This window comes from Anser cygnoides, chromosome 6 (genome assembly GCF_040182565.1).
Source record: "Anser cygnoides isolate HZ-2024a breed goose chromosome 6, Taihu_goose_T2T_genome, whole genome shotgun sequence".
Classification (NCBI taxonomy): domain Eukaryota; kingdom Metazoa; phylum Chordata; class Aves; order Anseriformes; family Anatidae; genus Anser; species Anser cygnoides.
Window position 1 is genome coordinate 19,227,418 of NC_089878.1, and position 144,179 is coordinate 19,371,596.

At 38.5% G+C, this 144,179-nt stretch overlaps 3 long non-coding RNA genes across 4 annotated transcripts; all 3 read left to right on the forward strand.

Annotated features, from left to right (window-relative positions):
• The first annotated feature begins 33,404 nt into the window (after positions 1-33,404).
• Positions 33,405-93,391, forward strand: LOC106030019 (uncharacterized). 2 transcript variants are annotated; one of them, XR_001203487.3, is made up of 4 exons: positions 33,405-33,468; positions 34,540-34,624; positions 91,143-91,216; positions 91,830-93,391. It is a non-coding gene; the product is annotated as an uncharacterized lncRNA (long non-coding RNA). The 2 variants fall into 2 exon arrangements; XR_001203488.3 differs by having other exon boundaries at positions 33,406-33,468; positions 34,543-34,624.
• A 1,578-nt stretch (positions 93,392-94,969) lies between these two features.
• Positions 94,970-101,922, forward strand: LOC136791167 (uncharacterized). The gene is made up of 3 exons (XR_010832639.1): positions 94,970-95,266; positions 97,725-97,869; positions 101,799-101,922. It is a non-coding gene; the product is annotated as an uncharacterized lncRNA (long non-coding RNA).
• Positions 101,923-102,520: 598 nt separating this feature from the next.
• LOC125182516 (uncharacterized) lies at positions 102,521-108,093 on the forward strand. Its single transcript, XR_007162473.2, has 3 exons — positions 102,521-102,906; positions 104,260-104,347; positions 107,966-108,093. It is a non-coding gene; the product is annotated as an uncharacterized lncRNA (long non-coding RNA).
• The last annotated feature ends 36,086 nt before the right edge of the window (positions 108,094-144,179 follow it).

Here is a 144,179-nt window from a genome sequence, read left to right on the forward strand (position 1 = left end):
GCCTTGTATACTTGGATTTTTTGCATTCTAGGGTCACAATCAAAGCAGGGACCTCTTGAAAACTGGGCTATACAACCCACAGCATTTATTGCTGTTGCTCTGTCTCTTTAATGAATTGGGAATGTGAGGGTAGAAGTAAAGGCAATCGATGAAGTTTGGGCTTTTATGTATAAAGGCGTTACAATAGGGTAGCAATAGCCTTGCTAGGTGTTGGTCTGAAGCCACACCTGCAATATTGCATGAAATCCCAGAAAACGCGTTGTTACAAAAATATTGACAAACTGTTGGGGAGGTGAGAGGAGCAACAAAGCAATCAGGGCAGAAGGGACCGAATGATGAGGAAAGATTAAAAAAAAAAAAAAAAAAGCTAACTGCCATATCTGTGACTTTGCTAGAAGATGATTGATGGGAAACACAGATAAGTTTGAAGGGAGCCTGAACTCCAAAAAGAGAGAGAGTGAGAACAGTTAGGATGGTACAGGAAGGTATAACTAAGAGTGATGGGGTGAAATTAAGCAAGAGAAAATTTAAGCTGAATCTTAGGAAAAAATCATTACTGAAATATATTAGGCTGCTGAGTGATTGCCCATGGGGAGTAGTGCAAACTGCTGCCGGTAGATTGTTTAGCCTGGGCAAAAAGCTTTCAGGCATGCAGCTGAGGAAACTCCAGAAGCAGGAGAGTGAAGTATTTACCTTTTTCAGTGTTCTTTATTGTTTAATGTGTAACATCTACAGGCATAATTTGCTTAAACCTAGAGCTTCAAAAAGGTTTTCAAAGAGTGTTTTTTTTTTTTTTTTCCCACTCAGCCCTGTTGAAATTGGTGGGAGTTGAAAAATGAAAGGTATCTATGGATTTTGGGTGATTTCGGATATAAGTGGCATCTTGATGGGGAGTTGAGGACTTGGATTCTCAGTAATGGTGGCGTAAGCAAGTTACCAGGGTCTGGATGGCCAGAAGTCTTGCTGGTGATGAGGAGTATTTCCTTGTCATGTGGGGCTTCTGCAACTCCCACCTTGCCTTTGTGAAGGAGACAAATAGAAAATAAACCTTGAAGGAAACAAGCCTAACCATTTATGTCTCTTTCTTCAGTTAACAATTTTGTTTCATAATGCTGCTTACTGTTTTTAGAGTTCTGGTTCTGTTTTTATAACTGTTTGGAAGAGTTTGGAGGGTGTTCCCTCCCACCCTCCATTTCTGCCCTCTGCCTTTTATTCTATGTATTCGCTACTCCCTATCTGAAGAAATTCTGCCTAAATTCCTTGAGGGTCTGACCCTTCCCTTAGCTTTAGTTTATACTCCTTTGTTCTTGTGTTTGACATTAGCTCAAACAGCCTTGTAAAATCTCATTTCTGTTCCCTTCAGGATTGTGTATTCCTCCATGAAATATTTTCCCCACCCTCCTCTAGCCTGCCTCTGCCTAGAAAAGTGCTTCTATTTTAGTAATGGTTTTGTACAAGTAGTTGTTGGTGTTATGAATTGTTTCCTTACTTTCTCTGTTACTGTCTCTGTTCCATGCTATTGTTCTACACTCTTTTAATTAATTTTACTCATTTTTCGATATTCAGTACTCCATTTTATTTCCCTTACGTTCTCCTATTTTTTCCCTTCAGTAGCTCAGTATAGAGTAACAAACTGTAGGCTATTTGCATCACGTTTTGACTTCTGAAACATATATTTTGGTCCACATCTGATGCAGTTCACAATGGAAGATGTAGTCTGTCTTCCCTAAAATCTTTGTTGTGCATTTATTTCATCAAAATGATCTTATAAAAAATCCTGAGTTGAGATATCCGTAAATGGAAATAGGAAATTAATTTTTGTAAAGTCTGTTAGACTTTATGTTCCTTTGCTAAGAATTATACTTTGAGCCTGTACTAGGCTACAAATTGCTCTACTATCTATAATATATTATAAATTACATTTAAACCAGATCTTTATCATAAACAGTGCTAAGTAGACACTGTTGAATTTGAAAAACTGTATTGCTGCAGACAGTGTGAAATGAAGAGGAATTTGGCAAGAAGAAAGTTGATTGAAGAGAGGAATGAAAATTTGCAGAGAAAAGTGTTTTGCTAGTCATACAGGAGAGCTGAAGGTTTCTGCAAGGCATGTCTCAAACAGCTCAGGCTGCTTTTTAGAACACAATTTTCCAGATTATTTTCTCTGGAGTGTGCCATTAGCTTCAATCTTCCATTAACTTCCTTGGTAACTTCTTAGAAGAACTCCCTAGAGAGCATCTCATCTCTGGAGGACCAGATACCAGCTTGATGAAATTGAACAAATGAGTGATCTTACTGGTAGGCAATTTTGCTGTTTGTCTTTTTTATTTTGACTTCAACCAGGGAATAGAAAGTCTGTGATTTTATATTTTATGAAATACAGAATAGGCATTAATCTAAACACCTCATGATTAGTTTACATGCTGCACTGGCCAGGAAGGAAAGAAAGAAAATGTAAGCTTTAACATTGGTAGTAGGTATTATTCAAGAAATTAGATCTTTTATTGTGCAACTCTGACTGTGAACTTTACATGCTTCCTGGTGTTTTAATTGTCTACAAAAGTTTCTCAAAATGAAATGCAAAATTCAATACAGGCTTTTTGTGCAGACGTGGATATTTCTAGGATTGAGCTTGACAGATAATTTAGCCAACATCTTGAATACTTTCTTCTGTTTATCCAAAGGCAGTACAGCTGGAGACTGAGGAAAAATGTTTCATCTTTGCAAGCATTATTATCCTAGACTATTGTGCAATGTTTTCTAGCAAGTGTTTTCAACTTACAGATTCCTACGGTATTTAGTAATGAGTTAAAAAAAAAAAAAACAACAAAAAAAAAACCACGTTCTTTGTTACCAGCTAAAATGTATCACAGCTTTTAGTATCTTGAGTAAGTTTATGGGTTCCAGCGTTCCTGTTGGCACAGTTCAAGCATAGTTTTCTGAGAAGATAATGATGCTTTAGAGTGATCTGGCTTCAGGACAGCCTTGCATGAGGCAGCTCTGTGGCAGCTCCCTTGGTGCATTTCAGGGCTCTGTCCTAGTAAAGGCACACGCTCTTATCTAGGAGCAGAAGAGTGCATGTCTGATCTTCATGAGCTATGCAGTGAGCCTTGGGCTGCGAGCTAGCTGGTAGGAACTGCTTTGCATATACATATATCTATTTTTAATTTTGTCTCTGGGACTGCCACGCTACCACCAGCAGAATGGGTCTGGCCCACTCAGGAGTCCTCCAGGCTCAGGTGAGTGCTGCTCACCATAACTGTGCTTGAGCTGGTAAGGGTGAAGCGGTGGCCCTCCTCAGTGTCCTTATGATTTGTAAAGCAGGTAGCACTACAAACAGCTGCCAAAACGCCTACTGCAGGGGAAGCTCTGTCTTTCATCCAAATGACATCTTGGACCATCCTGGGAGGTGCCGGAGGCTTCCTGCGCGCAGTCTGGCCTTGTCGGACACACCAGACAGCACATGCAGCAGTGACACCCTGTGCCCAGCAGTGGCCCCAGTCTTGGGCCAGATCCCCAAGGATCAGAGCCAAGGCCCCTCCAGATCCCGCGTTGGAACAAATGAAGCCAGATGGCCAAACGTTGTTAAAGCTGTTTTGCTTCCAGACTTCTGCTTTTCTGGTATGCTGTCATGATGTGAGGCTATGTCAGGGTACCAGACAGCACAGGGCCTGCCAAAAAAGCAGCAGAGGGCTGTTCTGGGCAGAGGGAACAAAATCTGGTGCAGATCATGTTCAGGCCCTCTACCAGTAATGCTGTCTCTTTTCAACCATGTTGTTTTACATGGGTGCACAAGAGCACATGAACATGCAATGATCAAAGGATTTCCTTCAGCCAAGCCTTTCCAAGTCAGTTATCACCAACCTGCTGACTTGTGAATCGTGGTGGTCGGTGGCAAGGCCCACTCCGCTCCTGCAGCACAGGGCACTCCCCTTCCTTTAGCTCACAAAACTCCAGGTAAGAAACATGGATCCGAGCAGACCACAGGAAGTAGGACCAAATTAAAAATGACAGCATTTACAGTTAGTTGTAATGTGGTGTATTTCACATGAAGGCAGGTGTCATGAGCAAGAAAACTTTTTCCATAATCTATTTTTCATTTTTTTTAAACAGAATTTTTAGGGAGAGTATTTTTTTTTTTTGACTTCTAGAGCTAGCCAATACAGAGACAAAAACTAGTTTGACATTCAGTAGAAACCACTGGGTTCAGGAAGGAAAGGTAAAGAAGCTTCCTGTCTCCAAATAAAATTGTCTGTGTAAGCCATTCATGGAAGATGAGGAGATTTCTCTTTAGAAAGATCATGGAGATCATTGCTGTCAATGTGTATTTTTTCAGAAAACAGCATATTTATTCTTTTTCACTTCACATACACAGATCAGAAATATACTATCTGGGCTCAAATTGTGGAAAGTTTCCAGTAAAAATGGTTGCAGTGATGAATAAGACTGAGTTAGTGGGGTTTTGTTTTTGCTCTTTGAGAATTATCCAGTAGGCTTAGATTTCTGACAAAGCTGATTACCTATTATTACCACTTCCATGCTGGATAACTGCAGCAAATAGCCTCTTTTTGATGGGATGGCAGACATCGCCTTACTGCACAGTGCAAAAACTGCTGTTTGTTTTATTTGATGAAGGCAAAATTCAGCCTTGGGGTAAGGAGTTAAAATGACAACAGGGACTGGCCACCAGCATGCTATCAAAGCAGTGCAGAAAAGACAGACTTAGCACGTTTCCAACATCCTCTAGCCTGTTTTAGCATTTTAAAGAAAACAGATGCATATATGATGGCTTTTATATAGGGCTGTGCTTTTGTACTGTACCTAGAAACTGTGTTTTTATACAGCATGTACTATGTTAGAGCTTCATCCCCATGAAGACCTCTGTGCTCCACAATAATAATTTTGGTCTTTATCACTGTGCAGCTATCACAGTCTAGGAGCTTAGCTGAGCTCTTGCGATAGCTTAACTTTTTTTATTGACGATCAGAAAACAAATCTTGGCATTGTGGCAGGAGCTGATCTTAGTCTTGCAGTTTATTGGGCAGTATTCAAGTTGTTTGTACAGCTCCGTAGATATTCTGGATACTTTACAGACAAATATAAACCTGGCATCTGCCCCAAGGAATTTGCACTCAAAATACAAGGTGACACAGGAACAGGAAAGAGAAAACCAAGGAGGAATGGAGAGGACTGGGAGTAAAACATCAACTCATAGTCCAACATTAGCATCAGCGTTGTGAATACTGAAGTCACTAAAAAGCTTCTCGTTCTGTGGATTGCATTCTTCTTTTCTCATTAAATATTCACTTTTACAGTGATGCTAATGGCTAGTCGCTATGAGACTTTTTAGGTAGCAGTTGCTGGAGGTCTGAAGTTGCATGCCAGTGTACTAATCACAGCACACCGTACCAGGCAAGCAGCCGTGGGGTACGAAGCACAAGGCAGAATGCTAGCGTGAGCATACTGCTACCACATTGCTTCTATGCAGGGACACTCATTTTGGGATGCACTGCCAAATCTCTGTTGTCACACTGTCTAAAAGAGTTTTCTCCTTGTCACTGAACAATTTTATGCATACAGTCCAGTGCAGTAGGGCTGTAATCTTGTTTATTCTTCACAGAAACGATGTGGTTTTCTAAAAGCCTTAGAGATCATCACCCCTTTGTTATCATAGCAAGCAGGTATGCACCCTGTGATCTCTCTGTACTAATTGTTAAGAAAATGTGCTCGGTAGTCCTTCACCGGCAGAATCCCAATTGCCAAGGTAATTAATAGTGTTACAGACTTCAAGGCCATAATGCTCATCAGTTATTAATTAGCAATTCATTTTGCTGAATAAATAATACTTATGATTGATGATGGAACTTGTAATTGGGCACTAGTAGTGTTTCTCAAGGGAACCGCTTCTCTGCAAGTATTAACTATGACAGTAACAGCTAAGAAACCCAAGATTACTTAAGAAAATCTACCCTAAACAACTGTGATGCAGCCAAAGGAATTTACATGTAATGCTGGAGAAGTAGAGCTTAAAGATCAGAGCCTTGCCTGTAGTAACCAAATGCTGTTATTTTTGTCTATTTTGCTTATGTATTTTTTTCCCTTTAAGTATCGTCTCCTTATAAGGAAGTGTCCTATATAATTATATTGCAGATGTTATTGTCCTTATGAGCTTTCATATGCATTTTTCACAATTTCAGAAGATGGTATAAAAAAGGAAATACTTTCCAAACACAACAACTAATTTTAAAGAAATTTACTCAGATTTAATCTATTTGAGATTAATAGATTGTGGAAAATCAATTTTATTTTATACTAGTTGGTACTACTCTTTGGCATGAATAAAGTTGACTTCAGCCCTCCACCCCCTGAGCGGAAGGAGAAGCTGGCAAATAAAGCAAATAAGCTGTTAGCTTTAACTGGGTAGTCAACAAAGACGAGAAGTAGGGGAGGTCAGCTGCTGACCAGATGCTGCCTTCAATTAATATTCCAACCCTAAAAGACATTTATCGTTCAGTTTAGAAGGCAGAGCAGCTGAGTCATAAAAGCAGCCCACAAAAGATATTTTAAAGCATTTATAATGGCTAAATTGCTTGAAATAAATTAGCCCTGAAAATAAACATATTTTGTGCAGTCTGTGTAAACCCAATTTCTTCTCCCTGCAAATTGCTCGGACTAAGTAGGAGTTTGTGTTTGACAACAACATAGGTTTGCTTCATTACTCCGCATGGGTTATTTTTTCCCGTGAAAAGGGTTAACAAACTATAAGGTATCATTGCCAACTAAATGAGTCCTGCACCCTTTTAAGAGGGGAAGATGCTGCAGAAGAACAAGTTAAAAAGAAACGCAGAGACTGTGTTGTAATGCTAACAGGCAATTAACAAACTCATGGGTGTTAATTATCTTCATACTGTATCATGTTCAATTAGCTCAGCCCCTGCAACAAAGGCGACCATGAGCAATTGCTTTGATAGGCGTACAGTACTTCATTTGTAGTTAATCGGTTTAAGCCTTGCAGTTGCTAGGCTACACTGGTCTCCAGAGGTAAAAAGCTGCACAGATGCACTATGTTTAAATGACTACAGAGAACTGTTTAAACTCAAACCATGTATAACTCTTTATTGATTTTTCACAGAAGATCTCAGCTCTGATGATAAGGTTTTGATATATTTTCCTGCTACAGCCAGTTCCTTGGAGTATTGCAGAAAAAAAATCTGTCAATATGCTTCTATTATGATCTCTTGATCTGTGGCTATAAAAACCTTTAGCTGCAGCCCTTATTATAAAATAATGGAAGAAGCAATATTTGATTTCCCTCCCCCCTAGTCTGTAATACATGGAGATTTTTTTTTCCCCACTGCCTCTGGAACCAAATTACAGTATGTTCCTTCTGTATTTCTGTGTTAGAATAATACAGAAGAATTTCTAGCACTAATTAATTTGATTGACTCTCAGCAGGAAAGGATCAGCTGTAGCATCATGAACTTTAACAATAACTACCGACTGATGGGCAGTTCACATCAATAAGACCATCACTAGCCTCTCTCACCTGTCACCAGGCAGGGAATGAGCAATAACCACCCCCTGCAGATGCACTGCTTAGCACTTTCTGCCCGATTAGCAATTTATAATGGTGATCAAGAAACAGTCAGCGGCAAATCAAGACAACTGTCTGGCTGCCTGTTTAATTGGCCTTGTTTGCTTTTTGATAAATGGCTCGTGACTGCTATAGGCCCCCGTATTTTGACTTTTAATAGGCCACTGTGATTAGACTACCAACAGATACTAGGTCAAAACCGAGGGAAGGTGCAAAAAATGTTAATTAATATCAATAATAGGCAATTATTAGTTAGACAGAAGGACCTACTAGCTGCGTGCTCTAATGACTCAGAGCTAACTTGAAGGGAAACAGTGCCAAATTAGCATAACTGTGTATGCAGGCTGCATGGTGGATCCTAGCAAACATCTGTTATGTGAGCAATTCAAACAGAATTCTTGCTTTTCGCATGATACCCACAAAATCATCAATTCTTTTTGGTCCTTTCGAGACACTAATGATACTCTAGCGATTTGCGATCTTGCAGTTGGGCTTTGTGTTGGCCCTTGGTTTCAAGAACTAAATTGCAAAAGTTACTTTTGGTGAGGTTTCCAAGATGTTTAGGTTAGTTACTCTCTGTATAAAGGTCCCTAATACTGTACTTAGAGGAACATATGCCGAGCAACTATGTTACACCAAGTGTTACCCCTATTACAGATAATTTTTTTCCTCTTTATCTCTTTTAAGGAAAAAAACAAAACACCAACAGCACAAAACCAAACAAAAACCAACCACAACCACAGCAACAAAACCAGTGATGGGGATGGGCAGTGAAATATTTGTCGGTTGTTGCTGACCATTTGAATATATATGATGTGATATGGAGGTCAGAACAATTAAAGAGATGAGACAAAGTAGTGAAGGAGCTCCTCTGGCTCACTACATGCTTATCTGCATGTTTGCAGTGATTTTCATGATGCTGGGAATGTCATCTTCATTGCAAATATGAAGTGGACAAAGTGCACACAAAGTGGAAGCATTTCACTTAAAAGTAGCATTTTAAGTACACTTTATATAGAGGGCTAATGGTCTTAGATTTTTAGGGGACAATTTATTCTTGCAACATAAAAGTCTAAGCAAGCTGAACTTTTCTGATGGTGGAGGTTAGAGGAGACTTGTTCAGAGCATATTATTCTGTAAGTAGTTTTATCATTCTATCAGAATCACACTGCAACAGTTTCTCATTCTCTGAAATGGTCAGAATTCCCTTTTAATAGTGGTAATATATGCTACATAATACTGTTCTGCCTGTTCTTCTCCGTTCCTCTTGCCCAAGCATCTGAATGTGGTTGGATAAAGAGTTAGAGCCAAGCTCTGGCAGAGCTCTACCATTGGTATTTCTAAGGCAGCCAAAGTCCCTGCTAATGCTGATGTGTCATTGATGGGAATTGTATCATGACAACATCACGCTGACGCAAACAAAGTCAAGGCCTCATTATCAGTCCAACAGAAACATCTCTGGCTGCTGGCTCAGGGAAGTGCTGCAAGTCCCAGTACAGGCTGGTTATGATTTGGGTGGAGAAACCTCCCTTGTTAAGGGCCTTTCCTTTTCTTTCTTATTTATTTAATTTTGTACATACAACATATGCAGCACCAAGATCAGGTTGACAAACAGTCTGATTTGAGCAGGGTTTGGCTTTTGAAGACTGCAGCACTCATTTTTTTGCTGATATGATCTGATATGTAACTTTTTGGAGCAGGAAATGTTTGTGCACATCTTTCCTCTGGTATTTCAAAAACTTTGACCTATATTTTGAAGTTAAAGGAAAAGGCAGGCTCTCAGTAGCTGAGAGCTCACTTCTGGTGACAAGATGAGAGGTATGTTTCAGATGTCTTAAAAATAGTATTTGGGAAAGAGAACATGCTCCTGGCACATCCTCTTTTGTAGGATTCAGGTGTCTGGCTGCTGAGTACCTGCAGTGCTGACTGACAGAGGAGGGAAATATCTACTTAGCAACGCTTCACTTGTCAAGGGAAACTTTGCTGGAAGCTGAATCCCTCCCTTCAGAGAAAGAAAAATGCAGGGAGCCTGTAGGATTTAGGAGAAAACAGGTCACTACTTGTAGGGTTGGACCAAGCTCTGCACTTGCCCCTGTGTGGTACGTACACTTAAGGAAACCACTCTTGGCTTCTGACAAATACAGTTAGAAGGAGCACAAATGCTCATTTCCTTCCTTTTCCTCTTCTGATTGACCTCTGCTGCTTGGTAGCTTCCTTTGTAGGGTGCCAGAGACCTTTCTGGTTTTGTAGTTTGGCAGATGGTGTTGCGTGGAGCTGTCTCAGCTTCTCAGCAGCCTAATTCTTGGCAGCCATGAGCCAGCTGAAAGGGAATTGTAGTAGGTTCAGGCGCAAACACCTCCACCTGTTATGACTCATTTTCAGTGTTGCATTGTTTATTTGCAGTAGAACAATGCACATGCACCCCAGAGGAGATTATTGTGTAACACAGTGGTGAAAATACCTCTCTGAAAGAATTTAAGAGCTGAACAAACAAGATGGCAGGAGATGTTTCCACTTCCTTGCTGGAAGCAAAGGCAAGGAGAGGCAGTGATTGAGGCAGGCTTTGTTCACTTTGCCATCTCCTGAGCTCCAGCCCAAAGTCTTACCTGCAGAACTGTCCTCCTAAATACTCCAAAATTCTCCTATGGTATTTTTTAAAAAATATTTTTGCATCTAATGCTTAATGGGCACACACATCACCTGTAATCACACTTTTTTCTACTATAACATGTGTGGACTTTTTTGGGGGGGGGATAATATTTATGCCAAATTGAGAAAGAAAATTGTGACTGAAGAATTATCTTCCCACTAAGAATCATCTTAAGACTTTACATTGAGGAGTAGGATTAATATGAACCATAGGAAAACATAACAGCTGGGTGTTCCAGGTAGTCATGGCCACTTCATCTCATTAGGAAGGTATTTTGTTGTCTATCACCTCATTCATGCAACAAGAGAAGTACTTTGTACTTCTAGCTTCTGTAGAACTATGAGATTGTTATCAGCTTAAAGAGTTATACATGGTGCTACTTAAATTTTGAAATTTGGATGATACCAAGAGGAGCCATCATAGAAAATGATCCTTTTCAGGAGCTGATTTTTTTTCCTTGAACAAAGGTCTTTTAGTTACATAAATAAAAGAATCAGATACAGAACCTACATTTACGTGCTTCATATCATTTGTTATTTCTTTCAGGTGTAACTGTCATTATTACAAATACTGCTCTTTAAACACAAAATTAACTAAATATACTAGTTTTTGGCTGTCTTGGGCTGGGTTCTTCTGTCTTGGTCATAATTTCTTCTTATTCTTTTTTAATGAAACAAGCATACAAAACCAAGGCTTCTGTTATCTACAGCTGAATTTTGATTTTTTTTTCCTTTACATGAAATAATTGAAGACATGGCAGGCAGTAAAATTTTCTTAACTTTAAACTTTTATTTATTTAGGCAGGATTTGTCTTGAAAATAATTTGCTTAAAATTCAGGAATCCTGAAGTCTTAAGGGAATCTAAACTGCTCAGTTGTTGTCTGTTATCTGTCTCTCTCAAGCATTCTTGATAGCTAGAGACTTAAACAGTCTTCTGGAGGAAGAAAAACAAAACAAAACCAACAACCCCCTCTTGTAGTTTAGATATCCTGACTGACCTTCTTATTTTCTCATTTATTTTGCATAAATTATTTTACTAACCTCATCAGGGAAAGAGTTGTGGAAATCTAAGTCTTATACAGCATGGAAACATTGCATAGGAACTCATGCTCAATACAACATGTTCTAGTACTTAAGGACTATCATCTGAAAGAGCTCCAGGAGGTTTTCATTTCAGTAGGAGAGAAAAATTTACCCCAGCTGTTAAGTGTTTTTGTTTTGTTTTAATTTTCCCAGTTCCTTTGAATTATTCAGGTGCTTAGAGAATTGTTTCCTTCAACAGAAGTGAGTTACACTAGTACAAAGAAGTTGCTCTTTGTCTTTAGGTTTGCTGTAAGCACCGGAGCCTTTTGCCAGATCACACTTCTGTCCCAGGGTGTCCTCATTGTTCTTTAAGATTAATTCTGATTAAATCTCTTTTGAGGTGATCTGGATGGAGATGCTGTCTTCTTGTGGCTGAGTGTGATGAAGTTGCTTTTGCGTAGTGAGTGGTCTAGAACGTGTATTTTTTTTTTGTCCTTGGACTGTCTTCAGTGACCTCAGTGAGTTTCAGTGAGGGGATTTATATCCCGTTAGCATATGAACTTAACAAGAATGAAGAGAAACCAACACTGCTGGAAAAAATAGTATACTGCGGTCTTTAATGATTTTATAGTCTTGCATCATGGAGCACAAAGGTCTAAACAGGCCCTCTAACCTCAGAGTAGTGTAGAAACTGCTTGTGATGTTGGAAGTAATGACCATTTATATTGCATGATACCCCTATATTCAAAGTTGGTTTGAAAGTTCTTTGCTTTAGTTTTTATAATAATACAATCTCATAATGAAATGCAGCCCTGATTTATTATTATTACCTTATTTAAAAGACATAAGAAGCATTTAAAATCTAACAGGTTTAATTCAGAAAGCTTGCATTCAAATTCTGCTTCATGACTGGCTTTCAAGCATTAAAATCTCTTCTGTAAAGCTGTAGGCTCCAGCAAGCTGCATGTATGTATTCCAGATTTACAAGTAGACATGTATTGCATGCCCATGTAAAATGTGAATAAGCCTAGGAATACAACATCAGAAAAGACCTTTAACTTTTCACAATGATATCCCCTGTATTTTCCATGGTTTCTTGAATGATATATTTACTACTACATATATAAAGTGAGAAACTGTATTGCTACATGTGTATATTTAACATTATTATTAAAATACATGTGGAATTAGTTACTTATGGATTTAAATTTTTATGGCATGTGACTTTATAAGATTTCCATTTTATTAGCCTTTTATTTTAAATCAATAGGCAATACTTTATCACAGGCTGTCATCTCAGAACATTTGAGTTCAGACTTCAGCAAAAGATGTCTCCATCTCCCATGCTTTGGACAGCCTGTATGCTGGCAGCCTGTTGCCACATCTACTTGATAAGGTAATGATGTGAATCTAGGTAATTTTAATTAATTTTATTTTATTTTTTTGCACAAATTGTTCTTGGCAAAAGAGTCAATTGAAAAATGCCAAAGATGTGTAGTATGATCTTTTGAATCTGAGGTTAAAAAAAAAATAAAAAAAATAAAATTCTAGACTCTTAAAATAGAAGCCAGGATAGCTAATTCTGATTTCCTGGATCCCTTGCAGCCAACTGTGTATTTGGTCTTGCTTGGCAGGTTTACTATGGCAAACTCTTCATGGCAGAAACTTCTGCTGCTCTCTTTGTACTGTACTGATAACAATGCATCTCCTCTTCTGTGCTTGCTGTGTTCTTAAAACCGCTGTCTTGGACTTCCGGAGGGCTGACTTTGAGCTGTTCAGGACACTGGTTGTCAGAGTCCCTTGGGAGGAGGTTCTGAAGGGCAAAGGAGTCCAGGAAGGCTGGGCACTCCTCAAGAAGGAAATCTTAATGGCTCAGGAGCGGTCTGTCCCCACGTGCCCAAAGACGAGCCGACGTGGAACTAGACCAGCCTGGCTGAGCAGAGAGTTGTGGCTCGAGCTTAGGAGAAAAAGGAGGGTTTATAATCTTTGGAAAAGAGGGCGGGCTACTCAGGAGGACTATAAGGTTGTTGCGGGGCTGTGCAGGGACAAAATTAGAAAGGCCAAAGCTCATCTGGAGCTCAATCTGGCTACTGCCGTTAAAGATAACAAAAAACTTTTTTACAAATACATCAGCGCAAAAAGGAGGACTAAGGAGAATCTCCATCCTTTACTGGATGCGGGGGGAAACTTAGTTACAAGAGATAAGGAAAAGGCTGAGGTGCTCAATGCTTTCTTTGCCTCAGTCTTTAGCGGCAGGACCGGTTGTTCTCTGGATACCTGGTACCCTGAGCTGGTGGAAGGGGATGGGGAGCAGGATGTGGCCCTCGCTATCCATGAGGAAATGGTTGGCGACCTGCTACAGCACTTGGATGTATGCAAGTTGATGGGGCCGGATGGGATCCACCCGAGGGTACTGAGCGAACTGGCGGAGGAGCTGGCCAAGCCACTTTCCATTATTTATCAGCAGTCCTGGCTATCAGGGGAGGTTCCAGTTGACTGGCGGCTAGCAAACGTGACGCCCATCTACAAGAAGGGCCGGAGGGTAGACCCGGGAAACTATAGGCCTGTTAGTTTGACCTCGGTGCCAGGGAAGCACATGGAGCAGATTATCTTGAGTGTCATCACGCGGCACTTGCAGAGCAAGCAGGCAATCAGGCCCAGTCAGCATGGGTTTATGAAAGGTAGGTCCTGCTTGACGAACCTGATCTCCTTCTATGACCAAGTGACGCGCTTGGTGGATGAGGGGAAGGCTGTGGATGTGGTCTACCTTGACTTCAGTAAGGCTTTTGACACCGTTTCCCACAACGTTCTCCTCGAGAAACTGGCTGCTCGTGGCTTGGACTGGCGTATGCTTTGTTGGGTTAAAAACTGGCTGGATGGCCGGGCCCAAAGAGTTGTGGTGAATGGAGCCAAATCCAGTTGGAGTCCGGTTACTAGTGGCATCCCCCAGGGCTCAGTGCTGGGGCCGGTCCTCTTCAATATCTTTATCGATGATCTGGATGAGGGGATCGAGTGCACCCTCAGTAAGTTTGCAGATGGCACCAAGTTAGGTGCGTGTGTCGATCTGCTCGAGGGCAGGAAGGCTCTGCAGGAGGATCTGGATAGGCTGGACCGATGGGCTGAGGCCAACTGCATGAAGTTCAACAAGGCCAAGTGCCGGGTCCTGCACCTGGGGCGTAACCCCAAGCAGCGCTACAGGCTGGGAGATGAGTGGCTGGAAAGCTGCCTGGCGGAGAAGGACCTGGGAGTATTGGTTGATAGTCGGCTGAATATGAGCCAGCAGTGTGCTCAGGTGGCCAAGAAGGCCAACAGCATCCGGGCTTGTATAAGAAGCAGTGTGGCCAGCAGGTCTAAGGAGGTGATTGTCCCCCTGTACTCGGCTCTGGTGAGGCCGCACCTCGAGTACTGTGTTCAGTTTTGGGCCCCTCGCTACAAGACAGACATGGAGGTGCTCGAGCGAGTCCAGAGAAGGGCAACGAAGCTGGTGAGGGGTCTGGAGAACAAGTCTTACGAGGAGCGGCTGAGGGAGCTGGGCTTGTTTAGCCTGGAGAAGAGGAGGCTCAGGGGAGACCTCATCGCTCTCTATAGGTGCCTTAAAGGAGGCTGTAGAGAGGTGGGGGTTGGTCTATTCTCCCATGTGCCTGGTGACAGGACGAGGGGGAATGGGCGAAAGTTGCGCCAGGGGAGGTTTAGGTTGGATGTTAGGAAGAACTTCTGTACCGAAAGGGTTGTTAGGCATTGGAATGGGCTGCCCAGGGAGGTGGTTGAGTCGCCATCCCTGGAGGTCTTTAAAAGACGTTTAGATGTAGCCCTTAGTGATATGGTTTAGTGGAGGACTTGTTAGTGTTAGGGCAGAGGTTGGACTAGATGATCTTGGAGGTCTCTTCCAACCTAGACGATTCTGTGATTCTGTAAATGTTACTGTCCTGACCATAAGTGTTAGAAATTTGCAAACCAATGTGGCACTGAGTAGATAAAGACTTTGATGTATTAGAAGGTGTGGTAAAGAAATTAAAACCAGAACCAATCTACAATGTCAGAAGATAAGTTTAGGTCATAGTCCTTGCTAGAAGTAGAGATGGGTTGAATTAAAGCTCTCTAAATTCATAACTAATAAAGGTGGATCCCTGCCTTTCTCAAATGTATCATATTGAAGACATCTGGAGACTTAATCTTAAAATTCAAATAAGATATCTCGTAAGGATAGTGGGTTTTGGAAAAAAAAATATTAATCTTAAATTGTGTTGGAAAAAAACCTTCAAATGTAAAGTAGAACTTGCTTTTGGGACATGCAGGTGATGCAGTACAGTCTGAAGCACATTGCTCTGTTTCATACACTTAGGTAATCTGTGCGCTTCCTTACAGATAAAACTACCAAGTAGAAAAGCACTGAAAGTAGAATGATCTTTCTGTATTAAGCAGTAATCTCAGGATTTTGTACTAGGATTTATAGTTAAATGTCGTGAAAAGAGCACAGATATTTAGGTGCTATTAACATGAAATAAACAGTTCCACAAAGATGGGAGAAAAAAAAAAGGCCCACATACAAAGAAGAATATGAATGACCTAGGAAATGTCTGGAGCCATGCAGTCCACCACAGGTTCCCCCCCAAATATGTTACCTTTGTATGATGACTCTGTCATCTTTATGTACCTTTAGCATTATTAATACAAAAAAGCTATGGGAGCAACATTAACATTGCTGATATTTGGGGAGTTATTTCTGGCTAGATTAACAGAAACGATAGCCTTTAGGAAGAGGGAAACTGTTGGAGCTGCACTTGGACTGTGCTGCTGCTACGGACTCGGATGCAGAGGGTACATTTGGGAGGAAAGTAAAAAATTCTGCTCTCATCTGAGCTCAAATCCTGTAAGACTCATTGAAAACCAAATCCTTCAAGTGTATCCATTTAATCTGTGAGGCCAGATACAAGATTAATTTGAATGTACTTCTAATCTATATATCACCAGGCACAGGAGCTTCCCATAGGGGCTGCCTGAGATGCTGCCTGACATGGTGATGCTCACAGTCCGTTGTCTGAAGAGACTCGAGTGGCTGTGCTCCAAATACTCACCTTGCACGGAGACTCAAAACTGCTTTAGATTTATTTTAGACTCGGAGCACACAGCATGTGTGCGTGGACATACGTTTGACTTTTATCTTTGGGTGGTTTGTGAACAAGCAAAGCAGGAGAGCCACCCTAGTGTCTTGGATTAGATACTCTCTTCTCTTAGGTAGAAATCAAAATTATTGCTGTCAGGAGGAAAGGTTTGTTATTCAACTTCCTGAAAAAAAATCACCCTATTGACCAAAACCTCCAGCTTCCTTAAATAAATGTGTTGCTAGTTAGGATGTAGGACTTCAAGGGAAACAGAACAGCCTCTCAAAGTGCAGTTTGATTTGATTGAGTTTAGGAGAATAGATGCAGTTCTAAGCTAAAAGCTGAGTGTTTGAATTGCCTGACACAACTTGTATTCACATAGGAAAACCAAACCAAAACAAAAACCATTAAGGCAATTGAAAGATTTTCTAGTTTTCTGACAGAAAAATATTCTGCTATTGGCCAGCCCCAAACAGGTTTCTTCCCTTACCACGTCTGTATCTTTTAGTGTTTTTATGTTCTTGTTGAAAAATAAAATTCAGCTACTTCTTGAAACAAAACACTCAGTGTTTTCTAATGAAGCTTTCGTCAGGATGAAGTCCAGATGGAAAACAGAGGCAAATACAGCAACTTCACTCAGCAGTTGGTATCTGACTGCAGGTATCCAAGCCCAAATGAAATAAAATGACCAACTTCAATTCCACTACCTTAGAAAACAAAACAAAATGGCACTTTGCTTTGATCTTTCTCTTTACTTTGTTTTACTTATAAATATGCTGAACATAAACCAAGTTGTTTCTCCCAAAGAAGACAGCAAAATGAGACAATTCTTTCATTTCATTCAGTATTTGTACAGTACTTGAACGTGACAGTGCCTGTCACGTTGTCATGCAAACCTAGATACAATTGACTGCTCGCAGGCAAGTCACCTTTTGAGATGGCCTCAGGCAAAAGGCTTCTCCCTAAGGACAAGTGCCTCCCAAACACTAAACAGACCCAATGGTGCCTGTTAGGGTCTCGCAGGTGTATTGGGAACCCCACGCTGCTGAGATCTGGACCAGCTGGTATTAGTCCTCCCCTTATGTACGTGCCTCCTCTTCCCAGTCTCAGATAGACCTCTGGCAGATTTTAACATTACCATGGTTGAGCCCTAAGAACAAACGAGTGGTTTCAAGTTAGGTTTTTTCCTTTCCTTACTCTTGCTTTCACTTCCATGGAAGATGACATATTTCTTTCTCTTCCTGTCCTGTCTTGAACAAGGCCAGCAGCCAGCAAAGCAGGGAAATGTAAAGCTTGTTCTGCAAAGTCTAAAGTTAAAATCCTGTTCTTTGCTGTGTACACAGAATGCAGGGAGAAAACTGAGAGCCTGTAGGTTACACTCATAAAGCTCTAGAGAAGGCTTCATGGTATTTTTATTTTTGGACATTTTTTGTTAAACTAAGTAACAATTATATGACTTGTTAGCATGGATACTTAATGATTGATTTGCTTTCCAAACTTTAGCAGGATGGGAGAAATTTCTGCATGACTTGAATATGAGCATATGACCTCAGTGCATATTCTTTTCCCTGAGTTTTTTTAGGCATCTTGAGCATCCCACATGGTCAGGTTAGAGTGAGACAGTAAGTCAGGGTTTACTTGCTTTTTCCTTTGTACCTTACCACCCTCCTCCACTGTAAGTCATCTCTATACTAAATAAAAATAAGGACGAACTGTATGTTAAGTATCTCATAAAACCTGCTGGTACAACCATAATTTGTGCATCCAACCACAGACTGTGTTATAAATAATTGTCCTTTACTTGACTCTGTTTTCAGTAGTCAGCCTGTAGCTATATATTTTCTCAGGAATTCTTCGCCACATTAAAAATTACCCACATGTTTAACTAATGTTCTGTTTAGCATTTTTGCAAAGAATAATTGACATAGATGCACAATCAATGTTGTCTATACTAACTTAAATTTAGCTGCTTCAGCTCTCATTAATGCAAAAAATTGCATGAAATGCTATAATCTGATGGTGAAAAGTTTAATAAATGAAGCACAGTTCTGCTTTTCTGTCTGTTATGTTATGCAAAATAAACGAGGATTTGTTCTTTGGGGGAGTAAGTTTTTTTGGTGGGGGAAAAAGGGGGGAGGAGCTGTTAAAGAAAGCTTTGGAAAAGCAAAATACATGATCAAATTTTCAATGAACCTCCCAGGATTTGTTTTTATTTAATACCACTTAGTTGCAAAATTTGAATTCTATTCCTTGGTTTTAATGGTTAATCTGTTTTAAAACTATAGAAGCTTAATTGTGACATACGAAAGTCCTTATTTAGGGTAGATTTTTAATTTGATTGCTGTCTGCCCTGCTGTGTAAATAGTCTCTTGGGTATGGATTTTTAAGAGTGTGTGTTCTCCTTTACATTTCACTGTATAACAATTCCTCTTTACCCATCCTCTCCATCCTCTGAGCAAGCCAAGAGCAGACAATAGATACATACTAATGGAGCTGTGTACTTGCCATCTGTAAGAGCAGCTGCTCTCCTGCATCTGTACAATATGTTGGAACTGAGAGCTTCACTAATCTGCATAATAAGGAGAAGGCTTATCCCACTCTAGCTAATAATCGCAAGCAATCGATGCACTTCATTCCCTCACTGTAGAAAACAACAAAGTTTCAATATGTTTACATGTTCTCCAGATATACAGAGGTCAAGCAAAAGAATGGACTGTTTATTCTGCCTCAAGCAAAAAAAAAAAAAAAAAAAAATTCCAATTCACTGTCATTTTTTGAAACTGTTATCAACAAAACCCCATTATTGTATTCTTATTTTGCAATTCAAATAGAAAATTAAGAACCTTAAGAACCAAATTAAAATATCAGTACATTCAGTCAAGCATAGCTTTTAAGCTGTCTGTAGTATTGAGCATTTTGATTTTGTACTATGACCCCTCTACCTAACTCCAACACCTTTGGAAATATTAAATTAGTAACGTGATTTCCCCACCCTGTGTCCTGCTGAATATAATCCAGACAGAGATGCACTACTAATTAATTTCTTTTGGTACTAACTCGTTACAGAAAAGCACTTGTGGTTGAGTATACAAATGTCCTTTTCCTAGCTATTGTGCACATACGGGATGCATTTGATATGCATAGCCATTTTAGAATGGAAATTCTATCCATAACTCCCATATTGTCAGAAATAGCTGTAATGTTATATTACGCTAAGGAACAACAGAATGAGCATGAAAATGGGTCAAGAGCAAGTGATAAGCAGTATTTATTTTCATTTCATTTACAACACCAGGATGAGACATATATCTCATCTCTACTGGCATACTGTGGGCAACAATGCTGAAAGTAGAACAATGAGAACAATTCCATGAAGGAAAAAGAAAAGTAAAATACAAAGGTAAGAGAATATCTGCATTCCTGTTGAAAACACATCTAAATAAATGCTAATCTTGGATTTCTTGGCAACATGTTGCAACCATATATTTTCTCATATTGACAACTTATCCTAGATGAAATGCAAGGTGACTCTGAAGGAAAATAGGAGGAGATAGCACTCTCAGACTTCACTCAGTGTGCAGTCACTCTGCACCTAGCCCGGTTTCCCAGGAGGGAGGCAGGCCAGCAGGCCTCCCCCTTCCCTCCTGGAGGAGCATCCCAGCGGCACTCGTGGCAGCTCCCTGAAAACTTCCCTGTTCTAACATAATGCATAATGATTAAAAACTCTTTCAGAAGCAGGGCCTGCAATAATCTATGAGCTTGCTCTTGCTAGCAAAGCTTATAGGTCACAAGATAATTCTGAAATCCTTCTGGTATACTATTGTAGAGCTAGAAGAAAAACAAAAAAAACTTCCTGAATGATGTGTTTTGGTACAGTGCATGGTAGGCAAGTCAGTCAGCTAGCCATCTGGTAGGACCTTGAGCAGCGTATTCTACAGTAGACACAAAAGTGCAATGTTATTGAAGATCCATTTTAAGTCAATGCGTAAGAAGAACATTTATTTTTTCTTTCTTTAAAATAAAATCCAGGAATAGAATGGTTTGATCATACATCTATCGTCTGACATGGTTGTGGTTAGTGTTTTTAACAGTGCTTGCTTTTCATTCCCTGATTATTATTATCATATATGTTACTGTTCAGAAAAATGCATGACAAGTAGCACAGTCACAAAACACGTCTTTTTCTTATGCATCTTGGGAACTATGAGTGGTAGGAAACAGAAAATTAAAAAAATAATGACAAAATCTCTAAGTAGAGTGCCATCTAGTAAACCACATGTAAAATATGAAAAACTTGCATGTACGTGTGCTATCCAAATCTACTTATACCCAAGAAACATTTCAGCTTCAACTAAGCCGAGTTTTTCCGATGGGGCACAGCTATAGGTGTGTTCAGATGCTGCACTCAGTTTGCCATGGTCCCAGCATATGCTCCCCTGTCAGCAAGAGCCCACCTTGAGCAGGCTTGACTGTGCACCTGCGCTTACCTCTGCCAGCACAGGGATGTCCTCACCACACCATTTGCTGCCTCTCTTGCACAGGATGCATAAAGCCAGGTGTTTTTGAAGCAGAAAATTCTGGGAACAGGCAGCAGTTATTTCACCTCTTGTGATGTCAGTACAGTTTTTCTTGCAGCATGATAGCTGGACACAGTTAATTATCTCTGAATTTCAGTGGTCAGGGTAAACGGCTTTTCTTATAAACCAAATATTAATGCTCCAGCTAGGCTAAAATCTCTTATGTTAAAATCAAACTGTTATTATCTTTTAGTTGTCCCAAAAGTCAAGGTTTAACCACGAATATTTGGTAATACTGTGTAGGTGATTATGTAGTAATATTGCACTTGTGAGTAGTTGTGTATGTGAGTGTGCAGACAGTAGACGCACAGGAAAAAGGGGAGGTGAGGCTGAATCACTTGTGATGAAAGTACCAGTGAATATCAAAGCTCTGGTTCCAGAGCCCAGGTAGGCAGCCCCAACAATCCCTCTTGGTGTCTGTAAGTGTACAATAATTGTTAAAACAGAATTGAGGGGAATATATTAAATCATGTTATTTTTTCCAATAATTTCCTTTTTTTTTTCCTGGGATTTTGTGATGTTCTGGACACGTGAGGCACTTCAGTTTGTCATATTACAGCTTTTACATTTTGCACTGTTTTCTTGCTCTGGGCTAAACAGAGTGGAAGGAATCTTGGGAGAACATTCAGATCCCAAGGATTCGGAGGTAATGTCAGATCCTCCCTCTCACTGTGGTCAGCCAGGCTCTTTGCTCACATCATGCTTAGAAAGGAACAGTGGCTCTAATGGGGGAAAATCAGCACAAAACAGTGACATCCCCAGATGTCCACCCTCCATTCGGTGACTGACAAATGTGCAGCAGATGGTACAAGTGCTCCCAGATGTATTTACAGATCAATGTGAAAGTACACAAATAAATAACCAACAACAAATGCAAGCCACCAACCTTACTGCCAGTGTCTTGGTGGTACTAATGAGGCGCATAGAGGAAGAAAAAATGTGCGATGTGCCTGAATTTACCTGGGCTGGTGCATGGAAGGGAAATGCTGCATTCTCTGTTGAGCTGCCTGTATCTTAGGATAAGGCCGTTTTACCCCTAAGAGGAAATTCAGAGATAAGTACATTTATCAGTGTTACTGTCACCTTCTCTGTAGGTGCAGAGATCCCACCTGTTTTAAGGTAGCATCTGACTTCTTCCATCCTCCGTACATACGGAAATGTTGAGAGATGCACAGTCTTGGCACACCCTGTGGGGTGTCTCATGGGCATCACTTGCTGGTTGCTGCCTCTGCAACAAGTCCTCCATTTTTCAAAAGACACAAGAACAAGAGTGAAGTAAGACTGGCTTTTTATTTCCCTTTATAAAAGCACCAGCTGTACAGGGAGTCTGACCACATTTCCCTGTGAAGAAGGCGAGGGAGCAGCTGGGGCTGTGGGGTTAAGCCACTGAGCCCCTCTCCCTGTGTCCCACTGGGCTGTGCTGGATGACCAGAGTAAAAAGGGAGCACTAATTTTTTTCAAAGCAGAGTTTAGCAGGTTTCATGGTTTAGGGAAGGTTTGTTATCCCCCTGGGCTAATCAAGCAGGGCAAAAAAAAAAAAAATCAGTAGAACATTTTTCACTGGTATTATTTTAACAGCAATCATTATGCCGTGCTCTGTAAACAAATGTGAGCACAGCATGTCTGCCAGTCAAAGGCCTCGTGGTCTAAATGAAAGTGTACTTGAGGCTTCTATATGGGCAGACATAGCACAGGTATTCCCTTGCTTACCTTAAAAGCAAACCAGCCTGACTCACCTGCCGTTCTCCTGCTTGGTTTTGATGCTGGAGTAAGTGCCTCTCTTATAAAAGCAATCATACACTCATACTTGCGAGTAATAATGCTATTACTCGTGAGATGCTTCATAGCTGTGAAACACTTCACAAAAGGCTGTTAGAAACATTATTCTCTGGAAAACGTGTTAAAATTTTTGCCCAGTGAAATCAGTGACAGCAACCTACTCAGACAAAAGAAGTATGTCTAGATGTGGGAATGCTTTGAAGTTGTATAGCTACCAGCTAACCACCAGGAGCATTTTAGAAATAGTCTTCCCCAATCAGCATTTATTAACTCAGCCACTTTTTCCATTTACAAGTATTTCTGTGGCTAGGTAAAACTGGGACATCCTAACATCCCCAGTTTTTCTGGAGCTGAAGCTGTTCCTGTGATTTCTCAGTGCCATGACAGGAAGAGATTACTGAATTATTGATTTGTAGCATCTACATTTTAGTATGCATGTATTCACAAATTTAGCCTCCTATTCCAGCACTGAGCTGAACATTTGTTTGACCTAAGAACTTTCCAGAGCTGCTTTCAGACTTTACCTAGGAGGTTTCCAGGGCTGGAGAAACAATTACTGCCTGTGGGAGTTTGATTCATTACCCTCAATGTTAAAAATTAGCACCATTTGTCCATTTTAATATTGTTTGCCTTTAAATTCCAACTGTTGTCAAGTTCTTAATAACACCAGCACAATGAATTCTATATAGTTACAAAAATATTGATTTTAACATGTGTTGAAGTAATGGATGGCCTAAAAAATACAGCCACGCAGAAGCAACCAGCTCTTGAAACAAATTGAGTCATGAGAGTTTTTGCACTCAACTTCAGTGGGTCCAGGATTATGCCCTTCAGCTCACAGGCATGAAGAGATTAAACTTTTGTTGGGCAGTTATGATTCTTCCTCTGATGAATGTGTTGGTTGGAAGACTTGCTTTTTATGAGTTTGTTTGCACAGTTTATATTTCACATTGCCTGCAATGTGGTATTAGACCTGGACTCTGGACCTGAAGTCCAAACAGGATCCAGGTGAGGGTTGGGCAGCGCTAAACCTGGGAGTCTGACCTGGATACAAGATACAAAGACAAACACAGAATGGCGGTCAGTCGCTGCATGTCCCCATAGATCAGCGGCTGGAAGGGTCAAACACCTCTTCTTTTCTGGTATGGGCTTTTTTTCCTCAAGCCCTCTCTGAAATAAGAGAGTTGCATTAACAACCAGTGTTTACTAAAGGAAGCCTTGCCTTCTGGCAGTTCTTTGTTTTCCAAGTTTAAAGCACAATTGTACCCTTTGCCACTGGATATTTGTTTGCTTTCCTGTGAACTCCATTCTGCTGTGCCCTCTTGCATGCACAGCTTTTCTTCTTTTTGTGTTGGATGTCATTATCTCTTGCACGTGATAATTTTGTTGTTTTGGTTGCTTTTACTATGACATATCTTATTTAACGGGAAAGCTTTTCTTCCACTTAAGATGCTCACCCTGATTTTCTGGATGACATTTGTATTTTAGCTGACAAAACTGAAATGTGTATGTCCAGCAACATACACAGTGGTTTTGTTACTTGTCGCTTATTTGGGAGCTTAGAGAAATGACACTGCTTTTGGAACAAGAAAATCCAAATTTTAATTTGTGACTTTGTCACTAATTCTCTTTGGCCTTACACAGCCAAAGGTGTAATTTCAACTCAAGAAACTGTACCTGAAGTATGTAGCTAAGGCAGCAATACCTGCCCAGCGTCCTGGATGGGATATGCAGCTCCTGTGCCACAGCACATCGTGCCTGGTGGTGGCCCTTGCTGGAGCAGGCACATGTGGGCAAGCAGCAGTCATGTGTTCAACTAAGGCATAGTTACAGCAGGTGTTGTGATCCTGGTGCGATTTCTCCATTTGCCAAATGAGCATACTGACACTTTGTCGTAGGGGTACAATGGAGTTAAGAACTGAAGTGATCCAGTATTAAGGATTTATGAAGCGCCAAGCCATACCAAATTTTCCTGTTAATAGAAGTTTGCATTTGCAAAAAAAATCTAATTCTTACAAAGATTAAGTCAATTTCCCGTAACAGATACATTTTGTAAAAGGCTACAAAGGAGCTACTGTGAAAATGTGGATAGTGTTAAAACCCCTCTACTGGTTCAAGAATTATTATTTTCAAAATGCAAAATAAGTATGAATCATAAGATGTATCTATATACCCAGCTATCTGGACTTAATTTTCACTCTATAATTCCTATTTCATTTTCACTTTGCCTTTCAATAAAGATCAGAAGCTATCATGATGTCTCTTACCAATAGTATCGGTATAATAATCTCGAAGAGAGCATGTCAGATTTAAAGAAGCCTGTCTGTGTCTGGATGTGAAGAGGTCCCTGAATGAACGCCCAGCTCACAACAGGGAATAGTACTGCACGGTGAACAAAAGGCAAGTGATAGGGGAAGGAGCTCACAGTGCTTTGCAGCCTGGGTGAGCTATTTTACTTTGAGCTCCTGGCATCTGAACCTAGACTGCAACAGGTAGTGCAAATTCAGCTCCACTGCCTTTGCACGATAATGGCATAGAGTAAATATGTCATCCATTGCTGACCCTGTACTGAAAAAATAACTCAAGATGCACTCCATATACCCAGACATCTCTTGTACAAAAGCCTATTTACTTGCACTGCGTATAACAAAATAGGATTTGGTGTCCAATACTGTTTTTAAAATGTAAAAAAGCAAACAAATACAAATGCATACAAAATAAGTTTGACATAGTCAAAATTAAATACCTGCTGAAAAGGAATCTCATATTTTTCAATGCAATTTGGAAGTGGTGGTTTTGGAAGGCAGTTGCTTCTGTGCACCTTTAAAGTTATTCGCCTTTTCCTTAGCCGTGTGTTATAATGGTTAGTTCCTGTTTGAAAAACATGCAGCAGGAGAGTGCATTTTCAGTTCTGTGATAATCAGCTTGTGCTTGCACTCACAAACATGGGCAAGTATTTGAATTGGTGCTGTAGGAAGTTAGCACTCAAAAGACAAATGAAAATTCTTGGTTTAAGAAATGTTACCATCACCACCAACAGCAACAAAAATCAGACCTTGCTCTTGACTTGGAATAAGGAAAAATGTGCAAGGCGAGAAATACTTAAAGATTTTGAATAATTGGTAAAGTCAATTTAGATTTTAAAATACATTGGGTCTTCTGCCTATAAATGCAGAACCATTTTTTCCCCTCATTTACATCATTACTAAGCCGGCTGAAATAAATTATGTTTTCCTTTTTAGTCTGTGATATTGCAGTGATGCCATTTCACACATCTAAGTGGGAGCAGATTTTGCCTGACTAAGCCTATTAAAAAAATTCCTTGTTTTTGTTGTACCAATGTATGCTGCGTGTGACAGCACAGCAGGTGGCTGTATCGAGGTGAACTCTAATTAATTCAAATCAAAAAGTGAAACCCAGATAACAAGCTCTACAATTAGCGAATTACATCAAGTGTATGCAAGCATCTATCAGCAAGTGGCTGACTGGCCACCGGTGTCCTCCGGGTAGATCCAGCCAATGTGTTATTCATGACTACAGTGAGTGCTTACACTTCTAAGCCTATGGGAGTTTTGTGGGTAGTTTCCCACTGGTGCCACCACTGTCTGGCCAGAACCTGTGGGCTTTTCTCTCCTAAATTGGCAAAACACCAATGGGAGCACAGTCTGGGGTTTAACCTGGATTGCACCAAGCAGCAGTCCATCCAGTTGCTGTCACCACCCACTTCATTATGGAATAAAATAACCCACAATAATATGAAATAAAATGGGTGGTCTTGCCTCATTACTATTAGGGAGTCTGGAGTTGTACAGCGTATTTATGAATAGTGCAGCCTTATGCCTACTTTTAAAAGCTGTGCTCCAACTATTTCACTGTTCTTTTCAAAGTAGCTATAAAGCATAGGAAAGGCTTAGGGGAAAAAGATTCTGCTCCCACAGTAAATCAAAAGCGAGCAGACAAAGGTCAAAATACCAAAAGACACAAGAACATTAACACTTAGGATATAAAGATTTCTTAAGAAACTAATGCTTGCTCTTTCCCCAGATAACGCAGACACCTTATCTTTGGGAGTTTACAAAATGGAGCCAAGCTATACAAGTAACCACTTAACTAAACCAAGGCCTGGATCTTTTAGCAGTCTGCAGTCATTAAAGCTCTCAGAAAGTCTCCCAGGAGCCAATGTGCTTGCTTAAGTATATGCTGTAAAAGGTCCCTGAGATTTACAAGGAACCACTCCATGCTAAGCTAGGCACCATCTGATAAACAAGCAATTTTAGCTTCAGGGTAAATGATGCTCTTTGAGGCTTTGATTTACAAGGCTGCCGATGATATATTTGTAGTTCTAGGATAGGTTCTGTTGTGGACCTGCTGTGATTACTCATCCATGAACCAAGTTAGGGCTCAGATCTTCAACTAGGAGGTCAGAAAATTGTCAGCGGAGAAAGAAATGTTTGATAAGGTTTATTTAGATGCTAACTGCATTTAAAAAAATAAAAATTAAATTAAGCAAACGGTGAACAATTCTTAAGCTTTCTAGGGAGTAAGGTTTTTTTTTTCTGCTTTTTTTCCTTTTTTCTTTTTTTTTTCTTTTCGTTAAGTTAATTTTAAATGTATTTTTGAGTCAAAAAGATATGACAGTAGCTCCCAAATTGACTCTCTGGACTAATTTTACTTTCATTAGACTATCTCTTGGAAAGAGGAATGCACTTAGTTTAACATCTTAAAAAAGAAAATACTAACTTAGAGTTCATGAAATTTCTGAGTTCTGTTACACTTCTCTCCAACATCTAAAACACAGCTTGGAAATAAACAATACAGGACAAACCATATAAAATTCAGGAGTTTAGATTAAAAACCCAGACAGCCTTAGGGTAAAGGAAGCAGGACCTAGCATTTCAGGAACATGTTGCTTTCATAATTTTTTCACTGATCCAAGACCTGTGGGTCCAAACCTGCACACTGCTGAGTACCTCCTGAAAAGTGGTGAGTAGTCTCAAAGCAGGGATTTTTTTAGAAGTTCCTCTAAATTTGCTGACAGTAATATATAATTCATGGAATAATAACAATAAAAAAGTGATTTTAAGCTTGTCACTACAAATCTTTTTTTTTTTCTCTCCAGAAAAAACAACAACAACAAAAAACCAAGTTACATAGATCAAACCTTGTTAAAGGTAATATAAACACAAAAGCTTTAGTTCAGGAAAAATACAGCATTAATTTATTAGTTTTAAAAAGAACTCATGTTTTTTTGAAGTTTAGAAACTGTAACACTGAGAGTTGAGCTTGTTTAATGTCACTGTAAAAGGCTGAAAAATGTTTTTTGTTATCTCAAAAAATGTAGACAATTTTTAAAAGTATATCTAAATTTTTGCTATTTTTTCCAGATCATTTTCAAATTTAAAGCTCATATTTTTGGGAAACCATTGATATGATTATTTCCAAAAATGCTTTTCTTTTAAAATGAAGTTTGCAAAAACCCTTCTGAATATACAATTTTGTTTCTATACCTATCTATATTTGGATCCTTTAAATACTTTTTCCATTAACCTCTGCTTTGCAAGTGCCACATGCCATGTATTTCACAGCCCTGATTTCTTGCAAAGTTTAATTGAATTTGTCTTGAAATTTACAAAATTAAGACTTCATAACGCAAACAAGGCATTTATCAAATGATCATATGCCTGAAAGAAAACAAAATATTGTTTCCGAAACTGTCAAGGACTCAGCAACTGCAAAAGAGCATGCTGCAGGATGTACCAGGGCTTGCCTATCGGTGTGTGTGTGTGCGTGTAAATATGTAATGCTGTGCAAAGAGTGCATGTGGTAGTCGAGATACGCAGGTAATATAATCCTGAACTGTGACATCACTTTATTTTTCAGAGTTGTGCCGGTTAAGTCTGTAAAGGATCATATTCAGTGTTTGGAAACTTTTAAGAACAGCAGTTGTGGTCACGTAAGTACCAATAGCTGGAGCTAAAGTTCCAAAGGCATATTATAAACCACCATCAGACTTGCATTTATATAATTACGTTTCTGTTGAAATCTCTCAGCACAGTAATATCTCGCCTGTGAAGACAAGAGCCTGGGTGTGCTTCTGAGTGCCCGCTGGGGGATGGCACCCCTGAAGGAAAGCAGCACCCTGCCTGCTCTCCTCTTCACTGTCTTGCCCAGTAATTAAGTCCTGCTTTTTCTGCAGATAATGTGTGTGAAACAAGCCAAATTGTATCAATAGCGTGATAATGCGGATATCCCATGGGAGATTTCTTCTTCACAAAGCTCCCTACTGAAGTTTTAACAGTGTCAAGAAAATGAATTTTAATTGAAACAACCCAGAGGCTGTGCACTGTCTACCTTCCAGAGTGTGCGCTAGTGTCGTGCCTGGTGACATGAATGGGATTTACAGGTTTGCAAATGACTGGTGTGTGTATATATCTATCTCTCTGCTAGACATATAATGTATGTGAAATATGGTATCGAGGGTCAATTAGCAATGTAGAAGGTCACTTAAAAAGAGCTTGACTTTTGAAGTAGTTCATAAAAGCAGACAACTGATGTTCCTTTTTTGGTTTCAAGACTTTACATAAAATTAAATATTTCTTTAATAAGAGAAAAGCTAGTAGAATAAGAAATGGCTTCTAAAACATAGCTTTTACTGTAATAAATTTTTTTGGTCATGGCTTTTACAGCCATACTATCAGTGAGAGAACATGTATGGTTCTGTCTGGTACTTCTAAGACAAAGACCATAAACATTTAGAAGTGTCCTTGCCCCAGCCTGTTACACTGATTATCACCCCAAACCATGTTTGTATATTGGTTGAAATGAAAGCCTCTCTGCCCAGTCTCAGAGTACTGGACTGGCAAACCGAGAGTGGGTTATTTCCTCCCTGCAATGCTCCTGGGACTGTTCTCACCCCTGGAGCTTGCTCTTTGAGATCCTCTGGCCTCATCGCATCTGTCAAGGTCAGATGAATGTGGAATCTGAATCCTCATGAATATCATTATGCCCCAGAATTTTCCCAAATTCTGAATGTTGGGACCTTTTCCAATCTTTTGCAAAGCTACTCATCTTGAAAAATAAAATAAATTGGTAAATCTCCATTCCAATTGCGGAAGATAGAATCTAGGCAACTCACAAAAATGTGAAAATATGCAAAGTAAACAGATTGTTTCTGACAGTAACAACGTTGCGATTGTATAAAGCATCATCAAATTGCAACATGCACGTATTAAGTTTTGAGAACAACTGAATTCACAGTGACACATTCTCAGCTCTTGAATTCATTATCACACCTGCTCAGCTTGGAGATTTGCAGTATTGTACCTTGTTCTCAAAGGTGGCCTCCAAAGGAGCGCCGTATTATCAAGGTAATCTCATTTAGGTTCAATTTACTGAAGTTCTTTGCAAGCTATATGGAGAATTGTAGCAAGGGCAGGGCAAAAAGGTGCCAAGTAGAGAGAAGTATACTCAAGCTCTTCTTTTGGTACTGCCATCTGGAAAGATGCCCGAAGCAAGTCCTTAAGAGCTGCTGAAAGGAGACTGTGGAAGGGTGAAAGGATGTGTACTGCAGTGCCCTTGCACCTTGCCATGGTCAGCTGGGCTGATCCACATGCACATTTCCCTTTGTGACTTATAACAGCTTTATTAAGAAGAAATTCTTAGGGAAAACAAAAGAAAAACAACTTTAAATATCTAATTCATTGTTAGGCAAATGGTAGTAACAACTCACCAGAAAACAAACTTTTTAAAACAAGAAAAATGAATACTTCTAGACATTAAAGCTGGGCTCTCAGCCCCCTAATAAACACCTAGATAAACTTTCATTCAATTATAAAGAAATACATACTTCATGACAATGCTAAAGTCTCGATGCTGGTCAGTCTGCTGGTGATTCTTTAAATCAACAAGTTAATGGATATGGTTACGGACATTTTTAATAGTTTAATATATGAACCAGATGTAGAATTTTTAAGCATTTCAAAGTGCTGTGGCTTCTGTTAGTTCTACTGGGTAGTTTATTAAAGTATTTTTCCACTTATTCTAAGGAAATATATATGTGCAGACTTGCATTTGGGCTGGTCAGTAGATATCACTAATGCTTATATAAATAATTTTTCATGGTTGTCTTTTCCAGAAGTAGTTGTTATTGTTATGTTTGGAATCTGAGAGTTCTCTTGTAATAATATTTATTTAAGGTCAGAATTAAGGTTATGCTGTGATATAATGCATTCTCTATAAAACACGTGCTGAAGCAGCGCACAATTTATTATGTATTTACATTCATTTCCTTGACTTTATATAATTGATACATGAAGATGAGATAGTCAATGATATATTTATTAAAAAGACTTTAAAGCTGTTAAAGGGTTTTTTCTGTTTGTTTGGGTTCACTCTAATGTGTTTATTTATGCAATTCATTTCCTTATTTCTCACAGATGTACTAATACATCTTCCAATAAGAAAATTTTTGCCTCTCATGAGAGGCACCATGCTATTACAATAAACAGCTGCAGCTAATAATGGCTGCAGACTGATAGATCTTTACAGCACGAGGTCTTTCAAGGTCTTGCAGAAGCAGTTTGTCAGAGAGAAGTTACCCGGCCACTGCAGCAGTGCAGGCAGGCAATGCTGGGTCTGACAGTAGTCATCTGCTGCCAGCAGCACCAGCAGTCAGTGACAACATGTGCCCCGCTTCTTCCTCCACTCTTTCGCTTGCTCACATACATGGAAAGTGGCATGCAAATACGAAATCATGTCATAAGAAAAGGAAGAGTATTTAAAGACTTTTCATTCTTATTCCTTTTCTTCTTTTTCATCCTTATCCTAACAAGAAATGTGTCACCGTGTTTCACATTTTCAGTGCAACTCTTGCTCAAAAATGTCTGTCAGTTAAAAACCGGTGATACGTACCAAAATACCAACAAAAAATGTTTTTGGTAGGGTTCCCCTACACTCTCTCTGCACGGAGCAGAATGACTGACAATGAAGGACTTTGGGCTCAGAAGAGTTTCCTAGGAGCAAGCTGTAACAGGAGGAGCTGTAGAGATACTCTATTGCAGTCACAGGACAGCATGCTAAGCAAGCCAAGTGTCCCCTTCACCATCCAGTCTGTGGCAGCTTGCTAATCAGGTAGCAATCGTTATGAATACAGTATTGTAAAACAGAGGGAATTCAGAGAAGAGATAAGATTTTTTATTGCTTTTAAAGACAGAAGCTCACTGTTTACAAGGAGAGCTCTGAGAGCAGCAAACGTTTCCTGCTAGCAGGAGAAAAGTGCATTGCACAGCAGAAGCTGCCCACTGGGTGATTGTTGCTGATAACACAACAGTCTGTCCTGATAGCTTTCCCTGATTTTTATTTATTTATTTATTTATTTATTTATTTTATTTTTTGTGTTGTCAAAGCAAACCAAACTGTTTTCACTTTGTGGCAAAGGCAGTTTTTAATATGTGTTTTCTGTCCACAATGCTAGTATTTTTTTTTTTTTTCCTCCCATAAACCAAGTGTTTTCATTTTCAGGAGTGAAAGGATAGGAACAGCAGGCACACAGAAGTTTTCTGTTTAATTCCCTGCTATAAGAAAACATGCCTTCTTCTACATCAATCTGTGCCAGTTTCAAGATGCAGAATAAACTTTGCCTGCAATGTTAAGGAGATTGAGATGTTGTATTTTATCTCTGAATAGGTAGGGATAGTAATGCTGCATCAGACAACAAAGAGCAGTTTCTCTTCTCCTATTTATCCAGTCCTTCATCTACTTCTCCTATCCATCTTCTCCTGTTCATCCACCATCACTACAGTTAAAACTTTTAGCCAGGTGTTTAACGGGGTTGGAGTTTACACCTCAGGGTCATAGGCAAGGCTGGGAATGCCAAACTACTGCACGAAGGTGTCCTCATTGAGCCTGCAGCTCCAGTCGGCCTTGAAGAGGCAGAAGCCGTGCTCAGCTCCTAAGGCCTTCCCTGCACCCTGAGGGCTCTCACTGGCTTCTGCAAGAAAATATCCTTATGTCCAGATGCCAGCTTGTCACAGCTCATTTCCACATAGTAGTGCTGATCACCTCTTCTAGACATTAGCAATAGGCAAAAAAATCCAGGTATATTTTGGTACGTAACCAGTCTGCTCTCCTTTGCCACGATTCTACATTATAAACTACCAAAGGTGCCTGTTAATAAATACATTTTAGCACAAACATGCCTCATATTTGTGTACTGAGATACATTTCCATATAACTGTGTGAGAGGACAGCTCAGATACCCACAGGTAAATGGGACTTGCCTTTATTACAACATTTCTATATGTTTGCTATAGCGTTGAAAAGCTAAATTAGCCATCTAGCTCCATTTAACAACACTTGAGAAGCAAACATGCATCTTTAACACTTCAAACAAGCTTTCTTATACTGATGACTTGCTTATCTCCACCAAACACCAGCATGCTCAGGAAAAACCTCCACACATGCCTTTCAGGACGGGTTGAGGGTGCAGCTGGCACTGCTCCTAACACACCTGGTGCCAAGCAAGGCCCTTGGTGGCTGGGGGGAGGCTGTGGATGCCCCAGCTGCAGGCAAGGGGCCGGGTAGAACCAAGGGAGGCAGGAGGGCAGCTGAGCTGGTGGCAAAGCCGTTGGAGCAGGTGGGGTTGATTACCTGAGCAGGAGCTATATAACGGCTGGGGAGGCGGTGGTTTAGTTCAGTCCAGCTTTGATTTTGCTCTGGATGTGAGGGGTCTGTGTTGGTTTCCAGGTAGTTACTTATTTTCAAAGCTTCTGCTTTTATCCTCTGTTTGCAGGTTCACTGTGCTGGTGATGATGAGGGGTGCTTTGTTGGAGGCTTTTTGTTTTAGTATGGGGATAGTGTCTGTGCTCTTCTTACCCTGTAGGACTGGAAGGGCTCTCTTTTTTGTAGAGCTGCTGAAAGAAGAGGGAGGATGTGTGTTTCTTCCCCTAGTAGATGTCTCACTTTGCTTTTGTAAATAACTGTAACTAATGTAATAATTTTGACAATAATTTTTTGCAGAACTCTTGATGCTGGCTGGGTATGGTTGGGTAGGTAGCAAGTACGGTGTTTCTGGGGGTTGTTGTAGTCTAGCTGTTTTCTGCCCAAGGAGTGGAAAACTGGAGTTAAGCTAGTGTTTCTTGTTTGCAATACGTAAACTTTTTCAGTGCTCAATCCCTCCCTTTGTAGAGGTGAAATGTGTCCTCAAAGCATATCTCGTATGCTAAAGAACTTAGGATAAGTTTTGAGTGTTAAAGATCAATACAGAAATCTCTAAAGCAATAGGACCATCTCTGTGGAAGCAAATGTAGCTTGCCTACATGGCGGCTGTTAAAAAAGAAACCCCGTCTGATTTCTTGCTGATTTAAGTTCATTGGTTTCTTTAGGTTCAATTCTAATTTACCCTGGATTGACATAAAAATTCTTTTATGAATCTCTGCCTGTGTTGAATTATCTGCCAACTCAATAGCTGGTTGCTGTTGCAACTATCACTGCAGACTAGGAAAGTTGCAGCTGGTGTTGATGAAGCTTAATGAAGCTTAAAAGCAGGAGGCAAAGTCTGCTGATGACCATAGTTACTTTCTTTGTCTTTGCTTCAAGTTTATGCTGAACTACCCATGTAGGTAGCTGACTGCAAGCTATAACCCAGACAAATCCTAGAGTAGGTGAGGGCTAAGCCTTGTCATTTACTGGGTAACGGAATATTTCAAAGGAGGCAGTCCCCCTAATGCAGAGAGGAAAAGGACTGTGTCCTGTTTCCTGCTATTGAATTCCACTCTTACTTTGAGAATTTAATTTAATTTTGTTTTTTAAACCTAGCAGATAGTTATGAAGAAGGAAAATGAGAAGCCCTTCTGTTGGGTGACATGAAATGCATCTCAGGTTACCAGAATAAATGAGTGTGGTGAGTAACATATTCTGAATTCTCCTACATAATATTTGCTTACATTTTCTGCCATAAAGTACACAAAAATACATCAAATATACTATATTTACTAGTCATCAATGCATAATTAAAAATAAAGGTTCTTAAGGCAGCTCTTCTGATAATTATTCAATGGTTATAAAAGTTTATGTTCATTTAAAACAACACACAAAAAGTAAAGTTGAAACTGTAGTCCTGCAAAGGCATTTGACTGTGTCATTTAAAAGATGTGTATTTGCATGACTGTGTCATTTAAAAAATATGTTTTCAAACAGGGGAAAAAAGTGAATAACATGGAGAAGGTAGCAGAGACAAAAATATGTAAGTGATAAATAGCTAGGTAGAAAAATAAAATGAACTGACTGAGAAAGGAAAAAAGAACAGAGAATGACAAAAAGAGAACAAAATCCAGAGGTGTCTTAACTACTTCTATAAACAAACACTGAATTATTTGCGGTATGGAATATTTGCAAATGTATGGATTTTTCCCACTGTAAACTCAGATCACAGGATGTCACATGTTTGGAAAGGTTTTCTGATCACTGTGCTGCCAGGTGAGTGGGAACAGGCTCTACTCTGAGGCTTATCAAGGCTTTTAACTGAAGCTGGAGATTTGTGCAATGGGTATCTTGAGCATAAATTCTCTTCTTACTTGATGACCTTGAAGGTCTCTTCCAACCTGAATGATTCTGTGATTTTACATTTTGGCCTTTGTCCTTGTGTTACATCTTTGTTTTCTTTATTTGTGAGGAATGTAAAATTAATTGGCTATGGAAAAGGTGTGTGGCTTTTTGTTATTGCAAACCATGTGTATATGTGGTTCCTAAGCTGGAATGAAAAACCTTAATGCTGCTTTGGAGTACTTTGGGAGGTGAGGACAGAATTTCACTGTAGCTCTTAGAAGATATTCTATTAGTTCATTCAAAGGTTTGACTGTCCTAGCAGAACTGATCTGTTTAGCAGTAGGAAGGCTATTCTTTGGAAATGTGAGGAAAGTATGTCTTCTGTGATTTTTATAAACAATTAGCTTTAACTAACTGATTGCAACCTCTGCTGATGGAAATCAGACTGATATTTTAATACTAGATAACTCTACTAAGGTTGCTGTTTAGTTTCTTGCATGTTCTAATGAATAATCTCAGAAGGAGCTTAAATAATGCAAAGAAATCAGATTGAGTATCTGACCCTGTACTGGAAGAGGGGGTCAAAAGAAACAGGATCAAATCCTCAGTGTGACTCCTCAACTGTGTTGGATGGCTTTTAAGCTGGAGAGATCTTGGTTCCCTGTTTTGCTTTTCTTGAAAAGGTTTATCAGCAAGAGATACTTCAAACTGTGTGTTCTGTCCACGTTAATACTATCCCTGGCAAAATCAGTAGAAGTTCTGTTATTAGTACCAAAACTTCAGTCAGGACCTGTAGCTCCTCCAGTTTATCGCCTACCATTTTCTGATGGAGGTAGGGCATGTTGCTTTAAACAACAAATTTTGCAGACAAATTCTTTGTAGCCTTAATGGACAAGACAGAAGATAAAGAAGAAATTCAGGGAATTGGATGTGTCTTTCATAGGGCAGAATCAGATTTGGGAGAGAGACAGCAGGGTGGCTGGAGCCCTACAGCAAAGGAGCTAGAAAACCTGGGTTCCTCATCACAGCTGGATGCTGGGTCATGCAGACAGGACATACCAGCATGTGTTATGTCCTCAGCATGTGTCCTGCCAGAAACTGGGAGTCAGTTCTATAGTTAATATTCATCTGACTGATGCTAACTATAGTAACTGATAACACTGAGCTGAGGTTATTGCTCCAAAACGTTTCCAGTTTCAAGTATCTAGGACAGTGAGTATACTATTGTGAATATTAGTCATGTAAAGGGGACTAATTTTCAGATGCTTGATGTGAAAATATATTTATTCATTTAAAGAAGCTAGTAGGGTTTTAGGTTTTACCTATTGTTGAGGCACTAGTGGACATTAATTTCAGCCTTGTTGTAAATACATGGAGATGCTGAAGTTAAGCAGGAGAAACTGGTGAGTTTAGCTTTTTAGGTGATGGCTGATACCTTTTTGCCATAGAACAGAAGTGTCCTGGAGATAAGGAATGTGTGGCTTGGGTAAAGATTTAAGTATACAATTTTCTTTGCAGTGTTATGTGTAGAAGTATTTTTCATTTTCAGATAGACGTGTTTTAAGCAACTGAGGGCCAGCCATGCTATGATTCAACATGTTTTAGGGAGTTGCAATGTAATATATAATCATTCATATTTCAGATTAATGGATTGATTAGATTAGGAAAAATGTGTATACGTTGCACTTTAAACACTTTTAAAATAGCAGTGTGCAGTAATGAGCCAAGCTAGTCTCTTCTGTTACCTGCCTTATTAGAGTAATAATGTGCAGATCTTCTTTTGCAGTACAGTTATAAACACTTTTTGACATGTAAATTCACTGATGTTCTTCAAGCTTGTATTGATTTTTACAAAAGAGAATTGGTTTATTTGACCTACCTTGCTTAGATTTTTTTTTCCAGGAAAATCAATATAATAAAGTAATTCTTTCCTGTTATCCTCTTCTTCACTAAGCTCTTTTGAGAACAGTCTGAAAATGTCTTCCCTTCAATTATTTCAGTCTTGTTTGCATTAAATCCTTTCAAAGGGACCTATGTAAATGTGCTACTTTAATAAGGATGTCTCCCTATCATATAAGCTAAATAAAATTTTACATTTAAGGTGAATAAGAACCAGTTATGGAGAAAATTGTTCAATATGTGTTCTACCCTAATTTCTTTTTCCATACAGAACCAGCTCCAGCTATAAAGTAGGATGGGAATTTGATGATACAGTATGCATAATTCATGTTTTTGGCCTTCTGTCTGCTCTTTTTCTGGAATTCTACATATTTAGATTAGGTAAAATTATTCTTGCCTGCTATCAATACAGTTTGTTTTCGAGGAATATAATGCAACCTATAACATAGACTACTTGGGGAAAAACGCTGTTTTCTGTTCTGCATGACAGATCCTGACTTTATCACTATTTTGGTGTTCTGTAACAGGACTTTGAACAGAAGTCTTCTATATTGTAATAATTTATCTATTTTTAATAGAGGTTTATATACTTATCTTAGAAGTTTTTCCAGCTGATTGTTTCAATTAATGTTGAGTTTAGCAGTTACTCATTACTGTTTAAAAATCTACTGGCTTTATGATTCAGGTGTCATTTCCATGGCCAAAAGCCACTTTCTGCTGCTGGGCAGGAGTCTTACTTGCCCAGTAGCAGAACTGTTTGAGATTTCCTGGCCAAATATTTTAAATTTCATGATCCTTCAAGACAAAAATTTAAACTGACATGCCTTTTCTGGACTTCTGGAAGTTGCGCAAGTCCAATGCAACTTGCCAAACAATGTGACAAAACTTGGTGCTGCAAAATGCTTGCAAGACAGCATGCTATTTTTCAGACTTTCAATGTTCCAGAATTATCGCGGGCAAAGAAAATGCTTCATGGATTAAACTGTGTTTGATATTACTGTCTAGCCTGATCTTGGTCATGAGGTGCTACTGTACTAAAGTAGTGGGACTTGGATTTGATTGAATATAAGCATTCGCTGTTAAATTCCTTTATGGTTTTGTTTACTCAGACCAACTGGGGGGGAGGGAGGGGAGATTGTTTAATTTGGTCTTTTTACAGTCTTATTGAAACTATGGACTCCTGACTTCTAGAGTAAGTGTTAGAATAAGAATTCTTCATTTTAGAATAAACTGGTAATAATGTTATTCAACCTTTTTCAGCAGCATTACAAATTGAACTTTTTTGGGAAAATGACAAACATAGCTTGCATTTTAAAAATTTTGAATAAGATTTTTTTAAACAAAACTATTTCAAATTATCTACGAAAAGAAATTTAATTTAAAAAAACCTCTCTTATTTCAATTATTCAGTAGTCTTCTTCAGATGTAGTTTTGTGGTATTAGAATGACTTTTCTGAATGATTTGACTTTTGTCTAGCTGCCTTTTTTGGAAAGAACTTGGCATGTATGTATATGCAATTATAGCTTTGAAACAGCAGAATTGTGCAGAATCCTTATGTAAGTTGGCCAGTCTAGATTTCACAGCTGGAATTGCATTTGTGTCTAGAGATGAACATGTAAAGTGTTCTTCTGAATACTTTCTCAAGTGTTTCAAAGTTCCCTTTCTGCTCAAATTTATGCTTACAGAAAGAAAACAAAAAAAGGAATATTTCTGCACTCTTAAAATAAAGAAAAACTCCCTTTTCCTTGGATACCCTAGCTGCTACCACTTTCAGGTGTTGCAAGCTAGGGCTGGAAAATGGCTGGAGAGACACTTTCTACTCTTAAAAATGTGGAATTTACCTTCATTCCTCTGAAAATACTTACTGAAAGGCAGGAATTGGTCCCTGATGGTTAATTCACTGTCACAGACAATATCAGCCCATCCTTCCTGAACTGTTTTTATTTACCCATACTATTACTTGGAAAGAATAATACTGTGAGTTCCATTTCCCCAGGGGTCTCCTGCTTCAGTATAGATCCTCCTGCTTTGCCATAGTCCCAAGTCTGTGAATTTGTATCAGAAATTCTGACGTATAATTGTTCCTGTTTGTTCTGTCTGCAGTTACTTAACTGTCCTGGAAAGTGAAATAATAGTTTAGCACCGCATTTATTGTTTTGTTATTATGCAGTGTGACTATTTTGGTTGCAAGTTCCAAATTCCTGGTAACGCTCTATGCTACGTAGCCATTCTATGCTGAGCTCAGGATTTTTTCTGTAGCAACTCTTTTCTTGTCTGGAAAATACTCTAATTCAAACAAATATTTATTTAGGAAATAAAAATGAAAACATTGGAAGGGTCAATTCCTTGCTCTGGCACAGCTTAATTTTTTTTTGTGTGTATCACTCACTCACCAGTGACACTGGGGTTTGCCTTTAGTGGCTGCTAGGTGTTAGCAAACTTCATTGGTTTACCAGATTGTGAAAGTAATTGTGTGAATGACACCAAGGTGCTTAGTACAAACTCTTGTGTGAAATAGCTCATATAAAGTGCAAAATGATTTTTGAAATTACTTGAAAAGCCACTTGTGACTTTTTGGCTCCTGTTTCTGTTCTAAATGCTCTGTAAGATAATTTTGTTCATATCCGTAGGATCTGTATTTAAAGCTGTTTGAAAATGACTGTTAGTGGATTACACCTGTGTTCAGTTTGACTGTGGATGGTCCTGCTCTGTGCCGAGTAGAATTATTATGTGGCTGCTCTCATTAAAGCTCAGTAGAACCTGATCATAATTTCAGGATCACTTTTGCTAGAGTGGCTAGATCTGTTCTGGGCTTTAGTTTTCTCAGGACTAGCACTATTTCTGTGACTGTAGAACTGGGTTGGAAAATTCCCAACACAATGCAAAAGTAATTAAGTTGGCTAGATGGTCAAAGAAGCATATGTCCAAATAACTTATAAATCTTATTCAGAATCCCTTATCTTCCTTTTCATTCTTTCTGCCCCATCCATATTTCTTTTAGGCTGTTCTGTCTCTATTGGCATTGTTCATGGAGTTGCAGCCTAACAGATCTCTTGTAAGGAGCAAGCTCTCCTTTAGAGAGTCTTCCAGGTACTAGTTAAAGGTTTTGTGTCGGGTCCCCCAGATGCTCGCCATGATGAGGGACTAAAGGCAGTTTCATAGTCTGGGAAGGAAGGAGCATCATGTCTGGCTGCTGGAGTCATGATAGATTGAGTCAGCAGAGACTGGGTTGCTTCTGGAGTTAGTCTGGGATCTAAGCTGTATTTGACTGATAAACTTTGGTCTTGAAAGTGCTTTGACTCTATATTGCCTCTGTTGTGTATCTTGCAAGGAATTTTATTTCTCTTCGCTTATTTTACTGTGCACTTCTTGAGTTCAGTAGTGTCTCTCTTTACATGGAAATCACTGTCATAATTTATGCCATGTTCTTGCTGAATTTAGTACTTTGTAAAGGCAATAATCCTAAGTATGAATAAAAATTCAGCACTCCAGGCAGTAATAGAAGCAATTCTTATATTCCTAATATATTGTAGCATTTTTAAAGGTTTAAAAAAAAAATGTTTTCAGTTTGCCTTTAAATGACTTCTGAATGATAGTCTTCAGCTGATTGCTTCCTTGACATCCAAATGACATCCTGTGTTGCACATTCATAACTTAGGATGTGAAATGTGTTGCAAAGGAAAGAATAGAAAATGGGTTTGGAGTTTAATATATTGCTCTTAGGACAAAATTAACAAGAAATAATGCATACATTCCTAGTCTTTATGTTTACTTAGTACATACACAGGGTGGGAATGAATATATTATATCATGATGTATATGTTCTCATATATAAAATTGAAACTATAAATATTTGTCTGTCACTTCATATGTAGAGCACCTATTGTAAGTTGGGGAATGTTGTGTAGGGAAAAAGTATTCAATTTAACTTCAAAGACCAAACCCATCTTAGCTTTAACTGAAGGTAGTGGAACTTGCTGCTGATGAATTTGAAGAACAAGTTCTTCAGTTAAGCTTGTCATTTTTACTTATGTAAAATTTCAGTTGCAAGGTGTATATTATTTTTTTTTCGCTTAGCAATATTGGCTAGTGATATATTTTAAATGCAACTTATTCATGCTAGGACTTCTGCTGACAGGGAATTAAAGGAGGATGTGTTTTCTTATAACTTCTTCTGCAGAATGAACTGCCTCAAACTATTTGGGGGAAAAAAAACACTGGGACAACAAACTTTTGCATAAACTGGTAGGGTTATTCTATGCTTTTGAAGTTATTGTCATTCAGTGAAGATTTATTGGATTATGGACCTCTAGGAGCAGTTCAGCTGGTGTGAACCAGTGGGTGGTGACTTGGATAATTTCATGAGACAAAGCACATCACTGCATCAGTGCTGCTGCAGGGGAGGGCCACTCCCATTCTCTCCTCTCTCTCACAAACTTATGCTGCACAGGTGTTGCTGCCCTGGCAGAAGCTCAACTGGCACTGAGCCACTGCCATTTGAGCCAATGGTGGAACCTGCAGAAATGTTGGGAGGTCAAAGGGAAGGACCTGGGGAATCAAAGTTGGAGCTGGGGAGGGAGCAGGACCACAGGAGCAGAAGGGAAAAGGTAAGACCATTCCTCTTCATGCTTTTGTGGCAAGGAGCTCGCTAGTCTTGGAGACTGCAGCTGTAGATTACCTGGGAGACATGATGGCATCTGAGGAACCAGTTCAAACACCTACTACTTTCTTTTACCTTCTGCACCAGTCCCCATCCCTGCCTACCTGCCTAGAGCTGAAAATTGTCTGTTTATGGAAAGCTGTTAGCTCTTCCATGTGAAGTTTGGCATTCAGATTTGCAGATCTTCATATATTTGTAACAATTTGTGTGTTTTAATGCTTCTGCATGAAATATGAAGGGACTTGTTTTTATTCTTGTTGTATCCATTATTATCTACAAAGTATTACTATTCAGTCCTTCCAGTCTGATCAGTTGCTTTCTCTTTCTGCAGATAAAGGTTTGAAAATGAGTGCTTTATCAGGACCATATTTGTTTGCCTTTTTACATTCAGTAGTTCAGCCACAGGCTCTGGTGTGATCTGTGAGCTTTAGGAGAGGTAAAGAGCAAAAATCTATTCTTAGAAGTGTTTGCTTTTATCAAGATCTAACTTGTCTTTTTGCCTATAGTCTTTTGTCTGTAGTTATTAATTATAGTCAGGGCAACATTTTCAATGATTAATTGACTACTAGTTAAAACAATAAGGCTGCTTAATAAGCAAAAAACCATGCGGACTTCTTTTGCATTGTTATCTATATTTTTGTGTGATCTTTAAGTGAGCTCCTATGCACAATAGCAATTTTGGCTCTATAAAATAAGGGAAAAAGTTTCTAATAGCTGTATACTGTTTAGACTAATAAACTGAAGGCTTTTAAAGAGGCCTCCATGCTCGTCGTGACACTTCTTGATTTAAATCCTGATTAAAACAAAAAAAAATTGGTATCCTTTAAAAAGGAGGAGGAAAAAAAATATGTTGGACTTAGTAGAGCTGGCAGAAGTATATGAATAACAGCTTTGAGACAACAGGCTTCAAAAACCCTAGAGAGGAATGATAGCATTCAGATGAAAGGTGTATTTGATCAAGATGATCCCATTTTTAATTTCACCTTGAGGCTGATGAGTTCAAGCTACTGAGTTAAGGTATGACCCTTGTTGTCTGTCCACCTCCAAGTTGAGGTGTGCTCCTATTGCTTTTTAGATATTGTTGACTTCCACTTCCTGTAAGAAAGTATCTGAATGCTTACAGGAAATTATGCGCACCCTTGACCTCTAAGTTGTCTAATTATACCATCAAGATGCTGTCAACATTTTCAAGGATAAAGCTAAGATCTGCAGGTAGTGCTGGCATAAGCTGACACCTGACTTGTGTCACCACATTGGCATTTCCATGCTATAGCCTCCTGCCCTGCCACCTCCTTTCTGTGTGCTTGCTCCACATCATGGACCAGTAGAATAAATATTTTTGCTAGCTGAAGAGAGAGATGCGTTGCCTGAGGGATTGATCTCCCCCATTCTTGCAAAAGTTAAATACCTTAAATAGTGGCCATATACACATGGATTACTTTTCATTAGAATACTTAATTCTTTATTTTTGATGGCTTTGATTTCTTTCACTTCCTTTCACATGCCCATCCCTCATAACTTATCTCACAATTTTTTTGCTATTTGGACACCATCTCTCTTAACTGGGTTTGTAATAATACTTAAATATGGTATCATGATACTATTAGAGATCAGGCTAAACCAGGCTCCCTTCCTCCTGCCAGGAAGATGGCAGGGATGCTACTTCTTTGTAGCTTCTCAACATCTTATCTACTGCTTTGTAAGAACAAAACAAAAAGCCTGATAACTTGTTTTAGAAGTGCAGTTAAGGACAACACCAATCAAACTTCACATGCCTTCATGGCCACTAGCAAAGGAGGGTCTCCCTTGGAAGCCCCAGAATTAAAATTATCACCAAAATAAAATCAGACTTCTACCACTGACTTGATAGGAGCAAGGGCGTCCACAGGTCTCTAACTATAACCAATAGAATGTGCAGTAAATATAGCAAGGAAGAAAATTCAGAAATGTATTAAGATTACTGTAGCCGCTTGGTTTGAAGGTGAGCAAGTTAAAAAGAAAATAAATGAAAACAGCACCAAATTGTGGTCATTAAAGTTCAGTGATTCTTTATTGAACCAGCTTAATTCTACAAGTTTACTGGGAATCTGTGTGAATACAATAGCAAGTATTCACATTCTCTTCCCCTAGCAGGAGAGAACTCTTATAGATAATTTAAAAATGAATTATATCACTTATGTAATAACTTTTTTTCATGCTGGGATTGTCCTTGGCACCCCCTTATGTTTGGTTCCTGAAAGTAATCAACATGTAGAGAACAGCAAAAAGAATTCTTACAGCTGTGTTTTTATCTTTCTGTCTGTAAACTTTTAGGTAATCTGTAATATATTGTAGATGACGCTGCTTATCAATAAAATTGACTTAAGCATCTTAAATCAAACCCACTATTAGACTTGAATTGGCAATACTAATATATGTTAGTAATAGGATGGAAACCTCATTTTGTGAAACAATAATGATTTCTACTAGTTTACAAATTAAACTTTTAGTGTTATAATTGGCCTACTAATGTACTGTTGTTAATGCCTAAAGCAAGCTAAGTTGATCTATTGTTAGGCAATAAAGCACTTAGAAATAAATTGTGACAATAAATCAGAGCTTTGAGAGATTTTTTTCTAGTTAAAGATAGTAGATAGTTTCCTAGAAAGGGATCTGAGAGTATAACACCTGAAAATGTATATATGACATGATTTAGGTGGTGTTGAGCCTTCTGATGTGCATAGCAAAAGGAGATGACGCATCTAGTATTTTTTCTGAAGATCTATATATTGAGAGAAACTTGTTTAGTGAAAGCAGTGTACAAGCTGTAAGGTCCATAAACAGCCTCAGCAATAACATTTAAGTATGGTGGCTATCACCATTTTTTTGAAAAAAAAAAATGTATTAAAAAAATCTTTAAATACAAAAAATAGAAGGAAGCTCTTTTAGGTGTTCAGCAGAAAATTGTCACCACTCGACATTTAATATCTTTACACTACAAAATGCATGTCTGACATCAGGAAGGTCTTCGATTCAAATAGTGTTCATGTGGTAATAAACCTGCAAGCCATATTAAGGACTCTTCAGGTTCCTTAGATCTATTAAGGCAGTTGGGAACAGTGGAAGCTAAGAGCTGGGTACTGGGATTCTTGGACAGACCCAGTGAGAGAAAAGCTGTGAGCAGAAATTTGTCTATGCTAGAGCAACAATTTGGAAATGAAGATGATGTCATCTTGTGCATCAGATATACTGACTTCCAAGTGGGAAAGTGTGTTGCTTTTGTCTGTTTTCTTGTTTTCAAAGGAACAAAAATTTGCATTCAGTAGCTGTTAGTAAGCAGGCTGTTACTGAGAACTTCTCCTGCTACTCTTCTAAGTGGAATTTCTTACTTCCTGCAAGACTTGTTTTCCGAAGATGAATAATTAGAGCCAAAAAATGCTCTACCACAGAATTTCAAAGTCAAGGCATTCTACAATTGTGGAGCTGATCTGGCTGTGTTTAAATATATGAACTCTACAGCTGTGTTTGTAGCTTTTTGGTTTTTAAAGTTCTCCAACCAGAAAATCAGTGTCTCCTCCAACAAAAACTGCAGTCATCTTTGTAATATTGTTTCTAAATAATATGTCTGTGAGGTGATGAACATCTATGTTAAGACCAATACTTTGAATATTACATTTATGTTCTTCAAGAATATTTTCGATTGTTTTAAGAATGTTTGAAATATGTACAAGTGGCAGTATTCCACTACAGCAATGTATGACGCTTGTCAAACTCACCAAAACAATCCTCAGAAAAAATGGTGTCCTGATATGAGTTACTTTCATTTCTAAACTTGTACAGCCTTGAAAATAGGAATTGCATATTGAAAAAGACAAGTGATTCGTGTAGCTAAATGTATTGTTAGTGGACAATGCGAAATGATTAATATTAAATTTAAAATATTAATCCTCACTTTCTGCTGAATTAATATCCCTATGTAAGGGGAAGAAACTTATATTGCGAAGTCCCAGTATGGTGAACTTTAACTTTTTCCTGCTACAGTTACTCTTAGCTCTGCTATAATAACTTTGGTGTTCTATATTCAAGATGTACCTTACAATGAAGCATGTCAAAAAAAATAAATGTAGTGAATTAATACCTGCTTTTTGGATTTCTGCATCCTATCATAGCTAATCAGATGATATGCCTGGGTAGTGAAGCTCCTTTGGGAGATGAGTTATGATTTTATTGGAACAAATAAGATTTTCCTTTTACAACTTAAATTGTCCCTGAATGCCAGCAAAAACGTCCCAAATTTTTTTCCTAACCCTGAAGGCAAATTACTATGGAGGTGAAAACTTTAAGAAATGCTATTCATTTCTGATAAAGAAGTTATAAAACATGAAACAGATCTAGCAGAACAGAAATGCTTAGGAAATGGAAAAGCTCGTACAGAGACTGTGAAACGCTTGGTGGTAGATGGGGAATTATGAAATGGAGGAGGACACAGGCATTAGCCTGGAGCTTCTGAAGGGCTTAGGTACATGCAGATAAAGAGAAGTGAGAAGCCAAGTATCCTGCAAGACCCTTCCAGAGTGTAAAGTCTATCTGTAATTCCAGAGAATACTATAAAAACACAATTTCTGTTGTTTATTGGTTACTTGCTGTATTTCTCATTTGACTTTTATTTTTACAGAGAACAGGTTTCTGGCTGATCACCCAGAATTTCTGGTCACAATACTGATTTCAGACAGTTGTAGTGGGTTGATAAAATTTTAATAAACCTATATTGGTACAGGAGCATGTGAACTGTCATTACTGGATCTGACCAGTGGTCCGTTACAGCCACTCATCTGTCTCTAACATCAGTCTACTGCTCTTACAGAACTGAAAAAAATAGCAAATCCAAAGTAGAAATGGATAGAAGAGTCCTTGTAATTAAGGCTACAAATGCTCTTTTATTTTTCTCACACTTTTATTACAAATTTTGCTGAAGTACTGCCAGTGTATATTCAAATAGAACAAATTAAAGTTTTTTTCTGACTTGATTGGAGCCAGACCCGTGCAAGTGGCAGTGATCCTATTCCAAGAGGATTTTAATTTCAAAATCAAATTCTGTCCCAAACCCAGAAAATAGTAATGCTTTCCAACAGTATAGCAAGAGCACCTTGAAACTAAAGCCTTTACTTACAGTGCAGTTTGTGATCTTGCAGGGATGGCATAATTCTACTTTGAAGTAAAGGACAGGAAGGCTGTGTGTAACTTGAACTGGCTGCCCAAGTTCCTGGCTGTAACAATTACAGCTAGACAAAAACTTCAACAAAGATAAATCAGGAGGAAATAACCTTCTTGTGAGTCCATTATGAAACTTGGAAAGAATTTGCTGGTGCACCTCTGCGAGTTAAAATGCTAATACATACAAAATTTTCTTTATCAGCTTTGAGGCTGGAAAATGATGGTTGAAAAGTGATATAAATTCTAAAACTGGAAGCTGGCATATGTAAATTCCACTGTCTTTTTTTTTCCTAAATCCTCTTATTAAAATTCTGTGGGGCTCAAAAGCATGAGAGAAATTCTGCACATTTAAAAGTAGAATTTATTACATAAATTAATGGCATTTCAAGTGATCTTGCTGGAGAAAGATGAGTCTGGAAGGAGGAAGAAGAGTGATCAGCAAGTTGTAGCTGTTTGAAATGACAGCTCAGAGGATTTTTAAATGTAGAAATGTAGCTATCGCTATATTGCCTGAGTCACAGCAAGAAGTAATAGAAGTGGAGCTCTGTAGAGAGAATGACTGAAGTTGGTGGAATAGCAATGTGCATTTGAACATAAGAATTTTGGAAATAAAGGAGAGCCACAAAAAAAAGAGGGGTGAGGGAACTGGAGAAGCAGACAATGGTGCAATACAAGTGCTCCAAGCAGCTCAGCATGCATCAGATGCACGTTCTAGTGGGTAGTATTTACTAAAATTTCAGATTTGTTCATGGGCATTTTTATGACAAAGCATGTTTTTCATCTTGTGTAATGGGGATCGGTTGATTTTTTTTTTTTCTTACTGCTATGGGGGTTGTTATTCGTACTTAACTGCAATAAAGCTATATGTTTCTATATGGAGAGGAAGTATGCACTGGCTGGAGAATCATAGAAGCACAGAATGTCCTGAGTTGGAGGAGTTATGTGTTTGTGCCAAGGGAGTTATCAAGACAGTTCTGGGGTTAAACACTAGGTTCCTTATCTCTAAGTACGAAAAGGACTTCTGCGTGAGGCCCAAGGAGTGTCTCTTTCTATTGTGGTCTCCTTCAGCAAGGCAAGTTAATCTAATAGCCCCTGGCATCACAGTTATTCACCAGGGGTTAAACATATTGAGTAATGGCAGTGGGAACATTTCAAATAGGTGACAGTGGCAGCTCTTGTACTGGGAGCTGCTGATTCTCAATCTGATGATAAAACCTTCAGAGAATACACAAAACTTGTAATTGCCCTAAACTCACTCATGAGAAGGGAACTAACACACATGAAGTACTTTCTGTGCAGTAGTTAAGTGAAATGAGTAGAAAGATGTTAGGTTTTAGATGGCAGTCTAAAATGGCCCTATTAGTATAGCTGTTCTTCAAACACAGGGATGTTATAGTTGTTGCATATGTACACTGGAACTGAGATGAAACCAGAGAAGGGAGGGAAAATGGTCCAAGTCATTGGCAAGACCTTTATTCAGAGCTGGAGAAATTACTGTTACTTATAGAAGAAATATCAGAAGAATCTCTAAAACAACTGTGTGATGGAAAAGGCAGTGTGAACTTCTTATATTCTTCTTTTTATGCTTATTTTTTACCATGGTATCTTCTCTCTCTTTCTCAATCTGAGTGAAAATACAAAGAATAAGGAGCTGAGAAAATGTAGCAGTTAAAATTTGGAAGTCCGGTGCTTCCCATTATTCATCTGTAGGAAGTCGAAGTCAGTATCCAGCCAGCAGTCTGTGCAGTACCTGGAAATGGAGAAGCCTCTACAGCCTTCCTGCAGAGCACTTCTCTTTAGTTTACTGCTAGCTGCCGCAGCTCTTTATTGCCACTATTATCTTTCCCTTTTTGCATATGTACAGTATAGAAGTCTGTTAGAGCAGCCTGAAGAAAACCTAAGGGACAAATTCTACCTTCTGATGCACTGCTAATACCCAGTCAACAGGAGTCTTAAGTGTTTTGTTTTAAAGTAAAAGTCATTGCCTTATAAATCAATGTGCTGCAGATGGAATTTTTAAGAAATCCTGCAAAATTTCGTAATAAAAACATCACTGGTCTGTTCTGGGCTCATTTGCTGTGATAAGCACTGTGTTCAACAAACCTAGGGACAGTGCGGAAGTGTTGCAATGACAGGTTCAGCATCTTGATCCAGTCTGTTTTCCTGGGTCTGATAATGAGCATCGTTGTAGAATTGCCAGTGACAGAAGGAAAGTCTTCCAAAAATACGTGTAAATTAGTACCAGTTTATTTGTAGGCTGAAGTGTTCAAAGGACAGTTAATTACAGCTGTGTGTGCTGTAGCTGCATGTGCAGAGTGTTTGATCATGCTGATGCATTGCTGATGGGAGTTGTGTTATGGAGTTACATTGGATTGGAGCTGGGCTTGTGGGAAGGTGTTGGGCAGCCTGCAAAACTGTTAATAAACCCGATGGTCTGTGTACAGCGACTGGCTACCTCACACAGCCAAGATATTTAAAATTTCAATTTCACTAACAAAAAAATAATGAAACACGTAGCTGCTGGGCCTCCACACTTCCTGTGTGGCAGTTCCTACCCCTAGCAGAGAGATGGCACTTGGAGGTGTTGCTGTACCAGGTGTACAGCATGGACTGCAAGGTCCATGCTGGATCTAAACCAGGACTGGAATAATTTCTGCAAGTACCCATTCACCTTCTAAAGCATGTTAGTTTCCATTTTTACTCAGAGGAAATGGGAAGCCTTATTTCGGTAGTAAGCCTTAGTCTGTGCTAGGGCAGCAAACTCTGTCGCAGGCATAAAACATGTTTATGCTGTCTTAAGATAACTTACTGGCATACAGAATCTTTTGCATTAGCATTGCTAAAACTTTCCTATTGTGGATAGATGTACTGGAAGCCAGAAAGCCCAAATCTTCTGAACTTTAATTTTTACAAGTTAAAAGGAGAAAACATAAAAAATTACAAGCTGCTATGGCCTTGACTTACTCGCAAATTTTAATATCTAGAAACTAAAACTTTTTTTTAAGTTACTATCTCTAGGGAGAAACTATTGCTGTTTCTACACATCTCTGGTTTCCCTCTGAGATGCTTATGGTCATTTTGTTTGCAAAGCTCTTTCTCAATTTGTAGTAATCTCTTCAGCCCATGCTCTCACATAATGCAGCTTTTCGTAGCGCTCTCTGTTCTGGCGTGTCTGTTAGCAAGTTCTGAGTGCCGTGACTCTGCTGTTGCTTGTCTGTGCTTCTGCAGGTGCCTCCCTGTCTCCCATCTTTTATAGCTCTCTTTCCTCTGTCTCCCAAAAGACAGGCAGTATGTATGCACAAAAGTACTTTGTACTAAGAACTACCTTCCAGTGCGGATTTATTTACGAATTTGTCAGAAGCAGGTATTTATGGGTACTCTGTTTATTCTTAAATGCAGCTGGTGGCTGCTGCTGCTTTGGTTTAGAGCCACAGGACTAAATGAAACCTTGAGTGAATAACTGCACATCACCCTGAATAGAGCAGCCCTCATGTACTTCATCTACAAAAAATTCAGAAAACTGGAAACACTGCATAATAGCAACCAGCAGGACAGCTGAGCCAGTTCAGGACTCTGGCACCAGAAGGCTTCTGTAGCCATCTCCTATGCATCCAAGTCTGTTTCTTCTGTGCTTCATTCCCAAATGTATTTGCCTCATAAAAAAGTAGAAATAAAATGGCGTACATGTCTATCGAAAATATCACCTAGCAAAATCAACTGAGTGGAAAAGCTGTTAAAAAGATGATTCCACCACAACTAAACAGAACTCTACGGGGACAAAAAATAGTAATAGCACTTGGTGAATTTATCGTTTGTTTGATCTAGAGCCTTGGTGGAATGGTGCTACACAGAAGCTGGTGAGCAGGAGAGGAACACGCAGCATGTGGTTAAGCTATGACATACTGAGCCGTCCTTCTGTAATTTGGTAGCAGCGTTCATATTTGTGTTTGTCTTTCTGATGCAAGACTTAAGAAGGCTTAAAGTGACCCTCCAAAAATCCCTTCAGGATTTTTCAAAGCATCTTCATTTATGTTTTGTAATTATATTCCTATTAACTTCAAAGAAAACACGGCTTAAAACAAACAAACAAAAAAACACACCCCACCAATAACTCCTTTAGAAAATATCCTGTAATCACTGGGTTTTTATTACCATTATCCAAAAGGTAAAATGACAAAAGAAAAAAGAAATCCTGTTTGAGCCAGAGATGCCTGGCAGTAATAGTTTAGAGAAGAAATGGTACAGAGCAAAACAAAGGAGTTCTCCTGCATACTCTTGCTGTAGAATTATTTTTTTCTTTCCCTCCAGGTGCTCAGAAAATTCTACCAACAGGTCTTCAGCATCTTAAATTTCTGATCTGCCATCACTCACTGTCAAATTGTGAATTCTTTAAGGGTCTTTAGTATTTTTTTTTCCTACTTCCTATAATAATGGCTCTGATGTAGGTGGCCAGAGCAGGGCTTCTAGGCCCGGAACAACCAACGGCTGGAGGTCTGTGGAGCCATAAGCGGAATGGAGCCATCTTCTCAGCCTGGACGTAGTTGGGGGAAATATAGAAAAGGACGGAATTGCGTTGCTACCTCAGCATCTCCTCACAGCTGGAGGAGGAAGGCCTGATCATGGCAGTTGCCTGTGTTGCTGGTGGGGGACAAATCTTTCTCCAGCATGGACCATTTAGGCTTTCCCAAGATGTGGGCCACGTTGTCCATCTCTTCCCAGCTTGTCTCTCTCCTTCCATAAAATCTGCTTTGTTTAAAGGCAGTAGTTTAGTCTGTCACTCGTAGGTAGTGAAATACTTATTTTTGAGCCTTACATATTGCATACTCCATTATTTTAGTTCCTGGCAACATATTCAAGATTTTTTAAAAAGTCTTTTAAAAAAAGGTAAACCTGGTCATGAAAAAAAAGCAATGAAAATGATGTTTCATTTATGAAATGTGCAGCGATATGCTACACTATCTTATGAACACATGAGTGACATAAGAAAGCAGTGCTTTAGTCACTAACATAAACCTATCTTTGAGGGTCAGGTGTATCAATGGAAGGGAGAGCTCGTACCCTGCTCCCCATGATTAAGGTTGTGGCTGAGGTTGAGTCTGTGGAAAAATGGGGATGCTCAGAGCACTGCAGACCGAAGTTACTGTCATTAAGGGCCTCTTCTGGAGGTTTTGGAGGAAATTGTGTGTGAAAGACTGCAGAGGCAGAAGGGAAGGATTTAAGGAATCATCCCTGAGGGTTGCTGGAGGTGGGTGAGGGAACAGGATTTGGATGTGTTCCTGAGACAGGAGGGAAAGAAGCAGTAGAAGTGAGAGAAACCTTCAAAGTCTGGATCTGAAGAGGCTGTTCTGCCAGGGTAGAGACCTGAATAAAAATGGAATAGATATCTCTGCAAATGAGAGACCTTTGAGTAAAACTTAGGTCAAACAAAATAAAAAACAACCACCTTAGATGATGGCCCCATACCACAAATTATCCTTTAATGACTGCTATACAATTTTGTCTTCCAGTTCAGGGGAATTTAGGAGACAGGTAAGAACTACATGAATTTAAGAGACGAGGAAAAGAATGATGGCAGTTTTGACATCCTTTCCTGAGTGACCATTGCCATTTTAAAATGCTTCAGACTGGATCTATTGATTTTGCATGATTTTTCATGTACTGTAAGCTGCCTTCTTTGCCATGTCTTCCATGTAAAATGCGCAATTGCCATTTGTTATTTATCAAGACAAATTGTTTCTATATGGAAAAATAACTCTCAGCTGTTGAAATGTTGAGTCTGGACAGACCTATGCCACTTGTTCTAGGTGCTTGAGAAGATATCTTAAAAATAATAAAATAAAACAACTCTAAAGGTAAAGTAAACCTTTAAATAGTTTAAACATGTTCCAAGTACTTAAACAAAACAAATAACAAAACCAAACCAACTAAAACTTTTCCCCATTTTTTGGGAATGAGGGAAGGGGAAGAGGAATATATACTGCCAGGAAAAAAATTGCAGATACATATTTGGCAAAAAAGTCCTTTTTTCCTCCTGTGTCTCATGAAGTATGAATAAAAACAGCACTTACAGCCAAGTCTAGTTCTGCTTTAGCATTTCTACTTTTTTCCAGTGTTCTGTTTTATTAAGAAAAAATTAAAATCTTTTAATATAAAAATATATTTAATTCAAGTGATATAGCATTTTAGGATTCTGCAAACTGGACCAATAACCTATGATCTTTTTCTTTAGCTCTCATTTGCAGAGTGACTGTCTTTCTTCACAATGAGGATTAAATGCCCCCCTATGAATGCTCCTTAGCTCTTAGACAGTTCTGATCCCCCTGAGGAGCACAAGCTGAGAAAGGAAGAGAACCATCTGTATTAACTGTGTAACCTTTCTAAACATAACTTGTTAAAAATTTAGATTGGGCACTTTTAGTTAAATAAAGTGGGGTTGGCATAAGGGTGATTTGACCTTCAGGATCAGTGTAATATAACATTCTATATGTAACTACTAAACTTAAAAATGTAATGCTTGTTAGTGGTACATAACTTCTGGAGCTTTCTTTTTAAGCTGACTGTGGATTTTTACGGCACTTCCAATTATTATTGTGCTGGCTGTTTTCTTAATTTCTGTACTGAATAGAGAAAAAGCCAAAACACCTCTCCCCTTCCAAGAAGTGAAGAGTGTGGGTGTGTATGATTAGTGACAACCAGCCCTGGCTTCAAGATGCAAACACACTTGATCCAGGTTATGAATACGCATTAAATTTAAGAATGTTCAGACTCATGAAATGGCTCCTTCCTATCCAAAGGAAGGACTTGAGTTAATCTGACATTGAGATTTTTTTCTGGTATGGGTGTTATGTTGATTCTCTTCTAATAGCTTCATCACACAGGAAAACATTAGCTGTGAAACCTAGCACAAAAGGCATTTGTCTGCAATTTTTTTTTTGTAAGAGATCAGCCCGCAATCAGTACCAGACTTGTAGTTGTTTGACGTCCTATGTCTGAATCTGAAAAATCATTTAAATCAAGTGAAAAATACATTTTTTCACTTGTTTCTAACAATGATAATTCCTGCTTTTTGGTACTCTGCTTGAAGTCGCCACAGTTCTTCATGGTACACAGCAACTTAGGAAAGATTGTTTGAATGATGTAACAGGAGAAAATGTTTTGGTTTATTTGTTGTTGCTGGTTTTAGTCCCCGTCTTATTGATCAGTGACTCATCAGGGAGAAGATAGTATTTTATTTTCAGATAGATGGTATGGCTGCCTACATGAACAATATGATTTGTGACTAACGCTATAGACAGTTAAGCAAAGGAAAAATGTTAGTTACTCTTACTTTGTTGGCTGCTGGCTGGTGTACTTGACTAGCATGTGCTGTATGAAGTCATGTCCACTCAAACACATTTATCTTTCTGCGGCTACCAAACTGACCACAAATGTTTGTCTCATGTCACAAGGATTTTTTCTGATTTGGTGGAAACTAGATTAATCTGTTACTGTATTACTGTTACCAGCTGCTACTAAGCTAAGTTGACCTAAGTTTCTCTAGACTCAGCAGTCCCATCTTTTTATTAAAAAAAAAAAGGTTGAAACCAGGTTTACTTAACCTATTCTCTTTTCTTTGCATCTCCTTCTCCTTCTCTATCTTCCAAGAGTATACAAGAAAGTTTATTTTTTTGGGTTTGCACGTGCTTGCATGAGGTGAGAGGGATGAGGACTTACTGCACAAAAGCCAAAGCAGTAAGAACAGCTTTTTCTTTTACTGCCAGTGAGTTAAGCCTCTTGGTGCTGAGTGGTGCTTGGAGCTAAGTGAGTTAACCCACTTGGCTCTTGTAGCAATGAGTTCTATAGCTGAAATTTTAGGAAACTTATCTGCTCTATGTTGGAGACTCTTGCTTGACTGTAACTTTGGAGGCTTGATTGGAATCAGCCCTTTGAAGGTGGTCAATGGCGCCGGAGGGAAAAAGCTAAGACAGACCTTGGGATGCAGCTCACCAGTTCTGTTGGTGCATCAAGCTCAGTTCATGCCTATAGTTCTCTAGAAATTACTGTTCAGCTACAGAGCATTCAAAGCCTCTGAAAGCTGCAAACATGATCCTCAAAAACACAATGTTCTGGTAACCCTGATAACCTAGAAAGAGCTGTAGTGTCAGGGGAGATTATGTTCCTATGATGTCTCGGGAAAGACCATCCAGAAATGTTCCTCCACTGGATTTCACTACAGAAAGACATTTGGGCAGCTGATGCAGAGATCAGTTCTCAGAAAATGAGGCAGAATAAGATACAGATGTAGGTGGTAATGATGTGATGAGGAAGAAATCAAAACAAATTGTTTGCACTGTTATTTATGCACAAAAATACTTTAAGAAGACCTTGTGACTAGTCTACAAAACATGAGTGCTAATTTCAATTTGGTGAACTACTATTGCATATCGTATTGGTGCATTAACCGGCAAATATTTGCAGTTTCACTTTGTTTCCACTGATGCCCCTATCATCAAAAGGACTGCAGCTCCTTGTGACCAAGAATATCCTCTTTTCATTGTCTACTGAAGTGAAGATGGGTTGGTAACTGCTGCCGGTGTGTGTCCTGGGCTAATATTTCTGTGTGGTCAGGCAAGAAAAAGAAATATGTACGGAGCCAAGCTGTTAGGTGGATGTATCAGTGTATCCTTCCCCTGGAAATGTAGAAAATGTCTGACATCGAAAGGGGAAAAAAAGAGGACAAAAAGGTTTTTTCTCTTTGGTCTCCTACCTTGAAAGCTGATATGAGAGAAAAATCGAGGAAAAAAAAATGAATGAAATATGCTTTGTTCATGTGAAAAATGAAATAATAATTAAAATACTAGTATTGTGATACCCACATGAGAAGCTACTAATCCTTAGGTATTGTAAACTAAATATTTCTAGTCCTTACTACTGAGTTGTTACTGACATTTTAACAAATATCACATTCTTCCATGACTGTTTTCCAGAGGCATTATTCTGTGTTTAATATTTAGATTTCAAATGGCATTCTAGCTATAAACCCTGTGACAGTTTTACAATTCAATAATACCAGTACACTTTATTTTCAGTGTTTTTATTCCTTTATTTTAATAAGTCAAGAGGGGAAAAAAGTATCTGTACATATAGATTTATCAGTGTACAATATTGCTTCATCTCTGATGCAAAAAATAAAAACTCATAAGAGCTGCTTTATATCTTTATTATAGAATTATATTTTCTCTAAAATGTAGAGTTTAATTTCAGTAGGCTAAATTTTTGTTAATAGATTCTTCTTTCTAATTTTCATTTAAAAAGCTTTTTCTATGCTTTCAGAATATCAAAATCATTATCAAAATGTATATTATCAAAAACTATTCTTATTCCAAAAAACTGTTCATACATAATTGGGAATAATTTTCATCCACTGTTATTACTCATCTCTATGAGAGAATGGACTTGCTGTCTGTGATCCCATCTGCTCTTTGGAAAAAGGTCCTAGAAATTACCAGGTCAGTAAGTTCATCTTCCCAGTTGCCTTCAAGTGCTGTAGTTTAAAGTGCTTGTTTGAAGGTAAGAACTGTATTCCCTCACTGCATGAGCAGTATCATACTGTGAGATTTACAAGCAAGCAGCTTAATTCCTTCCTCATATTGTCTTCAAGGTATTCCACAGCCTTTATTTTCCTTATTTATTAAATAAGGCTGCAAGTTTCAAATCTGAGTGCTTAAAATTAGGCTTTTAGATCTGTAGTCAGGCTTTTAAATAGCAGTGTTCTGATTCTCAAAAGTGAAACCAGGTTGATTTTGGAAGCCTACAGAGGGTATTAGAAAAACAAATTTAAGCAGGCAGCTTTGGCTTTTTTTTAACCTCAAATTTATGGTTTGCACTGAGGTATTTTCTTCTGATCACAGGGAGCTATGTGGTCGTCATCACACAGCAGCAAACCCTGAACTAAACTGTGTATGTGCAAAGAATAGGAGTCATAACACTCTTCTATTATGACCACTGAGTTGTCAGATCATAAATCACCTTTAATTTATTTAACGTCTTAAAGTTATGATGTGCTTGCGTGTCCAAACTGGGTAAACCGCTGTGTGTGAAATGAATTCTTTATTCTCTTTAATTCTGAAGTTTGAATGATTCAAATATGAAAAAAAAACTTTTCACCTTGTAAAATTGCTTTTCACCTCTCTTCCAAGATCACATTACTTAGGAACCTGTGGCCAGACTTTCTGTGCTACCTTCCTTTTGCCTTGCTTGTGCCATCCCCAAGGTGCTCAGCAGAGCATGGCGTGGTGGTGATGGATCCAAACGGATCCTGTGGCCACTGCATGGGGACGTGTGCAGGGGCAGTGCAAAGCATCCCATGATTAACTTTAATCCTCCTAGACAAAGGCTCAAGTTAGGCTACTGAAAATCTGCTCAGAAATAGCTGGACTGGATCCAGCTCCACGTGTATATAACTGCCCCAGCTAAGCGGTTCCGTATTGCTTCTCCCTGCCAGTGGTCTCTCTGAAGGTAAATTTATGGCTGTGTTTGTCAGTACTGTGTCTGAGTCAAAATAATAACCTTTCCTCATAAGCAAAAAAACATTCTTTCTTTTAAGGAGGATTTCCAAAAGCATAATGTGGAGGAATCAATATGGTCACTGTACAGAGATATAATTGTGAACAGGTACCTTTAATAGGGGGGTGCTGCCTCATTTAGTCAGGTAAAACCCCACTTTGCCATGTCAAAGTGGGTTTGGCTCATTGCACTCGGGAGAGAACTTTTTGCCAGTCTTTTGAAGCTCCAAAAGGTCATAAAAGCCCTTAATGTTTATCTCATGTAAACTACCATTGCTGTTATTTTATAGCCAATTCTGGATACTTGAGTAAAAATAACTGAACCTTCATAGTGTTTTTGGATGAGCCCAGTATATATTAGAAATAACTAAACAGCATCTAGTGTTACAGAAAAAGAAGTCAATTTATTTCTCTTCTTGCCTGCCTTGTTCTTCATAGTAAGAAGGCTTACACAACTACTGTCTCTGTGTCCTCCCATCACTCCTTCGGCTATTGAGAAAAACAGTTTAATTGCTTAAAAGACATGAAACAGCTAAGGGGTGAGAGATTGGTTCCTGCAACACAGGGTGTTCACAAGTGGTGTCCCATGGGGCCGTGCTGTTCATAAACATGCTTTTAAAAGGGCTTGAAAAGGGGGAGAGAAGTGAGGTGACTAAGTTTGCTGTTGATACAAAATTATTCAAGGTAGTAAGGATGAGGGCAGGCTGTGAAGAATTACACAAGGATCTGAAGAGACTGTGTGACTGGGCAATAAAATAGTAGATGAAATTCAGTGTAGATAAATGTGAAGTGATGCATGTGGGGAAAAACAATCCTAGTTTCACATATAAAATGATTGGCTCTGAGCTGTCTGTTGCCACTCAGGAGTGAGACCTTGGCTCATGATGGATAGTTCCATGAAAACATCAGCCCATGCTGAACAGCAGGCTAAAAAGCAAATCAAATTTTAGGAATTATGAGAAAAGGACCAGAGAACAAAACAGATAACAACATTATGCCACCATATAAATCTGTGGTTCACCTGCACCTTGGATATTGCACGTAGATCTGACTCTCTCATCTCAATGAGGATGTACTAAGACTGGGAAGATTCAAAAGAGGGAAACAAGCATGTAAGCAAAGGCTTTGATGCGAAAGACTGCGTGGTTTGGGACTCTCATCTAGGAAAAAGACAACTGAGGGTGATATTATAGAGGTCTACAAAATCATGAAGGGTTGGAGAGGGATAGATCTGTCACTGTCTGTTTCAGCCAAGAGCCATCAAATGAAGGTTATAGAAAACTGATTCAGAAAGCAGGAGATGTCAGTCTTCAAAAGTGCATTATGTGCCTTGCCAAAGGTGTGTAGAGGCTCCCTGGGAGACTGGGCAAATACTTGGATGATATGCCTGGTCAAGGGCTGCTAGATGTGCAAACAACAGCAAGCTCAAGAAATCTCCTGAAAAAGTGTTGGAGAGTTTTATGTTAGAAATGCCATGGCTTCAGGGCCCAACCACCAACCGCATGAAGTTCAATAAGAGCAAGTGCCGGGTCCTGCACCTGGGACGGGGAAACCCTGGCTGCACATACAGACTGGGCGATGAGACGCTGGAGAGCAGCCTAGAAGAGAGGGATCTGGGGGTCGTGGTAGACAGCAAGTTGAATATGAGCCAGCAGTGTGCCCTGGCGGCCAGGAGGGCCAACCGTGTCCTGGGGTGCATCAAGCATGGCATCGCTAGTAGGTCAAGGGAGGTGATTGTCCTGCTCTACTCTGTGCTGGTGCGGCCTCACCTCGAGTACTGTGTGCAGTTCTGGGCACCACAGTATAAAAAGGACATGAAACTGTTGGAGAGTGTCCAGAGGAGGGCTACGAAGATGGTGAAAGGCCTGGAGGGGAAGACGTACGAGGAACGGCTGAGGTCACTGGTCCTGTTCAGCCTGGAGAAGAGGAGGCTGAGGGGAGACCTCATCACAGTCTACAACTTCCTCGTAAGGGGGTGTCGAGAGGCAGGAGACCTTTTCTCCATTAACACCAGTGACAGGACCCGCGGGAACGGGGTTAAGCTGAGGCAGGGGAAATTTAGGCTCTACATCAGGAGGGGGTTCTTCACAGAGAGGGTGGTTGCACACTGGAACAGGCTCCCCAGGGAAGTGGTCACTGCACCGAGCCTGTCTGAATTTAAGAAGAGATTGGACTGTGCACTTAGTCACATGATCTGAACTTTTGGGTAGACCTGTGCGGTATCAAGAGTTGGACTTGATGATCCTTAAGGGTCCCTTCCAACTCAGGATATTCTATATTCTATGATTCTATGATTCATCCTGTATTTTCCAGTGTGTCCACTGCTGGTCTTCGAGGTGGATAAGTGCATTTGAGTAGGTGAGCATCTACAGCCTGATTACTTGAGTGAATCTATGAAGTATATACATGCAAGCAATTCATATATTAATTGAATACCGCCAGAACTGTAATCTCTTCTTGTCCATTCCTGAGTGCAAAGATAACAGGAAAAGCAGTCTGACTTTGGTAGCACAACAAACCAATTGTTAAGGTCTAACAAAAACTTTAATGTGCCCAAAAATGCTTATAGTGCAAATTCAAATGTGATTGATGCTGGAATCTCTGAGCGTACATTAGTAGAAGAAAATGTGTACCTTATGAATTTGAGTAATATTCAAGGGCACCAAATAGTTATTGAAATTGTGTATGAAGGTGTTCACAGGTGGGAATCAAAAATTTTGGTTGGATCCTCCTCTAAATATGTTGAGATGTAAAACTTGGAAAAGTAGTAAATACATTCCCCATCTCATTTTAATTTTTTTCTGAAGTCAGTACTCTATTTACACTTGCTGCGTGTACTGGACACAAACATTCTTTTCACCATATATTTTTTCAGTTAAAGAAATGAAGTATTGTGCAGACAAATGAATAAATGGAATAAAATAAAACAATTGTGGTCAATCAGTGCTCATTCTCTTACTTGTCTTGCAAGGAGCACAGTGGTTTACTTGAGCAGTTGCTGCTTGGGACTGAAGAGAAGTTTAATTTATGAATGAACAAAATGTAGTAGTATAATGTGTATAGTAAGTATGACAATGCAAATTCTAGAAAGATATGGAGGAAGAAAAGGGAATGTGCACAAAAGCTATGTATATAAAGCTGAGAAACAGTAACTAAGATGAGTAAAGAATTACCTTGAATTCTCCTACTAGTTTTTGGAATATGACACTTTTCGTGTCTTCCATTCCACAAATCAAAATGAACTTCTTGAGTAAAATAGAAAGATAAGTACTAAATTTGCAATTCCTATATTTTTTTATTATGCACTGAAGGGAAAAACCCTAACTTGCATTCTGGGAGTAAACTAAATTATCTTTCCTTTTGTATTTTCAGAGCCTATGAAAGTATTCCGGGTAAAAGGTAGGGGTGAACAGTATATTGATGAACAGTGATGTGTAAATTTTAGGTGTGAGAGGTTGCTCTTCTATGCCTATTCCTTAATCAACGTTTTAGGTCTTTCTTCAAAGGAAATTGCAAGGTGAGGAGCCCAGCAAATGGTGGGGAATGAAAAACTAGAAAAGTAAAAGGCCAATCTGACATCTTATTCTTACATTGTGGGGAACTTTTATTTAGCACAAGGAAATATTCTTATCGAACATTTCCTTAAAAAGGCAGAAAAATAAAACCCCAAATACCCGATGTATATATATTGCAGGGAAAGTAGGCAAAGTATTTTCAGCTCAGTGTTCATTTATCATCTTATGTCTGTAAGGCTGTATTATTCAGCCAGAAGTATTATGACCTATTTAAATATTCTTTTAGAGTATTGGCTAATATTTAGTTCAGTAATAACCTAAAAGATGTGAAGAATGGGTTTTTATTAAAAAAAAAAATCACATTTTTAGTACACTGTAACATTGCAGTGTCATCTATGGTATTCAAGCAACAGATCATCTTTCTTTTTGTAACTGATGAACCTATTTCTAGAAGATGTAGGAAGTTGCCTGCTCCAACACCATTTTTGTTAGCATGCCTGTAAAAGTCTTGTTAAAATACACTTGTTCCAGCAGTCCCTGACAATACATGAATAGTTTGTGCCCTTGTTTTGATTTTGCAACGCTCCACAACAGAAATTAGAAACAGTGTTAAAGTATGAGTATAAAGTCAGTACAAATATCATTCATAATAAATACTGGTACTGCTTAGTGTTTACATCTGAGGGAAAACTTCATATGAAAAAGAGCTTTGTTACCTCTCAGAGAAAGGAAGACTTGAATCTGGCATTAACAGGAAAAGCTATTCTGTGTAAGAGTGACTGCAGCAGCAGCTGACCACACAACTCTGCAACACTTTGGTTGTTGTTGGCTCCTTCAAAAAGCCTGCCAGGTGCTTTTTCCTATGACCTTTCCTGCCTTCTGCTGCCCTTTTATTTTGTACATAGTGTAATAACAAGAATTAACTTGTATATTTTTCTAGTTTTACATATCAGTGCTGGCTTTGCAGAAGGCTAGCCTAATCTCCTTGACGCTATCCTACATTTTGTTTTATTGCTAACGTTAGATGATGTGACTGGGATAACGTGCTCATGTGCTCATATTTTCATGTGCTGATTAGCAACAGTGCTGTGAGTACAACATCTTTATCTATTCAGAAAGATTTGGTGGTTTTGGTTGGCTGTTGGAAGTATTGAAGATTTCCGATCATTTTTTAGCTATCAGTAAGACAATAAACTTGTTTTTGTTGCTTTCCAGCTTAATCTGCTAGGCAGGCTGGGGTGTTTCTGCAAGTCTGAACTACAGCGTGTTTGTTAAAGATGTTTCAATCAATTCACAGTGCTTGCTACAGAAGGGATAGTGGCATCTCTGTGGGTGCTTTCATTCTGTTGAATTCTTGGTGGCATTGTTAGCTTGATCGTTATTTGCATGGCCAAAGAAATTGAATCCTTTTTATTTTTACATAAATGAATCTTAACTGTTTAGTGCACTTTGCAAAGTAAGGCATCTGTCTAGAGGTCTTTATTTATATGCTCCTTTAATGAAATTTTTTTTCAGGCCCTCAATTCTCAGCTGATTTTGTAAAGGAATAGTCACTGAGATACTGAACAATCCTGAGATGGCTTCTTTGCTGCTGAGGGTTGGGAGAGTAAAGAAATTATCTGAAGCTTATCTTTCCTTTCTTTTCATTTGCTACATTCCCATTTTCATTAGAAAAAGATATAAATGTTCACCAGGGATAATTATCAGATTTTGGAGCAACTTAGCAGGAACTATGGTGGATTTGAAGATGTCAAATCAGTTGATTTGAATACTTGGTTTAGTTCAACCAGAAGTTAGTTGTCATTCCCAGCTGAAGGTCCCTGACTGCGTTTTTGTAGGGCTGCAGAGTTGTAACCAGCATTAACACACAGAGCTCTGAAGGCAAGGGATTCCTGAGAAGTCTGTGGCACTGTGGTGATTTGAGTTTGTAGACTAATTGTTTTGTTACAAATTTAATTTTATTCAGGTTTCAAGTTTTTTATTTTGAACTTTGGAAGCACCTCATAGCTCTAAATAGAGAAAAAAGAAAATTAGATATTTCAAAGTATTTTTCTCTTTTTTCATAATCAAGACCATTAGATATGAGTTGTCCTTACATTTCCCCAGCTGGTAGTTTACCCAGTCTCTGTCTTGTGATATTGTTCCACTGCATATCTCATACAACAGCACTTAATTTTTGTTGTTGTTGTTGTTCTACCTGCTGAACAGGAATAAGATAGACGTGTGTGCTCTTGACCCCTTGATGAGACATTTCTAAAACATGGAGGGTGTCCTCAGTCAGCCCCTTAACCAGTTAAAGCTCTAAAATATTAAGCCTATATCCACCGTTATAGAAATATATATCTCCAAATGAAATATAATTTTAGATATCACTGTACAAATCTGACCCTTTGCATATTTGTTGTATTGCATAACCTTGTTGTGGGTTATATGGCAGAAGACATGGTTCAAATCTGCAAAAAGTTAACCTTCATTGTGTTGCTCAGATGATCTCATTGAGCAATGCATGCTCAATGCATTCCTGGGTTTTGCTGGGCTATGTTTGTGCTCAGGAAGCCTACATTTCAGAATTGCAAAGCTCATAACATCCAGCTACTGTGTTGGGAAACAAAAAATGCTCAGTGGTTTCCCAAAGCTATTCTATGACCCTGTAGGAATAAAATTAAACTTATGAGAGTTAATGTCACAAAGAGCTTGAATGATCCCTCTAAGTGAAATATTACAAACCTCCTTACCTCTGTCCCGCGGTCCCTTAAATGAGGGCAAATACATGAAAAAAGTATCGTACCAATGAATAGTTCAGGAGCTGAAAGTTGGACTGGAAGGGCTGTTAGTGGCACAGCTTCAGTAGTGTAAAAAAAGAAAAAAGTAACTAGAGATACACTGTTTTCTACTTCTGAATTGGAAAATACTTCTTGCTTCTCTTAGTTTACTTCTGGTTTACTTCATGCTAGGTTGATGAACAAAGTAATAGGATCTTAATTAGAAAATGTATTCATGAAACTGCCAATATTTTCCGGAAGTATAAATCCAAATTTTAGTCTGATCTGTCACAATTGCTAAATACTGGTGTAGAAGGTACCTGAGAACTTGCTGATGATGATCTGTTAGGAGATATACTGTGAGGTCCATGAATGCATGGAGAGAGCCTCTCTGATTAATAGTCCTGCTGTGTGTGTGACATATCTGTGCTGCTGTGTAACTTTCCGGATGCTAGACACTTATGTTTAATGATATTTGCCACTTCAATAGGAGGAAAAAGATTGAGATGATGTTAAATTGCTTTTCTCATTGTGTGCGCCATAGAAAGGGAAATGAGACATTTTTTTCTTTTCTGCACGCCTGCGAAGTGAGGGCTCTGGTTTTACCCCATCAGTCTGCACGTGGGCAAATCTGAGTCAGCTGTGCCCCATCTGGGAGGGATAAATCCTGCCTCAGTACTGTGGTGGATCCCCATGCTACCTCTGATGGCCAGCCAAGGACAGTGCAGGGCAGTCACGGCTCCTCTTCAGGGTGGAAGAGCCTTCCCATAAGCTTAGAAAACTCCCCCAAAACCTGAGATCCAAACAAACTCAGAACTCTAAATCAGGCAACTAAGTTTCAGGGCTTCTTGTGCTCTTCATCTGAAACAGCCTGTTACTGCTGCTAAAGCTGAGGCCTTCGAGAAGTTCGCTTTTTGAAAACGATACCTTTTAAACCCCCCAAAGATGCTATTTTCCCCTCACTTTTAACAATGCTTCAGTGTGGGAGGACTATGGAAATAGCTCAGTGGCGTGACTGCCACCTACTGCTCGCTGCTCATCACACCAGCAATAAGCAGCTTCGGCAGCAGGAGGGATAATATTCTTGTCAAATTCGAAGAAAAGCTATTTATTACAAGGCATTTTTGATCTAAAAGGAGGCTACAGCTGGATTTGCAAATATTAAGTGTTGCTTGTGGCTTGCAATCTATAAATTTCCAGCGTGAAAGATGCTGAAGAACTTGAAAGGTGTATTTAGCATGCAGAGCTGGCAAAAAAGTTGGGAGAAGCTCCACATTTGAATTTCAAAACCCACAAAGTTAAACAAGGGAAAGCACTTGATTTAGAAGCCTCTTGGACTTTAAAATGGCAAATATGGGTTTTCATCATTTTTTGTGTCTAGCAGTTTTCTAGTGGGGACTGTCATTTAACTCTCATTTCACCCAGCATTAATTCCAGTTTAAGGGGAAAATTGAGGAGCAGTCTACCAAATGCCCTCTCTTCTGCTTCACCAAAGGCCCCATCCTGCATCATACAGAATTGTCCTCTCCATCTGAGGCCCTCGTGGGGGCCCTGCCACCACTCACTGCCATCATCTTTTGCAGTATCTGTACCACTCAAAATCCTGAGAATTTTCATGGCAGCATTTCTGAAAAAAAAAAAAAGTTTTAACTGCTATAATCCAGTTTACAGACCAGTGCCGTTACTTCAGGGACTGTCATGAGCTTTTCCTGTCACTTGGTGTCCTGCAGTCTCGTGCCTGTGGTAATTATAACAGTTACTGAATGAAAAATACTGGGAGCACACACAAAACATGACAAAATGACAAACTTAAGGAGAAAATTGTATTACTATATTAATGTTTACTAATAGAATCAGGATAAAAGGTAAAATAAAGATTTCTTCACAGAAGATATAGGAGGCTATATTTCAGATGTGCTCACCATAAACTGCAAATGGGGAACATTTTATGTAATAGCCTCTCTGATAGTAAGCAGGTTGCTACCTCTGGGGTTTTATTTACTACATGCCTTTTCACACATTAAGTGCCTGTGATGGGAAATGGATTTAATTCCTATGAAAACCTTTCACTCTGTTCAGGAAAAAACAAAACAAAAAAAAAAACAAAAAATCTCATCCTCCCTCAGTTTACGATACTGGTGGAAAGCAAATGCATGCTCACAAAGTTCAATGGCAACCCCATATAATGCTTTCAAAAAACTAACCATTAGGGCACCATCCATTGAGACAAAATAGTGGTGTTTTTGCAGTACTAATATCATCCAGTCGTGTAAAAAGAAAAACAAGTCCTATGATTCAAGTGACCAATCTAATTATACAAATAATGAATAACAAACAGACACTTGGAGTGAGCTGCTTGTAAATTATTCTGAGCTTAAAATTCTTTTAAATAGATTTCTCATAGAGGAAAATGTCAAATATCCAGCACCTTTACAATAAATCCGTGGGCTTTTCAGGAACTAAAATATGTAAATAATGTATCTGTTGAATTTAGTTCAATGAGTAACTCAGCCAGCTGTACTCATAACTTTAGGAAAGCATTATCTTCTGCTTGTTGTTTGTCTGAAGCCTGTCTGAAGATAAATGTTATTTAAAGATTTAGAGAAATGCTTTTGATCTGGTAACATAAATTTATCATTTTCAGAATAAAAAAGAAAAAAAAAAAAAGAGGTAAAGTTAGTAACTTCCACTCTGATGTGGTTAATAAGAAAACTTGGTAATGATTTCATTTGGATGAGTAATGCTTACAGAAGACTTCCTGCCTTACTAAATTTTAAAGAAGGTAGTGTGAGAAATCTATTAAACTGATAAGTACACCTAGCAGAGTAAAATATTTTTAAGAAAACAATACGTAATTCTTGAGAAAGCTCCATAGCGTATGCAGTACAAGTATGCAGTCAACCAGTTAAAGGGATTTTGAATTTACCTTATTTTATAACTTTAAAAATCCAAACATAAATGAACAAAATCCAGCTGATCAAGTGCTGTTGAATAATTTTTGGCAGTATTGAGCTGTTGATTGTTTTACTGAACCTAAAGCTGTGCTAGACCCCTCACAGCACAACCGAATGAAAGCATGCAAAGAGCTTGCAGTTTAATTCCATGTGACAGAACGAGAAGACAAAGCAAAGCAATGTAGGTTGTATTAATAAGTTCATATGATTATTCAGCAATGTCAGTCCACCAAATGATTCAACTGCTATTTTGGGGCATATATTATACATATATAAATATCTATTTATAAATAGCACATAAATGCTACAGTTGACTCGTTCCTTAGGATGTGGCAGGGGGATGGCTTTTAAAGGGCATTTTGGTGTCCGCCAAACCCATTCAGGAGGGTCAGAGGCAGCACCTCTCTAAGCAAGAGCTTTGTCTGCAGGAAGGCTTGAAGGATCGGGTCCTTTTGTATTGTGTGAGCCAATATTGTTGTAAAAAGTTACCAGATTGAATTAAGGGCTAGCTGTACTCCTCAGGAGTGAATTACACATTTCATCCCAAACCAGTGCCAATGAATGCTTTGTATCTGAATTGCCAAGAGGTAGCATAATGGCAAAACTGACACATACTTGATAGCTGTAACCTTATTTACATCGACCCTGACAGAACTCGTCACATTATAATGTAGTATTAATAACATGTTAATTGAACTACTAATTATCATCAGCCATTAAAGTTATAGGTTGCTGCTTCAGTCCTCAAATACAACATTTATCAGCAACTAAAGAAAAAAATGCTTTTATTTAAAATATTGGTAAAGAAGCTGGACAAATAAAATTAAGCTGACCTTTTGATAGATGTCTGTTTATTGATTTAAATTCACCATTTTGTGAACAATGTCGAAGAGGTCTGTTAGAATAGAAGCATGTATAATAACACGAGCTAAACTATTTCTATTTCTTTGTGTGTCATTATGGAGAGATTGAAGCAAGCTTCACCTAAGTGTAGTGATGCAAAAAAAATAATAGTACCCAGTCTGGATGTGCAAAGGCAGAGGAAAACAAGAGCTTCATATTAAAGTGCCTTCTAGGTAGCTGACATGACGCATCTAGTCAGACGTAAATAATGACAGACGGAAACTATCATGAGGTCTGTGAAGCATCAACATGCTGCCATCATTTTCTTTCTAACCTTGCCTTGCTAGCAGCTCTCAGACTTACAGGCTGAGAGATCATTTAAAAAGCAAATCCTAATGATGCTGCCCACTGTAACAACAGCCAGTGAGATTGGCATCAATTTAGCTCGGTTTGGGAGCTCAGGTTAGCAGCCATGGCTGGCTCCTGACACCCTCACCAGGAACTATCCCTCCTGCCCTGGCTCCTGTGTGTCCTGGGGAAAAGGAGGCTCCTGCATGGGTATGGGGGAGAGGGCAGCCAGCACTCCCACCTGCATCTCAGCAGAGAAGCCCTCTCGTTCCTTCTTGTTGGATTGGTTCACTTGGGTACAGGATGCCTGGAATACATTTTTCTCTGTATATGTTTTGTTTGCAGTATGTGCACATAGGAAAACAGGGAGTAACATGCCAGTGTCCCTGTAGCGTCAGCTGAGCAGTGCTATGATTCGGATAAACACATCTGTACATGGCTGCCATAATGTGGAATGGCAGAGCAGTTTTGCAGCTGCAACTTGGGGAGAGAAAAAAAAAAGCAAAACACAAAAACCTCATTGCAGTTATCTGTCTTGTCCAGCTCAATAGACTCTGTTCATCAAAACCGCCTACAATAAAACAGTCACACATTTTATTTAAGCCTGTGACTTCATTGCAAACCACTGGGAAACAAAGCTGATGTGCAATAACATAATGGCATTATCACTTTGCAAATCAGCATGTGGCTTTGCTTGGGTGCTAGCAGGGCATGAGGTCTCAGAGAGAGACAGATGACAATGCGGGGGAAAAAGGCAAGTAGCTCAGACTGCTTGTTTTTGATTGTAAACATTATTTTCATATACAACAATGAATTTCATCCTGTTTGGTAAGCCTGACCCCAGTCTGTATCACTGTATTTCCATTGTTTGTATGTAAATTAAAACATGACAAAAAAAAAAAAAATCCTCCTCCCCATCAGAAGTCTATTTACGCTTCATGGATCTTTCCAGTACTTTAAGCACAACTAAGCAGCTATCTCAGGTAAAGAAGATGCAATTTTTTTTCAAGGAGGCATTTTAAAAGATTTCTCCCCACACACTTCTGAATGCTCTAAATACTAATGCAGAATTCGTGACTCTCAAAGTAAATAGATGGCACTTAATTATGCTGGTGATGTCAGGTACTGTATAGGTTGATTTCCCAAGGCGTAAGTGAAAAATGTACTATTTGGTCTTAAATTTAGACTTAATAAATAGCTAATTTAGGATCTTGTTCTATATGCAAGGATATAATCACAAGGCATTCATTTTTAAAAGGTTTCATTTATTCTTGTGAGCTTAATTATTGCAAGGAAACTGTGAGCAATTTGTTTTTTTACCAGTGTCTGATTTCTGAGAATGGTTATTAAATATTAAATGGATGCATAATTCAGGCAATTAAGAAAGTAATCACACAAAGTAATGTAATGGAAGTTAATTATTACTGCATAAGCAAATAGTTCATTAATGCTAGTAGTTGCTATGGCTGCATTCTTAATACATGCAGAACTGAAGCATGAATCCTCTGTGTATTCAGAGGTACTAGAAGTATGGTACTGCAGAAAGAGTGCTCCTAATGAAAGGCGCAGGCAAATAAGGTCATATTGACCCCTGACTTGTCTGAATGCTGTTGGATCATCATTACTTAAGAGAGTTTTATCAAAACCATGGCTGCCTCAGATGCTTATAATCTCTCCTGTTTGTAATACAGACCATGGTTTAAATCAAGGAAGAACTTGGGGAATTCAGCCTGTTTAAAATAAAATAAATAAAAAACCCACCAGTCCTGTTTCCCCTGTTAAAATCCTACCCAGTGGTGCTTCTCTTGTTAAAAGGCTATAAAATCATTATATGTAACTTAAAAGGATTGTACAATTTTTCAGTGCAAAAGCATAATAGCTGACAACCACCTTGTTAGATTTTGTTCTTGAACGACTAGAGCAAAATCTGACATTTCCTTGCTAACATTATTTCCCTAAAGCATAGCACTTCATAAAGACTATTTTAAGTCAAGAGACACTCATGCAGCTGTATTCTGCCGAGTAGGCTGTGATGCAGTGATATTAACCTTACAGCCACACAGTTCAGCCAGGGATGGGGGGATCTGACTGAGGGATGAACAATGCAGAAATTATAACGAGGGTCTTGTTGCAACCTCAAGAGGTGTGCAGTTGGGACAGTTGGTGCCTTCTTTCTCTGGCTTTGGAGATGAGCAGAATGTCACTTGTTCATTTTTGACTAGTCAGTGTTTTGACTATAGAGTAAAGGGGGAAGAAAATAAGACAGAGCTGCGCTCATGACAGCAGCAATTACCATGCAGGACAAAGATTGTTAAACACTGCAGTTATCATGCCCACTTCTGCCAGCTGCAGGTTCTCATTTATACTCGCTCAAACTACAGCCATGTTGGGTATAAGGAGATGGATTTTGTTGCTAGTTTTGCACTGAAGCTAAGCAAAAAGTGGGATTGGATTAGTTAGCATAGACTGCTCTGAACTGCCTGGGATGTCTGTAGCCCCCGAGGACCATTTGACAACTGAGGATGCTGATGTTCACAGTTTTAAGTCGCGTACTCTCCTCATCTCAAAGCATCTCACAAAAGGACCGTAAGGAAAGGAGGGTGTAGGAACTAGCTGTTGGTAGCTTGGTGCTTGCTGAATTTTCTGGGGAAATCTTCAGATAGTAGCTTCATGGTTCCCTATGTATATAGGACTTGATCAGGACAGGGAATCTAAGGAGGGGGAGGGAAAATGTTGTGGTGGCGGCTCAGCAGTGCATGCTGTAGTCTTCCCAAGGAGCTGGGTCAAGCAGCTAGAGTAGTGATATGAGAAGTCGGGAAATAAAGCTCTTATAAGCCCCTGTAACTGTCTAGGGGAGAAAAAAAGATTACATTTTTGGATTGAAAATGTGCTCTTGCGCACACACACACAATGATGCTTCTTAATTTATATTTAGGACTACTCATTCCATGAAAATGTTCATTATTTTGAGATTTGTAATGCTGTTTCAGAATGAAAACAAATGTTGAAGTACAGGAAACTCCCATAGGACAGAAATTGTGTTTTTTTTTTTTTTTTACCAGCTTTAATAACCACCAACGCACCAGCATGAGCAGTCAATCAAACAGGAATTGAGCCAGCACAACCCCAGGAAAGTTCCTTTCATCCCTTCTTTATTTGAGAAGCAAACCCTTAGTCTTTTTGCAAGCCCTATTAAATGTACAGCTTTTGTGGAACGTCTGGGAAGGCTTGGGATTCGTCTGCCATGGGCTGAGTGTGAGGGAACAAGTACCAGACTCCCGCAGGCCCCACAAACAACACCTTGCAAACTGCCATCTGAAGCTTTCCCTGCCCGGTGCCCCTCTCAGCAGTGGCAGTGTCACACCGGAGGTGGGGAGCCCTTGGGCTCAGCCGCCAGCAGGCCCTCTGCAGTGCTTATGGCTCTGAACAACATCTCACGGTGCCCCCCACACCTCTTTTGGAGCCCAGCTGCTATACACTCAACAAAAAGCCTGTCTCCGTGCGTACGCTGCTGGCCCTGCTGCACCTTTGCACCCAAGTGGTTCCAAAGTGCAGCCCTGTGCCGAGGGCAATATTACCACCCAGAGGAAAAAGATAGCAAAGGTGGCTTCCCATGGATATCTGACCAAGTGGTCATCTAAAAGGATGTCTAGGTCAAGTCAGGCGGTAAAAACACAGACTTGAATAAGAAATATTTCTTCAGTCCTGCACCTGAAGCAGAGTGATTGAATTAATTTCTTGGATAGAGCAGAACAAGGGCAAAAATGTCATAAGACCATTTAAAGCAAAAAATAAACAGGCACTTCCACCTCAAGCAGTTCCTCACAGGCCACAGAGTAGCAGGGCACCTTGAGTATCTTAGCCTAGGAGCTGTTTAAGAAGAAATGACCGATGAGATCAGCTGTTACACAGCCCTTTGCACTCCTGCCAGGACTGAGTGCTTAACGACGCGGCTGGCAGTGAGACTGGCCAGGTCTGAAATGCTTCATGTGAACAGCTGAATATCTGTTACCCAGAAAGCCATCAGCCAGCGCAACTCATGACAGAAACGTCCTTTGCACATCCGCAGCAGACCTCACCACTGAACCATCCCTGCCAGCCACTGGGGCTGGGATGGGCGAGCAGGGCATTGGTGCCCACAGCTCTCCAGAGTGTGCTGGGACTGCCTCTGGGCACCTTGGTGGTGGTGTTCTTATCTAGTACATATGTTTTTGGGTGACTGCATTAGGAGCTATGATTGTTGTATTGACAGCAGTTTTAATTGCCATGTGGGCTGCTTATTCATATTTTTCATGAATGAATGTTAAGTGTACTTGGAGGTCTTTCAGTGCAAATTCATTCACGGTGTACAGAGGGATATGCACAAACCATTCCTAGTAATGATTTTATTTTTAAATCCTGATGACCCCCCAAAGAAAGCAGATTTCTGGAAATGTATGCACAGAGGGCGAAGATCTGATTAAAACTATGATTCTCTGAAATGAGAGAATTCAATATGACTTCAAAATAATTTGTTCTGAATACAAAATTTACTAACATAATCGTCTTAACACTATACTCTTAATGTGCTATATTTTTCTAATCACACAGATGCAACTTATTTCAGATACAAATTTTAAGTCTCATTTGCTGTGCCTAGTATTGCAGAAATATCCATCAAAGCTTCCATTTAACAGCAATAATGGCACCATTTTTTATTAAAACTTGTATTTGTGAAGCAAAATAATCAGTAATTTCAAATATTGATTTTTATTTTTAAACAGTCTTGTAATTCTTCTAAGTTCTGGTTTAATGTGTAATATGGATAACCAGTGGATGTTTTGTTTTCACTTTCCATGGTAAAAATGATGAATTCTCAGATTCAAAAGAAATACTGGACCTTATTTTCACATAAGAAATGTAAATTTTAGCTTTCAGCTCTATGTTAGAGCTATAAAATTATCTTGTTTTATTTAATTATTATACATTATTAGAAACTTTAATTCCCACAGAAAAAATATGTTTCAGTCTAGAGAATTTTTACTGCTAAAGCTGACAGTTACCTGATGGAGAAGGCAGAGATGCTAGGGCTTTTGGAATGGAGGGGAAAGTACCTAAGTCATGGCAAAAGCTTAGCACTTGAGTGCATGAGTTTTTTCATAATGTACCAGCTGGCAATAAGAACTCATGACATCTACCTAGTCCTGTGTATCTCTTTGTAAATATTCTTGCCAACTTCATGTGAGAAATGTATTGTTTGAATACTGTAGTGCATGGCATGGATATTTCTAATGGCCACAGAACCAATAGGGCTCTTCAAGCATATACATATATATATATTCACTTTTAATAGGAGTAATCAGATCAAAAGCTGAGACAAATATGCTTACCTTATCACAGTATTTATTAATTAAATTCAAATAAAAATCTTACAAAATAAGTAAAGAAAAAATAAATCCCTGAGAAAGATGAAAAAAAAAATAAAATAAAATGAAGAACATTAGAGTAGTTTCATTGTTAGTGGAGTTGCAAGGAGGTAGCTTGCTGGTGAACTTCCCTAATCAAGCATATTTACTCCTCCTCTTTGTGTCAGTTACCTACTATTTTAACATTGTATACTTTAAAAAAATAATTGTAATAAATGAAACTCCACAATATTGGTTCCTATTTAAAACTAAGAGTTTTTGCAGTAGATTAATTATATAAATCAACAGCTTGCTGTCATCACGAGTGATATTATTTAAACTGCTGACTCTTCTGTTTTTAAAATGTCTGCACTAAGATAACTGACCGGCAGCTGAGACTGGTCTTGTCGAAGCCTTCTGAAGCTATGTTAGATGCTGCATTAGCAACATGCCTGTGTGTCCTTTGTCCTATGCCAATTGTTTAGACAAGACAGGTTATTATTTCCATCAAGTGTACTGTAGACTGGGGGATGGAGTATGACAAACACAATTTCTCATTTCTCAAGAAGCAATTGTAAATAGATGAGGAACAATAAAAATATTACATGTGGAACTAATCTGCAGTACAACTGAACTGGGTGATACAGTAGGAAAAAGAAAGCAAGGTAGAGGTAGTTTGAGCTGAGAAATAGGCTGGCAGAGCCAAGATATTCTGAGGGAAAACATGATATACTCTAGAGTCAGAATTTCTAAAGAAAATTCCACTCTTCATCAGTGAAGCCAAATTCTTATTAAACAAAAATCTGGGATGACTTTTAAAATGGTATGAAGAGAGCTTGAAAAGATAGAGCAGAAACATTTAAGAGATGGTAGTGCATGTGGAAAGTGCCAAACTGAATATAATGGGCCTCTGCATCTGGGAGGCAGAATCTTCACAGGAGATAGTTTAGGCATTTTTTCTTAACTAGCTCTAAAAAGTTACCATGGGGTGGCTTATTTTGAGTGATTCCTCCTCATTTCCTCAATAGTCCTGTTGATTTAACTCAGCATAGTCATACAATAAACATTTCAATAACCGGGTCAACATGCAGTATTCATAAATTCTTGCAAAGCAGCTCTACATCCATCATGCAGTATAGTAAAGGTTGAACACCAGGCTTATCCTATTTTTCATTTTCCTTAAGCATATGCACGTACTTTTTCAAATCATACCACACTGTTATTCATAGGTTCTGGGAGGCTGTCATGAAATGTGAATAAAAAAAGGTGTATGTATAATTGTATGGATTCTGATAACAGAGATAACAAGGAGAAGCTGAAGTTTTAAATATGTCTTTTAAGTTTTGGATCCAGAAAATATTTTCCTTTTTCTCTTTGGTCTTTGGCACACAAGTATAGAAGTAACAAATGCTCTGTTGTGGACTATGTAGGTAAGGTGATGTATCCTATTATCTATTACTGTGTCTGTATGTATTGCATTTGTTCTCATTTTAATAGATATTCTAAATAAATATAGGAAATCCTGAAGACCCACCATCTAAGCCTTAACAGAGAATGTAATTAACTGCAAACTTTCCACTCTAGGTCCATTTGAACAGAGGCTGAAAAGCAGTATGTGCTTGTGATGGTTCATAATCAGTTGCTTATTCTGTATATAGGACTTGTTTTTTAAATATTTTTCATCAAAGTATAATTTCATACTCCTTTGATTTTTCTCTTAACTCTCTACTTTTTTCATCATTTTATTTGATGTAATGATGGTTGGGAACCCTTTTTGTTTGCTCTTCTTAGTCTCTTCTTTACTTTTAATTGTTTGCTCAAACATCTTGACGAGGTCAGTCAACTACTTGTCTTCTTGTACTCTTTGACAAAAAGCTGCTAACCTTTCAAAGGTAAAAAAGCTCCACCTGCATTACCTGACTGCACACCCCTTCAATGAAGTGACTGGAATTTTCTGTGAGCCTTGGCAGAGTATAATCTGTGTTGAAGCTACGTAAACCCATGTGATTCCTAACTGGGAACCCAGTCCTGTCCTGCCCAAGGCAGTACTCTGTTATAGCTCATTGTCATATTAGTACATGGTGTTAAGCACTGTTTGCATGGAGTGAACTGAGAGGTGGAACATTTTGAAAATCAGGACCCTTACCTGTGTATGTAAGTCTGTTAACAGCTCTTGGAGTTCAAGACGTTGTGACTGTTATGTAGGGATAGCACTGTAACTTTTCATGGAAAATTTCTAGATCCAGAACTCATTAGTGAAGTCCTAATAGTTCATGACAGTGTTTGCTCTTGAACTGAGATGCTGGTGGATTGCCAAAGCATGTTTAGCAAAATGCTCCCAGGGAAATTCCAAGGAGTATGAGATCTGCACACAGTGACTCCCACATTTTGTCTCAGTAAAAATATAAAAGATATTTCAATACTTCGAACATTAGGATGTGTTACAAAAAAAAAAAAACAATGAAAAACTGAAGTTGCTATGCCCTCAAGTTTATAGGAAATTAAATATGTAGCAAGTTGTTTTTTTTTAAGCCTTTTAAATAAATTGAAAAACATGTTTTTTTTGGTTTTGTTTCGTTTGTTTATTTTCCCCTGGAGAGATGGAAATTGTTGTTTTTAGTTTCTGTGGTATAACCGGCTAAGTTTTGGAGCCTACTGAAGCACATTACAGGTGTTCTTAGCTGGCAATACATTTCTTAAAGTTTGGATAAGCTCTGGAGAAATATTAAATACCTGTACCTTAAACAGATTTTTTTTTTAAATTTCTGTGTCCAGCTATATGTTTTCAGCTAGCTTTGTTAGTATACTGCATATACCACACACTTCGTCACTTGCCGATTATAGCATGTGAATAATAAAAATATATATGTAGCTTTTATTTAGAATTTCTGTTTACAATTTGTTACATGTAATTAACTTAATATTACAACAATGAATAAAATATTGACTATTTCCTCCCTTCCTCAGTGTAATACAGTAGAACTCTATTACTTGAATTACGAAGGTAAATTAAAGGGAGACAAAAGTGCTTCCCTTTTCACTGAGCATCTTTAAAGCCATAGTGGAGAAAATTTTAAGGTAATTGTTAAGAAAGATTTGTGAGTAGGGTGTGTAAGACATGAAAAGTTTGTCCCTTATTATTGTTCTAAGACTGAGTGGCTAGGGCCATCCAGGAATGATGTACTGTGATTTCTTCAGTACAAGGAGTGCAAGAAGCAACAATAAAATTAAGCGGAAAAACAGAACAAAACAGGAATATGTTTTATTTATTTTGTTCAAGTAACATTTCAGTTTCAGAGAACCAAATCTGCATATACTGGAGCAAAAACATTCTTCCTGGCTTCAGCTTGTTGAGATCAGATCATAGATGAGATCATTGGTATAATAGGGCATTCCAGTTTACTTAAAATATCACATGTGAAAATGACTGGTATACAGACCTATGGTTATTTCATCCATGTGCTTATTTCCAGTCTCAGGCCTTCAAAAATGCTGGTACTTTATCCTTGAAAGAGCATCCTGACTTGTAATATGATTACAGGTTGCATTTCAGTAGTCTCAATGAACAGAGAAAAAGAATGAAAGGACATTTTACTCTTTGGACAGCAAGTCTCAACTAAAGAAGGACACATTTTTAGTCTTTGCCGTGTTTTAGTAAGTATACAGTCACTGAAATATTCAGGAGTGAATTAGTCCAAATGTTTTGTATCACCTGTAATTTTGTAGTTGAAGAGAAAATAAACAGCAAAGACACCTATGAAAACATGGAGGGAATGGCAGAAAAGCAAAGTTTAAAAAGCTTGCTTGGGCAAGTCTTGCAGACCAGAAACACAGGTCAGGAGTCTGAATACCTAATAACACTCATGAGAGGAGGAAATTAAGAACAAGATCAAGAGTAGCATGGGATCAAGGTAGTCTACACAGCCATGAACAGGCAAAAGCACATTGCAGGACTGTCACGTGCATGTAAAGAAGTTACCCTTCAGCAATACTGCGTGGTCTCTTTTGAACAGGTGTGAAGGAGGGAAATTTAAATTTTTGCCTCAAAAGCAGACACAGATCTTGGCTGAAGTGCTAGTGATGTCCTTATCCATCTTGGCCCTAATCCTGAGCTCAGTGAAATCAAAGTAAGGCGATTCCTGTTGACTTCAGAGCACCTTGGGTCAGACGCACTATGAAGTATTTGGTGAGAACGAAGTGCTGTTGCTACGCTCTTTCCTGCTGCCAGCTCCAGTATGCAAATTAATTCAAAAATTCTATAACCAGTGTGAAGTCAGTTGTATGTTGCTATTGCTACTTAGGGATAAATACAAATACCTGCAAAGACAATAAGTGTGAAGTCTCTACAGATGCTGTCTGGGACATTTCTAGGCAGGAGAGAGCTTGGCGCCATTTTTATAGTTATGCCTGTTAAGATTTAATAGATGGAAAGTTTCATTAGTGAACTGTGTTGCAATTAACTTGAAGGAGGTTCCAGCCTACTGTATGCAGTCCTTCCTCAGAGAAAGTTATTTACATTTCCTTTTGGTAATAATTTATTGGCTTTTCAGCACTTGAATGTTAATGAATAGCGAGGACCATGATTTAACAAAAACCTACCAACAACATAACATGATTTTCTAATTACTCTAACAGAGGATTGGGTCAGCTGTATAACTTTTTATTTCTCAGTGAACACACCAGTTGCTGAAAGTCAAGACTGAGTTGACCCAAGGGCAAGGGATAATGCAGAAATGCAAATTTAAGGGAATAGTTTTCTCCTTGGTAACATCGGTAATAAGGATTAATGAGGTAATGACCTCGCTTTTGTTTGTCTCTTTACCAGTCCACCCTGAGGCCAGATCCTGCTTGCTTCGTGCAATATTTTCATTGTAAAATAGATTTGTATTTAGGTCTTGGTCTTGTGGATGACCTGCCATGGAAGAGGAGTTACACAATTCCTACTGACTTTAGAGCTATTGCAGATTTTTTAGTGCATTTAGTGCAGGACAGTCCCACATACTTCTGAAAGAGGAACATTTGGTTGCTTGAAGCTGATTGATGTTCATAGTGACAGAAGATCATGTTCCCTGAACTTTCTGGGTCTACTTAAAAACAGCTCTATCAAAGCAAGCCTTCCCTTTTATCCTGCTCAGAAAACTCTGCCCTTGGAGGCAGGTCCAGGGCAGGGCAGCGCGAAGGCATCCACAGCACCAGTTGAGATGAGCCCAGCTGCTGCCATCTGCAAGCTCTGTCTCAGTGGACAGCCCTTGCTGCCCACCTGAGCTGTAAGATCACGTTGTTGAGATGTCTGGAGGACCCCTTCTCCCTTTGAGAGGCCCCCAGTGTACTTTTGCTGACAACCTTAACCATGAAGTGAAGGCAAACTGTTCTGAAAAATTGTTCTCCCCAGATCAGAGGAAACTTTCTCAGATTTCAGTCAAAAACTTTTGGGAGAAAAAAAATGAAGAGATCCATATGAACATCCTCTAGAAGACATGTTTGTGCTGGCACTGGTGAGCACTGGAAGACTTCTGTGCAGTGTAAATATTCATGTAGTGCCAGCAAAACTGAGAAACAGATCATGTGATAGAGCGAGAAATTATAGTGGCCTGAATAAGTTGTAGGTGATGGCAGTTCAGAGCACAAAAACTGGTGGAGATTCTGATTCTTACTGAACAGATATTTCTTCTCTGAGAGAGACAACGCAGAGCTGGCAAGCTGATGTTAACAGGATCTGGAAGGTTTTGCATTTCTTATTTATTGTGAAATCTGTATATGATGACGAGTGTGTGATGTGTGACTTGTATTTGGCCTGGCACCATAATTTCAAAATGAACAAACAGGAAAAAGGAAGGCATTATACCATGTTATGCTATTTAACCTATATAGGCAGTACTAAATATCTGCCTCTGAGTTATCATAAATCCCTAAATATTTTCACTGCAACAGTGGTGCTATAATTTTTTTATGTTTCATTTTCGGGATGTTGTACTGGACCGGGCTGGGATGTTAACTTTCCCTGCAGCAGCCCATACAGTGCCGCGCTCTGCACTTGTAGCTAAAACAGCAATGGTATCACACCGGTGTTGTGTCTGCTGCTGAGCAGTGCTGGCACAGCATCAGGACTCTCTCTAACCCCCCTAGGGGTGGGCAAAGATGTGAGAAAAGAAACATCACCAGGACAGCTGACCTAAACCAACCAAAGGGATATTCCATACCATATGGTGTCACACTCAGCAATAAAAGGTGGAAAAAGGAGGAAGAGGGGAGGGGTGGGCTCTCGTTGTGAAAACGTCTGTCCTCTCTCCTGAACACCGGCTACGTGCGTTGAGGCCCTGCTTCAAGGACGTGGTCAACCATCGGTCATTTGTGGGAAGTAGAGAGTAATTTCTTTCCTCTGCACTTCCACATAGCCTTTACTTGTTTTGTTTAGTTTTCCCTTTCCCCCTCCCTTTTCCCCTTTCCCTTTTTTTTTCCCCCTTTAGTTAAACTTTTGTTTAAATTGTTTAATTAATAATAATCTTTCCTTAATAATTATTTCTTTTTTCCTTTAATTAAATCATCCTTATCTCAACCTGTGAGTTGTTCTTTCCTTTACTTCTTCCCCTCCTCATCTAAGGAGGGGGAGTGAGAGAGCAGTTGTGGTGTTCAGCTGCCTAGTCCGGTAAAACCACCACAGATGTAAAATTACTAACCAGGACTTAATAAAAAGAAAATGGTAAGCCATCAAAGCTTACTTGGTAGGAGAACGTGTTCTGTGTGAACCGTCCCCTGGGCATGGTTTCTAGGGCTGAGGGAAGAAAGTGTTTTCAGAGCGGACACATGGACTTGCCAAGAGACCCATATGTATGTGAGCAGATGGAACATGCGGGTTTGGGTCAGAGCTGCAAGGCAAGAATTGTTTCTGCCACTTGTTGTCCCAGCCAAGTGCCTTTTCTGAATGGGCACCTCTGCCTGCCACGTTACAGAAGGCCCATTTTGTATTAAAGATTTAGGAGACCAGAGATAGGGAAGAGGGGAAGCCACCATTTATTCCCACTCCCATTATTGATTCATAAGAAGTGGAAGGAGGAGTGTTAGAGATGGGTATAAGTTATCCTTTGCATATCAGCTTATTGTCTCATGAGCTCCACCATTCTTGTGGGAGAATCTTTCTCTTCCCTTTTCTGTCTCTTATGCTGTCATAAAACACTCCGGAAGGTTTTAGTTTTGTTTGCAAAAGAAAAGGAGAAAAGCTGAAAAATTAAAAGAATAAAAAAATCTGCTTCAAATATGATTGCAACTGTGAAGGTGAAAGGGAAGTTTTGGACATGAACAGATCATCCTTTACTTCTTATTTTGATGGACATAAGACAAAATAAAGGATGAAAGAAGGCAATGGATGTATAAGTAAGGGATAAGGCTAGATGTGTCCCTTCAGGAAAAAAAAAAAAAGATATTACCATGATGCTAAGAGCAGGATATCTGCATACGTGCACAGATGCCAATACATGTTACAGCTTTGGCTTAATAATGAGAAAGTAATTATTTTTTTCTTAATTTTGGATCTTTCTACTTCATTTAATAAATTCAGTATTATTAGTTAACACTAAAAAAAATAAAAAATAGAGTCAGAATAAGATGGAATATGGTAAGAGAAAAACAGCAGCCATTGGTCTGTATAAATAGGACTAAGAACATTTTCCAGAGCGTTCCTCACACACTCACAATTCATCTGTAGCTACCCTGAGGCAAGAGTGAAGGTGTCAATCTCACTGTTGTGGATTTTTTTTTGTTACTAAAGGTGTCTGAGCTTGCCCAAGTCAGTTAGGGCTGCAGTGTTGTGGCTGCGGTTCAGTGGGACAGCAGTGCATTATTTCACAGCACATGGTAACCTTCCAGAATCCCTGTCTCTCACCTTTCTACCAAATTATTATTTGCATTTGAGTACTGTAATCCTAGAAAGAATACTTCCAATTACCTTAAAGGAATGTTCTGCAATCTTTTGCACAGTTTGTTACTACAGCAGAGACTACTTTGATTTAGTGACATAACTTGTGGTTAAAAGCTTTAGGCAAGGCCACACACATGCAAACAAGGACCAGTGACTTGGATAATTAGTAAGAATGGCAAAGCCCTGTCTCTTTACACAAAAGTTAGCAATGATATGCAATTAAAAATGAGCTGTAAAAGGTAAAATCTTTTAGATATAATGGAATGCATTAGATCAGGTTGAGCAAAACAATGTAACTACTGGGAAAAGAAAAAAAAAGAAGAAAGTCCTATTTTCAAGAGTTTTCAGTTAAATCTTTTCTAAATGTGGAATCGGAGAGACTACTTTGTGTGTCTCTGCAAAGCAGGAACGTCTCTATTGTACAGTGGCTGTCCTGATGGCTCTTAGGTTCTGCTTTCTTAGCACACTTATTGAAGTGTGAATGGGGTACATTGACAGTATGAAAAACATAAAAATAGAACTATCCAGAAAAGAACAACATCCATTAGTATTTTCTCTTATGCATTTTTTCTACCTCTTTTGTTTCTTGCTGACTTCTGGAGCCTTTGGCATTGCAACTGGTGTTCTTTGCATTGTGAAGGCTTCAGGCTGCCCCCAGCTTTATTTACATTTCAAAAATTTTGGAGTACATTCCATTCTCTGCTTATATATTCCTCCTTATTTATCTTATGAAACTAAATTTCTGACCATTTCCTTGGTCATAGTCCAATATCATAGTCCATGATATTTTTTATTAGGAAACAAGATCTGCTTCTTATTGTGGAGCATCACAGAAGAAGATTCTTTATTGCAAAAGGATAAAAACTTGTGTTCAGTGACAAAGATGGTCAAAGGAAGGAAAAGGAATGCAAAGTAATTGACTAAATAGCTTCGTCATAAAAATCAAATGCAAGTGTCAGTCCAATAATCATAGAATGTTTAAGATGTGTGCTAAACAAAACCATATTTTTTACAATGAAATTATTAAATACTACAATTATTAAAAACTGTTCAATATTACTGATTCAATTCTACACTTTCTCTTGCATTAAGGTATGATCTTAATAATCTACAAAGAGTTATTTCATTGTCAAAAATTATTTGAATGGATTTTTTTTTTTGAAAATACTTTCTCATATGAAAGTATGAGAAAAGTCTGTTTTTTTTCTTGCAAGTATTTTTAGAGTTGGTTGTTATTCATAAAATACTCTAATTTCAGTGGGATTTTTTTCTCCAAAAGTATTTACAAGAAATTTTATTATTTGCCATCACTTTTGTTGTGCTTCTGGTTCTCAACTTGAGCACGCTGTCAGCACATGCAAAAATAGCATGTGACTGAACCTGCAGAGGAGGAAGGCAAATAGTAAATTAAAAGTTGAAACTAGCAGCATACAGGCCATAAATGTAATGAGAAGCATTCGTCAAAATCACTTAGTAAACATTGCAATGTCCTGAGGAGACCTCCACATGGAGGAGAGTTTCCGTCATCGGAGGCTTTCAGGGAAGGGCTCAACAAGCACCTGCCAAGGTCAACTGACACAGCTAATTCTGCTTGTGACTCATGCACAAAGATGATGTGGTCATGCTGAGTTACTGAGTACAAGGAAGGGATGCCAGGATCCTTGGAAATGAATGCTTTGAAAAACATCCAAGGAAGTGATCCTCAGTGGTAGGTTCTGGGAGAATACTGACTGTTCCAACCATATTTAGCATGGCTTGTCATGGCAGGAAGCTACTGCAGTGCAAAAATACATTTTTGCTTCTTGGAGTGCCTTGGCATTGTGTGTTTGCAGCATAGTCCATTTTAGGTTTTCATTGTGGTCTGCAGGTGGTTATGAAAGGGAAACTAGTGCTCTTCCACGAAAATGGTAAAATCTGCAGAGGGATGTGTAACAGTCCTCTATCAAAGACGTTATTGGGAAGAGTAAAAGCAGTTAATTTAGACTGTCATTCCAGTTGAACAGTTACTTTATCCCATTGTAACAGTCAGTAAATATTGCTTATTCAATTATGACTGTCCTGGAAATAAATCTGTTCACTCACCAATTGAGGAGCACTGCTCGACAAGCTCCCTCTTGGATTTGTGTCTAGGAAACCAAAACAATATTTCTAACAGTGTAGATTTCTTAGTAAGAATATTACCTCTCTGGTAAATAAGGGGGGAGACTAAGAAGAAGGAAACAATTATGTAACTACTGTTTCTGAAGATCATAATCAGAGCGCTTCTCATGTAAACTGAATAGCTAATTGTTTAAAGACCTATTGTACTTCAATTATATATATTTTTTTTTGAGCTCAAAGATTTTACAGTTATTTTCCTTTTGGCAAGTCAGATTGGTTACTTTATTTGCTTGATGGGGGTATTTGGAGGAAATGGGGAGGTCTTGATTGTGCAACGTAACTGTTTTCAGCATGCTTTGGTAAAGTAGTAAACCCAAGTCTTAAGGAGAAGTTAGCATTTTAGTGAAAAAAAGTCCTATGGCAGCCTTGGTGACCTTGGAAGAAGAAATTACTTTGTTCAGCATAGAAGAACATGACAGAAAGCTTCCAGTTACTTTTGAGTTAGAGAAAACATGAAGATAGTTGTAATGTATTTCTAATAAATCAGAATGACTTCACATTATTTTGTGTACTGCATATTTATAGTACAGCTTTAAATCTTTGGAATGAGGTAGGCTACAATACATGTTGGCACTGTCCAATCTGTCTATCAGATGATATAATATGGAGGTCCTGACCGCTGAGGTTGCTAAAGAACCACAAACATACCTCACAAAAGAATTTTTAACCTCATTCTTCTGCTAAAATAGATTTTAGATATTTCTGGAATAAATATATTCTGCTGAAGTAAGTTCTTTCTAAAGATTTGGTGTTATATAGTGCTCTATCTCATTTCTGTCCTCGGTTGTGCACTATTAACTGTATGGAGTAAATTGATACTGTATAGGACTTCACAGGAAGCTTTAATTCAGTAGCTGGTGAATGACTCAAATGTAAATATATAGGTTTTGTATTTCAAAATGTGCCAGATAATTATTAACAAAGACTGACCCTTGCTTTTTTAGTATATAAGGCACACCTGGGTTCATAGGTATTTTTGATCATTTTTATATACAAATCATTAGCATTATGTAATGTTCTTTCTAAATTTGTTGTTTTCATGTTACATTAAGCACCAAGTTGTCAAATGTCATCATACAGATAGAATTTCTGTCCATTTTTTTTCTTTAATGTTCTGAATAGCCAACTAATGTTGACATGACACCTTTTCTTAGGGAAAGTTAGAGCAAATGTAGTGGAGTGTCAACTTCCCTTTCTGAGTTTTTTTGTGTGTAGTCTTCTTTCTTTGTGCATTGATGCCTCCAGTGGAAGTGTGTATATCGCAGGAATGGGACCTTTCAGCTAGGTGCACAGGAAGTGTTTTACTTCTAGTTGGTGATGTGTAGGTGTTAGCATTTGAAGCTCTCATGTATGTCTTACAAATGGCTCGTATGGTTCAGAACAGAAGATGAAAGGCCTTGAATAGGGTTAAGTGAAATCTCTATGGTGACTCTAAACTAATCCTTAATGGGCACGTATTTGTAAAACAAATAATGAGGAAAAAAAAAAAGAAAAAAACACCTCTTTTTGTGCTGGGATCAGATATGCGAAATGTGCAAATATACATTGAAAGTGGTTCTTTTTCCCTCTTACCCAATGGGTCAGTGTTAGGATCTGTAGATATGCAAAAAAGTGCAAATATACATTGAGAGTGGTTCTTTCTCCCCTCTAACCCATATAGTCAGGGTTAAGGTCAGGAGGTATTTGTTTGGAGATGATGGTTACATTGTGTAAAAGAGCTTAATGAGCTTAGTGAATGTTGAAATAAGCTTAACAAGAGAAGAGTAGTCGCAAGATATCTAGCAAAATGATCTAGTTTTCTTCTAGTAATCTAGCAGAATCTTAAAAGATCTCTGATAAGGGAGCAATCCTGAGTGATGCTTTACCTCCTAATAAAGGCAAAAAGTGGTAGTTATTTTTTGAAACCTTGAAGACCCACTCCTAACTCCAGCCTCCTACCATTTGTTATACATTGCATATGTGTACAATACAAAATGAAGCCATGTTTATAAACTTTTAGACTACAGACTGACCTGCATCTGTGCTGGAAAAAATGGTCAGGAGTGTAATAATCTAGATGTTTTGGTCAAGAGATGAAATGAGATGTTATGTACGTATTTGATATGGTACATCTGTTTGAGGGAAATGTTCCTATGAAAGTGGGGTTAAATAAATGTGTCTACGACATGCATAATATTATTTGGAAAAGAACAGAGATTCTGATTATACTGGAAAATAAAGAATCTAAATCATTTGGAAATTTCAGAAAGATTTGGCTCAAGTTTCATTGACTTGATTTCTAATTTTGTCCTTCTTGGTTCTCTGAAATATCCATTGAATTATGCAGATGTAATAAAATTGCAATCTGTAGCTAGACTGTCAAATAGCGTAGCTGGAAAAAGCAAAATGTGTTCACGCATCTAAAATCTTTTATTTTCGGTCAAAAACTTTCCCAACAGTCTACACCTTGTGGAATCTCCAAAAATATATTGTAACATTGTTCACATTACAGTAATGTTCAGGGTTACAACAGGGTTGTTCTTTCAGGGATCATTACCTGATTTGCAAAATGGCTGTTTGGTTAAGTGGCACAGAGGAAGGTGAAAGACCTAGATCTGTATTTGAGAGAGTGTACATGGTGCTCAGGATAAAGGCATCCTTTTCCATGACTACAGCACTTGGACTCCAACACAGGCTACTGCAATGAAAATAGTTTACTAAGAAACTTCTGAATCTACAATAATCTGCTGCATCAGCAGTGTTTTTTGTTTGTTTTTTTGTTTTTAAAGAAATGGACCCCTTAAAACAAAACCTCCAAGAGACCCCAGTCTGTTCACTTTTTTTTTTTTTATTCATGAGTAAATAATATTTTAGGTAACAGCTGACAAGATAGTCTATCTAAACTTGCATCCAGAAGACAGCCCAACGGTATTTTTTTGTATTTCTGTGGATGAATTTAGCTACTTTTCTCTCAGAAAGAGCACAGCTGTGACTTGTGAATAAGAAATGCTCTGAGATTTCAGTGATTAGTTGATTTGCATCTTTAGTTGAAAGGAAATTTTAGCTAATTAATGGACTCAACTACACTTGTTTCAATTTAAATAAGCAAGCCTAAAAGCCTTCTCTGCACCACTGTTTGTTTAAGTTGGGTTTGCCTCTTTGATCTCATGTTAACATACCTTAATGACAGGTAAAGATTGATAATGGTGTATTGTAAAGTTCAGGTAATAAATGGTGTTTTACTCATAATAATGCTGAATAATGTACTTTTTATGACCCAGTTTGATGGAAAATTTCCTTGTCAACTCTGCCTAATTGTCCAAACAAAACCACCCATTACTTAAAGAACTACATGTCTAACCTAGACACATTAATTAGGGTCATGACTGAGCTACGCAAAGGAATATGGTAACACTTCAGCTATCTTTAAGTATGATCTTTGGATAGCAGTCTTAATGTTAAACTGAAGTTTAATGGGGGAGATGTTGTTTACACTACCCTTCTGTAGCTCACGGACGTATGTTGGAATCCATCCATAGTGGCTGGGTGATGGGAAAACAGCATCTCCCTGAAGGTCTTTAAAGGTCATAAACAATATTAGTCTGAACATCAGAAATCACAACATCAAGTAAGCCTGGATAAAAAAGGAGGAAAAGAGGTTTCTGGGTTTTCATCCAGTCAGAAATTGAAGTCAGTAAATATCATGTTCCATCGAACTGAGGGTTAAAAAGGGGGTTAGTCTTCAGCTGTCAACATCTTGGAATCCTGTACATCAAAGTGCTGTGCCAAGCCCTCCATGAGTGCTGGCACTCTCTCAGTACTTCATCTGCTTTGAAGTTTCAGGGATTTTTGCTGATAATGTAGCAAAACTACAGAAGTGCCAGTGTAGCCTTGAAAACAGAAGTCCAAATTTCAGAAAATTCCCATTTCAGAATTTCCAGTGCTCAAAACCATTTTAGGTGTGGGGATTTTTTTTTTTTCCTGCACTGAAGATTCAGCACATGCTTAAAGTGTGAGACTCTGCAAGTATTGGTTTAATTTGTATTAGGAAATTTCACGTTTCTGATCATGGTTTAAGAAACAGTTTTTAACTCATTTGGGTTTATGCTGCACTTGAAAGTAAATGTTTGCAAAAATGTGTTCTATCTTGATTCAAAATTTTCAGTCCTATTCTACAATAACCTTTCCTTTTTCTTGCAGGACTAACCTGCACAAATGAATAATTCTTTGCATATTTAGTTCCCTTACTACTTTCATTGGTAGGTTACATGCTTGTCTTTCTTCAAAGGATAGAATAGCATGTTCCCTGTTTTGATTCCTACATAAAAAAAAAAAGACAACAAAAATTACAGGTGTTCCTGTTAGTTTGTGTTTAAAAAGTGATACTGAATTCTCATTGTCTGTTTCATTGCACTTGTGCTGAATTTTGTGGGAAGTTGAGGCGTGACAGGCTGGTTAGGGCTAACAGCTTCCGATTACTTGTGTTGAGGTTAATGCAAGAAATAAAAACAAACAAAAAAACAAACAAAACCCCCACTTCATTCTTTATTTGATATCTTTGTATTATTTTCCCTTTTATTATTTATAGAAGTTTAATTTGTAAATCAGAGCAAGCAGATATACTTAACCACATAATCCCCTAGTGGCACTTCGACTACTTGTGTTTGTTTTGGCATTGCATGATAGAGAAAGCAGAGGCTGCTTCTGTTCCCCATGATGAAGTCCACAAAGACTTTACCATGACTCTTGGTGAATCTGATCATGATGATTAGATTTCACTTGAGAATCCAGATATAGGCTAATGTTGTGCATTCATTAAAGCCTTTAGGGTACAGTCATATGTCAGACTACTCGGAGAAAGTTTTCCTCCTTCATGTGATATAATAGAGAATGCAGGACAGTTTTTCTTTAGGTTCAGCTATGGACTTGTAGGTGGGTTACAGGTTGTTCTCTAAGCTCGGTGGGGAGTTCTTGTAAACAGCAGTGCTCTGGGCTGCACCCAGGGAAATGCTAGCTAAAAGCTGGGAGTGCTGGGTACAGTGTTGTTTTTTGTTTCTTTATTTGTTTTTTGTTTGTTTGTTTCTTTCTTTCATCCCCTCTGGGAACACAGGGGCTGCTGAGCCATGTGGTTCATTTTATAGAAGGGTACTTTTTGAAATAATGGATGTATCAAAGGAAAATTTGTACAGGTTTGTAATATATATATAGTTCAAGAATAATGGAACTGTAGAGAGCTTCTTGATCTGTTAATTAGTGATAGGGGTATGATACAGGAGTTTCATATTTGTCTCCTTATTACAGAAAGGTTGGGAATATATTGTATATAATTGTTATATAAGTAAAATAAGGAATACCTTATAATATAGCAAAGAATGTTGATGTCAACGACGTTGATGTTGATTTTCAAATCCTTCTGTCCCTGACAGCTGTAAGGCAGTCAATAAATTTCAAAGGGTCAGTCAGATATTATGCAAAAAAATGCGTCTTATTGCCTATGCAAATTTTGTTCTAGAAATCACTTAACTACTCTTATTAAGAGAAAGCACCCAATTTCTTTTCCTATGTCATATCTCCCATAGTTTAATGCTGGTTAAAAACAAAACAAAAACAACAATGGCAACATCATTCGATTTCTTTCTCTTCAAATGGAAATCTGTTTCTTAATTTGTCTGCTATAATCATTGAAGGAATTAAAAACACTAAAAAGCAAAGTATTAATAAATGCTTCTTAATTAGAAAATAACAGTAACTCAAGAGACAAGTTTTGTATTCACATTTTTTTTCCTTTTAATTCTTATAACCTTATGCCGACCTCCAAGCAGAAGTACCCCATGACTCATTCATGTTAATGTTCTGAGGGTTGTATTAGTGTAGCCTACATAGAAGTTCTTCGGTCAGGGTGTTCTTGTATTTGATAAGTTTAACAAAATTTGTTCTGTATTGGTGGTGCTTGAAGTAATAAGAGCAATACTATGTGAAGTCAAATTAAATCTGATTTCAACAAATTCTCATTATATGTTAAGCAAACAAAGTATAAAACTATCTAGCCCGATGTGAATGTGGTTCTCAATGGAGCCTACATTTAAAAATGCCATATCTATAGTGAATTACTTAAAATTGTAATGAAAAATAAAAACATAATCCTGTGAAAACGTGAGCTTCCAAAAGTAGACTATGCTGTGGGACAAAGCAATTTTCTAATGAGAGGTTTCCTTGATGCAGAGTTCAGACCCCTTTGAAAAAACAATGCTCACTTTTCTAAGTACCATACAAGCAAACGTGATATTGCTGATATAAGAGAATTTGTATTCTCTCCCACTGCCCCCATGCAACTGAGCTTTCCTTGGGTCTTGGAAACATCAGCTTCGGTGTGAGACTGAGTGTATCAGCATGCTTGGAATAAAAAGAAAAGCACTTCCAGAAAAGTAGTGCTTTATCCTTTTCCTCTCTCTGTTGTTTTCATACAGTATTAAGAGTATATAAGATGTTATGCCAAAAGGGATTTGTCCTTTTTATCTAGTAAGAAGAATGCTTTTGTTATTTGCATTTCTGAATTGCTTAGCTGCCCAAGCATGCTTTATGTGTGCTGCTTGAAATGTGTCATTGGATCACGTGAGTGCTGTTCTCTAGCTGATGTTGGACTTCCTCCAACAAATATGGATTATGTTAAAGTAGGTTCTGAATTGACGAGGATATGTTAATAACTCCCAGATGGGCATCTTTGTGCAGGGAAATACAAACGGTGTATGGCAGGAGCTAGTGTTTGGCAGGTCCATCATTCCGTCATTAAAGGCCACATTATTACTTACAACTCTGCTTGCATGACAATTGCTTGCATAAACTCAGTCTCTCAATAACAAATACACACAATTTGCTTTTAGATATGTTTTCCTCTTGCAAGGATTTTTTTTATATGCCAGCTGGTTTTTCCTCCAGTTTAATATATGGATTTTTGAAAATGAAATAATAGCATGATGTGAACACTTATGTTCCACAAATTCATGGTTAAGATCTTTTTTTTTTTTTTTTTTCAGATGTGTGATAGAAGCACAAAATACTTACACCTTAGGGGTTTTTTTTGGTTTGTTTGGTTGGTTGTTTTTTTCAGTCTGTATTATTCAAAGCTTAATGCTAACTCAAGAATTCTGGTTGGATCAGCACATTTGCACTGTGTTTATTTAAATTTTATTTATAGTTACAATTGGATATGCTATGTTTAAAAAAAAAAAAGTTTATTTCATTCTCTAAGGGGGTTTGTAGCCTTCCTATGAGCAGTTAAAAATAATGTTGTTTTTCATGTAGTTGCACGGATGAAGTTATGATTAGATAACTATATAGGCAACATACACAAGTATGAATTATACAATAAAAATGTTTGCTATTTGCTATGCTTCTTGATCACTGCACTTGTGCTTCATTTATTAATCCATTTCACCAAAACATTCCAAAGCTCTGTTCAAAGAAAACATCTGCAAAATGTCTCTGGCTGGAAAATATTCCTTTCTTTCTTCTCCACCCAACATTTTTTTTTGCAGTCCTACCCCTCCTAAATATTAAGTCATGAACCTGAAAACAAATTCAAAAGCCATACCAATTTTTGAGGTATCAAAAACAAAAAATGAATTACATCTTTCACTGCTAGCTAGAAGGGGAGCAAGGGCTTTGGATTTGGGGAATGGGATACTTTGGGATTCCCAGTTTCTGTTCTTATCTTCAGTCCTAGAGCCTTGATTCTGGGAGTGGAGCCTATAAGGCTGGACCCCTGGTGATGATTTGGGGAGTAGTTCCCAGGTAAGATAATATAAATAACATGGGCAATGATATTAAAAAAAAAAAAAAAAAAAAAAGAGAGAGAGAGAAAAAGATGTAGCAAATGTCATGAATGTTTTTATCAGTTGCCTAGGTCATTCTGCACCAAAGTCAGATCCTTACCTCATTTTAATGTATTCTCACAAGCATGCATGTATATTTTCTCACTTATGCACCTGTGCTCAAACCTGGATTTTGACTGGCATATCAATGATGATGATTACTTCACCTTTTTTATTAAGAACAATGAAGTATACATTTTGCAATAATCTCACTGAGCCAGCTGATGAGAATTTGCATTTCGCAGTGCATTTTGGAGAATACTGCTGTGTTGAGGCAGTATTTTCTGTTGATGACCCAAAACATCAATACCATCCAGTGTCTGGAACTGACCCAATCAACAAAGATACTGTGAGGGCTTCGCATATTTTTGTACTTCTCCAGTCTCTTTCTGCATGTTATGATATTATTACTCTCAATCTGGCACTTAATTTTCTTGGCTCTTAAAATGAGTGTTGTAAGAGTAGTTGAATGTAATATGTGGTATTTTAATATTGTGACTCTTAATGCTACATAAAACCTTTGTTTCCTACAGGTTTATTGAGCTGGTGTATTAGATTTCCTGCTGCATGAGCAAGAAGATTATGGTGGCTTACGTCTAAGTGTACTTTTGGGAGGCATTTTGTATTTTCTCTATAAATAGTCTTTCTAAAACACAATTGTGAAACTATTAATGTTTATATCGCATTATACATCTCTCTAAGTTTACTGTGCTGAGTATACAGTGTGGTAGCAAGAGGAAATCTTTTTGTCTAAGAAACATGTTCAAAATTGTCATTGTTAAAAGGCTACTAAAAGGCAGGTTTGTTATATTTATCTTTTTATCTGTAGGGTGTTTTTGGCTTATTACACTGAGTCATTCCTGTTTTCAACAATAGTAAAATTACACCTCTTAAGGAGTTAAGCTCTTCAATAGAACTTATAAATGTTAAACTTCCAGCAGAAGTGTGGGCATCCTGGCTATTCCTTTTGTGTTGGAAAAATGTCAAATGAGTCCATTGCAATTATAAGCTCTTCACAGATAAGCCTTGGACTTGGGACTGAGAGCATGTGCATAGTAAAACTTGTATTTTACACTGTATAAACTTTTTTTTTCTTAAGAATGCATTTATTATGTAATTTAAAGAAAAAAACAATGGAAACATCCTTCGTCCTAAGATAAATGGAAAATATATGTAGGTGAAAGGAAGCAGAGGAAGTTCATATGTGTATTATATTACTGATGTATATTCTGTTTTGAGAATAATTTAATGAGCAATTTCTTCACGATTTATAAGAAGATGCCACAGGCCTAACTCTGCAAGGTCCCTTGGAACCATTTATTCATCCGTATGTGAACAGCCAGTTTCATTATTTTTAAAAACAGAACATGAATGAAACAAATGGTTAGTGTTGCTCTGTCCAGCAAAATGAAAGATTATCATCTCAAGCAGTGGCTGTCAGGTGGACCAGGTCCAGCTCTGCGTCCTCCTTGGGTTCAGATGCAGCGTGACGTGCGGGTAATCTGCAATTTGCTGGGGGCATCGTTAGCTGGCTCTGCCTCCGGGGTAGGATTTGAAGCAGGCCTGGAGCAGCTGTGTGCCAGGTGGGTTGGGGAGGGATGCTCGATGCCCCGCCATCACCCGCTGGAGCTGGTGTCAAAGCCCCGGTGACATGGAGGAGGCATTAGGTCATATGAGTTACATTAAGTGGCAAGTGATAAATTCAAGATGACAATTCAAAACAGCGGTGTTTCTCCCAGTAATTAATTCCAGTGGTGCCTGAGGCAGTGTTTGGTTGCTACAACCAGTGTGGCCAAGGCTGAACAGCTAATGAGAAAACATTACAGCAAGGATTTAGGGGCCAGTGCATTCTGGCAGGATGAGGTCACTACGATTAGAAAGTATTAATGCAGGTTTACGGTGATAAACTATGACAAAGAAACTTTGTGTTATTTGTGAGTGGTTAAAATGAAGAATTTTTTTTAGTCATTATTATTATTTTTTTCCCCCTCAAACGGCTTTTATGTGCTGCTTGGTCCAGTGGCACCAAGCACTGCCTTGGTACTGTCACATGCAATCCAGGCCAAAGCTAGTTAGTTGCTGCAGCCAGACACAAATCCTTTCTTCCCTTTCATTTGTTCTAATTACTTTTGTCAGGTAATAGTAAACACTCAGCTTAGAGGAATGAGTTTTGCTGTTGTTACCTATGAATAGAAAGAATGATGAGAAAATAACGCTTCCACATTCAGCATCCTCCTGCCCTCAGTCAGCAGTGGAGATGTAGTTGCACAGTACTGGCTAGCAAAAGCCAAGCAAGCGCTTCCTAAAACTTCCGCTGTCTTAGGTATGAAGAAAGGCTGCCTAACAACAGAGTTTTATAGGTACAGTCCTTCACTGCTGCTGCAGCAGCACAGGTTTGACTGAGTTATTTGTGAAGAAAAATCCACAGACAGTGGAACTTAAATAAAATAAAAAATGTTTCTGTGAGATTTTCCCAGGCTGTTAACCCCCATAGCTGCAGATTTGCATTATGAATAACTACAAGTGCTGTGTACTATCTTAATGGAAACCCATGGGGTATAATGTGCTTATTAAACGTTTTTACCCACAGACTTGAAAAAGTGCTCTGCTAATTATGAAGTAATACTTGTAACTGTTTCATGTTAATTGCAAGGGTATAGATGAGATGGACTACATGTTGTGGCATTTGCGTTTTTGTTGTCTAAAGCCTAACAGTTATTTTCACATTTTGCTTTGCTCTCTTGTTACCGTATTTATGCAACAACCACTTTTCATCTGAAAGCACTGCAAATACTTCAGTACAAGTGCTTCCATAGAGCAGATAAAAATAGTATTTAATCAGAACAGTAAGACTTGATCTAGTCCCAAATGTCAAATAATATAACTAACTAGCAAGCTTGTAACCAAATCTTTATATTATCTCAGAAAATGTTTCATGTACTATGTACTATTAATGTTTGTACCCTATATCTTATATTAAAGTACATACCTTTATCTTTTAAAACCAATTAAAAAAAAATCAGCAAGACTATGCATTTTCTGTTGTATTTCACTCACCTAACTTGTACCTTTTATAACAATTTCCAGAATACTCATAGAAGAAAACATAATACCATATATTTTTTTCTCTCATTCAATTATTTTTATACAGCATTGAACTAGTATAGTGAAAATATGCAGTCTCTGATAAAACAAATAAACAAACAAAAACCACCAACAACCTTAAAAGTGATGTTTGAGGTCTACAATTACATAAGTATATATATATAATGTATTAAATACATTTTCATAATCAGACTTGCAATGACACTAATATTTCTCTGATGAACAGTGGAAGTATCATCAAGGGTAATATGCAGTAATATGAGCTGTAATCTAGTAAGTGTCAATGGTTTCCATGGTACTAAAATCTTTTTGAACATGTTCCTATTTCTGTTTGTATAACAAGCTTGTCAGTTTGCTCAGGTTTCGTTCATTTATTTGTGTAGTTGCACAGTGGACAATTATTTTATCTTCTTTTTCAGGCAAAGGATAAAATATCCCATAGTTTAATCTCCGTAACACACAGCCATAGAATTTCCATGAATTAATTGGTAACTGTAGTTAAAATATATTAAATGCAACAGTTAGGCCCTATTGCCAATTATTTTTAATGTTTAAAACACATTTAGGCCAAAGACTTTAGGAGCAAATTAATCTCTAAGCAGGACAATTAAAACCCAGGGTTAGAACTATTAGAGTTCTAGATAAATTCTGGAATTTCTGTAGATTCCTGGAATGTTATTGCAGTGATGAAACAGTCACATAATTATCTGTGTTTCAGAGAAGAATGTATGCCTTTCATGGAAGGCATGGGGAAATGCTTTTTGGCTACCCATTTGAACTCACCTTGGAGCCTGCCATATGAAGAGAGATGAACAAATGTGTAATGGTGTTCAGATGAATAGGAGTGCATTCACCAGATCAGCAGGTAAGATCTGTGTAGTGATAATTGCTAATCATTCACAACCCACATTAGATCAATTTGCTCATCAGAATTTTGTGAGCATAATAAAATGTGAGCAGGTGTAAGAACTCTTTGCGTAGGTTTTCTATTTGCAAAATACAACTGTTGCAAGTCTTCATTTTCATGGCAGGCATTATTGATTGTCTTATCTTACGGCAGGAAGGCTTCTGAGAGTAATATACAGTAATATTGATATAGAAGAGAATGTCTACAGATGGCATAGTGTTTAAGAAAAAAATTGTCACGAAGATAGTTTTAACATGTTTTTCATGTCTTTCTCTGGAATTTTATAATTAGTGCAGATAGCTATGTTTTGCTGCTATTTAAATTATGAAATGCTTGGGAACAGTATTGTGAGAAATAGTTCGGATAGGTTGAAGTGTTAGGCTCTAAATGGATTATAATGTTCTATGTTTCATATTTTATAAAGGATATTTCATGTTAAATTGGAATGCCTGGAAAACAAATTGACTGCAAGTTTTTGAGAACTTTTAAAAATTTTTCTAACTAATAACCATTCCAAAATGTCTCATTAATACAACAATGATCATATCAAATAAAGCCTCAGTATCACTTCCAGATTTAAATATGAGTTATTAGGTAGGCGTTAAAAGGAATGCACATAAAAACTTTAAAAATAGATTTTCAGTATGACTGTGGGATATGTTCTCACACCAGAGGACGCCCAGTGAGTCTGGGCTTTAATTTTGATAAAAATAAGCCACCGTATAGTTTAAATACAGGCTTTTCATTGAATCCCAACTACTGAATTTCACAACATCAAAATAAATGTTTTATTCCACAGATTTAAGCAGGATTTGGAAAGTCTGTGTCATTTTGTTTTTTTCAGAACAAGCCCACAAATTTATTAATAGTTTCTACTTTGGATCCCAGTGCCAAACCCATATGGTTGGTAGGAAAAGAGAAGCTTGGAAACATTTTTTGCTGTGTCATATCTCTGGTTTATGCTTACCAGTACCTGCATTTGTGTATTCTTCTTCCATTCCTTAGTACCTGAAGCTATTTAGTGCAATGAATGTGGGACCGGCTGTACACATAAACACTGAGACATGACAGGGTTTGCTGCAGTGGGAAACCAGGGAATATATAATTGCATCGTTGTCTCTCGTTCCGTTCCCACATGTAACTTGCTTAAATGTCACTGCAAGCTGCAGGCTCTCACTCTTCCCTTTGCTGTGAGCCTTATCCAACCCACGCTCAGCCATCGCGAGCGCAGAGCCTGAGCCGGCACCTGACACCCCTCGGGGATTCATATTCAGGCATCACCGATCGTTGACCTGGCTATTGTTGTTTGTGATACTTACTGGTAAACTTTTGCAATCAATACAACATCAGCCTGTGCAGCTCCTGGGAATGGAAACCTGAAGCAGCGCACTTAATCTTGAGGCTGGCTCCTGCTCCCTGCTCTGCTGCTAAACCAGGTGGTTGGCCTCCGTGATGCAGCATGATTGCCGCAGAGGTCAGGAGAGAGCTGGCTCGGCAAGTGCTGATGGATGGCTGCTCATGATGAAGGGCCTTGTCCATCCAACGAGAGGCGTTAATAATGATGGACCATGACTGTGCACGCAAAAAAGCATGTAGCTTGTTTGTGGACTTGCACAGTGAGAGCTGGAGGATGCCGTGTGATAGTTTGGAGCAAGTCTTTGGGGAAAAGAAGAAAAAAAATGTAATGAAGTAAGGTCTCATTAAAAGTTAGAGAAACCTTCCAATTCATTACAAAATTGAAACGTTTTCTGCAAATATGTTGCTGCACATGTATTTCCCTGCCATTCTTCTTGTGTTGGACCTTTTCCTTGCACTTAAATAAAAATAGCTACATTGCAAATTGAAAAAAAACAAGAAATCCCAAAGGCTGATGAATTAAAATTAACAAAAAATGATCTCTACAGGAATTTACTCAAACTTGTATGCTTCACTGCCAAATACCATATTTTGCCTGAAATCAGTGAGATGGGCTGAGCCCTGGTACTTCGGTATGTCTGGCAAAAATTAAGTTTCTCCTCTTTAGAAAGAGAATTCTTTGTGAATTAAATGAATTGTGGAAAAACTCACCTCTTACTGGAGACAGCTTTCTACTAGGTTTGTACCTTAGAAAGAGAATGCTAATGTAACCAAATCATCACTTCTGGGTACATCTAGGTGGACACATGATTTTTCTTTACCAAAAGTGTTATCCAGTGCTTTGATTCTACAGGTTTCCTATATCTTACCTGCTCTGTCTCCTACAGATATGGATTGCAATATCAGTGCTAACCCCCCAAAAAACAAAACCACCCAACAATGGAAACAAAACACACACACCAAAAAAAAAAAAAAAAAAAAAGAAATCTGTCACCAGTTAAATGCTAAAACCACAGGCCAGCAAGACCTCAGTAATATGCTCTATTGCTCTGTTCTTCAGCAGATTCAAAGAAGAGAAGTGGTGGTGTTTGTGGACCAGGATATTCACAGCCATGGAAGCACTTCTTGCAGATGCAACTCCTGGGCTTCTGCATGGGAGCACCTCTGTATTTACTTGTATTTTAAGATGCATCAAGCAGCTGTGGGTGAGTAGCTATTGTTAATGTCTGTAGTGGGGAGGACATGAAAGCTGGTGAACTGTCTCCAACCTTGTTTCTAAATTTTCCTCTTAGCTTGCGGACAAACTGTGGAGAAAATTTTAATGACCTATCTTAGAATTTATGATCATGCAATTTAAGGTTTTACAGCTGAAAATTCAGCTATATGCTGAAGTGTCCATTTGAATCTTGATACCTTTTTGATTGTGGTATTTCATATGCTTGAAAACTGTTGTGTAGGTGGCTAGAGTTTTTCTGCAGACACCTGCAAGTTTCCTATTTCAGTCCAATAATTTGATATTCAAAACAAGACCAAATGACTCTTTTCTAAAAATAGATTCAGTTATGTGATTACTAAAATAATATTTGTGTGATCTTTCTAGTTTTCTGCTAGCACTAGCAGATGACTTTCTGATGGCTTTGTAATATTTAATATACTTTTCATGAAAATGTATCAAAATGCTCTGTTCTTCTCATTCCTAATGCATGGTGATGAGATTTTCAATAGACCTTTACACATCATTATGGGAACATCTACATTTGCACAAAAGTAGCTTTATGAAAGGGAAAGGGTTGGAAGGCAGAGTTGGCTGATGAGAATTGAAACTAGACAATTAAGGCCAGTTAGCTTTCGATGAATGTAGGCCACTTCATTCCTGGTCATGACTGAGCTTAGACTTGTGAGTTTCCAGCACGCATCTCCAGAGTATGGCTCACTGACAGTGACACGTTGGGTTTGTGTATAGGTTTTGAAAACAAATAAAAAACCCACAACCAACAAAATACTTTTTTTTTTTCCAAAGAAATGAATTTTGATTAACAGAATTTAGATGCAGTGTGTGGGTTTTTATTATTGTTATTTTTTAACTGTTCCATTTTTGTCTATGAAGGCAATGCAGACTGTTAGGGGTAACCTACTGGTCACTTGAGCCAAGGTCAGAGGCATTAGCTCCACCTCTGTAAACTGGGAGGACAAATGGATGTGATTTAACAGATATGGGACTCAGGAAAAAAAATGAGTTTTGACCAAGAAAGGAATCACATGCAGTAACACAGAGGAAGGTGCTGCTTCTGCAGCACCTTGTAGACTCTTACTGCTTGTTCCTCCTACTGCAGCACTGCCGTTCACTTGGCGTAGTTGCTCTAAAATGTTTGAAAATGATCTCTTACAAAAATGTTCAAAAAAAAAAAAATCACAAAGACACCCTCCTAAGTGTGGATGATCTTGCAAAGGAAAAACCACCATTTCTTTTCATACTGAAATGTGTTTTTCTTGATTTTTAACTAAGGCAGGAGGCAAGAGCTCAATGCCAACATGCATATCTGCAAATACTCCAAGAGACTGTTAAGAGCTCAGACACAGTTTTTCAGTCAGAAATTTTTAACTAAGGAGAAATTGTTGGGTAATAACTGCTAACTGTTTTTAGTAAATAGCAGGACACATTCCTTCTTTCAGTACCGTCATAGCAGTGCCCAACAGTAATGGCTGCAGTTTTTAGGCATGATATTGTTATTAAAGAGCTCTAAATTACATTCACAGGCCCCAGCCAAATGGCAAAAGCAAAAAACTTTGCTTGAAAAAAAAAAAAGTAAAAAAAATAAATCTGCTTCTGAAGCTGAGCTGATGCAGGAGGTACTGCTCCCCCTGAGGTGGGACTCCTGGGCCACCAAAACAACACAAAAGATGCAATGAAGCAGGAGCTCTGTGCCACCATCGCCCTAAGGGAAGACATTCTTCCTGCCCAAGAGCAAAAGCAGTAGAGAGGGTAGAGGGCATGTCTGCAACCCATAAAAATTGGAAAGGTGCAACAATTAGGGAGCATATTGGTATGGTCTTTACGGTGAATCAAGGAAACCCAGTTGGAATGAAACTGAGTATCACAAAAATTTACCTAAGTGTAAGGTCTATTAGGTTAGGGATCAATTGTAGAAAGGAAATTGTGAAAGCCTATTTCTTAAGACTTTTAAAACTGAACAATTCAAGACCCTGGAAAATATACTGTAGATAGCATAATATAATGACAGGAGGATAGAGTTACTTTAATAGGCTTATTTCATTTCTAATTCCTATGAGTCAGTTAAGCTATTTATGCTTAATTTTACATAGTTATGACTACAGAGTATAATCATCCAAATTGTAATAAAATCCTTATAACAGATAAAAATAAAAAAGTGATGCCTCATTTTGCTCAAATGAGCTAACCTACCTCAAAAATGAATGACAATCCATGCTGCTGGAGCAGCAGTGGGGTCACCAATGATGCCTCTAAGTAATATTAAGTACTGTGTGGAATTATACTCCTGTATTTTGTTTGTCTAGAAGCTAAATAAACTCAGTAACTAGGTGACTGGCTGGGAGGTATGTGCAAAGTGCCTGTGATCTGCCTAAATGCTTTGCTGCCCGGCGAGCATGGGGTAGAAAGGGCTGTGGGCCCATCCTTCCCAAGCAGCTGGTGATGTCCTCGTCTGTCTGACCTTTGCTGCTGGATGAGTGATGTCAGAATTAATCCCAAGTTTTATAAATTAGTGCAGCTCCGCTCCCTCTCCTCACAACCATATATATATTTATAGTTATAAAGATACGCATGTTTATATAGTTGAGTTTTCACTCAACCCCAGTTTTATTCTGTGATTACTCTCCCCCAACACTTTATTCCTGCTTTGATTTCTGTACGGGCAAAGACTGCAAAAACACTCACATGAGTATTTCTCTTGCCTTTTCTCAAATACAAAAACCACAAACACTCTTCTTTAAAATTATGTTTACAGCTATGTAGAGAGAGCTGCTCTTACGTTTTGCTGATTGCTTTTTAGTTGACACTTGGATCTGAGATTTAGAGCCCATTTTGTTTTTTACAAAGCCCTGTTCTGAATTTTCTACAAGCAAAAATGCACTGTTAACAATTAACATGGAAAAAGCTGCTTTGGATTTGTTTTAAGAACTATTTTGGTGCTTGTAACTGTCTCATGCATTATATTTTTAATTTCCATCTGGCCAATCATACCAGTGTACAAGATGTATCATCCCATGAATGGTCATTAAATTCAGCACTAAACCACCTGATTGTGACAGGAAGAGAGAAATCTGAGCACAGTAAATTTCACTTGGTTAGGAAATCTGTTTATTCAGCACATTTATTTTAATTAAAATGGAAAATAGTGTGAAATACCTTATTTTGCAAAACAATAAAACATTACCTACTAATGGGTTAAAAATAAACAGAGGCCGTCATGTATTTAAAAAAAAAAAAAAAACAAAACTAAAGAAAGAGAGAAAAGGTAATGACAGTTTTGAAGTATCCAGTACCTGTTGTGACAGGAATAACAAATTAATTGGGACTATAACGGATTCTTTGTAAAGGTGAAGTAAACACACTTGACTGTATATTTTTCACCATCAGTTAAGTCTCAATTGGTTCTAAAAATAAACAGAAGACATTGAACAGTTTTAATGGATTTTGACACCTAGGTATTATGCTGTCACTCCAGTATAAATGAATCATAACTTTAGACTGCGCCAAGGAATTACTACACATTTGGAGAAAATTTATGGTGCACCAGGCTTTGAATCATGATGTGATATCAAAACTAAAGTCACAAGAGGAAAAAGCCTGGCATAAATTATTATTTATCCAAGCCATGCATACCCGCAAACGCAACAGGTACAGATTACAGGGTGAGTTGGAAATGCCACTGTATTCCTAGGTGTTCCTGCTGTCCTGACCTCCGTTTTGGTAAATCTCCCAGTGAGCTGCATCCAGAGTGGTGTTGGACAAAGTGCTGCGAGGACCAGAGGTTTGATGCTTCTCAGGGTTCAACTTAATCAAGGTTTTAACCAACAAAGCTAAAGGAAAGGAGAATTTCAGTAGTTGACCATATACTTATATTAGGCTTAAATTTATTTTTACCTAACACAGGACTTGTAGATGAAGTTTTTACTCTGGGCTCAAAGACACATTAAGCTGTCTATGAAGTGAAGGACATCTGCAGTCACTAGTCTGGTAGTCTCCAAACTGGCCACACCATTTGGTCTGCACTCTTATACAGGTAGGTAAACATTTAAACTATGTTATACAGGCATACATACAATATTTGATGAAATGTTCTCTTAAATACTATTCAGAAAAAAAAAGCCATAGTTTTTGCAGTTGCTTAAATGATGATAGCATGCATGCTTTCGATACTTTTAAGGAACACTGGGATATATAATTATTTCTCTATAAAATTATTTCTAAAAAATTTTTCTTTGTAGGCTGGATTGTATACAGTGTACAACTGTGTAGTAGTGACTTTTGTAAGTCCTTAGAAAAATACAATGTTCTTAAAAATGGCTTCATTCATAGCAGAAGTAGTTTTAAAAATATTTAATTTACAGTACTTCTTCAGCTTCCTGTGCAGCCTGTCTTGAAAAGATCACCTGTTTGAGCATTTTGCCTTAAATCTTAGCCACTTCAGAGATTGTTATAAAATACTGTGAAGAAATGGTCTAGTTTTTAAGTCTCTATTCAGCAAAAAGGAACAAATCCAAAGAAGATTATAAACAGAGAGAGTATGTTTATATTTGGGAGTCCACAGTGTATTGGTTTAGAAAGCTTTTCTACATTCTAGCCATGGAGCTTTATAAACATGGATTGATTCATTATTTTTGATCTGCTGGAACAGTAATCATCCTCTTAATGGCTTTGGTACTCTTCCCTTCAAGCAGTGGTGTGATGCTGAACTACCTACAGCTGATCTCAAGGCTGGAAGCCAAATTCATGGGCGATAAAATGTTCTACCCTTCACTGAGCCCATCCTGCTCGTACTGCCTGTTGTTACTTCATGCACTGCGGCTTTGCCTTTGCCCAGGCATTGCCCCTGCAGGTCCTGCTGCTGCAGGAGGCCAGGTGGCTGCTCATCCTGCTCTGCCCCTGTCTTCCTTTGGGGCCTCTCGTCCACGGGCACCACAGCTACTTACTGGAGCTATTGATCTGGTACGAGTGACCAGTGTGACTTCAGAAAGCAACTTTACACGTGATTAACCAGGTTAGTGCCAAACATCTGTCGCTCAGAAAAGAGCTATGCACAGGATGACTTTTGGTGTGCTCTGTTGCTGATCTGGGGGAGATGCTGAGGCTGGAAGGGACTTCTCAAGGTCACCTGCTCCCTGTCCCTGCTCAAGAAGGGCCACCTGCAGCAGGCTGCCCAGAACCATGACACTACTACAATCTTCAGTCAGGGATTTGGCCAACCTCTTTTCAGTGGTTTGTGGGGACAGGACAAGGGGTAATGGCCACAAGATGAAGCACAGGAAGTTCCGGACCAACATGCAAAAGATCTTCTTCACTGTGAGGGTGACGGAGCACTGGAACAGGTTGCCCAGGGAGGTTGTAGCATCTCCTTCTCTGGAGATATTCAAGGCCCGTTTGGACGCCTACCCGGGCAGCCTGCTCTAAGGAACCTGCTTTGGCAGGGGGGTTGAACTCGATGATCTCTCGTGGTCCCTTCCAACCCCTACAATTCTGTGATTCTGAGATATAAAATATCCACTATCTCAAGCTGGGTCATTCTTGGATGCAGTAATGCTAACGTGTCAGCTGCTGGTGGACAAATCTGAGTGGGCCCCCAAAACTGGTGCAGGTGGGGTTGCTGTATGATTGCCCAGCTTATGTTGGTGCTGGCAGCGTCCCCCTGGATGGGGACACAATGCTGGGTGGTGGAGGTCGGTATCCCAGTGTTTTGTCTCAGTCTGTGAGCAAGAGCACTGACACCCGAGAAACTCCAAACAGATTCAGTTTTGTAGCTTGTCCAAACAGCAGAAAAGGGAGAGGTGGAAGATGTGTGACGTAGCAAGATGCATTTCTCCATTTGCCTGTTTCTAATGTGAAAATGGTGTTTTTTTTAAAAAATATTGAAAAATTCTCATTTTGAGATATTGTAATACTTAAATTCTCATGTAATTGTCTCAATTCCTACAACATTATGCAAATTATAATAGTAGTTTATTAATGGTATTAATTTTAAAAGGGTCTTGAAAAGGAGCTCTGAGCATTCTCGTGGTGTGATTGCTTTGCAGACACTTATTTTTAGGTCTTTCTCACTTCAGGCGTATTTGGGGCTTGGCAGCCTAAGAGGTATGTTGCATTTCTTTTTATATAGAGTGTTTTGCTTAAGGATTATCAATTAATTCTTCATGAATGTCCTCAGTTTTATCTGCAAATGGTTCTGGTAATGGAGATGTACTGTTAAGATAAGTACTTTATGTTTTTCTGTAAGGGGACTATTCCAATTTTTTTTTATTCTTGTGTTCTACTAATTCTAAGGTATTTTGTTTTCATAAATAATGAAAGAAAAATGTCACAAGCTATCACTGTTTCTGTGCTCTGCCTTTGCTGACAGCTGTATGATGCTCATTCAGTGCAGCAGATTGGGAGCTGAAAGTTTCATCAATAAATATGACTCTGATGGCTTCATGTCAGCGGTCAAGGTAATGGCCTTTATTATCCTAGAAACACTTCCACAAGGTGCATGTATGTTTTTTTCTTAAACACTTCTGAGAACTTTTTTTTTTTCAACTTATGTGCACTATTTTAGTCATTATCCTGTGCAAGTGATATAAGGTGTTTTAAATAGAAGAAATGATGTAATTATCTTTACTATTTTTTTACTATATGCTGAAGAATGAAAAATTGAGTAAGATATAATGCTGAAATGTGTTATTGTAAATTTGTGATGAGAAGTATTATGTCTTGTACTCTATAAAAATAAAAAATAAAAGAGAAACATGGAACTGACCTATCTGAAAAAGTGAAAAGCACAATACTGAGAGGTATGCAGTATTAAAAGTCATAAAAGTGTTATTCAGCTTTAGTTGGACGGGACATAGTTTTGAGTTTAGTTGATTTTTTTTATTATTGTGGTTAAAATATTGAATTTTTCATTGGATTTTCCAGTCCATTGTCCTACTAAAGAAATTTTGTAACCCATATAGATACTGCCAGGAATAGTATGCATTTATTTTGGAAAGAAATGAGCATTACAATGTTTCAGGCTTTCAGTTCTTGTTTTTTATTTTTTACTCTATTTGGTAATTATATTTTAAATATTTCCTATTATTTAAATTGTTTTTTCCAAATTCCAACTGTTCTTATTTTTTTTCTAAGTGGTCTATTAAATATATTTATCATTAATTAAATATCATTTAATTATATCTACAAATATTTTTTTTCTTCACATCACTTAGGTGATACTCGGTGCTTGGTCCTCAAGTAAATAAAAGTCTAGGAAAGATGATACCTGCTTCTACAAAAACATTTGTCATTCAATGGCTGTACTATAGTTTTCTATTTTCTCTGAGTTTTAACATATAGTTGTATTTTTTTAAATATCCACCTACTTTTATGCTGTATATGGTCTCAAAATGCTTTCTAATTTGCACAAATTTCTGTGTAAAATATATATTCTACAGCATGTAGAAAACCAACAAATTTCAGTGAACTCCAACATCTGAAGAACTAACAGTTGCAAGTAGATTATCATGCTAGTGGAACTACTAGGAGATGCAGTTTTGGACCTACTTATGTGCAGAACATGACCTTTTCCATGTTAAAGCTGTGTTTCAGTCTTGGTTTCTTTTTTATCTTCATTCTATGTGTTGTTTATTTTTTTTTTAATTTAATTTTTAATAAATTTATCTCCAAGCATTTCAAGAAGAATGTGTAGAATATCCATGAAAACAACCCAGTTTTGATCACATGTCCTAGTCTCATCTGGTAGAACAGTAATTTCTTTGACATATTTGTACCTGGCATCCTCTTTCTAAAATGACATTTAAAATGCTAGTATCCAATCAGTGCTGGGAAAATGAGCAATCCCAAATGCTGTAGGTGTAGGTGTTCCCAAGGTAAGCTCCCAGCAAGGCCCTGGGGGCTGAGCCCTCCATACAGAGGGGATGCTCTGTTTGCAGAGGACCTGCTAGCCCCTGCAGAACTCAGGCATCAGTTTGTATCTTCCCAAGCAAATTGAGGGGTACTTAGCTAAGCACGTTATGTGAGTAGCATACATGAACTGCTATTCTCTGTAGAGAATATGAAAATACCAGAAGTTGTTTTATGAGCCAAATCTGTCCTTCCTGGTCTCTGAAGTGAACAGATCAGGACCATCCAGCTGGAGACCACCAGAATTAGGTGTTGTGGTCCTGGTTCTGCAGCAGACTTGTTCTGGTTTCAGCAATGCCGAGGCAAGCTTCTTATCCTTCTGCTAGTGGCAGAATTGAGGAGTTAAAATTCCCACCCTTGCATGCTGGCTGGCTTAAAAAAAGTAGAGATACAAAGCAGATAAAGCAACACTTTACCGAAAGTTCATTCATCAAAAAGCTGCATATTTTGAAAAGGGTAAAAGTACTACTAGACCCATCAGGGATAAGTAAAGGCTATATACTATAGATTATTTTAATCCCCTTGCTAGATATAAAAGGGATAATTACATATTTGTGGTTGAAGCCATGTGGTGGAAAAATCAATACAACTTTTTTGTATGACACTTCATTAGTGTGAAAAATTTTAAAAGCTGAAAAGAACTGCCTTGCAATTAAATGCCTCTGCTACTCCAGATTCAGTAATGGGTTTGTATTATTATCTAGTTTATTTGAAATAGTGGTTGCACTATAGCAGTAATTGGAAAACATTGATTATGCACTTGTATATAGAAAACCTGGCAAATCATTACAGGGCATAGCAACAGTTAGTTAGCCTTACTAATGAAGCACTAATTGCTGTAAGTAGGTTAACATGTTAGTGAAACTATAGGGAGATACAGCCTTGGATTTTTTTTATCTGTTCAGTGCTACGTATTTTTTTTTTAATTGCATTTTAAGAAATCTCATTTTGCAAATGCAAGCCACAAGACACTCTTGATGCTATATTTGGAATAATTTCAAAGAGGTTTTTTTTTTTGTGTTTTGATTTTTTTTTCCTTTGAATATAATGTCTAGTACATTTAAGTCATATTTATGCTACTCCTATCAACATTGTGACTTTAATGTATGTAAATGGCTAACTGGAGAGAAATGCTGGTTGGCTCCATTGATTTCCTTATTCTAATGCAATTATGTCATCCATGCTATATGCTTCTTCAACAACCTCTTTTTTTTTAATTAGACCGTTCTGTGTTTGAAGAGGTAGTAGTTAAACATTTATAATAAAATGTGACCAATTCATAAACTTTTTTTAAAAAAACAAATTCATATTGTGAAAATCTGAGCATATCAAATCTATTTAGTGAAGTGTATCAGAACTAGGAATAACAATAAATAGATTATTTTATTATAACTATTGACTGGGAAAGACACGTTACAATTTCTTTAATTATGCTGCATTAATGCATTCTGTTTGAGAAGTATATGATCCAAATATTCTTATGGCAGGATTAAAAGTAAATAAATCTAGATTTAAACAGGACGTGGATGTTTAGTCAATAAGCTCATGTAAATTTGAATTTAAAAACTCAAAAAAATTTGCTAACCATTGCTGGCATTGGAGTGGATGGCCTTCCTAAAAGCTTTCCCTAAAACATATCAGTCCTGGAATGGAAGTATTTATTTATCTAATGCAGAAGATCTTAGTAAGGTGACAGTATTATATTGGGAAGCACTTGTTTACTCTGTGGGTTATCGAGCATTGGCACAGGCTGCCCAGAGAGGCTCTGGAGTCTCCTTCCTTGGAGATCCTCAGAAGCCACCCAGACATGGTCCTGGGCACCCTGCTCTGGGTGTCCCTGCTTGAGCAGGGGGTTGGACTGGATGACCTGCTGCCAACCTCACACTTCCTGGGATTCTGATTTTGTAGACAGATGTGTGTATGCTGGAGGCACAATATAGAGTTTGTTTATTTATCTACCTTTGTATGTAAGTTGGGTGGCTGTGTCTGTTTTTAGACATGGGCTCAGGTGTCTGCTTCAATGCGAGCAGCTGGTGAGGCTGATACAACTTCCTAAGGGGTAAACCTGTCACAAGAGAAGAGATCGTAAATGCTTGGCATGGTTTTTGTACACTCTCTAGTCTGGCAGGAGAAGTTCCTCAATGCTAACAAATGCATTTGATTTGCAGAGATCTGTTGTGAGATTGCAGGCTGATTTTGAGTGAAATCAGGCAAAATCCAAGCATGAAGGTGTGGCCTGGAGGACAGCAGGAGGGATGAAATCCTCACATATCCTGGGAGCAAGGGCACTTACTGGATCTCCACTCAACACTTTGCTTTCCAAAAGGATTTTCTGTGGCAAATCTTCTGCATGGGATAGTACTCTCTGACCAAGAAGCAGGTGAGCTGATGACCTTTCCTTGGTCTGCCTGAGATATTTCTCTGGGAATGCAAGCAGAGATCTTGGCTGCACTGGATGGGTTGCAACAGCATCTACCCTTCCTGCTTCCCTCCCACCGTACAGCTCAGCAGCTTCATTGCATTTTGATAGTGCTTGGCTGCAAAAATGCAGGGCAGGATTTCCTTGTTTAAATAGGTGTTAAATTCTCTCTCAGATTCACAGGAATAAAGAGTGGCCCCCTAAGAAGTTGCATAACGACCTTGACTTATAGAACATCTTGGAACAATTCTTACATTGAAAAGTAAATGAATAACAACACATAAAGTTTACCAAGCAAGTGTTAGAAAATGTGAGTTGTGATTCTTGCCACATTCCAATTTTTTAAAAATAAGCGTGTGTTTTTTCAAAAGATTTTAAAGGGGAGGAGGGATGTTTTAAAGAGAAAACTGCTTCCAGTTGAGAGCTAACCTCAACTAGTTCTGCTTTGACTCAGCTTTCCAAAGAACTTAACAATATTATACCCCTCTGTTCATAATAATGAGCTGTTTTGTGCAAAGCAGCTCATTATTATGAATGTAAGGGCATGTTTTGACTAGTAAAGCAAATCATAAAAATTGCTGCCCATGTCACGTTTTTTCCTTTGTCAATAAAAGATTTTCCTCAGGGTCAGAAACAATTATTGACCAGAGAAAAATCTCAAGTCTTATTTGGAAATTTTTCTCAATGAATCTGAAAGTAGGAGAGTGAAGTTATGAAACTAAAAGTATGTGTGGTGAACATTATCTGCAAGGTCTTTTATGTTAAGGAAATCATGACATCTGCCAATCTTTCAAATTCCAAAGGGTAAAGAATGAGGTCTGTTAGGCTGTCATTGAACATGACAGGCTTAATGTCAAGTTTATAACAGAAAAAGGGCAATCTTATTGTGGTTTATTCAGTTTTATGTTGCTTGTTCAGTAGAAAAGCTCATTTTTTATCTAATTTATAGCATTTGAAATACCAAACAGATTTTTTACATATCTCCTGAGCTCACAGCTCCTCTCGACTACCCCTTAGTCGTTCCTTTAGGGAGCAGTCTTAAATCCTTCCAATTTAGAATCTATGTGAGACCAGACAATTGTTTTACTTGAGCATATCCTTCAGTTGTTATAGAGCTGTTTCTAACTCCAAACATTTTAGTTTAATTACTGCTTAGAATATTTGCTATATTTTTATCTAGGTTGCCTCTCACTTGAGCCCATTGGGCTGAAGAAAGAATTACTCCCCGTGCTGTTCTGTAGCCCTTCTTGTTCAGATCTGTAATTGGCCCTGTGTTTTTGACTTTTTGCTAATAAGCAGCTTACTTGCTCTCCCACTAGACTCAACCCACCACTTTTGTTTCATGAATTTTACAAAGGATTTTAATAGATGCTTTAGGCTATGCAAAATGTTATATGAAGGAAAGCATTAATGTTCTAGCCTTGACACAAAGGACGTGTGAATGGCTGCTTATCATTACCGTCAGGTATCAAAATTTTCATTAGGAGTTCTGGAGGACAAAAGGGGAAAAAGTGTAGCTATATGAAAGAATATTAACCTATACTGTGTAACCAACCACAATTGCTTAGCATTTTACATTAACTCTCCTCAGACACTGGCTCTCATTATTTTTACACATACATAATAACTGCTTATTATAGCAGTACAGTTCACACTGATATATTGTAGATAAGGTTGTGTCAGCACTTCCATTATAAACCCTATTTTCAGAGGTTTAAAAGGCAGCTGTAAAAATTTACTCCAGACAGAAGATTGGTTTTCTAGGTTTCTGCCTCGAGCAATTTTTTTTAAACCAATTAAAAACAATTGGCTGTTTTTTAAGCTATAGAAGTAAACAAAACAAATTAAGAGGTTTAAAACACGTTTTGCACTTCTGTAACTCACAAACCTTTATTAAAAAAAAAAAAAAGAAAGCAATCTGTTAATATGTTATATTGCTAGTAGTTTTCTGTAAAAGAAATATATACTGGCTATTGCAACAAAGAGTTATAAACCAGAATACCACAGCTTAAAATTACTTACTCCTGAGTTCAGCAAGATGCTACTTAACAAAAACACTTTTTTAGCTCTAGAATGTAAGTCCAGACTTTGCTGTCACCAAACACCTACTTTTTCTGAAATCCTCACTCCTACAGGGGCTAGAAAGAGTCATTTCACGTTAGATATCTCCTTGGGCTCACTGGGAAACTGAGGGGTAATTTTACACTCACATAGATCAGCAACAGACCCAAACAGTTTGCGGTGTTGGGGATTGCTCCTCAAAGCTTTCCAAGCCCCTTTGGCAAAGCACTGATCAGGAGGTGGTACTGGCTAAGAGGACTTCTGGAAATGCTACACGAATCTTTCCCTTTCTGGTTGTCACCAAGCCTGGCACTGTCACCTTTGCAGAGATGATGGAGGTTAACTCCGTTCCCTGATTTGCATTAGGTGGTTATCTCTGGAGGCAGCCTTGCTGACAAAGGGCTTACTGGGAAGAAGCTTATACAGTCAGTCTCCAGGTGAATTCTGGCTTCATTTTGCCAGTATGTGGTATTTCTCACCAACAGTGGTGTGAGTACATGAAAGCACTTAAGCTGGAGAGCAGCCAAAAATTCCCTGAAAGTTCCTGAGCAGAGGACTGAAGTGTCCCCGGCTGGGTTTGAAGATGACTTTGTGACATGTTAGATACATGATGCTTCCTCCTTGCATCTTGAATGGGAAGGTGTGGCTGTCATTTGCAGAGCTCTTCCCTTGGGCTGTTGAATTCTGTGAATGATGCCCAGGTGCCGTGCATGGCGGATGGAGGAGCACTGCTGGATTTTGCTCTGTAACTGTACCTGGCAGTGAGAGGGAAAAATAACAGCACACCCATGGTTATGGAGGTTACTTGGGAGGTACCCAAATTAGTCAGTTTGCTATCCCAACATTTCAGCCCATCTGTTCAAACAGGGATATACCCACTACTGTGAATTGTGCCTTACTATCTACTGGGTAATATTATGCATTAATTTTTGCAAATGGTTTTAGGTATGACATTTCTGACAGTTGTTCAGCTGAATTGGATTAATAATGCATTTTTATAACCCTCATCTCACTTAAAAATATATTACAGTGCAATGTTTTGAGAACCTCTAGAATTGAAATAAATATTTAAAATATATTTAAATAAAGTTGGCTCATCGTGGTAGACATCATCAAAAGAAAACAATCCCCATGCATGTTCTTGAAACCTTGTTGCAAATTTGGAGGTGCTTGTTATCTTTTCCCCTAACTGATTTAATGAGGGAGTGCTCTGTTCCAGAAATGTGGCTGGGAAATGTCATCGCTGTATCTTTTATCATAAGATCAAGAGGCCAAATTCTGAAGTTCTTTCTAAGTATTGGTTCAGTTTCCGATATGGTAAACTCCCTATTGGAGAACCAAGGAAAGTATCTGGAACTTGGAAAGAAACATAAAGGCACTTGAAACAAAGTCAAGCTTTGGTAATTAAAGTTTTTATATGACATGGTTTGAGGTGACAGTTCATACAAGTCAGAAGAACATGCATGGTAAACCCAATGTTTACTTGCTTAGCTCTTTTTGGTATAACATAGTGATAATAGCCCAGGAACCAATCTGCTGCTCAATGAAAATACCTTAGTAAGATACTGAACTTCTGACACGTCACCTTCTGTTAGTTCCTCTTCTGGTCTGAAGGCAGAGACTCAGCTTCTGGTTTCAGGCAGGGAACCATTTCAGCCTGCCTTTCTGAATAGTAAGGTTAGATGAGGTGTGGAGTATCTATAATCACATCTGTCTGCCTGGCAAGGCAATAGCTACACAAGCATGAAATGTAATAAGGAAAACACTGAAAAGAAATGTGAAAAGGTAGCAAAGTTCATGCATCATAATGTGGTTTCTATCTAAAGAAAAAAAGTCAAATTTTGTTCTAAATTTGAGTCAGTCTTATTTATGGAAGAGCTGATGATATCTCTAAAGCTCATTAGGTATAAGCAATCTTATTTAAATTTGCATTAAAAAAAAAAGCTGTTTGTGTTTGCAACCTTATAAAAGAATTTCAAATTAAAAATTGAGGTGAAGTCTTGGGCGGGTTTCATCTGAACCAAAGAATTCTTGCCTTGCTTCAGTGCTTTGATCTTTCTTGAAAAAGCTGTTTGGTATGCACTTATTCAGCATCTAATGAAAATATGATATAGCTTACAAATTTTATTGGACAATGCACCAAAGTGCACCAAAAATCTGAAAACCCAAAGAATGGGTCTGCCAGCAGTAAGGAGCAGAGAAGCCATACATCTGAACATGTAGATAGAAATGCAGATAGGCAGAGCTAGCTGGCAAGAGCATGACTGCTGTTCCTATGGCACTGAGCGGAGGGATGTAGAGCTGGTGGTGGGGCAGGGGAGAATGAAATCCTTCTCTCCAACCTCGCAAGCCAGTCCCCCAGGTTTCAGTAAGTAGGGGGTGTGCTACACCCTTACAAATTGCATTGAATGCCCACCGTATTCCATATTACCTGCCTTATGCTGGATTTTAACACAACATCCCCACTTACTACTAAATGGGAAGAACAGTGTTTGTGATAGTCCAGAACCTGTCTCTTCTCTTCTGAGTTGTAGGTTACTTGCGATATTTAGTGCAAATGAGGGATCACCACTTCCCCTGCATGGCATTGTTTCCACAAGAATTTCACATAATTGAAATGGCCAGGGTTACATTACAGGTTTCAATTATCTTGAAGCAAACAACTGTATCTTTAAAATATTGTTGAAGAGTTGCATTTTTTTTTCTAAAGAGAAATTTAAATTTTAAATATTTGCAAGGGAGACATGGGTACAAATTTCCACCAACCTTACACGTGTGCTGTCTTCCACCACAAGGACAGTTCTTAGTAGTGTTCTTCACCTTACTTCCCTGAAAGCTTATGAAAGCATTATTTAAAATAGGCATTTATTTCTGTAATCCAAGCAGAGAGGGCAAAAACAGTTTTTATCTCTGTCTTACTGGCTGAGGCCAGCTACAGACAGAATATAGATGATTTATTTCAATTAACTATGGTTACATTTGAACTGCAGCACATGTCCCTAGGGAGGTACAAGAGCAAGGTAACTAACTCTGAATGAGCAGCTCAGTTCCAGGGATGTCCCTCAAAGTGAAGACAGACGAAGTGTGTGTGTGAGTGAGTAGTGACTGTTTCTCATCCTAAATAATATATTTAAGCATTTTTTTCTTCTTAGTCTTGGTTTATGTACTAAAAATAGGAAAAACATACACATCAACTGTGGAATGTGAAACACAAGGCAAGTTCTATAAAGCACTGCTATAATGCATGCTACTTCCAAAAACTAAAATATTCACAAAATTGCTCATTATGCAACCCTTTAAGAGTAGAAGTGGAGAAGAACTGAAGGACTGGTGTGATAAGTAAATTTAAAATACATTGAGAAACAAGTAAAAACTCCCCAGTGTCCTTGACTAATATCAACAACTAAAAGATCTCCAAACACAGAGGCATGATTTGTAGAGATAATGTCATTAACTTACAGACCTGAGAAAATTGATTTTCTTCCCTCATAAATCAGCAAAATGTTCAGAAAAAGCAGCTGATGGTGTGTTTGAAAAAGGCAGACCAGCATCAAAGAGGAATTGGAGGCAAGAGCAAAACTTTCCCAGCTGGCTACAACATTTATTATTTAACTTCAGCAGATGGATCCACCTTAAGAAAGGTCCAAGGAGCTAGATGGAAACCAAATACAGCAAGAGGAAGTTGGGGATATGGGTGTCAGGTTGTCAGTAATCTGACAGCTGTGGTAACTATCCTCTAATCCAGCGGCTCCAGCCACGCTCTTGGCTGACACCGCAAGGACTGACTGACAGCTGAAGAGCGGGTACTTCTTACAGGCAAAAGTGACATCCAGTCTATTAAGGCTGACAAGCACAAAGCAGAGATTTGCCCTGAATGGTTTGGTACTGAAGCCTAGTAAAGGGGTTATTTGAAAGGTCTTAGAGAAAGTGTCAGACTCAAGCTCAGATGATAACAATATTGTAATGATAGCACTGGACAATGAAGTGCTATGATTGCCCATACAGGCCAGGAAGATTGCATGTGGATATTGAGCTCCAGATGCCAGTTTACAGCAGTAGATTCTCAAAAGCAAACATGCCACAGCTCTAAGACCACTCTTTGTCAGAATCTTGAAGGCATTTTTTTCCAGTGTAATGATCTACTTGTGCCTTTGCTGTTTTTGCTCTGGTGTTAAGGGAAAAAAAATAGCAGTAGGAGCAATTATTGCAGGCACCCGTAGAAGATGCAAATGGTGAAGCAGTGTTATACCTGATCTGTGACTTGTAGGTTAGAACAAGATGTGCAAACTAATTTGCTTAGTGTTGAGAAGAAAATATACAATAATAAAGGAAATAGCTGGATTTTAGCTTAAATTCAGAAGTAGTTGAGGAATCTGGGTCTGATATTGCAATGTGAAGTCATGTTGCACAAAATGGGACTGGTTTTATAAATAAATGTGAAAACATTTTGCATGGTGTAGCAGCTGAGTAGCTGGCTGGTGCAGAAATTGTGAGGTTCCAGAAGGAATTGCAGACAGTAGATCATTCATAATAGCAGTACCTGTGCCTGCTGTTGAGCAGAATTAAAAAGGAAACCTCTTCCTTATTCAAAAAAGCTCTTTTTTTCTTTTATTTTTGTTTGTTTTGTAGAATATAGCATTTAAATGATGGAAGGGTTTTTGTTTTGTTTTTGTTTTGTGATAGGCAGCAGTTCAATGCAGTTCAATCCATCCTTCCCCCAGCAATATTCATCAGATCTCTCATCTAGTCCCTACAGCCTACAATTTAGGCTGGCTTTTCAAGCAGCAGAAATTGCACTATTTACTGCATCTCAGAAATTATCATTAAAAATCTGACCAATTGTTTTCCCAATATCAAAATGATCTTGTGGTTTATTTATTCCTGGATACTTTCAGGGCATTGCCTCTTCTTTCCATTAGATTATTTTTGTAGCTCTAATCTATTAGTTGAATCTAGTCTAACAGAGATGAGACTCAGTTTTACATCTCTTCTGCATTTTCTGAGGAATGAAATTTTACAAACCAAGATAAGTCAGCTGAGGTTTAGAAGCAATTCAGACTCTAATCAGTAAGAAACAAATATGGCTGAATCATGATCACTGTCTGGAGAAGCAAAAGAGATGACAGGAAAAAATCTTCTAAACTCTGCATCTGGTTTGATTGCCAGCAGATAAATAGCCAAGGCTGGAATAACATCCAGCCATTGCTGCTGTGTTTTTTTTTTTTTTTTTTTAATAATTGTCTTGAAGCAGTACCATGTGCTAAGATAAAGTCATTTAACAGTAATTTAACTCCTTCTGATGTGCAAAATACCAAAGAACTAATACTGTGTGCTTATAGTTTGTAAGAATTTGTATTTCTGCAAAGAAGCAGTAGTCATAAATTGAAAACTTGGAGAACAGCAATAGAAAAAGACATCAGATGGGCACAGACCACCCAAAGTGACAAAATTTTGGCACTGGAGATCACTAAAGATAACTTCTGGTTATGGCTTAGCTTAACCAGTTTTTAAATACAGTGATGCAAACACTACATGTGTTTGCATCCAGCCATATCCTCAACCCAGCTTGGGCTTCTCAGAAGACTACCTGATGATATGCCATGCCATGCTGTGCAGCTAGATTTCCTGCTAGAGGACTAGGAAAGTGTGGCAATACTGGAGGCTAGGGTGAACTCTAGGAACTTGCTTTACAGCTGCTATTTTTTAGGGGACTTTATATTAATGATATCTTACTGCCTATTTTTCTCAGTGAAAGGGATTTGGGGTTTGTTTGTGCTCACTGTAGGATGTTTGTCCTTCCTCTTCCAGAGATGGAGAAGGCATGCCCAAAAGCTTGCTCAGAAATAGCACTTTAACTCTCCAAATCTTTCCCTTTTTACCTTTCCTGACACAGTGATTTCATAACACACTGCATCAGGACCTTGCCTAAATTTTGACAAAATTAAGATACCATGCCTGAACTTAGGGTGCAGTGACAAAGCCCCTACCACTGGTGGAAATTACTTAGTTTGAAGACGGAGAAATAACTTCAGGGGTGCAGAAAAGACGGTGCCAGTAACCAACAGTAGGAGTGGGAACAGCTTTCAGCCAAGGAGCCAAGACAGAGTGAATGTGAACTTGGACAGTCCTGGTGCGCTGTGAGCTGTGCTAACAGATACATTACGTGGATCGACTTAATAAGGTACGTGGATCCTGGATGGGCTTTGGACTTCAGTGGTCATTACGATTTCTTTGCTGAAGTCCTTTATGCTACTAATGAAATTTCCTAAGAAAAAACAAACAACAACAGAAACAAGTGCTACACTTAACTGTCCAAATAATCTGTTCTTTTAATTCTTACATGTTTTCTGGATTTCTTGAACATCTAGGAAATGTGATAGGCTTCAGTTGGTTGAGCTGATAAAAGCAATGAGTAGAACTGAGTCTGAGTTAACATATGCTGTGCGAAGTTTAAACTCACTTTTTAAAAAACATCCCTACTAGTCAACAGAAAATAAAGGCAAATTATGCAGCATCCCTGTGCATGTTTATTCAACTCTACTAATATATATGTTGTGTTTTATTGTCTGGTGGGTTTTCTTTGTTTTGTGTGTGTTTTATAATGGTTTTTGCTTTTTGGAAGGCAAGGATTTGCTTTTATTTCCTTGCCAAAATTCTTTTTTTTTTTTTTTTTCAGTTTCATGTTTTGACAGAAAATCATATGTGCTTCTGGGAAAATATATTTCTTTGATCTGTTTAATATTTTATTTGGATGGTAATTTAATGCTCTTTTTCAGTACACTATGTTTTACAAAAGGCAACCAAACCCACTTGCAGATTTTATATTTCCAGAAACAGGACACCAATATATCATTTTTGGCAAGAGTTCAGTAGAAAGAATAATCTGAAACTCTGTGCCAATGTATTCAAGTATTTGCTGTCCTAAACTAAAAAACCTACTTGCTTACTATATAGTAGCCATCTGTCATTTACAAAATGACACATCCAATTTAAAACTACTAGGAAACAAAATGTTTAATCAAAATTTTAGGAATGCTTGGTAACCATGAATCTTGGAGGCCTAATGACTTCACTGTAACAGTGCTATTTCACTGACAAGCCATGTGGTCCACTGCAGAGGACACGCAAGTCAGCTGTCACCTTGGGCAGGATGCTTTACTTGTCCTTTGCTCCTTTTTTCCAGTCTGTGGAAAGGAAACAAATATTTTACCATTTATAGGCAAGGTATTGATGGGATAGGAAGTTCAAGTAAGTTACTTATATCTAAAACTTTCATTAGGTTTTTATTATGTCTGCTTGCCAAAGATACTAGAAAACGCTATAGACTTTTGGATGTTAAAGTTTAGCTTTATTTTATGGCAGAATTATGTGATGTGGTGGGATTTGATAGGGTAGGAAACCTGTTTTAGTTGCATGTTGCAGTGACATAACTACAAGATATGAGTACAGGCTGCAGAAATAGCAATCTTAGTGATGAAAATCTTGGCAAAAGTTTTGTATGAAGGTTGGTTACCCCTGGATCATCAAACTCAGTCCTCTTGTACATTAAATTTTGCTGTATCTTTTTTTACTCATGTATTGTACTTGGTTTCTATTATCACCTTAATTTTTTGAGTTAGTTTTGCACTACATATATATACAAAGCAAAAGAAAAACCCTGCCCTGAGGAGTTCAGCCTAAGCAGATGAGACAGATGGAGATGTGAAATGATTCACCCAGGATCACAGCAGAAACAGGAGGCTGGTCAGAGATGAAGGTCTACAAACTCCAGGTGGACCCAGGGAATCAGCTGCTTTGGCTCTTCTGGCTCCTCCTTGGAGTAATACGTCCCTCCAGCCAATGTCCCATCTATGTCCCTTCATTTCTCCAGAATAGAAAATCCAATGTGCTGTGGATATAAAGTTTTAAATATGAGTTTATACTGGGAAAATAGAAATGCCTGATGATAAAAAACAGAAGTTGCGTTATATTCTGGGTGTGTGTTTCAGAAGACTGGGCTCAGATAGTATTGTAAACTGTTGTTTAAATCATGCATGCAGCCAAGAAAAATGTTAAATCTTTGTTAGCATCTTTCCTTTATTACTCTTTAGTATTTCCCATTAACAGCTGGTTTTTAAACATGGTAAGTGAATTCTATACAGTAGTTGTGGAAAGCCTTGCAGATAAACAAAACAAAACGTAAAAAAGATAAAGCAAATAACGTCTGAAGACCTGAAAAGAGAAAAATTGGATAATAAACATTCAATCAGTCTGAGGTATTTTGTAAATCAGAACACTTTTATTTGGATATACTATTGTTTAACAGCCAGTTTAAATTGGGACCAGCATCCTGATTCTGGACAGCATGGCTTTTATTGGAAGTCCCTGCCACTTTTAAACATCTTTAATACATTTTAAAAATAGAACTGTAAAAACCAGCAACCAGACTTCAAAGAGAAGACATGTTGTGCCAGAATTACGAAGCTGGTGCCGATTTTCACTGGTTGTAAAGCCTTGGGAGCGCCTTGCAGTCCGTCCCATGATGATGAACGCCAGGAGCACAGGCGGCTGGCACAGAAGCACCCACAGCGTGGCATAGCCTTCAGGAGGGGATTGGGGTTATATCAGGATTATATACTGCATATAACCATAATCTGTGTGAGGGTGCTAGAAGAAACATGCAAGATGGGGGGGATCAATTTTTTGTATGACTCTGTTTTATAGGTGATACTTTTTGTGTAGGGAAGGGAGATGCTCTGCTGGGTTAAATTGTCACTACCCAACTGGAGCTCCATGACCCTGGGTTGAGAACTGCAGAATTAGCCCTGAAGTTGATGTTGTTTAGACATGCATTGGTGGAGGATTGGACCTGTAAGTTTTTTGACTCTGGCAGAGTGGTGGAGGCACTTCAACTGCACTGCTGTCCTGGTCTGTTAGATACTGAGCTCCCCGTGTTTCCTTCAGTAGGCAGCAAGTGAGCTAAACATGTTCTAGAGAAGTTTTATCCTTGTTGGTAATCAGATTACTTCTCCAGACCACTCCCATTACCTGTCTGATTGTTTCTGTCTTCCACAGACAGGTCCTTTAAAGTACCATAATTCATCAGCCACGTCGCCTCAGTGCTACCAGTGCTATACCTCCTTCCCAGGAGAAGTCCCATGCCGGTGTGTCCATACACGGGGTCCTTCCTCAGTAGCTCTTGGCAGGGTGTGTTCAGCCCTGTCAGCATTGTAGCACGGGAAGGTATTGCTGCAGCACGGCTTCAGAAATCAGTTTGAAGTGTGAAGGCTGCGACAACTGGTTTATTGCTACCTCTAAATAGGCAGGGATGTGAAAGGGACTCTCCAGTGACATATCTGCAGAGAATGTTCACCTGGGAATGGGCTAATTGCACATCTGATGTCACTGCAAACCCACCTATGCATAACTAAAATGAGCACGTATCTGACAACTGCACTGAATTTTTAAAGAAATTTAAAAATACAGTGATTGTAGAACTCCAGGGCCCAAGATGGGTCTGCTCGACACTGAAAAAAATATTTATTAAAGATAGGATCTGTATTGATTTTTTTGAAAATTAAGACACGAACATGTGCTTCACTAAATGTTTAGTGAAAAAGCTTCTGGCAGAATGTAAATTCATGACTATGTTAAGAGTATCTCTGGCTATAGCTTTTGGCATGGGCTCTTTCTGATTTTCCTGTTAAAGAGAATTACAATTTTTGTTGTGTATTAGCATCTAGTCTTCAAATCCATAGGTGTTTGTTGACACCCTATGCAAAAAATAAATAAATAAAACAAAAAGGTTCCTGTGGGTATGTTGTTCCTGCATAGCTGAGCTATTTGGTATTTCCATATGACCATCGTTATGGTTTCAGTTCCTCTTACAAAATTTAAATAAGGTGCCCAAATAGCCTACAGAGAACCCTCATAGTTTTTTTTTTTTTCTTTAGTTGCCTTGTCTAAAGGAAGTCAGCATTGGTTACAGTTGGATTTCTTCTTATTTTTTATTTCCCAGCAGTGCTGTATTTGTCTAAGATTTCTTTGTCTTAACCAATTTAGAGTTGAGTTAACTCTAACGCTACTACTGTAATGCTGGAGAGCAGGTTACCAGCTGCGCTCCAGAGAGCTGGTTACACTATGCAATGCCCTTTGTAGCCATGAGGAAAGGGGACCCAGGTTCCCCTGCACAAGGAGATTCACTCGTGATGGTGCTGACCACACAGGCAGCCCCATCCCCTAAAGGCTCCTGAGCTTGCAGGCTCTTAGAGCTGAGTGCTGCTGCCACACACCGTGTATCTAGATCTTGGCAGGGGCTGAGCAGTCTTGGAAGAGATTTCTGACTGCACACTCGGCAAAAGAGCTCTTTAGGGGAGGAGGGTGAACCTTACCGAGTCCTCTTCGCTCCCCCACGGAATTACTGCAGTGTTCTCTACATGGGACTGCTCTGGGATATTAGCGCTGGATGTCAGTTCTTGGGCTGCCTTATGCACCTGAGGGTTTGCACATTAAGACTCTTCATCAGTTACAAGCAAAGTGTAAAGGGCAGTGGACTGCACCAGGCACTGGGAAGGCCTCTGGAGTTTCTGTTTTTCACTGGCCTCTAATAAGTTGAGGCTAAAACCTCTGGTTTGAGGAAGAGGCCAGTAGAGAATTTTACAGCTGTAGACAAATAACTAAAAGGATTTGGCTCATTAAGCATTAGCAACAAATTGCCCAGGAATACCTGAATATATTTTAAAAACAAATAAAGCGTAAGTTAAATACACAGAGGATTTTTCTTTCACCAGAGGATAAATTTTCTTATCTCTTGCTAAAGGCCTGCAAGTGTTAGCTTTAATGGAGTTCAGGAAATGTGTGGGAATAGATGTATGCAGCCATTACTTAGGCAACTGTTTCGTCTCTGAAAGGATTCACTGCCTTACCAAACAGAGGAGAAAAAAATAACGTTTTCCTGAGATCGATGGGTGATCTTAACTTTCCTCAGAACCCCATGACTCTGTATTTTTCTTTTCTGAAGAAAGCAGATTAATAAACAGGTGATGGACTTGAATGAGACCATTCCAGCTGGTCAGCATTCACTTGCGGTGGGACTGAGAATGCTGGATCTTGGTCCACTCAGTTTGTATCTGTCTTTTTTTCCTATGACACTCTGTATTTTAAACTGAAATTATGACTTTATGGCAGGAATCTTACACATCCTCATTCAGCTGTTAAAATTCTGCTCTGATCAACATCAGAGAAAATATTTGTGGAAGAAACAGAATATATCTTTCTGTATGAATTGTGATGATGCTGTTAGTCCCTGGAAATGACATATTCTCTGACATCTGGTATGTGACAACAGGACACTTCTTGCCTACCAGCATTGGAGAGTACCCTTTCTAGAATGGTTCAGCATAATAGAAAATTATAAAGTGGTGAGTTTGCGTAATATATAAATGCTTGAACAGTTTTACAGCTACTTTTTTGACAAGGTTTCAGACAAAAAAAAAAAGAGAAAGACGCTTAGTGTTTCCATTCAAAGTGTTAAAAAAAATTTATTCAATGAAATTAAAATATATGTATACAGTCGCTCTTTCACTCACTCCTGATAGCATTTTAAAAAATATGCAAGTTTAGGTAATTATGAAACAAATGCACCCTCCCTTCTGTCTCCCCTCTATATGCTTCATGGAGTTCTGCAACTGCATTACATTACTAGTTTTATACACTGGGCGTACTCTTCAGGCATTTTAATTCATTCAGCTTACTTTTTGTTCCTGCAGAAAGCCAGATTCAGTAAAGAATGCACTGCAGTTTACACCAGTAAGTGTTACTTATGTATACACTGGATTTAAAAATAAATAAGGATAATCCTTATGGCTTTAACAGCCAATATTAGAGATTGATACAGTTTTTACTATAGAACAGAATATTGCCAGTATAAACTCAGTCAGAAGTCTGAGTCTTGGACTTATTAATATAAAAGTTATGCTCCCTCTACAGACAAGCATATAAATAAACACAAATTATTTATCCCAGCATCTTGGTTCATTTTTGTAAGAAGTAGAGCCCTCTCTATAACATTATTTGTTTCAGCAGTGTTTTCTGGAATGCTGCTAATCACTGTTTGTTCTTAAGGTAGGTAGGAATTAAAAGAATATAAAGGTGCCAAAACTGAATGGAACTGTTTGTTCTATTTCTAGTGATTTAATCCTTTCAAATCCAAACTTTTTGGAAACTCTTTTATTTGTCAGAAATTAACTGGAAGGTACTAACAAACTGTTTCCTCTCATTTCACTAGAAAACTGGAAGAAGTCTCTAACTTGAGGAAAACTTGCATTTCCATTTGGACAGATTCTGACTTGCAGGAGAAAGTAATTTCACTGCACTTGGGAAGCTCAGGTATGATGAAGGTCCTCACAGAGCACATGAATTTAAGAATGATCCTGGCTCCTATTTTTAAGTACCAGTGTTCCCCTGTGAAAAGTCATAGATGTCCTGCAAATATTTGTAGCAGCTGTGGCCTAAATGTTGTTAAAAATTGGAGCTCCCTCTGCAACGGTCCTACACAAAGTCTATAGCAAAAAATGAGATCTGTTACAGGGTAATGACAGCATTAGTCTTTATTAATAGGAATTGTTTGGGGGAAGCCAGGGAGCAAGGAAGGAAATTAATAATAAGAAAAAAAAAGGTAAAAAAAAAAAAAAAAAAAAGAGTTAAAAATGAAAGATTCGTTTCTGAAGTACCCTAAACCCCCTTTCTGCTTGGTGTGAGTTTTCTTCTGTGATTTCACAGGAGGGAGAAATACCTTACACAGGGTTGCTGTTGCCAGTGTGAAAAAAGCTCATGTTTTTGCATTTGTTTTGGAGCCTGTTTGGTGAATTTCCTTGAAATCAGCAAGGTTTGTGGAGGTCACTAATCTCAGATAATTAATTCTGGAGTTAAGCCAGCTGCAGGGCAGCTTGTATTTCTTTTAAAGCCAGCACTGCAACACCATGAGGGAGGGATTTGGTGACAGGTGCTCTGATGTTTGCTTCTAAGAACTGAATTTTGGGTGTTATATAAGAAAAGAATTCAAGTTAGATCCAAGCTAGAGATAGATTTACCTGGGTGAGGTCTTTATGACTGGGCTCCTTGGGAAATGATACTTCTCACTGATGAATGCTCTCTTATATGCAGTGGTAAAGTGAGACTACTGCTTGTGCTGTAGGTTTAATTTGACCTGGAGTGAGTCTCTTTTTTCTTCTGAAAAGGCAGAGATTCTAAGCACCTCGAAGTTTGTGCTTTGTCTCTATTTTTAGAATTATTGTACACCCTTAAATGCCATTGATTTTTGGATTAATTTATGCATACTAAGAATCTGAGGATCTCTCCAGAGTCTCAGATTACCCGAAAGGAATCTACCAGAACAAGAGAGATTTTTCTGAAAGCACTGTCCAAGGGTGTCTGACAACTGTTGAGAGGACAAGGTTGGCATTTTTTTTCAGTGGAAGCTCCAAAGAAGACCTGTTTTCAGATAAAGTTGTTGTCAGGTACTTGTGCAGATGACAATAAAGAACACAAGCATGTACATCAGATACAGCAGATTGAGAAAACATTGCAGAACAAACTGTTATTGGTGACAAATGTTAACGGTACACCCATTTGATGGTGTATCACTACACCAGGATATTTTCTTATCACAGAAACATGGCCACTTTGTAGTGGATCAGACTTGTGATGTTCTCGCTCCAGTCTGCCTAGTTTGTGGTAACAATCTTTTCTTGGTAGCCTGCTGGTGGCCCTGGGATAATCACCTTTGTTAGTTAATTACTTCAGGGAGCAAACGTGGGATCAGATCATTTGTGAGTGATTAGTGGGTCTGGGCGTGCTAGGAGGCTGAGCACTTTTTACATGTGCACAAACACACACATGGAAGGGGAAAATTTGATCTTCAGCTCCTCTCCATCACCTATTAAAATGCCTGACATTCTTGTAGCAAAAAGCGTGACTTCAAGGCCAAAGCGATGGCTGCTTTGCCTAGTGTTGGGCATGCATAGTCAGTCATGCACAAGAGTCATTTTGCTTGCAGAGTTGTGTGGCAAGTCATCATGGCTGTTATTTCAGAAGGTGGAATCGGACTCGTTAAAAATCTAGGTCTGCACCTTAAGTCACCATATGGATATCACGAGAGTCTGTTCATTAGCTTGCCACACATATATTTGACCCTCTTTGAGATTTATTGAATTAGGGAGCTTCTTTTAACTGTTTATAAACAACAATGAACCTGAATTCTTCAAACTTTTTCTTATGTCTGGGTGTATACAGTGTGCATTTGTGTTGTAATTAGTATTAGTAATGCTGAGGCATACGTTATTTTTGACATTCCTAATTATGGTGTAGTTAATGTACTAGCAGTATTTCTCTTGCATTAATAAACAGTGTTTGTTTCTTTATAATACATATCAGTTTGGGTCTGAATACCCATGTATGCAAGTTTAAAATTCAATTTGTACCGCTGTATTTCCAAGCAAAATACTTGATAGAAAGTCAACAATTAGGCATGGTAGTAGGCACATTTAGCTTCATATATGGGACAGTTGATGTCACTAAGAGTTACAAATGGTCTTTGCATGTATTTAGCTTTGTGTTCAGGACTTAATATTTAAAAGGTTTCTATACATGTTATATCAATAGAAATATTCATATATGAAAAGTTAAGTGAATGCATAAATGTCTTTGCAGAATTGGGATGTAATTAATTGGAATGTTAAAAAAAATGTAAGGTTATCTATTCTAAAAGGGTGCAGTATTAATGTTTTCTGGCTGTAAAGCTGGTTGTACAAGTGCCACTTTCACGAACAATTATTTCTATCTGAAAATGTGGATATTTTCTAGAAAAATCCTCAGAGGCTCGTTGAATAGATTTTTGCAGCTTTGGCTTTCAGTGTGAAAATTTGCTGTTATCACATTAAATCTCATCTAAGTGAACAGTAGCAATATGCTACTATTTCAGTGTGTATGAGCTTAGTGGCAGATTTTTTTCCTCAATAGCCAGGAACCATTTTCATGTTACCTCATTGAATTAAAAATATATTTAAAAAAAAAAAAAGAAGAAACACCTTTTACTGTAGTGAGCCAGTTAGTAATTGGTATTTATTCTTAAGAGCAGGGAATTAAATGCTCTGCTAAGGAAGTCTGGAGAAGATGGCCAAAGTTGCACTGTCAAGAGCAGAGTTGTGGTGAGGAGCCCCGTGCTACACTACTTGGGTGTGCAATTTTTATGATCTTCAGTCAAACAGTGCTATACGAATGAAATCTTGTTATCTCGTATATAAGAATGTAATAATAAGATTTCCTTTTAATACTTATTAGTCAGCTTCTTAAACGGCTATTCTGAGGCAAGCACTTCTCTCTGGTAAGTGCAGAAGATCAGCCTTCAGGAAAGTATTTCCTGAAAAACAATTAGCTCTCTAGTTTTAGGAGTGGGCAATCAATTGTTGTGCGTGTTGTTGGTTTTTTTCTGTTTTCTTTTGTTTTTTTTTTGCAAAAATAGGTGGTGCTATATTCTACTAATTCTGATCTGAGGGGATCTGTCTGAAGTGTTGGCTGGGCATTTGAAATACCTATGCATTAATGATATGAGCATTGTTGTTTTTCTGCTAATATCTGGGTGTGTTAGACCTGTGATCTGGCCTTTCTGTAGTTAAAAACTGAATGGAGATTTGACAACAGTGTTCTGTGTTTAAAATATGGCCAGCTGATGATAACAGATACTATCACTCAATAGCTACTACTCCATCCCTGCATGACATATTTATGCTTGTTGAAATGAATTGTCACTTGGGTTTAAAAATATTCTATTTGACAACATCATTGTGTTTCAAGATGTGTTTAATTCCTGTAATACACAGCAGTAGATAGAACATGCTATTCAAGATAAATTTAAGATGTCCTGAGCCCCCTCCTCCTGAAAAAAAAAAAAAAAAAAAAAAGTTTTCCAGAGTGTGATTCTTTTGAGGAAGTTTTCCCCTAAATCTCAGAAATAAGCACCTATTTCCCACTCCATTGCCATTATTTCATGAGAGCTGGTGGTGAGCTCAGGATTATGAGGTGCTGTGCAGATCTAGGATTTGTCTCAGAGACTGCCCCTTAGACAAACAAAACATATTTCCTGGGAATGGCCAGGGTTGTGGAAGTGGTTACCATTCATTCTCTTACTCAGGATTTCTTTCTTTTTCTTTTTTTCCCCCAATACCTGTACTGTTTCACTTCCATAATTTATGTAAAGAAAAAATTGATTACTTGATCTGATTACTTATTTCAAGCAATCACTTTTATGCCAACTAAATTTTAAATAATTTCACACATTTCAAATAAAAAAGAACTAAATTTCAAAGGATTAATTCTTGAAAAATATTTCAAAATCATAAAAGTTTTCAGAAGTGTCAATATAATCAAAAGTGCTAGTATGCATTTCTTCAGCTCACATAAATTTAGTTATTTAATTTTAGAAATCTGAAAAACATAAGATACAAAAGAACTGCTCTCCAGCTGCAACTCTTAATACAGATATGTAACATTATTGTATAAGCTGATTTGAGCATGCTCAGTGGGTTTTAAAAATTTAGAACCAGAGCACAAATCCTCCAAGGGACTGAGAACCTACATTTCATATTTAGTACCTTTAAGTCCTATTTCAACAAATGGAAATATATCCTGGTTCGTTCACAGTTTATCTTGTTGACAAAACTGCTTTTTCCATCAGAAAATGTCAGGTCATCAAAAGAGATTTTTTTTTTATGGCCATTTTCCACTTGAATTAAATGTTGTCAAAAAGATTTTGCATGGAATAGGATTTTTCTTTAGAGCAAAAGGAATTAACAACATTATGAATAAGATGCCCACTGAGGAGTTAGAAAGATACCATTTTATATCTTGCTTGACTTGACTATGCTGTTTTTTGCTGTAATATTGAATAGAAATCAGTTTCAAAACCTCAACAGTTTTAACAAAACACAATTATTTTTCAGCCCACTCAGGGTTCAAGGGCTCTGGATAAGTGCAAGAGGTATTCTCAAGCTTGTAATACAGGACTGAATGTGTTTATTGATGCCCTTGAGAATAACATTGTGCAACAAGAATTGGTAAAGTGAATAATCAAAAAGTAGAAATATCTGAATGCTTGTACTAAATTCTGTATATGTGTCCTCAGACTGGGCTATGGGTTTGATTGTAAGTATTGTAAACTAACTATTTCAAAATGAATTTAAACTTGATTGAATCTCAGCATGAAGATGCCAAAATTAAAATTGATTCATTAGCTGACCTGAATTCTCTGATAAAATTTACTAGCTTGCACAAGCAGAGGATTTATTCTGAATGATGTTCATGTCGTTAACAGGAACTACCACTGGCAACATACATGTAATTAGAGCCAAAAATAAACAAACAAAACAAAACAGTTATTTGAAAACAAAACAAAACAAAAGCTCTGTCAGTTTAAAATAATTTTTTGTTGCTGTTGTCATCACCTTTCAACCAGTATAATAGCCAGAAGGCAACACAATGGAAGTTTTTGTTGAGCAGAGTATGCTTGCTTCAAGAAGCTAGTGTGCCAATAGAGGCACACATCAAGTGAAGCTAACATACTGGGTGAATTATGTGTCCCATCACACCAATGACTGCAGAGCTATAAAACCACCCTAAGTGTTCTAGTTACAATCAATTACATCATGCTTTAATCACATTTTAATGATGTATTAACCAAGATTTCAACAGCAATTAGTTTAATGGGTGTTTGCTTTTTTTAAACTATTTTAACTGTGGTTATATCCAGTAAGATTTAAAAAAAAAAAAAATAAAGCATTGATTGTGACCTCTTTCTTCTTCAGCAGTTTTGTGTGATGGGACTGAAGAGAGAGATTTTTCAGTTACTAAGCATTCACAAGCCTTAAGTAATAATGTGTTTGACTTTGCCGTGCAATGATATCCTGTGAGATTTTCTCATCTAGAAAGCTTCTGCAAAATATAACATGCTGCACATGAGATGGTTAATGCATCTCCCCTCTTTCAGGGTGGGAAGTATTATGCTGCCTCTTAATATTTAGGCAAAAATAAGAGAAACACAGAAAGAAAAATTGTTAATCATACTAATTTTTAATAGAAGGGTTTAGAGAAGTTCCATGGCTCTCCATGACATTTTCACTGATGCACATTTTCCTTATAGAAAACTGACAAACGTCTCTGGGCATCCAGTTCCCTGTAAAGCACTCCTAAGAATATTAACAGATAAAGAAAAGAGATTTCACAGCAAAACCCACATAAAAACCCATATTAGGAATGATACCAAACTTAAAGAATGTTGTAAAATGAGCATGGAAAAATGTACAAAATGAATTCATGCCCATTTACATGCTTTCAGTCAGGCTACCAGATAACAAAGCCTCTGTCTTTGTGTTAACACTGCAGATTAGGTCAAGTTTTTACCCCTCTGAGCTCTTTTCCTGTAAATGACGGGTTTTGATGTGAAACAAGCAACATGTCAAAGCAAGTTGAAAGATGTAGGCATTTTATGCCATGTCACAATGACAGGCCGGTGAATATTTGGGCCATTAGGGGCTTATTAGTGAATAAATGACCAGATGGTTCAGTGATGCACAGAGATGGACAGAACTGGATGCTACTAATCAGCACTGTCTGTACTTGATGTCAAATCACATGACACAGTAACCCATGGATACCGAATAAAAGTTACCATTAGCAAGTCAATTTGATATCTGTGTGGTGTAAACAGACTTATAACTGCACTTCAGAGCTGCCTGTTGTTAAGAAGAAATAATGGTAGAGTATTTAAATAAACACACGCTCCTCTTATCAAGTTATGATAAATATAAATAGAATTTCAATTCCAAAGACCTCCTTTTTATTCTGAAGAGGCTGAGGAAGGTCATTTACATATTAGACCATCTCCAAAGACAAAAAGGCTGAACTGGAAATGCTGTAAAGAAACACGAGACACTTTCTTCGAACAAGATGGTTAGCAACATAAAGTGATGCTTTGTTTGTGAATTTGTCACAGAAATGCAGACTTGGAGAATAGGACCTGCTTTCTGGGGGACTGCTGCTTGTGTCTTGGTATATTTATTCTTTGATTTTACCAATGTTGATATATGTTCACTTGCCACTACCTTAAATTTTTCCCGTGGGTTTTTCAAAATTTATTTCGACAAACCCTTGTTAGCAAGTCATTTACAAAGCATTGCGCTGCGGTTAGAGGCTTCGGGTGTCTGGTAAGGATCTGATCCAGATGCAGGACCTGATCCTGAATCACTATTGCAGGAGAGGCAATGCCAGGCTGCATGTAGGGTGTAAGCCAAGGCTGGAGCGATGGCAAGAGAGGATGCTCCACAGCTGCACTGTCTCAGTGGGTTTCAAGGAAATTTTGTCTGGAATTCAGTGCACTTGCAGACGGTAGAGGTATGGGCTGCATCCTTCTCTCTGAGCCCACGACAAATGTGCCAGTAATACACATTCTTTAGGCAGAGATGTATGCATTTTTGAAGCACTTATTGCTTCTTTCATATGATTCTTCATAGCAAATGGGAACAAATGCAGCGTTAGGACCAACAATGTTTGACGATGTACTAATGTGATTTACAAAGTGTTTTAAAATGTTAGAGAAAATTTGCTTGAATTTTTCCATCTGAAGAAACAGTTGTAAATGCATGTTTCACTTTGTCTCTAAGGTCGATGATGTTAGTATATGTATTTTATGTAGTGGGTGAATATGTAATAACGTCTGGTGGCTCTAGCTATGTTTAACCATTAGTTCCCCTTCATCATGATTCTCTCTTGTGCACCTCCTTTGTGGAAAGAATATGGAATGAGTGTCTTTTGTATGAATGGTCACAGAAATTTGAAAACATGAAGTTCCTGTGATTAAATATAGAATCAGATTAGGGATTAGACCTGTCCTGTAAAAGAAACACTGTTACATAAGCAATCAAAAATATGCTGATACTGTGAGCATACAGCAAACTCAGATTAGCACAAAATACGCAAGAACGGATTAAAATTGTGGAATACATTGTCTATTTAAAAACCCCTCTTTTAAAACCCCATGCATGCATTTTTATATGGAAGATATAAAGTTAATAAAATAGTATGTGTTAACTACCCAATCTTGTACCTCAGAGAACATATGCCACACTGCTTATACTGCCATAATAATCGCTGCAACATTGTATTTTTACAGTAATATTTTTAGCTGCATCTGATCCAGTGATCATCTGAAGATGCCTGAGTATAAAAATACTAGGAAACTGGACATACGTCTAGGGACCCCTTGGCTGGAATTCACAGTTATGGGGTGTTGTGAAGAATGAAAATCAAAATGGGTTGGAGAAGTATATGTAAGGGACTGAAAGTGTTGTAGAAGTTGTTAGGTGTGTATTGGCACATTTGTGTCGGTGACTTCAGTACATTTTTCTGATATTAAATTCTCCACTGATGTAATTTTAAACTCACTCTGTGGGAGAAAGTGCTTTATATCTTATCCCTTTTCCATTCTTTCTGATCCTAGACCTGAAAATGAAGCATGCCTGCAAGCTTTAACAGAAGTCTGAAAAATGCAGTGGTCTACCCAAAAGTTTCATTTGACCATCCCTGAAACCTCAAACTGCATTTCAGTCTGAAATAAACTTTCAGTGAATCTAGGATAACTTTACTGATTTGAGTAGAAGCAATTATAATCTTGGTAGTTTCAGCAGAGGGTGAATTAGTTTATTCTCTGCTTCTATTAAAAAAAAATAAATTCTGAAGTCTATAAGGAGCTGAAGATAAGTGTCACATGGACTCTTGTGGCTTTAAAAGATTTCAGTTATAACTTGATAAGTCCTATCAACCAAATAAACATAGCATTTTTAAATAAAACAAAGTAGCATTCCTTTTTAATATTTGATCTTGAGTCAAAGGGAACTCTGCTGTTGGGAGCTGGATCAAACATCTAATAGCTGTGATTGAGGTCACTAATGAATGCTTCTTTAACTATATTCATTTATTTCCTGAATACTTTGCCTTAAATGTGACCAACATGAATCTGAGGATCAGGGGTTACTGCACAGCAGATTGATGCTGTAGCAGCTTTCCCATTCTCCTTGAGATGGACTGCTTTATACCTATGGTTTTCTCTTGCTTTGCATAGACAGTTGACTATGAATTGGCAGTCCGGTTTAATTCTTTGCAGAAGTCAAGACATTCAGAGGGTACTTTCTGAAAATAAGGACCTAGTTATGTTTTCTGTCAATGGCATTGTTATTTTAAAGTAAATGCAACTTTCTTGGAGAAGCTATACTTTGTTATAAGGATCTTGTTTAAAAAAAATATATAACATTTGGGGATGGAAAGTTTTTATTATTATTTTTAAGCATTTCATGGGAAAACTTTCTGTATTGATATATGTAATATTTGTATGACGCTACTAAATAATTTTGAAAAGACTTGTAAAATAGTTGTTGTCATGTATTGTAGCAATTATAGCAGTTAATAGTTGTTGAGTGTAATATCCTTTAACTTTTGGTTAGCCCTGAAGTGGTCAGACAGTTGGACACAATGATTTTTGTAGGTCTCTTGACCTGAACTATTCTAGTTCTAAAGGCCCTCAGGCAAAATCAAGAGAAATACGTCTCAAACCTGGGTGTCTGCAACCTCACTTACAAGGTAGGTATCTGACAAATGGATTGTAAAGGAAGGATTAATGTGGATATGCACTCAGATGTGACACGATGTTTTCCCTGTGACTTTCAGGATTGAATGTGTACACTGATCTCTTAGTGCCAGCTGAGAATTGTTCAGAGTCATTAGAAGGCCCCAGAAGACACTTTTCCCTCTCCTGCCTTATGGCGACAGCTTTCCATCTCTCCCGTACAGTTCAGGTGGAGATTTGCTCTGCGGCTTGCTGGAGCAAGGACATCCTTTGCTGTTCAGTTTTCCTAACTTGCCCGTAACTCAAACCAATCTAAAGTAAAATACAGCAAGTAACATATGTTTGAAAGCATATCATGTTCTCCCATTCAGATAAAAAAAACTTCCCTTCACTGTACAAAAAGAGATTGGGTATAAAACATTAAAATGTATTTTTTAATCTTTAATAGATACAGAAAGCCCCCACAAAGCAGTCACTTTAAAATTTTAGTTAGTAATTAACTAGCCAATAGCCAAAGATTAGACAAGTATACTGGAGGACAAATCTCATGATGTACTAATAGCTTTGGAGAAAGATTGTAAAAAACATTTTAAGTAAATGTGTTAAATTGTGAGTCTTAGAGGACATGGAGGAAAATCTGGCAGCCTGCTTAAGGGCCATTTCTGTTCCCATTGAATTCAATTGGAATTTTGACATTGCCTTTTGCTGAAGAAGCGTGACCCCATATTTAGTGCATTACATTGAATAATTGCAATGTACCTGCAGAATGACAATGAAAAAAAATGATGTCTTTGACCTGCTGCCTCTGGTGGCTTTGTTACAAGCTTGCTGAGGATGCAGCAGCATCACATAAGCTGCTGCTTATTTACTAATTAATTTACCTGTGTATGTATGAATAGCTCTTTTGCAATGGTTTCCTAGCAATTCACTTCTGATATGCATCCTTTGTTTTCAGTGACAGGATGTGTGGGTGACTGGGTGTGCATGACCATGGGCTTCCCTGTCATCAGATGTTGGGATAATTTTCATGATTACCTGTTCTTTTAGCAAATTAATTTGAGTAAGTCTCCCATTTGTCTATACCTTCAGAGGTTTGGGATTTGAGTCAAACTCCTATCAGAAAAGCAGAGCAGCTGATCATTACATCTCTATTGCATATTTCAGTTCATTTTGTGAAGTTTATGAAGGAAGATTTTGAGCACTTTTAAAACAACATTGACTTAATTCTGCCATGACAGAGGGAGCAATAACTGGTGTAACTAATCAGCAACCTTTCTTCTAATCATCAAGCCCTAGTCAGGAGACTATTTCAGTATCATAACATGCATACGTGTGAGTGTAAATGTGTGTATGTGCACCAGGTAAGTTGCAGATAGGGAACATATAGTGCCTTCTGGTTGTATGCACTTCCACTAATGGCAGAAGAAGCATGAAGACCTGCTGCCTCCACTTTACCTGGCCCAATAAAGCAGCATTTAAACTTCTGGTAGTTAAAATAATTCAAATGAGGAAGGAATGTTCCCTGCTCCAGGTGCTCAATCTACGTACTGCCAAGTGGTGTAGCTTTGCATGCTCTTGCAGTGATAGAAAGCAGCCCATAAATGAGTGGAAGAAAGTCAGTCTTTTGAGAGAAAAAAGAGGAATTCATGCTCCCAAACAGCCTCCCATCCTGTGAGTGCGGAGTGAGAAGTACCTTAGTTATGGATCCCGAAAGCTTCATGATATCTCATGCAAGAGTACTTCAGCAGTGATTTCTGGCATTGCTGTACTTCACATTTTCCAGACTAATAAGTTTCAATATCAATTTTCACCCAGGCTGGGACAAAAGCAGATACCTGAAAATATCAATTTCATAGAAAATAGATAAATAAAATGATCAACTCTAAAAGAACAGATGAAAAAAAATCCCTATTTTCTCTTTCCTATCTTGTTCTTGTTCTCTATCCTGTTCTGCCTTTTTTATCTCCTCAGTCCTGAATTTATTTTCTCCTCAACTGACCAGGAATCATCAAGAAGCAAGTCTGACTATGGAAAGGTGTGATGCTCCCTTTCTCAGTCTCCCTGGGCAAAAAGACAAGCTGTAAGTGTGAAACATCTTCTCAAGGTGGGTAAAGATAGGACACCACCAGGAATCCCTGCTTTTGCCACCACTTGCAGGTGAGAACCTAGCGCGCTAACAAAACAGTCACCTTCTTTTCCTAATATCGCCAGTTCATGTTGGCATTCACCTTGCCTGACAAGTTCTCGGTTGCCAGCTGCTAAAAGAGAGAAGAAGAAGAGAGGGGATTTTCCTCCCTGTTAACGGCAGAGATGGTGCTGTTGCAGTGCCCCTTCTGAGCTGAGCCCTCACCATGAAGCAGCTCCTTCACGTAGACAACCCAGTGCGGGGGGGCGTGAAAGGCTTACTCAGCTCTTCATGCAAATTTGTTGTCCAAAGACAAAGCAACCAGACTATCCTTGGAAGTCTGATAAATTAGATGCAAAGTAATTGTTTCTATCAGGCATCACAGCTCTTGAAGGATAGACTGAGCTATAAAAGGCTCCTCCTTCCTCACTCCATCTTTTATTCACCACATGGGTAACACATCCTAATGCCAGACTGCTTTACGATTTATTAGCATACCGCTTTCTTTCAGCAGGCATTACTAAAGAGCTTCACCTGCTCCAGTACTTCCTAAATAAATTGAACACATGAAAACAAAAATTTTTATCTGAGAAGATTTGAACTTCTCTGAATTTTTATTTTACATTTCATATGTTTAATACATATATATTTTTTATATATACATACATATATTTTTTAAATGTTCAATTGCTATGATGGACACTCTCATAGGGGTAGCATTGATTTCTACCTTTAAACAGCTCCTTAATTCAGAATATATTAATGTTTTAGGCAAGTCTCAAAAAATTTAAATGTTGGCCTTCATGTAGATACCATTTCTTTCAAATACTTATTTAACTGAACCAAAGAAATATCACCATGCATTCAGTCTTACGTGATTATAATGCTTACACTGATGAGGTTGACTTTTGGTTATGGGTAGTATCACAGCCAAAAACTAGCTTAAAATTCTGATTTATAGTGAACAAGACATCTGACTTTTAAGAAGGATTCTTGAAGTAATAAATACTCTTAACAACAAGTACAATAAATCTTTAAAAAAGCAGCCATATATCTAGTGGCAACTTATGTTAAATATGTCTAATAACTAATGACTTCACCTTTTAAAAATTACTTATGTTTTTCTTATCCAAAAAGGATAAGTAGGGTTTTCCTACTCTGACAGAAGAAGAGGTGTACTTTTTTCGCAGCTGGAGATGTCACATTAATGTTACTACTGTTAGTAAATATTTTTTTTTTGCACAAGCTGACTACACTCCCCCTATCAGCAGAAACCTAGACATTGTTTCTGGGGGCAAAACTTTTTTTGTGATTTGGTCAGATTCAAGGGAGGAATATGCTGTGTCTTCCAGGGGTGATGATGATGGGAACATGGAATATGACTGAAAATTAACTGCACTTTTTTTTTCCTTTTGAATTGCAAGATAGAGTGAAGAGCCTCTACACTGTTCCACATGCATCCAAAAGCAAGTTCAGGCTTCAGAGGAATCTGCAGAAAATATAATTATGCTACTGCATTTTAGAAAGGTGAAGCTACGCAAAGCAGCATATTCACCCACCCTGTCTGAAGCAACTAACATTGTTCAGAGCACTCTGGAGATGCCAGCAGCCATGCAGGAAGCTTATCTTCATACACAGGTATGCACTCTTGATGTCTAATGTGACGTGATGTCTAATGGAATGTGGAAAAGAGGGCAAGATGCTGCCAGTGGTGGCATTCTGTTACAGAACAGAGTTGTGAACCTTGCCCATGATTATGAATGGTTTTCATCGCTCTACTGAAATGATTGGGAAAGGCCAAAGAAATACAGGGAACTAAGATGTGAAAAAAGGAATGCATAGTTTTGTTGTAGAGCAGATGGAATTCTTTTGCTGTAGTGCCTCCTGTTCTCTCTTCCTTCAGTTGGACGTTAGTGAGTCCTTACATCAAGTCCATCTTTGCTTACATTCTTTTTCATAGAATAATTAGCTGTTATCAAAATTATTTTTTAAAGTGCTTGCCTATGATATTTTGTGCATCATCTGTGGGTGGACAGTGGAGCTGAATAACAGCAAAGTTATTCTTTAAGGTAGAGGGGAAAAAAACTGTATTTTTTTTTCCAAGAGAAAATATGGAATCATTTTTAAATTCAGAGGGATTTTGAGACTGAGTTTTAAAATCCTAGGGTATATGTGTGAAATAATCTATCAACTAAAAGCTATGGGCTGGTCAGCTGACCTACAACCCCTGCTACTCTGATACTCTCCAGTGTGTAGTAGTATATGATTCATATGCACTTATTTCTGACTGTGTTCATCTTCAAAATAATCACTTCATTCTAGATAAATGTATTCAGTGCTATGACTGCTCCATCCATCATATTAGGTAGGGTTGTGCAGCTGAATGTAGTTCTATTCCAAATAATGATGGTCTCTAATATTTTCCTGAAAATGTGGGTAATTTATTATCATAGGCTAATTATGCCCAATACGGCAGCAGGCTGACATTTATTGTGAGAGGTGGGCTGGAGGGAGTCAGGAGGCATTGCGTTGTCACCAGAGCAGTTTCTGGGAAGGAATTTAGCTGCTTGTCCAGCATTTCTGCCAGAGCTCAGGGAAGTGTTTCCCTCCCTGCAGAGCCTGCTGAATGCATTCTCTTCTCTCCCATTTTGGACAGGATTGATGGTTTCTGGTACTTCTCCCTGCTTAGGGATCACAAAGGCTCCTCCTTCTCTCTCCACATCAGCTCCTGGACAGGAGAAATGCAGGTGCTTTATTTCAATGGCAGGCACCTTCCCACTGAAGCTAGGTCAGTCGCCGGATTTGCAGGCCACACATTCCTGCACCCATGGCATTGGTTTCTTGCCCAAGTGGCAACTTCTAGCAATTCCTCCTCCTCATCTATGAATGCGCAGATAGGGGATGCAGAGCAGTAAAATCCTGGTTAATGGCCTCCTTCTCCTCATCTGGGACGGGTTCAGCCCTGGGCCTTCCCAGAAAATCTCAGGTCTAGGAACTTCCTTCAAGATGTGTTCTCCCAGGCAGAAAGAAGAAATGTCACCCAGCCTTTCCATCGTACATTCACCTTTTTTTCTGTGTGCTTCTCTTGCATTGTTGCTCTTTGCTCAGAAATTAATAGCTGAGCAAAACATTGTTTTAACTCCCGTGCAATATGTTTTTGTTTGTCTTGGGAATTACTCTAGAATAGCTCTATTTCCTCCAGAGTAATGAAGTTTTTTGTTGTTGACCTGGAAGCGAAGAGTACATTTATTTTTTACTATCTATGCATGAAATAGCTCAGTTCTCTGAATTCTTCTTTGATCCCAGTTGTATAACATTTGTATTTCTCTTTTTCTGAATGTCTCACCACTGTGACCAAAGTATCACTAAGAATTTTATCAGAGTCTTTCCATAATTTTGAAAACTTCTTTTAGGTCATATCTTTGGCTGTTATTTTCCAGGGAGAATAATTCAACTCCCTTAACCTTTTCTTACAACTTAGATTTTGGAGACCTGATATTATCTTTGTTGCCCTATGGTACATCCTTTGCAAGGCAGTGCTGTGCTTTCTGCATTGCAGTGCCCAGCCCTGCAAAGAGGTCTAGGTAGGGTCCAAACAGGTTATAGCTATTAAGGATCTTCTCACACAAGAGTGTATCGCCGCTTGTTTACTGCTCTGTCCCCTTGCTAATACCACTTCATATCTTGTTTGCCTCTCTTCCTGTTACTGTGCACTAGGTCAATGGTTTCAATGATTTTTCTACGGTAATTCCCTAAAGCCATTGACTATGGTAGAGTGCCTCACCTAGGAAAGGGCTTGGCCATATCAGCACCAGGGAATTTATGCTGGGCAGTCCTGGGGAATAAGGAAATCATATTAGTCAAAGTCCTTTCAGACAATATTACTGTTCATGAAAACAACCACTGCAGAGTGCATAATGATTCTGGATTGCAGAATGATATTTTGGGCCAGGGAATAAAAATACATCAAGTCAGTGATTCATTTTGACAAAAAACCAACCAACCAAACAAACAAAAAAAACCCATTTGCCATTATTGTTGGTTGTCTTTGTGGAGCTGTTCACAAGCAGCAGGAGCATCAGCAGAGAGCACAGCTTCTTTATTAGAGGTGCAGTTCAGAGGGGTGTGATTTCGAGGTTCACATAAGGTGAGCAGCCAAGACAGCAGAGAGCAGTCTTTGGTCTGTTAAATTGCAGAGATGTTCAGATAACTAGACAGTCAGCAACTTCTGGGCCTGTGATTAATTTACTGAGAGTTTGGACAGGATTGTTCATTCTTAAATTACTTTTGAAGGCCAGAAATAAGCTGGGGGCTTATAAGAATGTTACATGTTTGTTTGGGGGGTATGGGGCTTCCTCCTTGATTTCGTGATTTGCATTGGAAAACAAAAAACATAATCACTTTTTAGCCTGGTTAAGTATATTCATCTAATTATTGGAGTTCAAAGGGTTCGCTGCCATCATACACAGGTTGCACCACAGCACCTGCAGTCCAGATCCATGTCTGGATGACTCCCTCATCTGGATACTGACCCAGTTCCCCTCTCCACCTTTGATTGAAGGTAAAACAAAAACAGGCAACTACCTGTGAAAAGAAGGCAAAACGATTTTCAGCAAAATTACAGGAAACGTGATTGAGATGGTGTAAAGTTTAGGGAGGTGAAGAAGAAATAATCAAGGCCCAGTCAAGGCCAGGCTGGATGGGGCCTTGGCCAACCTGATCTGGTGGGTGGCATCCCTGCCTATGGCAGGGGCATTGGTGTTAGATGATCTTTAAAATCCCTTCAAATCCCAGGCCATTCTATGATTCTATACATTCCTATGATGGAGAGCCCATATAGTGTTGTAGTGTTAGAAATGACCCTCTAAGGCTACTCCTTCCTTCCTCAGACTGCAGAAGTTAGCTGTGTAGCACTGGGCAATGCTCTTGACCTTGATTCCTTAAGTCATCAGGGAGGAAGGAAAGCATATCTGTTTCTTAGGCTATTGGGTGACTTCAGTGGTACAGGGAGCTAAACACTTTGAATGACTTTTAAAATCTTGGCAAAATCAAGAAGTTTTGCCCAAGCCAGGTAAAAGGAAGAAGAAATTACTTGAATGAAGAAACGGGAAATTATTGCATTTATATCATATAATTTTCATATCTGAGGGTGAAACCCAGCACTCAGCCACTGATCTGAGGCAGTATCCCTCACTGTACATGTCAGCTAGTGATGTGCACTCAAGACTGCTTGGGATCCCCTTTGGCTTGCTGTCTTTGCTGTAGATAAGGTGCAGTTTCCTGCATGATCTGAAGTACTGTCCCCAAACAATCAACAGATTTGTATTAAGCTGTGCAACAATTTTAAAGCATTTCTGCCCAATTGGAGAAGTAATAAGTTTTGTTTCCCAGTGTTGGCATGGCACTTTAGGCTGCAGAAAAGAGAAGATTTAGGAATACGTACAAGCTAATGACGAATTTTAAGTTCTGTATCAAAAAAGACATTAAGGAGGTGATGGAAAACAAGACAGACAGGAGCCCTCCTGTCGATCCCCTGACCCAGGACTGCTGTGGCATCGATGGGCGCTGCTGTGTTTCACCATTGTGCCCACACCCCCTGTGTTGGGACACAGAGATGTTGTCAATCCTGGACAAAGTATTAGCCAGTTAATTAGAAAACAATTATTCCCAGCCAGCATACTACTGCAGGGTAAGCTATTCAATATTACAGCTACGACTAACTGTTCTTTTGTATTACAGCAGCCCCACTGGTTATCTTTTGGGCTTCTCAGGCAGAGCGAAACTGCTGGGTCTCTTCTAAACTTTCTGCAGGCATCTCAGCCTGCCCCAGCACCCAGGTAGGGCACAGAGCCTCAGGAGGGTTTCACTGTAGGGTATTTCTTGAGGAAGAGTTAATGTGAGCTAAAGCACATGTAGTTTTCTGGGTTCCCTCCTGTCTGAGATTTGTTTGAGAAATCAGGAGAGAAAAAAAAAAAAAACAACAAAAAAAAAAAACAAACACAAGATGCCTAGACATAAATGGGTTGGGAAATATGTTTTTGTAATTCCTTTTGGCCTTTATATTATTTAAAGGGTATAGAGAACACATTGTTAACGATGAGACTTGCTGGTATTCTGTCAAATTTCACGTTCTCACAGTGCAATACAAAAATCTAACAGTGGTTGTTTCTCCATCTGCTGAAGCCATTGGAAGTATTACCAACAACAGAACTTCCCTGCAGATGACCCAGAACAAAAAATACTTGTTTATAGTGGTAGGGGTTTTTTTGTTTGTTTGTTTTTTTCTTTTTTCCTGCATTGTGCTGGCAGGTAGGAAAGCCTCTCAGCTGGTGGCAAATAATTTCTCTCCTGTGCCTACATTCAAATTCCAGGAGTCTGACCAAGGTCTACATAACATTGCTGCTTTCTCTATATTTTTACATAAAAGACTACTACAGAAAACACCATTGCTCTGGGTAAACTACAAAAATAGACTTACACAAATTACAAATATGATAACAGTAGAGTAATTGTGGGTTTTAGTGATAATTTCCTAAGAAATACATGTATGAATAGTTTATTTGGGTTTTGGTTAATTTAATTAATTGATTAGTTATTTAGATGTCCACAGGAAGCTTTCATTAAAAAAAAAAAAAATCAAGTTTACTGCAATCCTACTTTTTTCAAATGATTTTCATTGCCATCGAATAAAGAACATGTTTGTGTTTGTTTCCTCTGTTTAAATTCTGCTTCCTCCTTGTGAAACTGTTAATATGGTAGAGCCCTGCTCTGAAATTGCCTACAAACTCTTAAAAACATAGTTAATTACAGATTGCCCAATTTAAAGTTTACAGCATTCTTGATACATGCAGAATATATGGAAGGTTGTTTATGCTACCCAGCAAGAAGAAATACATCCTACTGCTTCTGTGCACTCAGAGATCATGCAAGAAGGGCTCCTTCTGCTGACAGCAGCAGTGACGCTCACTAAATTCAACCAGGAAGAAAAACTTTAAAAAATTATGGTGATAATATGGATGAAATCTATTCAACTGCTGCACAGTGCAGAGTGGGGTCTTGCAGGGCTTACAATTGCAGAGGCCTGGATGAAGCAATTACAAGCTGGTCTGTAAGCACGTAGACCTCAACAGGGTCTGCAAGTAACCTGCACCTACAGATGTTTGTTTGTTTGCTTCAAAAATGTTCTGGGAGGCTGTTAATTCTATTAACGTAAAATTCCTTAGCCTATCAACTCAAAAAAAAGCTGATGTAATTTCTATGACTCTTCCCAAGCCTGGCCAGAACTCTAAAATGTGGCCCTGCCAAACCAACCTGAGGTAGGTGCTGCCAAGGAAAGAGGAGAACAAGGCCTCCTGAAGTTCTGCAGTGCATGTGGGCATGGATAATTTTCCAGAAGTGCATACATACCCCTCAGAGAGGGGAGACCTGTGATGGAGAATGACCTTTTCATTGGGTCCATCATGTTGAAAAGGTGGGTGGTTGCTCCTTGGTGTGTGGATTGTGCGGAGCAAGGAGATGCCCTCTGCTCCTTACCACTCTGACCCTGTTCCCCAGTCTCATTTTTTTTTCCTCCTTTTTGTGGGCGGGAAAGAGAGGCTCGCTCCAACCCCATGTGTCCGTCCCCAGGTGCCAGTCCCCAAGCTGCCAGGTCCTTCTGCTCTGTCCCAGCTCCTTGTGCCGCAGAGGTTCTGCAGGCATGCTCAGAACACCATGTGGCATTCAGATCACCCTGAGATGCTGGAGAAGTTCTGGGGCACACCAAAGATACCACTCAACGAGAAATGTGCAAGGTAAGAGAGGAGGCTAGGGTGTCCTGAGCAAACAGGGACTAAGGCTGTAGCTATCTGGAGGGACATAAACTGGGAAGTTGAGTGAGTGGTGTTTGCTCTTCCAGGTAAAAAATAATTTTGGAGAGAGATGCATCTTGGTAGGGTCACCTGACATTTTCTCCAGACCTCTCAAAAGGGGAAACAAAATGTAAAGCATCCCTATCTTGTTGTATGTCATTTTTTAAGTGACAGCTGATTACATTTTAGGGATGTTTTCTCATTTTCTGAATTAAATCAGTTTGGCATTCTGTAGCAGATAGTACTCATTAACCTTTTAAGGATTGCCAAACTGGTTTGAAGCACTCAGTGGAAAAAAAAGAAGAAGAAAGAAAAGATAAACGTTAAACATCATAGTCATTATGGTGCTTTTTGAAGCCACAGGCAGCAAAGACCACATTTTCTTGTAGTAATTTATTAGACGTGACTCTGGTTTATGGTACCCTTGAGCAGCTTTGAAGAGGGTACTATGAACCAAACTCATGACATATAGTATGAATGATATTATCTTAACAACGTTTAATGTTTAGAATGATACTGTTTTTTGTAAGCAATGATTCCATACTTACTCTTCCAGACCATTGGAAAGTCTTCTTTCTGAGCCTCAGTAAGCACACATGGCAGAAACCAGGAGAAAAACAATTACTTGGTCTTAAATCACTACAGCTGACAAATGTGGGACTATGTAAGTAAGAACTAAGTGGGAAATTTAATGTTATTCTGCAGACTTCTGACTTCCTTTATCTCTCCCAGCCCTAAAAATACATTGTGGAGAGGGATTGGATGATATCCAAGCCATAACTGTTCTTAAAAAGTACATACTGGTTTGGTGAGGGAGGGAAAATATTTAAAAATGCTGGTGTGTATATATATATATACACTTATGATCTGAGCGTGTGTCCGACCAATGTCTATGATTTTTATGGCCTGAGATAGTGTTTCTGCAATAACTAACTACTAGTCCTTGATGCTTCAGTACTTTAAAGACTTTATAAAAATCCCACCTAAGTGATGACAAACTCAGGCTAAATAAGAAGCTAGGGCTACACAAAATAATTTTTTATTTAATTTATATCTTATACAACTATCCTGCAGATAGCAGAAAAGCAGAAAAGGTCTGTAACAGCCTTTCCTGGTAATGTTTCTCTTCCATGCAGGGCAGCTACCCCATCACAGAATAGTGCCAGTGCATTATTTTTTGTGTGTACGTGTGTGTGGTGGTTTTAAAGAAAAATAGAAAAAAATCTGACACAACCCTTCTCCCAAGAGAGGAGAATGGCTCATGCCCTTTACTTGGGGGCAGGTCATATCCTATAGCAGGTTTATCTCTAGGAACTCCCCATATCTGGACTTGGGCTTCTCCCGGATCCACTGCTGGTGGTGGCTTTGCCACCTCATAATGCAAAGAAAGACAGCCCATCACTTGGCTCAAGGGGAGCCCAGTGCTTAAAAATACATGTGCTGGAGCTTTGATACCAGCCACCTGGTCATGATAAAACCAGCAAAGGCAAAACCAGCAAAGGGACAGGGTGCTTCTCACCTCTGTTGCAGCTCACTTTTCTCGTAGTATGGGCAACAATAGCCTGTCATGCCTGATGTGCATTGGTTTTAGACCAGATATTTCTGAAGGAAAACCTGGGGCTCCTGCCCCTCAATGATATTATTTCTAGAACTTCCAGGTTCTAGAGATAAGTTTTACTTAAATATATACACTCAGCAAGGAATATGTGTGTTTAAATTTCTCTCCTTGCCTTAAAAAAGAAACATGAATGACAATAATTCAGGAAATATAGGGTAACAGGCTGGGAAAAGCAATGAGTGATTCAGATTATTTTGAAGCAGAGGAGCCCAGAACTGACCCTGGAAGCTGGAGGAGAAGAACTGAAAGCCCGTGGGGTGCCTGTAGGCTCCACCAGGCAGGCAGTGCCCCACACCACCCTGCTCACATTGCTTCATCCTAGCGGCTGCACTCGCACACCCTGGCAAGGACATGGCCAGAGCTTGCCTCAACTTCCAGAAGACAAACCCAGTTATTTATCTAAGGCATGGTTAGGAAACCAAACTATCCTCTTGCCTCGTTCCCTAATTTGTTCCATCCTGGTGCTAATTTGTGCCAACTGAGGTACACTGGGCTGCCCTCCCTGGTGCCTCTTCACCAGAGCGGGATAGCGTGGTAAGGAAGGTGAGCCTGGAGAAGCTTTAAAGAAGATGGTATCAATTTCTTATCCATGTTTCACCTTTCCTCACATGTGGGACTTTGTAACTGGTAGCCTTTGGATTTTGTTGGTGCTTGCAGCACACC